The 140,378-nt window shown below is 54.7% G+C and overlaps 3 protein-coding genes and 1 long non-coding RNA gene across 14 annotated transcripts; 2 read left to right on the top strand and 2 right to left on the bottom strand.

The window, feature by feature from the left end:
• Window positions 1-43,360: 43,360 nt before the first annotated feature.
• Window positions 43,361-67,074, top strand: MIER3 (MIER family member 3). 5 transcript variants are annotated; one of them, XM_059695058.1, is made up of 14 exons: window positions 43,361-43,458; window positions 44,265-44,289; window positions 44,733-44,949; window positions 47,463-47,608; window positions 50,498-50,632; window positions 51,082-51,153; window positions 52,067-52,187; window positions 53,286-53,371; window positions 54,001-54,079; window positions 55,843-55,994; window positions 58,174-58,255; window positions 59,578-59,672; window positions 62,930-63,200; window positions 63,294-67,074. In XM_059695058.1, exons 3-14 carry the CDS (start codon window positions 44,940-44,942, stop codon window positions 63,740-63,742), a joined length of 1,698 nt encoding a protein of 565 aa, XP_059551041.1. In that variant the 5' UTR covers window positions 43,361-43,458; window positions 44,265-44,289; window positions 44,733-44,939; the 3' UTR covers window positions 63,743-67,074. The 5 variants fall into 5 exon arrangements, 4 of the variants coding, with proteins under 4 accessions (XP_059551041.1, XP_059551040.1, XP_059551044.1 ...); XR_009452729.1 differs by lacking the exon at window positions 44,733-44,949 and having other exon boundaries at window positions 43,435-43,458; window positions 63,294-64,706; window positions 66,083-67,074; XM_059695057.1 differs by lacking the exon at window positions 44,733-44,949 and having other exon boundaries at window positions 43,368-43,458.
• Window positions 67,075-68,225: 1,151 nt separating this feature from the next.
• On the bottom strand, window positions 68,226-74,983 carry SETD9 (SET domain containing 9). Of its 4 annotated transcripts, none has more exons than XM_059695053.1 (6): window positions 74,567-74,975; window positions 72,936-73,279; window positions 70,924-71,047; window positions 70,605-70,720; window positions 70,160-70,265; window positions 68,226-68,508 (listed from the first exon to the last, which is right to left on the bottom strand). In XM_059695053.1, exons 1-6 carry the CDS (start codon window positions 74,662-74,664, stop codon window positions 68,421-68,423), a joined length of 876 nt encoding a protein of 291 aa, XP_059551036.1. In that variant the 5' UTR covers window positions 74,665-74,975; the 3' UTR covers window positions 68,226-68,420. The 4 variants fall into 4 exon arrangements, with proteins under 4 accessions (XP_059551036.1, XP_059551038.1, XP_059551037.1 ...); XM_059695055.1 differs by lacking the exon at window positions 74,567-74,975 and adding an exon at window positions 73,761-74,102; XM_059695054.1 differs by lacking the exon at window positions 68,226-68,508 and adding an exon at window positions 68,768-69,946 and having other exon boundaries at window positions 74,567-74,983.
• A 123-nt stretch (window positions 74,984-75,106) lies between these two features.
• On the top strand, window positions 75,107-81,989 carry LOC132233811 (uncharacterized). 3 transcript variants are annotated; one of them, XR_009452728.1, is made up of 2 exons: window positions 75,107-76,597; window positions 77,977-81,989. It is a non-coding gene; the product is annotated as an uncharacterized LOC132233811 (long non-coding RNA). The 3 variants fall into 3 exon arrangements; XR_009452727.1 differs by having other exon boundaries at window positions 75,107-76,615; XR_009452726.1 differs by having other exon boundaries at window positions 75,107-76,681.
• Window positions 76,635-121,749, bottom strand: MAP3K1 (mitogen-activated protein kinase kinase kinase 1). 2 transcript variants are annotated; one of them, XM_059695051.1, is made up of 20 exons: window positions 121,369-121,749; window positions 102,650-102,800; window positions 101,268-101,465; window positions 100,854-101,048; window positions 100,014-100,130; window positions 98,982-99,130; window positions 96,912-97,033; window positions 96,367-96,448; window positions 96,102-96,282; window positions 93,866-94,138; window positions 91,208-91,329; window positions 90,086-90,177; window positions 89,646-89,835; window positions 88,110-89,385; window positions 87,653-87,805; window positions 86,889-87,051; window positions 82,529-82,660; window positions 81,312-81,454; window positions 80,497-80,628; window positions 76,635-79,145 (listed from the first exon to the last, which is right to left on the bottom strand). In XM_059695051.1, the coding sequence occupies exons 1-20, from the start codon at window positions 121,710-121,712 to the stop codon at window positions 78,996-78,998; spliced, it is 4,365 nt and encodes a 1,454-aa protein (XP_059551034.1). In that variant the 5' UTR covers window positions 121,713-121,749; the 3' UTR covers window positions 76,635-78,995. The 2 variants fall into 2 exon arrangements, with proteins under 2 accessions (XP_059551034.1, XP_059551035.1); XM_059695052.1 differs by lacking the exons at window positions 76,635-79,145; window positions 80,497-80,628; window positions 81,312-81,454; window positions 82,529-82,660 and having other exon boundaries at window positions 86,999-87,119.
• Between the last annotated feature and the right edge of the window lie 18,629 nt (window positions 121,750-140,378).

Genomic DNA, 140,378 nt, shown 5'->3' with positions numbered 1-140,378 from the left:
ATGCAGCTTTATATCCATTTTTTATTGCACATGTTCTAACATTTCCCATATTTAATTTGTTTTTATTTTGTTTCTGTTCCATTTTAAGGATGAACATAACCTTTGAGTTCTCTCCCATCGTTGATGTTTCTCTCTTTCTCCCTTTCTCTCTGAAATCAGTAAAAACATTTTTTAAGTAATGACTTGATGGTAAGAAGGAAAGAGAAATGGCTGTGAAACATCCACTATTACTGCAGCAATGGGCAGAGGACAAAGTGGACAGATAACCACTACCCTAACTGCCCTTATCACCGTAGAAATGGCGGAGGGTGCGGGCCATCCTGAGACAGTGAAGAGGGAAGTTTACAAAGCACAGGACCCCGGCCTCAGGCCCAGCCTCAGGCTGTGAGGGCCTTTCCCGGCACCACAGGCAGCTACTCGGACTGTGTGGGGAACGGCCCCACCCGGGGTCCGGTCCCCAGTGACCCCTCATGCAGATGTGTCCCCACTGAAGGCAGCTGGACTCGCCCCGGGAGGACACCCGGAGAGGGGCAGCGGGTCCAGCACAGGCGGGTCCGTGGAAACCCTGGACTCTGTCCGAGGCAAACGAGGCCGGACAGACGCGGGAAGGACAGACGACAGGCAGCCATGCTGTTCCCACAGGGGAGAGACCTGTGCGGACCAACCGGACGTCCATTCAGGCCGCGGCGACCCGGCGTTTGAAGGGAGAAGGAGGGCTGGGGAGGGAGAGGAGACTCAGGGAGTCGGGGAAATGAGAGCTCACAGGCACCTGGAGGAGGCGGGTCCATGGGAATGCCATCTGCACTGTAACTGTCCTTATCACCGTGGGGCTCCTGCCTCCCGGGGCGGGGGCGGTGGGGCCGGAACGGCCAGCTCTCCTGGCCGCGCTGAGCTTCCTCAGCAGGCACTGGCCATCCTGGGGAGCGGCCTTGAACGCCCGAACAGCTGTCAGCGTTCCTTCACGTCTTTATGGGCCAAGGCCGAGGCCTGGCCAAGAAAGGGCTCCGAGGCGCCTGGCTAGAGTTTGGTCAAGGAGGGACTCCGTCAAGGCCAGGGGTGGAGGGCGGGTCACACGTGGCCAGGAAGAGCCTGCAAATACGTTCCTACAGTGAGGCCTGTCCAGAGCGGGGCGGGTTATGAGGCATCTAGAAAGGCACTCTGGACAGGACGGGCCTGTGGCCGCTGTCTACCCCAGAGGCCTCCCTAGCAGATCACAACCCCGCAAGTCCCACCGCCTCACAGCCAGGCCCCTCTCCCACCCCCTCCGAATTCAACAGCAGGAGGCCATGCAACCTCACAGCCCCCAGGGAGGAGCAAAATGCAGAAAAAACTGACCTGGCCCCTCCTCCCACCGCAGGCCTAACACCTGAAGGAATGGAACTTGAGGAGGAGGAGGCTTGAGGGGCTGAGCTCGGGGATGTGGGTTATTGCACAGGCTGGCCTTTTCCGTAGCTGAAAGTGACTAGAGAGCGAGGCAGACCAGAGCCGTTCCAGAGAGCGGGGCAGACCAGAGCCGTTCCAGAGAGCGGGGCAGACCAGAGCCGTTCCAGAGAGCGGGTTTCCAGGCTCAGATCTGGGACGGGAGGGGGTTTCTGCTTGCACTCCACCAAGTCCAGCGCGTTTACTAACTGCTCGTGCACCCTCCTCCGCGACCGCCTCTCCCAGACACCCCCTGACAAGGAGCCCATTTGCATATATGAAACACGGGGTACGCTCACGTGTAGCAGGGAGCTGTCCTGGTTTTCATGATGTTCTGAGGGGTTAAGGATCCCAGCGTGAAAAGCTCTGATCCTGCGGCCGGCGGGTCCTCGCTCTCCATACCCACACCCTCCTCCCGTGTTTAACAATAAATAATTTGTGGTGCCCCTTTACTGTAATAACCTGGAAGTGGTCTGTCATAAACACAGTCCAATGTGTACGTGCGTAGCCCCCGGAACGCCCACGGGCACAGTCATATGTCTGTACGGTTGCAAAACAAGACAGTGGGCCCAAGAGGGCTGCACCACTGCTGAGCCTCCAAGTGAAGGCGTAACTCCTGGTAGTTTGGGCTTCTCCGAAACGGATCTGAAACCAGAGGTCAGCAATGCCCTGGTCAGCACCAGGGAGGTCTCTGGGCGGATAGCCCTGCACCTCCCCTGTGCGTGTGACCTTGTAGCAACCAACCCACCGTTTTAATCAGCGTAACTCCCTCGTCCGCTAGCTCTGTCCACAAGGACAGCTCCCCAGGGCTCTTCTCTCCGGCAGAACCGGAGGCTGCGACTCTAATCAAGTTTGCGCTCAATAAACTCTTAACATTTTGAATATGCCTCAGTGTGTCTTTGAAGAGTTCCCCGCTGTGGAGTCATTGTCTGCAAAAGCTACAAAGGCGGACGGTGACGAGCGTGCTGCACTGATGTGAACAGCACTGGCCGAGGTGCCACCGTGTTATTTTCCAAAGTTCTGCATGTTTCACCCGCCTGAGTGGCTCAGTGGTTGAGTGTAGACCTATGAACCAGGAGGTCACGGTCAGGCCCGGGTTGCGGGCTCGAACCCCAGTGTAGGGTGTGCAGGAGGCAGCCCATCAATGATTCTCTCTCATTATGGTTTGTGGACGAAAGGGGCCACGTGCTAACCTGACAAGCTCAGGGGAGGCCTGCATGGAGGTCTCACAAACTCAGAGACCTTAACAAAGGATGGTCTGAAATTAAACTTTAACTAAAGCAGTGATGGTGGGGAGTTACGTCGTAGGCCGGTATCTTCACTGACAAGGTCAACCTTTACCTTCACTGAGCCTATCTGTCTTTTTGCATCTATAACACACCCTTGAAATGTCTGGGTAACGTGTAACCTCCCTTTTTCTGGAGTCCCTGGGGCACAACCACATGTGCTGGGCGCCAGGACAGAGACCACAAATTCCTTCACTATCATGTTAACTGTTCCTGTACCCACCTAAGTATGTGTCCATCATTTTACTTTTTATTTAATCCACCTCTCTAGCGATTTCCTTCGCTTTGCCAGTACTTGCTTTCCTAGCAAATTCAATGTCCGTTACGGCCCAGCAAGGAATACTCAGTGCTTATCTTTTAAAAGAAGGCGGTTGACTGAACGTAAGTTTGCTAAATGCTCTCTTTGTAACAATCAAAACGCCCTCGCAGTTCCCAGCCGGCCCGCAGGGCAAGTCAGTTAGCTGCTGGCCTTGGGAAGGTTGGGAAGGTCACGGTCACCTCCCCCACCTCCGGCCTCTGCCTCGGGCTCTGGTTCCTGCCCACCCGCCCTCCACTCCCTCCTGCTGGGGAATTCCGGGATGGAGAGAAACTCCTTTCCCTTCAGAAATGCTAACAAAAGGAGGAGATGTGATCTGATGATGGAGAAAGCCGAACCCTGGCTGACTCCGGATGCAAAAGACTCCCGTCCATCGCGGCCCTGCGGTCTCAGCCTGCCTTGGCCGTGGCCTCGCTTTCGAGGGAGCATCTCCCTGCGTGCGGGACTGTCCTGTGGAAAGGCCCAGAGCCATGCTGAGGGGCCCGAGGACAGGTCGCAAGTCTCCAAAGTCGCGGATCTCTGGCTTCTGCGCCCGCTCCCCCCTCCCCACCCCCCTCAGCACTGACGCCCAGCCCTCACCCTCTCTTTAGGCCTCTGACCCAGCCCTCACTGTGGCTCCCCAGCCCAGCACCCAGCGCCCAGCTCACTGAGATCCCTGACGCGACACAGTCCTTCCATCTTCTGGCCTTGCTCACTTGCCACAACAGCTTTCCTGAGCGGAGGAAGCCCGCGGAGACCAAGTGGGGAGCCGTCCTGCAGGGTGGGGTCCCCTCTCCGCTGAGCCTGGCTCCGGGGCCTGAGTTTTGGGAAGAGAAAGTGGAGTCGTGTTGTCAAGCCCAAGCCCCACAATTGCACCCCCCGCCCCCATAGTAGGGCCACGCGGCGGCTGTGGGCGAGCGCCGGGCAGGCTGGAGGGGCCTCTGCACCCATGGGGTCCCTGCCTCAGGGCCACCCCTCCAGCCGCCTTTCAAGCCTGTGGAGTGTTTTTATTTGAGCCAAACTGAGGACATGCAGGAAAGCAAGATCGCCAACGCTCCAGACAATGACATCAGAAGGTGACATGAGCCCGGCCAGCTTGGCTCAGCAGCTGAGCATCCATCTATGAACCAGGAGGTCACGGTTCGATTCCCGGTCAGGGCACAGGCCCGGGTTGTGGGCTCGATCCCTGCCGGGAGCCGGTCCATCCTTGCTGTTTCAAGGGACCTGGCATATATGGCATACTGTTCTTAATATGTTTGCTCACCTTCTTGGCACTATGTGTTTTAACCAAGGTCACCTCTCTGAGAAAGGTTGTTTCCCCAGGTAGGGATTTTCCCCTGAAGTTAGGGAGGGAATAAAACCCCTTAACTAAGTGCCAGGCGGGTAATTAATCACTTTAACTACGAACAATCATGCTTATGCTACATAATCTTTACTCCCTGGAATGGAGATAAGAAACGCCCTAACCTTTGGAATAGAGATTGATAGGATTGGAATCAACTGGTATAAATAAAGATGTAACAAGACAGAACTTAGAAGACAGAACCTAGACACAGAACCTAGAGACGGAACATGGCAAAAGATCCTAGACAGGACCTGGCTACAGAACTTGGCTGGAGAACCTAGACAGAACATGGCAGGATAACCTGGATAGAACCTGGCTGGAGAACCTGGCTAGAGAACCTGGCGACAGAACTTGGCTGGAGAACCTAGACACAGAACCTGGCTGGAGATCCTAACCAGAACTTCGCTGGAGATCCTGAACAGAACTTGGCTAGAGATCCTGGCTAGGCTGCTGATCAACTGAACACTGTCTCCGTGTCATTCCTTCTTCACCGACTCCGTCCACACCTTTGGGGACCCCTGGACCTGCTGGGGTTGGACCCCAGCAGATCCCCAGTGTGGGGCGTGCAGGAGGCAGCCGGTCCATGATTCTCCCTCATCATTGATGCTTCTCTCCCTCTCCCTTCCTCTCTGAAATCAATAAAAACATGAAGAAAAAAGAAGATTCCATGAAGGTGGGAGAAGGCAAGGAAGGTGGTGAACAAGAGAATGGCTCTGTGGAGGGTGGCCACGCCCCCTGGGTCTCAGAAACAGGCATCTCGAAGGTGTGTTAACCTCCAGGCACAGGAATAAGGGACACGAGGGATGGGCTCGCTCAGGGCAAAGGTCGCCTTTCACTGCTGCCCGAGGCAGTTTATGGAGCAGACCTCCCAGGGAGGTGACTGCGGCTCCCTTTACTCCTGAGCCCCTTTCCCAGGGGCCTCTGCTGCCTGCCCCGTGGCCAGACCAGAACCTGAAACCTCCCTTCCGTGGACCAGCCACGCCCTCCCTCCATTGCTAAGAACCAGGAGCCAAAGCCAGTCACCAGGAGGTGACCTGGGTCAGAGGAAAACCCGCAAAACTTCCTGTAGAGACTTTATTGCCCATAAATTGGGCGAAGAAATAAGTTTGCCGAAAGCATTCTGCTACCTGCAGACCCAAAGGAAAAGTTAAAATTGCTTTACGGGAGTGAATAGTTTCTGAAGTGGCCGAAACCGGTTTGGCTCAGTGGATAGAGCGTCAGCCTGTGGACTGAAGGGTCCCAGGTTCGATTCCGGTCAAGGGCATGTACCTGGGTTGTGGGCTCAATCCCCCCCCCCATAGGGGGCGTGCAGGAGGCAGCCAATCAGTGATTCTCTCTCATTATTGATGTTTCTATCTCTCCCTCTCCCTTCCTCTCTGAAATCAATAAAAATCTATTTAAAAAATAATGGTTTTTTTTTAAAGTATATTTTGTATTTTATTTCGGAGAGGAAGGCAGAGGGAGAGAGAGATAGAAACATCAGTGATGAGAGAGAATCACAGATCAGCTGCCTCCTGGACACCCCCTACTGGGGATCTAGCCCACAACCCGGGCATGTGCCCTGACCTCGCAGCGAACCCTAACCTCCTGGTTCATAGGTTGATGCTCAACCACTGAGCCACATCAGCCGGGCTGATGGCGCTTGTTTTCAAATGAAATACTTTTCTGAGCTTTCGGATGCGGGCTCCTTAACCTTCATCAACCCTGGAGAAGATCGGCCAGTCCCCATCACTGGGAAATGGTACTGACATCTTCAGGGAATTACCGCTCGGTTGTAAAATTATGGAAGATTACTCTACTCTTTTGTGTATTCCAGATTTGGAACAATAAACATGCACCGCATTTTTTCTCTTTTAACTTGGAGACACGTTAAAAGCACAGAAGCGTGCAGAGGAAGACGTAACTAAGACCTGTGTTCCCACACCCACAGCTCATCTCTGGTCTGTAACTGAACGGTGCCCAGCATGGCCGGGGAGAACCTGAGGGCAGGCGGTGAAGGATTAAGGCAGACAAACAAGAGAAAAGAGTTGGGACCAGGTGGGACACTGTCCTCGGATGGAGAGGCAGCGCCACGGACTGCAAGCTGAGTCTTTTTTTAAAAATATTTTTTATTTTTTTATTGCTTGCAAGCCGAGTCTTTATTTTATAGTCAGATCCAGGAGGCAAAGCAAGGGCAGGCCAAGATGTTTACAACATTCTCGAAGATTTCGAATCCACTCAATCACACGCACCTGAACTCGATCGAGCTTTGTTTGGGCAGCACTTGCGGCACCTCCCGCAGCCCACATCACTCAGCCAGCTGGGGCCACAGGTTCGGACCATGAGGTCAGGCTCACAGCCGCAGCCTTTGGCTGTAATGTGCTGGGAGGGCTGTGCCTGGAGAGGACCGTGCCCTCTCATGAGTCCGAGGCTTGAACCTGCCCCAACGCGGTAGCCGCTCCCCACAGGGACCAGCAAAGCAAAACCGGGTGAGCAGGGGTCACAGGCGGACGCAGCAGATGAGCGCCCACGGACAGCCTCAGAGCCTTGGCGGGGTCATTTTCCGGGGGGGGGGGCGGGGGAGCAGCAGGGTTGCACTCGGAGACTGGTTCTACCTTTCTCAGCAATGCAGGTAGCACAGGTTCGCGGTGGGAATTACAGTCATTTCAAAAGCCAGTAACACACAGGGCGCCATCTCTTAAAAGGTGAAATAACCAACACCCTGCAAGCAAATGACAGGCTGGTCGCGCCGCTGCTCCTGGCCAGGCGGGAAGGGACAAAGTCCAGGCTGTGTAGGAGGTGCCCCTGTTCCTGGGAGGATGCACCTGAGCCGGGGACAAATTCCCGCAAAAATAAAAGTGCTGTTGCCAGAGCACGTTCTTAGGGAAAGAGACGCCAGGGTGGGTGGGGGGACCCCTTTATCACCACCCTCAGGGACCCCAGAGTTTTCAGGTTGGTAAAGAGTCGCCTGGCTCAGATGGAAACTCTCCACAGCCCCACAAACTCACTTAGGCTGCAGGGGCCGTTGCCATAGTTACCCCTCCCGCGTCTTATCCCTGAGCGCTCAGTGGGCCTGACTGCTCTCAAGGACAGCAGATGCAGAGGGACCACGTCCTGACCGCCCCCCCCGCCCCATGCTCCGAGTAAAGCAAGTCTGGTCTTGGTCTTAAGCAAGTGGATTGAAACACCTGGAATCACAAGCAAGCGAGTGCGAATCACGTCCACCAACACAGGTGGGCCTCCAGCGAGATCGCCGTGCCCATGGCCTTCCTGCTGCCAACTTTTCACTCTTCCTCCCACTATACATCCCGCAGAACATGAAGAGGCAGGCCCACAGTGGGAGCTGAAGAGAGAGGGCACCATGCAGTGTGCAAAGAGTAAGGCAGGCCCCATCCCGGGGAGCAGAGTCCCATCCCGGGGAGCAGGGTCCTCCCATCCCGGGAAGCAGAGTCCCATCCCGGGGAGCAGGGCCCCATCCCGGGGAGCAGAGTCCCATCCCGGGAAGCAGGGCCCCATCCCGGGGAGCAGGGCCCCATCCCGGGGAGCAGGGCCCTTCCTGGGGAGCAGAGTCCCATCCCGGGGAGCAGGGCCCCATCCCGGGGAGCAGGGCCCCATCCCGGGGAGCAGAGTCCCATCCCGGGGAGCAGGGCCCCATCCCGGGGAGCAGAGTCCCATCCCGGGGAGCAGGGCCCCATCCCGGGGAGCAGGGCCCCATCCCGGGGAGCAGGGCCCTTCCTGGGGAGCAGAGTCCCATCCCGGGGAGCAGAGTCCCATCCCGGGGAGCAGGGCCCCATCCCGGGGAGCAGGGCCCCATCCCGGGGAGCAGCGCCCCATCCCGGGGAGCAGGGCCCCATCCCGGGGAGCAGGGCCCCATCCCGGGAGCAGAGTCCCATCCCGGGGAGCAGGGCCCCATCCCGGGGAGCAGTGCCCCATCCCGGGGAGCAGCGCCCCATCCCGGGGAGCAGGGCCCTTCCCGGGGAGCAGGGTCCCATCCCGGGGAGCAGGGTCCTCCCATCCCGGGGAGCAGGGCCCTTCCCGGGGAGCAGCGCCCCATCCCGGGGAGCAGGGCCCCATCCCGGGGAGCAGGGTCCTCCCATCCCGGGGAGCAGGGCCCTTCCCGGGGAGCAGGGCCCCATCCCGGGGAGCAGGGCCCCATCCCGGGAGCAGAGTCCCATCCCGGGGAGCAGGGCCCCATCCCGGGGAGCAGGGCCCCATCCCGGGGAGCAGCACCCCATCCCGGGGAGCAGGGCCCCATCCCGGGGAGCAGAGTCCCATCCCGGGGAGCAGGGCCCCATCCCGGGGAGCAGGGCCCCATCCCGGGGAGCAGGGCCCTTCCCGGGGAGCAGAGTCCCATCCCGGGAAGCAGGGCCCTTCCCGGGGAGCAGCGCCCCATCCCGGGGAGCAGGGCCCTTCCCGGGGAGCAGCGCCCCATCCCGGGGAGCAGGGCCCTTCCCGGGGAGCAGCGTCCCATCCCGGGGAGCAGCGTCCCGTCCCGGGGAGCAGGGCCCCATCCCGGGGAGCAGGGTCCTCCCATCCCGGGGAGCAGGGCCCTTCCCGGGGAGCAGGGCCCCATCCCGGGGAGCAGGGCCCTTCCCGGGGAGCAGGGCCCCATCCCGGGGAGCAGGGCCCCATCCCGGGGAGCAGAGCCCCATCCCGGGGAGCAGGGCCCCACCCCGGGGAGCAGGGCCCCATCCCGGGGAGCAGGGCCCCATCCCGGGGAGCAGAGTCCCATCCCAGGGAGCAGGGCCCTTCCCGGGGAGCAGAGTCCCATCCCGGGGAGCAGGGCCCCATCCCGGGGAGCAGCGTCCCGCCCCGGGGAGCAGGGCCCCATCCGGGGGAGCAGGGCCCCATCCTGGGGAGCAGAGCCCTTCCTGGGGAGCAGGGCCCCATCCCGGGGAGCAGGGCTCCATCCCGGGGAGCAGGGCCCCATCCCGGGGAGCAGGGCCCCATCCCGGGGAGCAGAGCCCTTCCCGGGGAGCAGTGCGGTCCATGGGCTCCCTGCTGCCCACCGCCTGGGCCGTCCCTACGGTGACCGCACCTGCTGGACAGGAGGAAGGACGCGCAGTGGCGGGATGATGTCACTGAAACGCCGTTAAAAATGGATCGAGAGCAACAGGAACATAAATCAGCCGCATGATCCAAAGTCATCATAGGGACAGCGGCCTAGACTCCCGGGGAAGACAGACAGACAGACAGACAGACAGACAGACAGACCCCGGGACGGAACAGAGCGCAGAAAGAGGTGGAACCTGGTGGTTGGAAGGAGGAAAGACTTGGTGGCTGAGAAACTGCCCACCTGCCCAGGAGAGGCCGGGCCCTGCGTTTCCGCCCTGGGAGAGGGACTCGGCCTGACAGCGACTCTGGGAACAAGGTGCAGGCTCTCCTATGAACCAGGAAACTGTCCTTTAAAAATGCAAATGTGGGGAAAGAAATAAATAAAGATACAAATATGAGCCCGAGCTGGTGTGGCTCAGTGGATAGAGCGCCGGCCTGCGGGCTGAAGGGTCCTGGGTTCCATTCTGGTCAAGGCACAGGCCTGGGCTGTGGGCTCCATCCCCAGTGTGGGGCGTGCAGGAGGCAACCAATCAATGATCCTCTCTCATCATTGATGTTTCTATATCTCTCTCCTTTCCTCTCTGAAATCAACAAAAAAATATACATATATATAAAATACAACTGAGATGGAAAACGACGATTGTGACTGCATTCAATTTAAAGAATTTTGTCCAATGAAATACAAACTTGGGAAGCAGGTGGCTGCCTAGGAGAAGATATGAGCCATGACTAAAACCCGCAGGGCGTTAAAAGCAGAATACGCCAACGGCTCCCACAGCCAGCAGAGATGAAATTGGAAGCCGTCTGGAAAGATGGATAAAAGATGTGAAGAGGCAGGGGTGGACAAAGGCTGGCAAATACCGAAGAGAAACTTGGCCTCAGTAGGAGGCAGATAAATAAAAATTAAAGCAAAGGTGACACCCACTTCCCACCCATCAGATTGGCAGAGTGGCAGGGACACGGGGAACCAGTGTCCAGGACATTCTAGAAAGCGTCTGGCAGGACTCGGGGATAAGGAGTTGGTGCCCGACTCAGACTCAGTTGTTATCTCAGAAATTCCCGCACGGGCAGCCAGTCAGTAATTCTCTCATCATTGGTGCTTCTCTTTCCCTCGCCCTCTTCCTTCCTCTCTGAAATCAAGAAAAATACTCTAGCCCTGACCAGTTTGGCTCAGTGGATAGAGCGTCGGCCTGCGGACTGAAAGGTCCCAGGTTCGATTCCGGTCAAGGGCATGTACCTGGGTTGCAGGCACATCCCCAGTGGGGGATGTGCAGGAGGCAGCTGATTGATGTTTCTCTCTCATCGATGTTTCTAACTTTCTATCCCTCTCCCTTCCTCTCTGTGAAAAATCAATAAAATATATTTTAAAAAAATACTTTAAAAATAAACATAAAAAAGAAATTCCTGCACAGGTATGAAGGCAGGTTACACAGGATCTTCATCCCAGTGTTGACGGTAGTGTGAGCCTGAGATGTGCGAGGGGTGGGTGTGCAAAATGTGGTGGATGTGCCCTGGCCGGTTTGCTCAGTGGCTAGAGCATCGGCTTGTGGACTGAAGGGTCCTGGGTGTGATTCTGGTCAAGGGCACATACCTCGTTTGCAGGCTCAATCCGTGGCCCCAGTCAGGGCACATGCAAGAGGCAGCCAATCCATGTGTCTCTCACTCATCAATGTTTCACTCTCTCTGTCTCTCCCCCTCCCTTCCTCTCTGAAATCAATAAAAATCTATTTTAAAAAATCAATGGAAAAATATCCTCCAGTGAGGATTAACCAAAAAATAATGTGGTAGCCGTGGTATGCTATGCAGGTAGAAGCAATACATATATTTGACATATATGTACTCAGTGGTATGGGCAGATCAAAAAAATGATATAATGCTGAGGAAGAAAGAAGTAAGAAATAGAATACATGGCATATATCATTAATGTAGATTAAAGCACATAGACATGCAATGCAAAACGATATATTTTACAAGAACATATGCATGTTTTATAACCTGGATCAAACATATTAAAGTGATGGAAGAAAAATAAGATGAGTGAGTAAGGTTAAAAGAAACTAAAATGAACGAACCATTAATAGGCATTACAGAGCTGCTCTTGATAGTAAGCAATGAATTGAGAGGTCTGAGTAATTAATTTTTCTTCAACTGAAGCCTAAGATGAAAAGTTAAAAAAATATAAAATATATGCTTATCTAGCATTAACCACCTTGAAAACATTACAATAAAAGTAACGGATAATTGCAAAAAAAATGGTAAAAATACACATAAGGGACAACTGCCATTCTGGGTATTTAAAGTTGGCATGAACCCTGGCTGGTTTGGCTCAGTAGATAGAGCGTCCGCCTGTGGACTGAAAGGTCCCGGGTTTGATTCCGGTCAAGCCCAGGCTGTGGCCTCAATCCCCAGTGTGGGGCATGCAGGAGGCAGCCAATGGATGATTCTCTTTCATCATTGATGTTTCTCTCTCTTCATCTCCTTCTCCCTCTCCCTCCCCTTCTCTCTCTGAAATCAATTAAAAAATATTAAAAAAAAAAAGATGGATGAGCTGAAGGGTTCTGAAGGGGATAAAGAAAAACAAAGCAAGGACCACAAATATGTTATTCTTTCCAAGCCAAGGTGTAACTTTACATCACCCCAATCAAAACGCCAGTGGGATTTTCCTTAGGAAAAAACTGATAGAAAGTCTGTTACATATAAGGACCGATTCTATCAAAGAATAACTTCAAAAGGAAGAGTGGAGCCCACTGGTGTGGTTCAGTGGTTGAACGTCTACCAGTTGAAATATATTAAAAACAAACAAACAAACAAGACATTTCTGCGGACTCTGTTCTGTGGAAAGCACAGGCAAATCCGTCTCCTGCAGCACCAGCCGGAAAGAGAGACTTAAAGCAACGGGGCCACGAACAATTTAAGAGAACAGACACGCGGAGCATGAGACGGGAGCAGCACTGCTGTGGGTCACGGTGAGCTGACAGGGTTGTTTTTTTCTCTGTTATAACAAAGGTACACAACCTCTCTCTCTCTCTCTCTCTTTCTCTCTCTCTCTCTCTCTCTCTCTCTCTCTCTCTCTCTCTCTCTCTCTCTCAGACCCATCTTGGCCCTGGGGAAGCCCTAAGAACCACGCTGGCACCGTGGCACCGCTCACCTTCGAAGGTGCTGAAATGCAAGTCCCGGAGGCCCCCAAGGGCGGCCTGGGTCTCCAGGAGGCTCTCCCTCCAGGCTGAGCCCGGCCTGTTGGCATGATTAGTGCCCGAAGGAAAGCAGGAACATCCCTTCATCAAGTGGGCACGGAAGGAAGAGAACTTTAGGGAGAGACTGCCTCTAATTTCACCAATGAAGGCGTCAGTGGCACTTTTTTAGAGAGAGTGGGAGGGAGCGGGGGAGACAGAGAGAGTCCCAGGTTCAATTCCGGTCAAGGGCACCTCCCTAAGTTGCAGGCTCAATCCCTGGTTCTAATTTGGGAGGCAACTAAACGATGTGTCTCTCTGTCTCTCCCTCTCCCTTGTACTCTCTCTAAAAATCAATGGAAAAATATCCTCAGGTGAGGATTAACAACAAAAAATAAAATAAAATCAAGGGAAAAGTATCTTCAAGTGAGGATTAACAAACAAACAAACAAAAGAATGAATCTAAAACTGTCGTGTAAGACTCCCTCCAAAACGACAAGTGCTGGAGAGGATGCGGAGAAAAAGGAACACTTGTGCACTGCTGGTGGGAATGCAGACTGGTGCAGCCACTATGGAAGACAGTATGGAGTTTCCTCAAAAAACTGAAAATGGAACTCCCATTTGACCCTGTGATCCCACTTCTAGGAATATATCCCAAGAAACCAGAAACACCAATCAGACAGGATATATGCACCCCTATGTTCATAGCAGCACAATTCACCATAGCTAAGATCTGGAAACAGCCTAAGTGCCCATCAGTAGATGAATGGATTAGAAAACTGTGGTACATCTACACGATGGAATACTATGCTGCTGTAAAAAGGAAGGAACTCTTACCATTTGCAACAGCATGGATGGAACTGGAGAGCATTATGCTAAGTGAAATAAGCCAGTCAATGAAGGAAAAATACCACATGATCTCACTCATTTATGGACAATAGAGACCATTATAAACTTTTGAACAATAATAGATACAGAGGCAGAGCTGCCTCAAACAGATTGTCCAACTGCAGCGGGAAGGCCGGGGAGGGTTGGGGGGCAGGAGGTAGGGGGGTAAGAGATCAACCGAAGGACTTGTATGCATGCATATAAGCATAACCAATGGACATAAGACACTGGGGGATAGGGGAGGCCAGGAGATTGTCAAGGGCGGGGGGAAAAAGGAGACATATGTAATACCCTTTGTAATACTTTAAGCAATTAAAAATAAATAAATAAATAAATAAATAAATAAATAAATAAATAAAAAATAAATAAAAAGACCCTAGTAACAGACTCTGCCTTATAACACACTCAAAAATTAATGTGAGGTTAAATCACAGACCTAGATGTGAAAAGTAAACCTGTAATACTCCTAAAAAAAACACATCAGATAATATCCTCACGGAATTGGGGCAGGTCAAAACATTATCCCTGGGGCACAGATGAATTAACCATAAAAGAAAGAAACGTTGGCAAATCACACTTCGTCAAAATTAGAAACTTCTGCTCATCAAAAGCCCTGTAAACAAAATCATATGTCCACCAAGAGAGCCGTACGGGGTATTCACAGCCGTTTCACTCGTAAGAGTCAACCACGGGAAGTGTCAGCAGAAGGGATAAATAAACCATGTACATACGGGCGATGACCGGGCAGCTTTTCCATGTTTTTGAAATTTTTCGTAATAAGATGTTGGGCAGAGAAGTACAGAAGAGGAACCCACACCGCGGGTGCTAAGAGCTTCCGCGTTGTGCTGGGCATTTCCATCTGGAATGGATTCGTGGGCTGGCAAAGGCCCGCATCACGTTACATAACATCGACTCTGTTTCGTCTTATATAGCATAGCTGCATATTTTCAAATTTAGCATGCATTTTATTGATTCCTTTTTAGAGAGAGGAAGGGAAGGAGAGCAGAGGAGAGAGAGAGGGAGAGAGAGAAGCATTGATGTGAGAGAGACACATGATTGGTTGCCCCCACACATGCCCCAACCAGGGATCAAACCTGAAACCTGGACACGTGTCCTTCCCGTGCTGGGCCGGTGCTCCAACAGGCTGTGTTTTACTAAATCATTAATTTTACTCGATCACATGGCGCCCGTGAGTGGTAGAGCCAAGGTCAGGAGATATTTGCTGAGATTTTCAGGGGGACGTGGGGTTGTCTGACTTTTTCACAGTTGTTCTTTGGGTCCAGGTTACCAAATAGCATAGTTATTTTAAAAACATGGAAAACACAAAAATAACTGTAGTCAGCAGTCATTTGAATGCACTTCTCTGCCCTTTAAGTTGGAAATTTCTTATATTCCTGAAACTATTTCTACAATTTCTTTTCTTTTCTTTTTTTTTTTTTTTTACCCCAAATGCAGGCCGTATTTTTACCGAAGTAGATGTTAAGGGATTTGAAGTACAAAAAATGAAGGTAATGATTTCACTCATATATGCGGGATATAAAAGTGAAAGCAACCAATGAACAAACAAAACACTCCCATAGACACAGACCACAGTGGTGGTGACCAGAGGAAGTGGGTGGGGTAGCAAAGGGCAAAGGTGTGAAACACATGGCGATGGACGGAGATTGGACTGTGGGTGTAGCATAGAAATGTACACTTGAACCCTGTATCATCTCCTTGCAATGTCACCCAAATAAATGTCATTTAGAAAATGAAGGTAATGGGTGGCTTTCCAGTAGGAAGTATGAAGACATTTATTTTTTTACTAGAGGCCTGGTGCACGAAATTTGTTTATGTGGGGGGAGGGAGGGTCCCCTCAGCCCAGCCTGCACACTCTCCAATCCAGGACCCCTCGGGGGATGTCCAACTGCCAGTGTAAGCCCGGGGATCAGACCTAAACCGGCAATCAGACATCCCTTTCACAACCTGGGACCACTGGCTCCTAACTGCTCACCTGCCTGCCTGCCTGCCTGATCATCCCTGACTGCCCCCCCTCTGCTGGCCTGGTTGCTCCCAACTGCCCCTCCTGCCAGCCTGGTTGCCCCTAACTGCCCCCCTCTGCTGGCCTGGTTGCCCCTAACTGCCCCCCCCCCCGCTCTGGCCTGGTTGCCCCCAACTGCCCCTCCTGCCAGCCTGGTTGCCCCTTACTGCCCCCCCCGCTGGCCTGGTCACCCCCAACTGCCCCCCTCTGCTGGCCTGGTCATCCCAACTGCCCCCCTGCCAGCCTGGTCGCTCCACACTGTGTGCTGGTCGTTACTGTTACTGTGATGGTGTCCTGGACAATTTGCATATTCCTCTATTATTGGTATAGATTAATTTAAAATACATTTTTAATGATTTCAGAGAGAAAGGGAGAAGGAGAGAGAGATAGAAACATCAATGATGAGAGCAAATCATGGATCGGCTGCCTCCTGCACGACCCCCACTGGAGATGGAGCCTGCAACCCGGGCATGTGCCCTGACCGGGAATGGAACCGTGACCTCCTGGTTCATAGGTCAATGCTCAACCACTGAGCCACGCTGGCCGGGCTGAAGACATCCTTTTAGAAGAAGATGAGGGTCACACTTGGGCTGTGGGGACCGAGGCACTGGTACTGGCCAGGACAGCACAGATCTTCGGGGCTGAGTGACAGGCAGACGGAACAGCCCTTTGCCGGAACGTTCCCTCTACTCACATTCCCTCCCATGCTCCTCCCTGAGCCCCAGGGAGCAGTCCCACCCGGCTGCTGCCTCCATGACTGCAGGGACCTCCTGGACCATCCGCCCCATCCAATGGACGGATCCTCACTCTTGGGGGTTTGGAAAGCTGCCAGAGAGGGCTGAGTAGTTGTGGTGGGAGCTGGACTCACCAAGGGAAAGCCTCGTGCAGATGCCGTAGGAGTGGGGCAGGAGGCAGCCAACCCAGGCACCCGCAGGAGCCAGGGGCGCGAGGAGGATCGTGGGTAAATGTGACGGGAGGGGAGGAGGCTGTGTGCATGGAGCTCAGAGGGCTGACAGCTGGTGGGGCGTGTCCTGAATGGACATATGAGGAAATCGAGGCAGAAAAGCATGAAGTCTCTAGGGCCCTCCTTTGGCCACTTGACTGGGTCCCTGTTCTCCTTCCTCAGGCCACCTGCGCCCCATTGTGGAGTCTGGCTCTGCCGAGGGTCCCAGTTGACCCCAATGTCCTATAATTACGTACGGCCTCGGCCCGAGTCCCACCTCCTCTCTCGGGGCAGGAGACACCGCGTGCCGAAAGTCCGGGGTTTTTACGTGTCGAGTAAACCCGCTGGTCCCCATCGGTGGCTGCCAGGCTGTGGCCTTCGGGGCTGGTGTGACAAGGTTCTAAGGGTACAGGTTTGGGCGTTCACTCGCTTGGGAAAGTAGAGTTTGTTTATGCCACTTCACACAGTTTGCAATGTTCAAACTTGGGGGGTCTTATGGCTAATACAACTGTAACGAACACCGAGGGTCCTCGCTCACAACCCCACGGACAGAGGAGAAAGAATGTCCCCCAGAGAGAAAGAGCTGCAGGGAGCTGAGGCTGGGAAACCAGCAGGGACCCCACCAGAAAGGGCCTCCCCAGCCACCGGGTGCTTGACCTTTGTCCCCAGAGCAGGGGTGCACTGAGGTGCCGTCCCCAGGCGAGGGGGTGGCCATGGTGAGGTCTGCATTGACAGAGAGTGCCCTGGGTCTCGGGGGGGAGCCATGGGAGGCGGGGCTGGGGGCTCCCGGGTGCAGGGTGATGGCAGCCTGAACGGGCGGCAGCGGGCATCCAGAGGTGTGGACGAGGTGGAGAGGTACTTGGGAGAACTCAGGACTTGGTGATGAATTGGGTGTGAGGGGCGAGGGAGAGGAAAAGACTGGAATGACAGCCTGGGGGGCTGGGTTGAGGCCCCAGTGGACACACCGTGGAGGGAGCCCCTCAGGTGGGCCGGCCTCGGGCGGGCGTGTGGCCTGTGCAGCCTCAGAGGGTCCTGTGCCCAGGGGCCCGCCACTCCTGATAAAGCAGGGTGTGCCCCCCAAAATGTCTACACACCTAACAGCCGATAGCTCAATTGAAGTGTCTTTCTTATCAGATTTAACGCATTGGAATTAATCATTATTTAAAGTGTGTAGGCCCGGCCGGTGTGGCTCAGTGGGTGAGCGTAGACCTATGAACCAGGAGGTCAGGGTCCGAATCCAGCCAAGGGCACAGGCCCGGGTTGTGGGCTCGATCCCCAGTGGGGGGCGTGCAGGAGGCAGACCCACCCATGATTCTCTCATCACTGATGTTTCTATCTCTCTCTCCCTCTCCCTTCCTTTCCTAAATCAATAAAAATATATTTAAAAACAAAGTGTGTCTACATTTTGGGGGGGACGCCCTGTATTTGAACAAGGAGCTCCACACTGGCTCTGCACTAGGCCCCACGAATTATGGAGTTGGTCCCGCTGTTCTAATGTACCCCGCGAATCACACAAGGACGCCTCAAGAAGTCGACTTAAGGAGTCACATTTATTGCAAATCCGGGACTACGAGGGAGCATTTCTCTCTCTCAGATCTCGTAGTGATAAGATGGCCGCAACACCAGATTTATATAGGCAAAAATCACAAAGGTATCGATTACATCTTTTGGTTTGGAATGAGGACCCTGGTTTGCACAAAGCAGTTACAGAAGCAAAATTGAGCCGATTAGTCATCTACAAGGATTAATTATAGTTTTGGGTCTTCGGACCACTGAGTTGACAGAAACACATGATCTGGAGCCATCGAGGCAATTTAGAGTAATTGCGCTGTCCTGGTCTTGGGACCACTGAGTCAACCGGGACGCATTATCTGTGGCCACTGAGGCCATTTAGGATGATTGTGCTGTCCTGGCTCCCAGGTACAGAAGAATGCGCTTCGATAACCAGTAAGATCACACAAGTTCAGAAAATCACAGTAACTTTTCTATTGTTAAACAAAGCAAGTAAGTACAGAAGCCAAACAGCAGGGTTAAAATATTAAACATTTACCCAAACATGGTTGCATTTGCGGGTGCGGCATTGGGTGGAGCTCAGAGAAATAAGGGTTTGGGGAGGGTTCCCGAAAGTGCTTTCTCGGGGTGCTGGCAGGTGTGGTGGGAGGCGGAGCAGAGCCACACAGTGGGGTGTCATGGTCAAGTGCACGGAGGAAATGCCAGGGGACGCAGGTGGTTAACATGATGATGGGCTGCATGGTGAAAGGGAACCTCTGGGCCTTGGTCCCCCTCTGAAATTTTGGGGGTGGAGGGAGCGTCATTGTTATGCTAACGACATCGTATGGGCTGGGGTCGGGGTGGGGTGCCCGATGGCCTCTGGGTCAAGGTTGATCTTCGGAAAGACCAAGCCTGAAATGAGGGGTTGGAAGTTCTGCCCACCCTACCCGCAAGGTGGGGAGGGCTGGAGGGCGAGTTCTCTTAGGTGACCGTTGATTTAATCTTTCATGCTTATATAATGAAGCTCCATTAAAAAAAAAACACAGACCAAAATGTAGGCCTCAGGGCCTCAGGAGAGCTTCTGGCTGATGAGCACACCGTTCAGGGAGAATGACACCTGGATTTTAGGAGGCGAGGGCATGTGTCCTCTCGACTTGCTTATGTCCCTTTCATTTAGTGGTTCCTGCCTTGAGTTATATATATATTATTGCTTTCAGAGAGAAAGGGAGAGATAGAATCATTGCCTGGCTGCTCCCTGCACGCCCCACACTGTGCCCTGACCAGGAATCGAGCCTCGACCTCCGGTCCTAGGTTGACGCTCACCACTGAGCGACACCGGCCGGGCTGCATTGCATTCTTTATAATAAAACTGTGATCACACGTGTAGGGCTGTTGGTGAGTTGTGAGTCACCCTGGTGAAAGGTGGACACCGAGCGGGGAGGGACCCCATTTTACAGCTGGTCAGTGGGAAGAGCAGTGGTCCCCCACGCGTGCGGCAGGTGTCTGAGGGGGCAGCCTGAACAAGGACCTCACCTGGACCTGTGGGGCCTGCACTGCCTCCGGAGCTGGGATCAGCGATGGACTGAACTGTGGGTGGTGCTGAGCACTGTGCTGGGTAGAGGGGTGGCACCCGCCCAGGCCATGCTCCCAGCGGAGGGACTCGGAGCTGCCCCACACTGTCCTTCCCCTCACCCCTGGCACAGCCTGCACCGTGGCCAGAGCAGCGTGCTCCCCGCCCGCCCGCGCAGCTCAGCTCTATGGGTCTGCAAGGCCAGGGCGCCGGTCACTCCCTCACAGGTGGCGCTTCCCTAGCACTCCCCTCCAGCCGCCTGCACACTCCCTCCAGCCGCCTGCACACACCCCTCCAGCCGCCTGCACACTCCCTCCAGCCGCCTGCACACTCCCTCCAGCCGCCTGCACACACCCCTCCAGCCACCTGCACACTCCCCTCCAGCCGCCTGCACACTCCCTCCAGCCGCCTGCACACACCCCTCCAGCCGCCTGCACACTCCCCTCCAGCCGCCTGCACACTCCCCTCCAGCCGCCTGCACACTCCCCTCCAGCCGCCTGCACACTCCCTCCACTTGCGCCTGTTCCCAGGGAACTGGACCTGGACGGCACCAGGACCCTCCACCCAGGGAACAGCGTGCAGCCTTCCCGGCAGCGTGCCCCTGTGCAGGGAGGGTGCGGGCTGGCTCTCAGAACCAGGGCCGGGCTGACGCAGGGGCGGGCGGGGCCTGCTCTCCCGGCTCCTCCTGCACAGGGTGCAGGGGCTGCACTGATCCTGGAGGCTGCTCACGTCTCTGGCTGCAGACTTTGTGGGGGTTCCCCTGGGAGTTTGGCGCTTACCTTTATGCTCTCAAGGAGGCACTCTTTCTCTTTTCCTTTCTTTTTCTTTCCTTTTTTCTTTCTCTTTTTCTTTTTTTGTTAATCCTCACCTGCGGGTTTTCCCATTGGTTTTTAGAGGGAGTGGATGGGAGAGGGAGAGACAGAGAGAAACATCAATGAGAGAGAGACACATGGGCCTGTTGCCTCCTGCACGCACCCCGACTGGAGCTGGGGATCAAGCTTGTAACCCAGGTACGTGCCCTTGACTGGACTCGAACCCGAGACCCTTCAGTCCGAGGGCCAACATTCTCTCGGCTCAGCCAAACTGGGTAGGGCAGGAGGTTCTCTTTTTACCATCATTGGACGGAATCAGAAAGAGAAGTTTAAGGGACTTGCTCGAGATTTAAAGTGGCAGAGAGAGTGGATTCGCATTTCCAGGTTTTAAAAGTTACTCCAAAGCGGCAAGGAAGCAAGACAGCGTGGGACTGGCTGGGGCAGAGCTGAGCCCAGGAAGAGGCTCTTTCCCTTCTGGTCGGCTGACTTCCCGACAGGGCGACCGGACAGTCCACTGGGGAAAGAAGGGAGGAAACCGACGATGAAGCCACGCCATGCCCACGTGCAAAAGAACGAAGTCGCTATCAGACCACACAAGCAATTAATTCACAGTGGATCAGAGGCCCAAGAGCAAGAGCGAAAGCGATAAAACTGCCAGAAGAAAACGTAGCAATAGATCGTCATGAATTTTGATTAGGCAGAGCCTTCTGAGATGTAATAACAAACACATGCAACAAAAGGAAAAGTCTATTTAATTGGATTAAGCTGGATTCCCTCCAGATTTAGAACTTTTGTGCTGCAATGACACCATCAAGACAATGAGAAGAGCCCGGCCGGCGTGGCTGGGTGGCTGAGCGTCGACCTATGAACCAGGAGGTCGCGGTTCGATTCCTGGTCGGGGCACAGGCTCGGGTTGTGGGCTAGTCCCCGGGGTGAGGTGTGCAGGGGGCAGCTGATTAATGATTCTCTCTCATCATTGATGTTCCTATCTCCCTCTCCCTCTCCCTTCCTCTCTGAAATCAATAAAAATATACTTTAAAAGAAGTCAATTAAGGAAGAAAAAAAATGCATGTGATCTTCTGGCCCTGGCATAACACTGCTAGCAATTGGATGAATTTCCTTCTAGTCTGTTCACTGTGTTAAAGACAACATCTCCATGTGCTCAAAGTGTACGAGGGACCAGCATCTCGGAGGGGTTTTGTTGCTGTTTGCTTGTTTTTACTGTGTGTCTCCCCAGCCTTTATCCTAACCTGCTGCCAGGGCTGGCACACGGCCTGCAGGAAACCAACAGCCCGGCCGGGTGTCTGGGCCTGTCTGTCACCGCTCGGCCACGCCTCGGGGAGCAGGTGCTCGCGGTGAGGGAGCTGGAAATACGTGGTAACTGGCACGCCCGCGGCCCATCCCCTCCTCCGCAGAGAATGCTCCTGGCCCAGCCAAGCTCCTCAGGGGTGTCGGGTGCCAGGAACGTGCCTGCCTAGGCCATGGCACCAGCGTCCACGGGTGTGCTCTAGGAATCGGTGGTTCCGCCCCGCTGGCGTGGCTCAGTGCCTGAGCATCGACCTGTGAACCAGGAGGTCGTGGGTTCGATTCCCAGTCAGGGCACATGCCCTGGTTGCGGGCTGGATTCCCTCCAGATTTGGGGCGTGCAGGAGACAGCCAATCCATGCTTCTCTCATCATTGATCTCTCTCTCTCGCTCTCGCTCTCCTCTCTCTCTCTCCCTTCCTCTCTTTTATATATATAAAAGAACCCATGGATCCTGTGGAACATGGCACCACAATGGTCCAGCAGGTGCCCAGGGGAGGAGAAAGGCTGGACCAGGGGTGGGCAAACTTTCTGACTCGAGGGCCACAATGGGTTCTTAAACTGGACCGGAGGCCGGAACAAAAGCATGGATGGAGTGTTTGTGTGCACTAATATAAATTCAAAGTAAACATCATTCCATAAAAGGGTACGGTCTTTTTTTTTTTTAGTTTTATTCATTTCAAACGGGCGGATCCGGCCCGCAGGCCGTAGTTTGCCCACGGCTGGCTGGTGGGTCAGCGCCTGAGGCTGATATTAGCGACTCAGAACGTGCGCGTTTGTTGGACTCAGAAATGGACGCTGAGGGAAAAGGAAGAGCGAGAGTGATGGGGGGGGAGGGGGAGGGGAGGGAGGGGAGGGGAGGGGGAGAGAGGGGAGGGGAGGGGAGGGGGAGGGGAGGGGGGAGAGGGAGAGAATAGCATGCTCCTTCTCGGGGAAGGGCGTTGAGTGACTGGTTGGGGAGATCCCGGGCTGGTGAGCTCCGGGCGGCGAGGAGAGCGAAGGAGACAGTTCCCTGGCAGGTGAACGGGCTGAACTGAGCGCCCCCCCCCCCCCCCCCCGCCTGCAGCGCAGGTGCCTGTGCCCAGAGCCACTGCCCCTGTGAGAGGCTGAGCCAGGGCTGGTGGCAGGGCGAGAGGGAGAGGGAACCGTGATGGGCTGGCCGTGGCCTCCAGTTCCTGCAACGGAAATGCACGGACACACACGCAAACACACGCACACACAAACACACACACGCAAACACACACACACACACGCACATGCAAACACACTTCTGTGCCTCTCCTGGGAGGGCACCCTGACGCCCGGTCACACTCTGGGGTGGGGGGTGCACTCCTCCCCCCCCCCCGACGGCCCAGCCGCCCTGAGCCCCGCAGCCGGACAGGACGCCCCGGCACCCCCACGGGGACAGGCGGGGGAGGCTCCGGGAAAGACTGGTATCCCACCTGTCACCCTGGGTCCCCAAGCCCTCCTCGGCCGACCACCCGCGCGAGGCTGCACCCCAGAGAAGGACCAGCCCCTGTGAACCCGGGAAAGTGCCGCCAGAACCCGCCGGGCTCTTCCGGAGACATCAGGGTCGAGAGCTGGTGGGTGTAAAAAGCCCATTTCCAGGGTCTCCCCGACCGCTGGCTCGGTGGCTGGAGGGCCAGAGTGCCCCTAGCGGCCAGGACTGGGCGTGCCGGCAGCCTGGGCTTAGGGTTGGCATTGCACCTGGGCGGGCGGGCACACCCGGAGGTGAGCTTCCCGGGCAGAGCCGAGGGCGCGGGGAACCAGAACGGCCGCCGGCTAGCCTGGCACCGAGGACAGGGGCGAAGCAGCTCTTCCCACCACAGCTCCCCCGTCAGAACCGGACGCAGGGCTAAGACCGTAAAAGCAAGGCCTGGGGCGCGGGCAGGGCTGGGAGGAGGGGGACGGGGAGAAAATGGCAGCTATCTGTGACACCGCAGGCCCTAAAAGTAACGGGAAAATAAAACGGGCCTGTGGTCGTCTGGTGCAGTGGAGAGCCCCTGGGAGTCCTGCCTCAGGAGGGGCGAGGGGCGCAGTCACTGCCTCACCTGCAGCTGGTGGCGGCGGCAGGTGCTCGGTGATGAGCCGCCCGAGCCAGGCAGGTGCGGCAGGTAAACCGCCAGGAGCACATTGACCGGTGTGTGTGTGTGTCCCCTGGGTCACGTCACCCCCAGAGCCACTCCCCAGGCCCTCGGAGCGCGAGGTGCATGGCACAGCCTGAAGCAGGCACGGTCCCCTCTGGTTAGGCCACCGAGCCACCTGCCCCCACACAAGGAGGACACGACCCAGAGAAAGTGACCGTTGGAGTCCACACCTCTGTCCTTCAAACCGACCAGGTCCCTCACCCCAACGCGCATGTGCGTGTGCACACACACACACACTCACTCACATACACTCCCTCACACATACACACACATACACACACACACATACTCTCACACACACTCACACACACACACACTCACACACACATTCACTCACACACACACACACTCACTCACACATACACACTCACACACACACTCTCTCTCACACACTCACATACACACACACACTCACACACACACACACTCACGCACACACACATTCACACACACACACTCACACACACTCACACACACATTCACTCACACACACACATTCACACACACACACACAAACTCACACACACAGAGACACACACACGCACACACACTCACTCACACACACACTCACACACACACACCTCTTACACACACACACTCACATACACACACACTCACACACACACACTCACATTCACTCACACATATGCACACACACACACTCACACACACACTCTCACACACACACACACACACACGCGGCACCCAGTCAATACTGGACCTCGCTAGTGACTAGTAGCTAATTAGTCTACGGAGGACAGGAGTCCTAGCCAGTTTTCCAGAACATCTGGGTGAGAAGGATTCGTTGTCCAGCCTCTCCTTTGTCCCCGTCAGATGTCTACGCGAGGCTGTGCTCTGGCGCCCACGAGCTGCTGACACACCCAGTTTATGGCCCTGGCAGCTCTGGGAGCAACACGTCCGTAAGATGAAGGACCTGACAGCCCAGTGTCTGCAGGAACCATTAATGGCATCCACTCCGGCAATTACATTTATCATCTCCACCTGGGGACTCGGCCGCGCCTTCGCTCACATGAACGTGAGTAACTTATGGATTTGCCGTGTCTGACGCCACGGTTTCTGCAAAAACCATTAGCGGCGTCTGCCTCAGCAGCGAGGCACAGCCCTCCCTGGGCGTTACGCTGAGCTTTCTGTGAAAGTGAAGGCCTTCTAGGGCGCACCCTCCTTAGGACAGGCACCGTGTCTGAAATAACGGTTCACTCAATCATTGCAGCCATCAGAGAGACCTTCCTGTTCACGGATAAGGAAGCTGTAGGTCAGAGAAGTTACGTACTTGTGCGAGGTGACCCAGAGAGAGGCCAGGCGGGGCCCACGCCTCCTGCTTCCTATGCTCATGGCCCTCACGGTCCGCGGATTGTCCGTGTCTAGTACAGACGCTGAGCGCCACTCACTCGTTCTCTCGCTCGCTTACAGCTGCATACCGAGTGAGTGGGAGACATGCTCACGTGTCCGGATTAAAACAACGGACTCGGAGACAGACATGTGGCGAAACGAGACTCTCCATACGTCCTGCAAGAGCGGGTGTCCGTGTCCCTGCACAGGCACAGGGTGCAGCCATCTCAGGCTCTTTGCCCCCAGGGTGCCAGGGTCCCTCCTCCGGCTCCTCATTGGCCGAGACTATGGGGTTCACAGTTTCCTCACACATCACCTAGGTCTCATGGTCCCCCATTGGGCCGTTTAAAAGGGGGCTGAGGCCTTTTCTGGTTGCCCCCCCGCCCCCTGTCTCGCGGAGGCAGCAGGAGGTGTTTGGTTCTGGGTGCCTAGGGGGCTTTCACGTGATGCCGGCCCACGTCCACAGCTCTTTGTTCTTATATCCTCTCCCCCCTCCCCTGGGGAAATTCAGTCCCGTTTCCATTAAACGTGGACTCTGCTGGCGCTGGATCCCAGAGGCCCGGTTCCTGCCGTCGTGTCTGCCTGGAGCTGAGCACCGTGCTAAGTACTGGGGATGTCACCGCAAAGAAGACACGTCGCACCTCAAGGACCACATCAGTCACCGTCATCCGACCACGTCCAAACCTCCAGGAGGCAGGTTCTAGACACGCGTGTCCCCAGAGCTCCGTGGGACTCGTGTCCCGAGAGCTGGGATTACAGACGTGTCTTAGCCGTGGAAGGAGCATCTGCTGTGAGAAGCGTGGCTGACTGACCCCCTCGGCTCCTCGCTGTGCTCACACCAGGTCACACCTCTCAGCTAGCCACAGAGATACCTCACAGGCCAGACCAGACTTTCCTAGACCTGCCTTGTAACTGACAACCTCGGTCCGGGCTGCCTGTCACTACCTGAGCCAATGAAGCAGAGACGGGGTTGAATCCTGTGTGAGCGTTTATTCCAGGCCTGCCGGCAGCAGGGAGAGCAGCAGGCCACCCACAGAAATCTGCTCTGCCCCCTACCATAGGCCAGCCGCTTCTATTGGGCAGAAGGACAGAGACTCCATGGGAAGTGGGTATCACAGGCATGGGACCAGGCAATGGGGGCTGGAGTGCGGCTCCATTGTTTGGGGAGGAGGTTGATAATCTTTCCATGACAACAGGCCGTTCTTGAATGAGAATGGACCACATTCCAAGGTTGACTCCCAGGTCCTGGGGGCGTACGACTCCCAGGCAGGTTAGAATGTCCGTTCTTTAATCAGACCAAGGCAATCAGGGCTAACAGAGCATGGTTAATATTTTTTGTAAGTATAGCTAGTCCCCAATATTCTATTTTTGCCCCTAACAGTATGGCAGTCTGAGACTCTTCCGATCCATCTCCTCGCCTTCCCCCTCTTCTTCCACGTGGCAGATGACATTGTGATCGGGCTGTGCCCCACACCTACTTCTCCCTCCCCTTTGTCCTTCACTGATGTTCCCCCAAAAAATCCTTGCACATCGGATCGCATCTTGGTGGACCCTGCTTGGAACCCCTGAGCTACCATATATGGTCGCTGAAGGCACAGAAGTGGTGTAGATTGTCCAGTGGAGAAAAGAAGGGGCCCAAACCGAACCCCGATGTTACCAGTGAGACGAGGAGACCCCGTTCTTGTCCTCTTGAAGGAGAGGCTTCAATCAAGAGACAGCGTGTAGAAAAGCAAGCACGAGTTTATTGACTGCAACAAAAACGTACTTAGGACCGTGAAACAAGGACCATGGCTCCCCTGGTTGCAAGTCTCATGGGGCCCCTTAGAGGTTAGGGGGTACATGCAGGGGGGGCGGGGCTGGCTTAGTTTTAGGGATTTCCAAGGCTGGGCCTTTAGGGGAGGTCTTAGGGGCAGATCAATAGACTATTCATCAGCTTTATGCTGATGTACCAAAATGAGATTTATTCTCTTAATTTGTCCGTCCTTGGGTGTGGTTGCCAAATGGCACTTAACTGGGTTTCTGTTATCTGTCTCCCTGAGTAGGACGATTAAGCTATTTGCTCTGTGGTTGGGGAGGAGCAGTGCAAACCGTGGAAGTGTCCTTGGGTTCGGGAAGACGGGACTCACTAGGTGGCTGCAAACTGCTGTTAACCACCCGTCTTCGTTTCCCTGTTCTGCTTGGGCTGGAGTTCTCCAGCTCCTCACCGTTCTACAGCCTGAGAGTCACCCACTCACAGGGTAGGCAGCGCAAAAGGCCGGAAAAAGAGGCTGAGAAGAAGTGGCCACAGGAGCAAGGTGGGAGCCGGGAGAGAGAACGTGGCTTCCCAGAGAGAAGCTTCAGCAAGGACAGGGCTGATGGGGCCGAGGAAGGACTTGAACGTGTCCTCTGGGTGTGGCGAGCGGGTGGAGATCTTAGTGGGGCCACTTCAGTGGACTGAGAAGCCAGCCCAGGGGCAGTGATGGTGAGGAAGAGGAGATGTGGGGTGCAAATGTTGTAATGTACCCCATGAATCACAGAAGGACGCCTCAAGAAGTCGAATTAAAGAGTCACATTTATTGCAATCAGGGACTATGAGGGGCCATTCCCAAATCTCATAGCAATAAGATGGTGGCAAAACCAGACTTATATAGGCAAAAATCACACAGGTATTGATTACATCTCAGAGTTTAGAATGTGGCACCTGGCTCCCAAAAAAGCAGATTACAGAAGCAGAATTAAGCATGTTAATTACAGTTTCGGGTCTCAGGGTCACTGAATTGACAGAAATACCTTATCTAGAGTCCTTGGGTAACCTGGGTTAAACTTAGGCATGTTATCTAAATTACAGTTTTGGGTCTCCGGATCACTGAGTTGATAGAAACACATTATCTAGAGCCCTCGGGTCTCCCGACCACTGAGTTGTCAGGACAATTTAGAGTAATTGTGCTGTCCTGGTCTCGGGACCACTGAGTCAGCTGGAACGCACCACCTGTGGCCACTAAAACAATTGAGGGTAATTGTGCTGTCCTGTTTCCCAGGTACAGAAGAATGTGCTTTGATAACCAGTAAGATCACAATCAATGGGATAGTCATTCAATCAATAAGGCATTCAATCGAATGGGATGATTTATACAATTCAGAAAATCAAAGTAACCTGTCCACTGTTAAACAAAGCAGATAGGTACCATACTTCACAGACACCTCTCCAAGAGCCTGGTCTGTGAATGGGGGCGGGGTGGGGGGGGAATGCCGAGGGGACATGGAGCTGGAGTGGGTTTATTTTTAAGGTGGGGCCACTAGGACTATGTATGACTTCAGGAAGGAGGTACCGTGAGGACAACAGTGAAGATATGATAGTGAGAAGCGGCAGAACCGAGCTCGATTAGATTGCACTGAGGGAATAGACTAGGAGAGAGGCAGGCCTGTTTCCCACTTCGGCAAGGGAGGAGAGAGCGAAGAAGAGGTTCAGAAAGCATTTGTGCATTGGGCAGCAGAGAGGTAAGAGTTCCCAAATGATAGCTTCTGTTTTCCTTGCGGTGAAGTCTCTTATAGAGAGTGAGGGGTGATGGAATATAGGGTAAGGAAATGAGGGGGCCCTGGCTGGTCTGACTCCGTGGATAGAGCGTCGGCCTGCGGACTGAAGGGTCCCAGATTCAATTCCGGGTCAGGGCACATGCCCAGGTTTGGGCTTGATCCCCAGTCAGGGGCGTGCAGGAGGCAGCCCATCAATGATTCTTTCTCATCATTGATGTTTCTCTCTCCCTTCCTCTGAAATCAATAAAAAGATTTAAAAAAAGAAAATGAAAGGGAAGTTTGAAATATTTTCATAGAGCGTGGGAGTAAGACTACCCAGACAACTGAAGGATTTCCCCTGTGGTCCTGGTTGGAGTCCACAAGTTCAGGGTGTGTGTAGAGTTGGGTTTTCTCTCACTGGTGCCCAACAGACTAGCTATAAGGCACAGAAGGCAGGTTCTGCAAGGTTGGCGTCTTGCTGGGCACGTGTGATGAGAGAGCCATAGAGGGCCAGGCCGGCTCGGCTCAGAGATGATGATTCAGCTGGTGGGGTGTCTGAAGGGTGAGAGGAGGAATCATTTTAGGTGGCGTTGAGAAGCCCAAGGTGTATCAGTTGAAGTAGGTGAAGTGATGGTATTTGGGGTTGAAAAGGTAAAGAACAAGACACTGGGGTGTGTGGTGGACAGGGAAGCCACCGTACGTGGTGACAGACGGGGGAAGAGGGAGACGGTAGACAGAAGCTCCGGTTCACCGTGAACGATGGGAAATCTTGAAGAGGCCGACAAGTAACAGGCGGTGAAGGAAAGACAGCGTCGCCGGGGGTGGGCCTGGCAGGAAGGGGGATTCTACTCAAGGACGAGAACAAGGCCCAAGGCATCGCTGCTGGAGGACGATGCTGCCAGCTAACCTCTGATCTCAGGTACATGCCCCGTGGAAGAGCGAGAAGCAGCTTTCCAAAGGGCGCACAGTGTCTGCTGGGAAGGCCGGGTGCAGTTGGGCGAGGAGACCTCAGGGAACACTCTGTGATGTTGAAAATGGGGTCGATTTTGAAAACAGGGGCTCCTGAGAGCACGATGGATGGCTTTGGGAGAGCAAAGAAAAGCAGAGGTGCAGGCAGGACAGAGGAAGAAGGAAGGGAGTGGGCAAGAGTCTGGGAGAGAAGAGAGCACAGAGGTGTCATCTCCACTGGGGGCGACCTTGACATGGAAGTTGATCATGATGCATAGGGTGGGGTGTCTGGAGGACTTGGCCTCATGCAGTGGCCTCAAGAAGGGGAGAGACTCGCCCAACCAGTGTGGCTTGGTGGTTGAGCATTGACCTAGGAACCAGGAAGTCAACAGTTTGATTCCCGGTCAAGGGCACATGCCTGGGTTGTGGGCTCAATCCCCAGTAGGGGGTGTGCAGGAAGCAGCTGATCGATGATTCTCTCTCATCATTGATGTTTCTATCGCTCTCTTCCTTTCCCTTCCTCTCTTAAATCAATAAAAAAAATATCAAAACAATTTTTTAAGGTAATCAAAAAGATCTCTATATAGACCAGTGTTAATGCTCCAGAGAATGGCGGTTTTTCATCTACTTTTATACATTGTAATCAAAGCAGGAGACGTAAGTGGGTCACATGAAATCCATTGGTGATAGATTGGGGAGGCAGGAGAAAGCAAAGGGGGGGTGGCCTCTGGGATTGGGTAAAAAGTAAAATGATAGACACAGGATTCTTTTACCTGGGTGGGTACAGGGTAGTTAACAGTCAACAATTAACATGGTAACAATAACAATGAAGGGATTTGTGTCTCTGTCCTGGCACCCAGGGCATGTGATTGTACCCTGAGGGGTCCAGGAAAAAGGGAAGTTACAAGCTACCCTGACATTTCAAGGATATGCTATCATAGATGCAAAAAGACAATCAGCTCAGTTAAGGTGAAGGTTGACCTTGTCAGGGAAGATACCAGCCTAGGAGGTGAGTCCCGCCATAGCTGCGTTTAGTTAAAGTTTAATTTAGGTCTCTGAGTTTGTGAGGCCGCCATGCAGGCCTCCCCTGAGCGTGTCAGGTCAGCATGTGGCCCCTTTCGTCGACATATTTCTTCCATAATTCTTGTTTGTGTCATAACTCAGCCAGGTTGGGCCCTTGCTTATTATTTCCTGGGAGAGCAGTTTTGTGTACACGAGGCTGCATTGGTCTTTCTCTGACACTTGCTTCTTTAAATCCTAAAATAAGGAGTTAGCCAAAGAAATCCCCTGAGTCTTCCTCTATCCTGGGTACGATTTGCGTGCTCCGGGAGGCAAAACCCAGCCCCTCGTTGGTGTAATTGACTCAAAAGCCTGGAGAAGCGGGCTCTTTATAACTCCATTCAAATAACTGCTCTGACTCCCAAAAGCTTTTTATGAAATCACCATGTACAACTAAACTGGCGCAGCTGAGTCAAATGAATATCGGAGCTTAACATTCTTAATCGCAAACCTTCAATTTAACCAGCCATTTATCATCATCAAAAAGCAATCAATGTGTTGATTGTGGTGACAGGCAAAACGGAGACGGAATTATTAGTAATTACCCTGCATTTGCAGTGCAATGGGATGAAGAAAGAACTAAAAGGAAACTTTAAAGCTCGCCGCAGTGAAGGACTGGCTGCTGTGTTTTCAGCGTCGTGCGCTGGATTGATTGTGGTCTTTAAATAAATTGGATAACACAGGTTACTGTCACACACGTGCATTATGCATGAAGCAGAGGCTGATGAATATGCAGATGTGGGAATGCATAAACGACGGGCCCAGCGCTCACCCACTCTCGCAGGAAGAGAACGGCTCAGGCCCAAAGTGGAAATCAGGGAGGCAAACACACTCACCTGGGCCACTCACGTGAAACATGAAGAGCATGAGAGATGGGGAACCCCAAGGCAGGCAGGCATTCGGACAAGGAGGGGGGCCTGGGGGCCTTTTTAGCCTGGGAGCACTGGTGACCCCAGAGTCTTTCCTGCAGGCTCCAGGGGCCACTGAGTTCCCCTGGCATTTCTGGTGTGGCCCTCGGACCCCCTCCGATCACGGTTTGGAGCTGGATATCGACACCTGTGGTTTGCTTGCTCAGGCCCATGTATGAAAGGATGAGAGAGCATTCCGGAGCACCCCATTTCCGAGAAACCCTAAATGGCGACTTTCTTTTCTCAGCACGTCTCCACAGTGGCTATAAACTGTATTTTTCAATATTTATGAGCCCTCAGTAGAAACTACTTAATCTTTGATATCATTGAGTCTCGGAATGATAGATTTCAGTAAAAATTAAAATAGAGCCCTAACCGGTTTGGCTCAGTGGATAGAGTATCAGCCGGCAGACTGAAGGGTCCCAGGTTCGATTCCGGTCAAGGGCATGTACCTTGGTTGCGGGCACATCCCCAGTAGGGGGTGTGCAGGAGGCAGCTGATTGATGTTTCTAACTCTCTATCCCTCTCCCTTCCTCTCTGTAAAAAATCAATAAAATATATTTAAAAAATAAATAGAATAGAGAATTTGTCTGAGGGCATCACAGAGACAGTGCCATGAGGAGGCAGTGATTGGTGACCAGTGAGGGTGACCAGGCAACGCAGCCTGCCTGGGCCTCAGGGGGCTCCCGGGACAGGGGACCTTGAATTTTAAAACATGGGATGGTCTCAGGCAAACTGATGAGCTGGCCACCCTGCGGCCTGTACTCACTTGAGGGGTGGCAGCTCCCGGGATGTGGGACTTACAGTGTTAAAGGCCAGGAGACCCGTCCGGTTGGCCACTCTGCCCAAACCACAGAGTGAAAAGGTCAGACTCTCAGGGGGTGGGGGACCTTCTCATGTAGATCAACTTCCTAGAAGACTAATCTGCGAGCCTGAAAGCTAACCTATTGATTCACAAATTGTCTGCATTTACCTGTGGGTGGAATCTTATGCATGCCCTAGGGTACCCTGTCCCATTGTCAACATGGCTATTTTTTTTTTTTAAGAATACAGTATATAGCCCTGGCCGGTTTGGCTCAGTGGATAGAGCATCAGCCTGTGGACTGAAGGGTCCTGGGTTCGATTCTGCTCAGGGGCACATGCTGGGTTTGCGGGCTCGGTCCCCAGCGTGGGGCGTGCAGGAGGCAGCCAGTCAATGATTCTCTCTCATCATTGATGTTTCTATCTCTCTCTCCCTCTCCCTCTCTGAAATCAATAAAAATATATTTAATAAGTAAACAAATAAATAAGTCATTTTAAAACAACAGTGACAAGCAGGCTGGGCTGTCCGCTTGTTCGCCAAGGCGCACCCTCCGCTTCGGGGTTCCTTTCCGGCTGCTCAGTCACCAAAGCACATCCCCGGTGTCCGGCGGGCACGGAGAGCGCCACCCTCGCTGTGTTTGTTTACGATGACGGCCTGCTCTCCAGCCGCTCCAGGTGGCTTACAGTAGGTCCTGGGTGTGAAGTGTTGGGAAGAACTTAGCCCCGGAGCAGGCGGCGGCTTTCAGCCGGGCCTTTGCCCAGTGACAAGGCAGTAGCTGTTCTGACGCTGAATGCCTCGGGCTCAGGACAGCAGGAAGGAGACTGCAGGGGGTGGCCGTCCGTGGCCCTGCCGTGGCTTCAGGAGAAGGCGGTTCCATGGTCGGAGGGTTCTCTAATGGAGATCAGATATTTTGAAACGGAGCCTCGCCTGATGGATGTTCCTGAAGATGGGCATCGCCCCCAGACTCCTCTGAAGCCGGAGTTGGCCCCCAGCCCTGGTCCCTCCTCTCCTGCCAGCAGGTCCTTCGCTCGCTGGGGAAGCTCTGTCCTGGCAGGTGAGCGCGAGGATGAGGGTAGTTGGCAGGAGGCCTTCGGAGTGGGGGGCAGACCCATGGGTGTGATCCTCGACCCATCTTCCTCTCAACCAGACCCCCTGCCCGATTCTCTAAGGCAGGGGCTTGGCCCTGGGCAGAAAACCATTGGCGCACTGAATGTCAAGAGAAGAGAGGAGAGATTTCTGAGAAGCAGGAGGCCCAGGCCTGAGCCCAGGTCGGCCGGGGCCAGGCTGCTTCTGTTCCCGCTCTGGCCTCGCTCTAAGCGGCTCCGCCAGCACGTCCTCCCTCGGTCCAGGTCCAGGTCCAGGTGCCTCGGCCGGGAAAGCTGCGCCAGGTGCCCAGTGCCCGTGGGGCCAGATGCTGAACACCAGACGGCGGGGCTTTGGTCTCCAGAGAAGTGGATGCAAGTGGAGGGCGGGGCCGGCGCAGGGGCGGGGCCAACTCAGATGCGCAGTCAGCGCAGGGGAGGGGGCGGGGCCAGCTCGGGGGTGGGGCCAACTCAGGTGCGCAGTCAGCGCGGGGGCGGGGCCATCTAGGGGCGGGGCCTACTTGGGTGCGCAGTCAGCGCGGGGGCGGGGCCAACTCAGATATGCCGTCAGCGCGGGGGCGGGGCCAACTCAGGTGCGCAGTCAGCGCAGAGGAGGGGGCGTGGCCAGCGCGGGGGCGGGGCCAACTCAGATATGAAGTCAGCGCGGGGGCGGGGCCAGCTCGGGGGTGGGGCCAACTCAGGTGTGCAGCCAGCGCAGAGGGGGCGGGGCCAACTCAGGTGCGCAGTCAGCGCGGGGGCGGGGCCATATAGGGGCGGGGCCTACTTAGGTGTGCAGTCAGCGCGGGGGCGGGGCCAGCTCGGGGGTGGTGCCAACTCTGGTGTGCAGCCAGCGCAGAGGAGGGGGCGGGGCCAGCGCGGGGGCGGGGCCAACTCAGATATGAAGTCAGCGCGGGGGCGGGGCCATCTGGGGGCGGGGCCTACTTAGGTGTGCAGTCAGCGCGGGGGCGGGGCCAACTCAGATGTGCAGCCAGCGCAGGGGCGGGGGCGGGGCAGCTCGGGGGCGGGGCCAGCGCAGGTGTGGAGCGGGAGGTCCGCTACGAGGACGACACTCTAAGTAAGTGGGTACCCTGGACTGGCGAGGCTGTGCCCGCAGGTCAGGGCGAAAACGGCCGGCCGCTGTGATGCGCAGAGCGGGAGGTTGCGGGGCAGAGCGGTCGGGACGGACCCCCGGGAAGGGCCTTGCGTGGCGCTCGCGGGCCGAGGAGGTGCTTGCTCACCCCAGGCCTTCCGCTCACCTCGTCCGCGTGCCCGCGGCCGGCACACGTGCAGGGGGCAGCCCGGGCCGGTGAGGAGCTCCGGGCTGGAGACACAGCGGGAAGGGACGCTGTCCGGCGGCCGGCGAGGCGGGGCCTGGGCGGGCTCCCCTCCCGCCCGTGGGCGCCTCGTGGGGGGGCGGCCGGCAGCATCTGTGCCCACCCACTCGGCCTGGGTCCCGTCTCCACGGAGCTGACCAGGGTCTCGGACCCGCAGGGTCTCCGGCGGCCAGCTGCTCCTGTGGGGCGGGGGCGGCGGGGACCGCTGGGCGCTGACAGGTGCCGGCGGGGTCAGCACACCATCCACAGGTAGAAAGAAGCGAGGACACCCCGAGCGGACCCCGGGGCAGCCCCTCAGGTCCTCCGTGACCCGCGGGGACGAACCCAGGGCAGTGAGCGTCCCCAGCGAGCGCTCCGGGACCCGGCACCTCCCGCTCCCCCTGGACGAGCCACCAGCCCACAGAGAACCGCCCTCGCGCCGGTCCGTCTGTGCCGGTGCCCACGTGAGGATCGTGCAGTCGGGTTACACAGCGCAGTGACTGAGAACTTGGGGAGTGGGCACAAGTTCAGGGGGACCCTCTGGAGCAGTCTGATAGAAACACACCCTCTGTCCGTCACATGCGGGCGGGAACGATCGTAACAGGTAGAAAGGCTGCAAACATCTGCAAGATGTGCGTTCTCGCTCTGCCTTAAAGGATCCCCAGCTGGAAATTGTTGGCAATGCATTATGGACCTGGGTTGGATTTTTTTTAAAAAAGTCTGTGAAGGCCCTGACCGGTGTGGCTCAGTGGATAGAGCGTCGGCCTGCGGACTCAAGGGTCCCAGGTTCGATTCCGCTCAAGGGTATGTACCTCGGTTGCGGTTGCAGGGGCACCCCCAGTGGGGAGTGTGCAGGAGGCAGCTGATCGATGTTTCTTTCTCATCCATGTTTCTAGCTCTCTGTCCCTCTTCCTTCCTCTCTGTAAAAAATCAATAAAATATATTTTTTTAAAACGTCTGTGAAGTACAGTCCCCACAGGCCCTACACAGAGATGTAGAATAAATGCATGTGGGTGGGTGTTAAGTTAAAAGAGAGTGTTTGACACACGTATGGCCTTTTAGGATTCTCCATTTCGAGGTGATCAGCTCCATACCCCACTGCTCCGTGTAGGAAATGGGGCATTTGGTTCTCGCTGGAATTTTCCGAGCTCGGAGACAGTGTGCGGCGGGGTAGGCAGTGAAGGGAGAGTAGTGTTTATTTTGTGATTTTCCTTTCCTTCTCTCTCCTGACCGTGTCAAATAATGCTCTCGAAGGAGGGCTCTGTTGAGAGCAGAGTGAATCATTGGCAGGAAATACTCAGCTATTTAAGTTTAAGCCAGTGTTTTCAACCATCTCCACACTCAGCTGTGGAGCGTCTGGGAGAGGAAGCTGACATGTTTTCCGAGACCTCCGCATTTCTGTCGACACTGGGTAAAAGCACCGATTAAAACCCTCGTGTGCACCCCTCTTATGTTTTTCCTCTTCCTATTAAAATAGAATGAAAGGCTAACTCCTGGGCTGAGTGTGTTAACCTTTATCTGTCATCAAATATATATGAGAAAAGTTTCAACACAAATGAAATCAATGGATTATTTCCTATTTTTAACTCATAATTCTTTTTAAAATATTTTTTTATTGATTTTAGAGAGAGAGGAAGGGAGAAACAACAATGAGAGAGAAACATGGATTAATGGCCTCCTGCACGCCCCTACAGGGGATTGAGCCTGCAACCAGGGCATGTTCTCTGACCAGGAATAGAACCGTGACCTCCTGGTTCATAGGTCGACACTCAGCCACTGAGAAACACCGGCCGGGCTGCTCCTAATTCCTATTCCCAAAGCAAATACCAGTGATCAATAGTACATGTGACACGTTTGCCAAAGGAATACTATGCCTTTTATATTCCTTGCAATATAAATAACGTCAATTTTTGCTACATATCACAGCGAATCATAATAAACTAAGTAAGGAGGAGCTAAATATTGATTTCTCTTATTTTATAACTTATTATAAAGTGAATGAATTATCCTAATCTTTAGTTGCCTTCTTTAAAGTACATGGTTTGTAATTTACTTGTCAATGGCTTTTAATATGCTTCAAAATAAGATTCAACATGCTTATTAGAACTGAAAGATGAAGTCAGACTGCCGAAAGGAAGTGAGCCTGCCTTGGTGCTTAGGTTTGACAAAGAAGAGTCTTTGCTCGTTGGGACAAATGTGCAGCTCCAAGATGTTTAAAAAAAAAAAAAAATATATATATATATATATATTTTTTTTTTAAAAAATATATTTTATTGATTTTTTACAGAGAGGAAGGGGGAGGGATAGAGAGCTAGAAACATGGATGAGAGAGAAACATCGATCAGCTGCCTCCTGCACACTCCCCACTGGGGATGTTCCCCCAACCGAGGTACATGCCCTTGACCGGAATCGAACCTGGGACCCTTTGGTCCGCAGGCCGACGCTCTATCCACTGAGCCAAACCGGTCAGGGCCAGCTCCAAGATTTTGACAAAAGTATATTTTATTTTATTTTTAAAAATACACTTCTATTGATTTCAGAGAGGAAGGAAAAGGGAAGGAGAGACAGAAGCATCAACGATGAGAGAGAATCATGGATCGGCTGCCTCCTGCACGCCCCACACTGGGGATCGAACCCGTAACCCGGGCCGGTGCCCCGACCGGGAATCGAACTGTGACCTCCTTGTTCATAGTAGCCACACCGGCCGGGCCAAAAATATATTTTAAATGTGTGACACAACAATTTTACTTAAAAATACAATATTGGCAAGAAAGTATTAAAATTAATAATATTTTCATTTCCCCTCCTTTTTCTGGGTGTGTTGGGGGTAAACAGGTACTTACTTGTAAGAGAAAAAATAACTGGTACAATGAACAGTCGTATAAGTCTTGGCAAAGTCTTTTTTTGGTATTTTTCATAAAATCTTAAGTGGATTGTAATGAAGGACTGTAAGGGCTGGATAATAAATCCTTTTGCCAGTCAGGTAGCTTTTAATTCTTTGCTTTCGGCAAAGTTGAAGGCAATCAAAATATCAGTGTAAGAACATCGAAAATCATGTCTGACGGAAGATCACAGCATGATACATTACTGAGTTCAAAGAGCTGAGTGATGGTTTAGTAATAAAATCCTTCCCTTGCCATGTACTTACTGTCTGAATATGGTTTCTCTGAGCTTACTTCTAAACAAAAGGTTAAGGATATAATTGATGCTAAACTCATGCTCATTCTGGCAGTAAGTAATATTCATCTACAGATACGTAAACTAATTTTTAAGGTCCCATTCATCTTATTAAGAGATTGATTTCCAATGCAATTTTTATTTTTGTTCAATCCTTTTTAATAAAAATTTGTAATGCATACATATTGTTTTAATCAGTTGTGAATTAATAATTATACTGATAATCTAGAGGAAGGCTATTAATTTTGAGTGTCAATTTATAGAGATATTTTTGGTTTACTTATTATTATTTTTTGAATATATTTTATAGATTTTAAAGAGAGGAAGGGAGAGAGATAGAGAGTTAGAAACATCCATGAGAGAGCAACATCTATCAGCTGCCTCCTGCACACCCCCTACTGGGGATCAAGCCACAACCAAGGTACATGCCCTTGACCAGAATCGAATCTCGGACCCTCCCGTCCTCGGGCCTACGCTCTATCCATTGAGCCAAACCGATTATGGTGAGATATTTTTGTTTTAGAGCAAGATAGTAGGGAGTCGACAAAAGACTTCAAGCCATGAAGCATAGTTCATTGGGATGGAATCATTCAGGGGAAAGAAAACGGGGAAGTGAGTTCAAGGAGAAAAGGGAATCATAAAATTTTCTATTGTTAAAGAAGAAATGTTCATTTTTTTTAAAAGAATGATGGGTATATCAGATTGCTATGGTATTTAGATTCCATTGCATCCACTTTAAAGCGTTGTATGAAGACTCTTAAAATGACAAAATGTTAGCAAGTATATCCTTTGCAACTACTTGAATGAAAAAATCAGATGTCAGCTTGGACTTGTGGAAAGGGGTACAGTTCTTCAAAACTCTTTTGAGAATATCCCTGAAATGTAGGGTCGCTGAGTTGTAAGAGGGAACGGGCAATGGCGCGCTGGCCTGAGGCAGCGTCTCATGGGGAAGACGGCCTGGGGGCCAGGGTCCCTTCGGTAATGAGTGGGGTGCACTCTGCCCACCTCTGCGAGGGCTCCTGCCCTTGTTCCAGGTGCCGTGCAGATAATCTCCCTTCTGTGAGCCATTTTGTTTAGGCAGAGTTTACGACAGTGAATTCCCTTTCTCAGAGCAGTCGTTCATTCCTACAAAATATACCTGTTTACACGGAAGTGGGTAGGTTTAGGAAAACACAAAAGGTGTGATGTGATGGAGAGCTGAACTGTGGGCCTGTCGCTCTTATCCCAAGCCACGTGGAAGCTCACGGTGAGCATGAGCTACGTAACGGGACTTATTTGGCCTACGTGGTATTTAAAAAAAAATGTTTAAGTTAGTTGGCAAGTTTTATTATTATTGTTTGTTACAGATTTTTAGAGAGGAGAGGGATAGAGAAAACATCCATGAGAGAGGATCATAGACTGGCTGCCTCCTGCACGCCTCCTACTGGGGATCATGACTGGGAATCGAACCGGTGACCTCCTGGTCCCTGGGCCAACGCTCAACCACTGAGCCACACCGACCAGGCTAGTTGACAAGTTTTAAAAAGCAGGAGAATTCACATAAAAATCCAGCTTTCCAGCTGGTCCTGGACAATGAGAATGTCTGGGGGCGCTGGGCTGGCACAGGCATGAGGGAGTGCCAGTCTGCTGAGATGTGGGTGGCCCCCATTTTGGGGGGGTTACCCTCGCCCTCCTGTTTGCTGCTGCCCCACCTCCCCTCCTTCCTGTGCTGCCCTATGGCCACAGACGGAGCTGACTGTGGTGTCTGCTACTTCCCATTGGCTGTGGACTCTCGGAGACGGCAGATCTGCATTGCATCGCCGCGGTCCGTCCACCTGCATCAGTGGGCCATGGGTTCCGGTGGCCACGGAGGCTCCTGCTGGGACAGGACGTGTCCCTCTAGTCCAGCCATGGGCAAACTATGGCCCGCGGGCAGGATCCCGCCCGTTTGAAATGAATAAAACTAAAAAAAAAAAAAGACCGTACCCTTTTATGTAATGATGTTTACTTTGACTTTATATTCGTTCACACAAACACTCCATCCATGCTTTTGTCCCGGCCTCCGGTCCAGTTTAGGAGCCCATTGTGGCCCTCGAGTCAAAAGGTTTGCCCACCCCTGGTCTAGTCCCTGCTCCTGTGGAGCTCCCGCAACGCGTTCCGGGTAAAGTGCCCGGAAAGCCTGGCTTCGCCCCAAGAAGGTGTGTATTTCCCCCCAAAGACCGTGAGAACCAAGCAACTTATTGCGTTTTTTATTGTTTTGCTTTGGCTCCAGAAAGCTCTCAGCCAAGTTGAGTCTTTGCTCTCGCATTCTGTGTTCCACTTGCTCGAACCCTTCCTCGGGCGTGAGCCTCCCAGCCTAATCCGTTCCCCGGCCCTCATTTGTCCTCTTGGCGTTTTCTTGCTTTAGGGCATGTATTCGTCGTCTGACGCCTCAAATCCCACATCCTTTCCTGGACCTGCCTCTTTCTCAAGGAGGCTGACGGTCTCCTGAGCGAGGCCCCACGGTTCCTCTGTTCCTGGTTCTCTGAGCTGCTGCTCCATCTGCCACACAGAGAAATCACTCGGGTCCATGTGAGCTTCCGGGGACGAGGGCCTGTGCTGTCCCCTTAGTGCCCAGTGTCCGGCACAGGACTTGCTTTCCACAGAATGCCACTGGCCGTGCAGGGACAGCATGATAACACCAACAGTACAAGTAATTTCTTTATTACAACTGCCCGGAATAAGGTGGTTTTGTATCTGTACCAACTCCTAGAACCCTTGTCATGAGGAGGGTGAAAGATGCATGTAGAACAGACTATTTTTTAAAATATATATTTTTATTGATGTCAGAGAGGAAGGGAGAGGGAGAGGGAGACAGAAACATCAATGATGAGAATCATGGATCGGCTGCCTCCTGCACGCCCCCCACTGGGGATTGAGACCACAGCCACGGCATGGGCTCTTGACTGGAATGGAACCCAGGACCCTTCAGTCCGCAGGCCGACGCTCTGTCCACTGGGCCACACCAGCTAGAGCAGAGCAGTAGACTTCACACTCTATCACAAAAGGAATGTGTTGTGTAACATTAGGGTGGAAAAATAGCTCTGTTTCCTCAAACTGGGGATTAATTTGGCTGCACGTATCTTCCTGTGAACCCTCATTTAACACCCTGGACACAGACTCCCTAACTGTGCACTACAGTGGAAAGAATATAATCCGTCAAAACTACGAATGCTTATGCAAAACCTTTGCAGTTTAACAAACGGGGGATCTGCAGACACTCGACCAAGTTCTTGCGAGGGATGAGCCTGTATTCCTCACATGGCCAACTGGAACCTATGGCTACGGCTACAGCAGGGATTAGCCCTGTTTTGGTGTGAAGAAACCTTCTTTCTTAGTATTAAGTCCGAGGCAGGCTGCTGGAGGCGCCTCCAGGACTGGGCCCCGGGCCCTGTGGTCAAGCTCCAGGCCGTGTCCTGGCTCTGTCCGCAGGGCGTGCTCACCGCCACAGTTCTTAGTTTCAAGCCACTTTTAATTCTTTTTATCATTTTTAAAAATATTTTTATTGATTTCAGGGAGGAAGGGGGGAGAGAGAGAGGTAGAAACATCAATGATGAGAGAGAATCATTGACTGGCTGCCTCCTGCACGCCCCACACTAGGGATCTAGTCTGAGACCCCCGGGCATGGGCCCTGGACCGGAATTGAACCCGGGACTCTTTCGTCCGAAGGCCGATGCTCTATCCACCTAGGTAGGCACAGCATCCAAGGCTCAAGCCACGTTTTACTTTGAAAACTCCATGCCTCGCTGAGGACACGGCTACAACGTGTGCCGAGCCTCTGGCGTCACAGTTCAGCTGGCTCTGGGTTATTGGACTGGACGGACTGGACGAAAGGTCGGCGATCTTTCTCCGGCAGGGAAAGTGGACTTTTCCACGTCTTCATGATGCCTGGAAATGGCTGCAGTGATTTCCCCCTAACATTTCCACAGATAAATAGCTTCGGAGCTGCCTTGGCAGGACCTGCAGAGCGACCCTCTCCCCTCCGGTCCGAGGCCCGGTCGCAGGGGAGGCCGCCCCGGGTGAAAACCATGAACGCTGACGCTGGACGAGGAAACATCACAGAACCGGTGAGAGGACAGCGGACCCCCGCCCCTGTCACGGCCCAGCCCGTTTCAGCAGGAGGTGGGGGAGAGTCATGGGGCTGGGAACACGCACGGTCCAGTCTCTGTAGGCGGGCCCGGCCCTGCTCTCCCCGTGGACCGTGGACCTTACAGCCGACTTCCCACAACCTGGGACTTCCTTGTGTGCACAGTCATCTCTGGCCTCAAGAGGATCCTGTATCAAGGCGATTCGGAATGCTGAGTTGAACTTGCGGGATTTACCTCTGTGGGCCAACGGGTTTTTAGTATTTTTAAAAATATAGATTTTTATTGATTTCAGAGAGGAAGGGAGAGGGAGAGATGGAAACATCCGTGCTGAGAGAGAATCACTGATAGGCTGCCCCCTGCACGCCCCCCACTGGGAATCCAGCCCGCAGCCTGGGCAGGTGCCCCTGACCGGATCCGAACCCGGGACCCTTCAGTCCGCAGGCCGATGCTCTACCCACTGAGCCACACCGGCAGGGCGGTGCTTGGTGTTTCTGTGCACTTGGCTCCAAGTTGCTCAGAATGGATGGGACTTGCCAGGCGCCAGGCTTAGGGCTCCCAGGGGAGCCAGGAAGGGCCGTGGCCACAGGCGAGCAGGGGAGCGGGCTCACCGCGCTTATCCCCTCCCTACCCCCCGCGGCAGCTGCCATTTGGCCTAAAGGAAGGTTGGCCCTCGGGGGTTGGGGGGTCCGGGCCTCCCGCAGGGGTGCGGCTGTGTCCCCGAGTCCCCGGCCGTGGTGACCCGACGCCCAGGGCGCCAGCTCCGTCCCGCACGCACTTTACCGAGCGTCGCCTTCGAGGTGCGCGCGTCTGTCCGCGCGTCATCGCCCCGCTGCGCGCGGCTGTCGGTGCCCCCGAGCCGGTCTGCGGGGCCGCCTCCCCGGCCGCCGCGAGGTGAGCCTGGCCGGGCAGGTCCGCCGGGGGACGTCCCGGTGCCGTCCAGGCGCTGTCCTCCGGCCGCCCCGCCCCCGCCTCCGGGCCTATCCGGCGGCGGTGTGAGGAGTTCTGTGCCGGGGTCCCCGCACCATCCCGCCCGCCCCCCCGCGGGGTCCGTGGTCTGTCCGTTGCCCCTGCGTCCGCGCGCCCCGCTCGCCTCCGTAGGGCAGGAACCTCACTGCCGCCGGCGCGGGGCAGCGTCGGACCGTCGGGCCGGGGGCGCGGGCGGGGCGGGCGGGGCTCCGGGGGCGGGACTCAGGGGGCGTGACCGGAGCTGGAGGGGGCGGGGCTTCGGGCCTGGGGCCTGGGGGCGGGGCTTCGGGGCCTGGGGCGTGGAGGGCGGGGCTGGAGGGGGCGGGGCCTCTGGGCGGGGGGCGCGCGGGGCCGCGGGCCAGGGGCGTGGAGGGCGGGGCGCGCGGGCGGGGAGGAGGGGGCGGGGCCTAGGGCGGGGCGCGGGCGCGGCGGGGCGGGGCCTCGGGCGGGGTGCGGGCGGCGATAGGCCGGGGCGCCATCCGGGGCCTGCTCGGCGCCGCTCGTCGCCCTGAAGGCAGCAACATGGCGGAGGTGAGCGGGGCCCGGCGGGAGGCGGCTGCGCGGCCCGGCGTCCCCGCGTCTCCGGCGGCCTGGCGTCCGGGCCTCCCCGCGTCCGCGGGCGGCGGCGGGGCGGGCGGACGCGGGCTCCGGGCGGGACTAGGCCGCGGCGGCGGGCGGAGGCGGCGGGTAGGGGAGCCGGCGGGGACGGCGCCGAGTCGCGGCCGCGGTGGACGCGGAGCCCGGGCGCTGCCTCGGGGCGTCTGCGGGCGGGGCGGGGGCTGCGGCAGTGCGGGGCGGGAGCGGGGGAGGGCCGCGGGGTCCCGGCCGCGGGCGCGGAGGGGAGTGCAGGGCGGGCGCCGGGCGCCGGGTCCGGGGTCCGCGGACACTGCGCTCGCTCCGGCCCTCGGCGGCCTGTCCCCTGCGCGCTGGGGGCGCGTCCCTCGGGACCGGGGATCCGGCGGCGGAGGGGAGGCCCGGGGACCGGACCCCCGGGAGGGACCGGCGTCTCCGCGCTCGGGACCGAGGGTGGGTCCGTTCCTGTTGGCGGAGACGGTCCGGCTGCGCCCCGGCCTCCGCTCGGCCCGGACCGGGGCCCCGGCGCGGGGTGCGCAGGTGCCGGAGGACGCGGCCGGGACCGGAGGGCCGGGGCTCGGGGTCCCCGAGATGGCGGTGGCGTACCCACCGCCGCGGGTCGGGAGTCGCCGGGCGCCCTGAGCTCGCGTCCGCGCCCCGGGCCGGAGGGAGGCCGGGCGGCCGGGAGGGGCCGCGGCGAGCGCCCCGGGCCGGTGTCCCCGCACCTCGGGCGCCCGCTCACCGCTCGTCTCTTCTCCCCGCAGGCTTCCTTCGGGAGTTCCAGCCCAGGTGCGTCCCCGCTCCCTCCCGGGTCCCGGGTGCGGGGGGTCAGCTGGGGTCCCCGCAGTTTGTCCTCGGGGCCTCCTGTCCGTGTGGGGGAGTCCGTGTCCATCTTGGTCGGTGAGCTGCGCTCGGCCCGGAGGAGCGGGACCCGGAGGAGGTCTCCCAGCCGCGGGCCTGCTGCTCCCCTCGCAGGGGGACCGGGCGCGGAGCTGGGAGCAGACCTCACCGGGGTGCCCCCCCTTCCCTCCCTGCTCCCCCTGCTCCCCCAGCTCCCCCAGCTGGAAACGGCTCGTCCCAAGTCGTCCTTCCAGGCTTAGATGCTCAGCGCAGACGTTGGTTTGGCGTCGGGGAGACATTGGTGACTTGTCAGAAGTTACCATTGATTGACCGCGACACCCCTTCCCCTGATTTTGTCTCCTGCGTTTTTCATCATTGGGAAATGTCTGCAGATCGCGTTACAAACGGGTTTTGAGAGTCACATGCAGCCGCCCGAGGCAGAGGGAATGCAGACTTTCCGAGTTTGGCTCAGCAAAGTGGTGACCATTTTTGAGGCGACACCCTGAGACCCTGGAGCGCGGCGTCTCGGCCTCCTGGGGCTCGGGCGCCCCAGACGATGCGACCCCAGCGAGGCCTGGCCCCAGAGTCTGCAGAGCAGCATGGCTACAGGTCGGGTCGGGTGAGGGCCTGGCCTCCTGGGCTGAAATGTGAGGGTGGCTTTGTTTCCCCTCTTGGCTGCCTGCTCCCCTCCGAGCGGAGCTGGTCCAGCCCGGACTTGACACTGGGGACGCTTGGGACAGCCCTGGGCTCACCTCCGGGGAGCCTGGACGAGCTCCCCAACCCCTTCCCCGCGGCCTCTGCACCGGTGGGCTCCTGGCAGGTCGCTTGGTGTCCAGCCCCCTTTGGGGGTCTCAGGGAGTGACCACCGGAGATTGGCAACTAGTCCGCACCAAGGACAGGACATTTTGGGCTCTTTTAAGAACAGCCGTCTCTGTCTTTACATTTAAAAATGGATTTAAAACCTTCCTCTAATTTTGAGACAAACATTTTTTGTTAGAACTGATTTCAGGAAAAGAGTATTTGTGTGCCTGCTGCCAAACATCTGGGTGATAGTGGAATTTTGCCGTTTTGTTCCGCTGTCTGCTGTTCAGACATTGCAATCTAAGTAAAAAGCAAAGAGACTGTGGCTTTGGTGTTTAAACAAATTTATAACCTGTCTTCAATCGATTAGTCAATTTTAAAGGGAATTTTAGAGCTAGAAGAGACTCTTGAGGTCGTTTAAGCGAATCCTGTGTTTTACAAATGAAAACCTGGACGCAGGCCCAGAAGTTTAAATGACGGCCTCAGGCCCCGAGGCCATAGCGGAGCCAAGAGCAGACCCCAGGCCCTCACTGCTGGCTGTTGAATCCCTTCCATGGACCCCCAGCCGCTGCGAACGGTGGTGGGGGACAGAGGGCAGGGCTGCCCTCCGAGTGCTGGAACGGTACCCCCTCTGTCACCCTGACACCGCGCCACAGGGTTCCAGGAATTCCTCAGACAGTGGATGTTTTCTTTTGAGCTATTTAGTATTTTTTTCCTTTAAATTGAGTTAACGCACCTGTATACTTTAACGGGTTTTTAAATGAGCAGATAATATTTTTCAGCATTACAAAGGAAGCATCATAATGTAAACCTCCTAGAGAATTAAGTCCCATAGAAATTATGTGTTTTTTGGAGCAAATGATCAGAGTTCTCCAAACTCAGAATCATAAACATTGACTTAAGTCTGTGATTTTTTCCATAGAGAAAAATCTTAGGTCTAGTTCAGGATTCTATTAATGACCTCATACTGTCCGTAAGTGTTCGAAATTTTAAAATATTGAATAACTTGACTGAAAGGAGATCAAACTTTTTTTTTCTTTTTTTTTATATATATACTTTTATTGATTTTCTACAAAGAGGAAGGGAGAGAGACAGAGAGCTAGAAACATCGATGGGAGAGAAACATCGATCAGCCGCCTCCTGCACACCTCCTACTGGGGATGTGTCCGCAACCCAGGTACATGCCCTTGACCGGAATCGAACCTGGGACCCCTCAGTCCGCAGGCCGACGCTCTATCCACTGAACCAAACCGGTCAGGGCGAGATCAAACTTTTTATGTTGAATGTGTGTCTTTCCACTTCTCCCTCCATTCACCCCAAGATTCTGATACTTCCCTCTCTGCTCTGAAAGTCACTGGTCTAATCAGAGTAGATTCTGGAGTAAAGCGAATGGAGGAAATCCCGTTTTTCACCATTTGGGTTTCATTCTCTTGGGATATGGATCCTATTTTCTTTCCCCTTGGTTTTCAGAGCAATCTGCTAACTTCGTGCTGGCCCTTGAAATGCATGACAGCCATATAAGCAAGTATGACTTGACCGAAACCACTGGCAGGGGCTACACCTCCCAAAGCCTGCAGATGTGGTTTTCTGTGCTCCCCTCAGAGAGCGTAAGAACGTCTTAACGTTCTAGACCCAGAGAAGAGCACCTGTCAGTGTAATGCCTTCCGAGGAATGCCGGGAGCTTCAATGCCGCTGTCGGCATGAAAAGTGACCGATAGGCTCTTGCTGGCGGCATTGTGGACAGCTGCTTGTTGCGTAATAACTCGCATGAGTTCCAAAGCCAGATTTCTGTTGTATTTTGCACCTTTTTTTTGAGGTTTAGAATTTGGGTAACATTTATATTCTCTTTAGTCCGCAGGCTGATGCTCTTATCATCGGCTAGGGCTATGTTCTCTTCTCCCAAAGTGTTTAGCCTTAGTTTATAACAGATTCTTGTGGAATCTTTCCTTCATAACCCTTCTGACATTTTCTATTGCTTTAGACGAGTGTAACAAACTAACCTCAGAGCAGGTTTGACTTTTCCATTAGGACATTTTTCAGGGCCGCTCCGTTTGAAAATCACTTTGCTGCTGTGATAAGTCTTCCTCGCATGGGTGGACCCCTTGTGAAAGTTGTTCAGTTACTCTGCCTGCGTCCTTTGCTGGTTTAGATACCTTTTCAGAGCTGTATGGTCTTGCTTTATAAGCTGTAAGGTATATAGTAAATGCGCTCAATAAAGCCCACATGTAAACAGTAAAAGGAACTGGCAGAAGAACACACATTATTTTCTTTTGTAAATACCCTTGTGAACTTGTAAAGTGATTGTGTTTGTTTTATTCCAGTTGGGTCTTTGTCTTCTGAGGATCATGATTTTGACCCCACGGCTGAGATGTTGGTCCATGACTATGATGACGAAAGAACTCTTGAAGAAGAGGAGATGATGGACGAGGGTAAAAACTTCAGCTCTGAAATTGAAGACTTAGAAAAGGTAAAGGATGGTACTTAATATTTTAATACAAACTTTCAGCAAAGACTTTGAAGTTCTGTTGTAAATTATTTTACAATCTGTTTGATCTAACTTTTATAGAATGTCACTGATTTTCTCATTATTTTGGAGGATAGCCTAGTAAGTACATTCTTATTTAATTTTTCCAAATTATTTTCCATCTGCTAAGCTAATTTCCAAGTGTACACCAGCCCAGTGAAGGAGGAACCTGGAGATGGCCCAGGTGGGCTCCTGGTGGTCAGGGGTAGGCCCTGGGCTTAGCTTCGACTCTTAGCCCAGCCTCCATGGGTTAGACCGCCCTGTCCTGAGGGTCCAGCTTGCGTTTACCTGCAGGAGGTACAGGGAGAAGTCTTCTCCTTCAGGTTACTGACAGTCTGTGGAATACTCTCAAGAAAATTAAAAGAGAAAAAGTTCTGCTCTGTTTTAAAATGTAAGTTAGTAATATCTCATTTTCTTTTTTTTTTTTAATATATTTTATTGATTTTTTACAGAGAAGAAAGGAGAGGGATAGAGAGTTAGAAACATCAATGAGAGAGAAATATCGATATGCTGCCTCCTGCACACCCCCTACCGGGGATGTGACTGCAACCAAGGTACATGCCCTTGACCGGAATCGAACCTGGGACCCTTCAGTCCATAGGCCAACGCTCTATCCACTGAGCCAAACCGGTTTCGGCAATATCTCATTTTCTACCCCCCAGTTGTCTTTTAAAAAATTGGCAGGAGTAAATGTAGTTTGTAACTTTTTAGATCCAAAATCAATATAAATTCAAAGGAACTGGATTTTAAGTCACATATTTATAGCAGGACTACAGAGAGGCCAATCCTAGGAGTCACCTTGAAAAAATGTAGGATTATACTTATCTGTACATTAACCCAATTTGCAAGTTTCCAGTCAGCCCAGAGTAACAAAACCTTTCAGAAATGCTATTCAGTACAGTAATGATCTTTGGAGGGTTTTTACATTTATTTTTATTTTTTGTAATCCTCACCCGAGGATATTTTTCCATGGATTTGTTTTGTTTTGTTTTGTTTTGTTTTAGGGAGAGTGGAAGAGAGAGGGAAAGACAGAGAAAAATATCAGTGTGAGGGAAACACATCAGTTGGTTGCCTCCGACCAGGGCTGGGGCCCAAGGAGCCTGCAACCGAGGTCCATGCCCCTGATGAGGATCGAACCTGGGACCCTGTGGTCCACAAGCCGACGCTCTGTCCACTGAGCCAACCCGGCCAGGGATAATCTTTTGAGTTTCCATACCCTTTTTTCTTGTTTGGCATCTTCGGCGTGCCCCTGAGGCTGTAAGCGGCAGAAGGGCAGGACCTTGCTGTGCCCCACGCCGGGCGCAGCGCCTCTTGGTGCAGGCCCTGCTCGGGCAGTGTCTGGTGACACCAGAGTCCCTGGGACACAGCCTGCCTGTCAGTACTCCCGTCCCAAGGCGGAGCTCAGCCTTTCCCTTACCCTGTGCGGGGCCTCCCTCCCCGTACCATCCTTCCTGGGTGTCGGTCTTCCATCCCCTGTACCCACAGTTTATTTGACAGATTAGTGCATGAATAGATTGTTTTAAAGTTATTTATTTGAATAATTATAAGTAGTCCTATACACTTTAGTAGTTAAATTACCCTTGAACAATGTGGAGTTAGCAGCGCCGATCCCCACACAGTAGAAAATCCAATGTAACTTTTGATTCCCCAAAAACTTAACTAATAACCTACTCTTTTTTTTAAAGATATATTTTTACTGATTTCAGAGAGGAAGGGAGAGAGGGATAGAAACATCAATGATGAGAGTCATTGATTGGCTGCCTCCAGGATTGAGCCCTCAAAGGGCATGTGCCCTTGACTGGAATCAAACCTGGGACCCTTCAGTCCACAGGCTCTGTCCACTGAACAACACCAGCTCGGGCACTAATAACCTACTCTTGACCAGAAGCCGTAATGATAATACAAATAGCCAGTTAGCCCATATTATGTATGTGTCATACACTGTATTCTTGTAACAAAGTATGTTAGAGAAAAGAAAATTATAAGGTATGTCTGCAAGTTTCTAAAAAAGTGTCACAGATCTCCAAAAAGTTTTTCCAGTATATATATTGGAAAAAACCCACTTCTGGGCAGACCCATACCATTCAAGTTGTGCTTTAGACTCACATGGACACTACTTTCAGATGGGTCAGTGGGGGGATCAGGACTGGGGGCCACTGTGAGGCATGGCCAGGAAGAGAACTGGGGTCCTGGGATTCGAACCAAGAGCAAAGCCTCAGTTTTCTCATCTGTCAGATGGTGGTAATCATACAAATTTCACTGGATGGTTCAGGAAAATGAAACCAAAACAGTTGGTATAGAAGATAGACAAGTAAATAGTAGGAATACGAAAGGGTCATTGTGTTTTGAACATTAATAATAAATATTGTTGGTGTTAGTAAATGTTCAGCAAAAATTTCCCATCAGGGGTCTTGTAATTAACATGCAGAGTAAACCGTCAGTTGCAAGGAAACAAGCAGAAAGTTACGTGAAGTGATTGATTGATTGATTGATTGATTGGAAATGTTTTGAAGGCAAATCTTCACACAGGTATGAAAGCTAGAGAAAAAAGTCTACATTAAAGCAGATACTTGAGGAATTCCTTAAAAAGTGAAGTGGAACTGGAAAATGGGAAGGAGACGCTAAGTGTTAGGTGTTTGTTAGCACGTTGACAATAGCGCTGGTGCCTGAGGCTGCTTTCTGGCAGCGGAACAGAAAGGAAAACTCCTCTGGGCTGTGCCTCGGTGCCCCCCCCACCCCCCCCCCCCACCCCCCGTGGTGGGCTTTCTGGACCTGTGGGGGCCGGTGGCCAGGGCGTGCCCTGAGTTCCCTTTGCCCCGCCCGCCCGCCCAGGAAGGAAGCATGCCCCTGGAAGACCTGCTGGCCTTCTACGGCTACGAGCCCGTGCTGCCCGCCCCCGCGGAGCCCAGTGCCCACAGCTCCCCAAGCGAACTTGCCGACGAGCTGCCAGACATGACACTGGACAAGGTAAGTGCATCCCAGGAGGCATTCCAGGCCCATTGCCACCGACTCATGCCTTAACGCAGCCGAGTCCCTCATTCTGAAGGGGGAACTTCTCGCCCACTGCTCTCTTCCCTCTGGTGACGGGTGTAAGTAGTTTGGCCGTGACCGCACTACTTTGAAAGTAGTGGCTTCACAAGACTGCATGTTTCAGTGTTCGTCCATGTTTCCCATCTTTCCTGTCGACATATTGTGCCTGAACTTAGATTCTGTCCTAACCCCTGTGGACCCTCCGAACACTTGAATGCCTTGATCAGGAAAGCCCCAGAAGCCTTCAGACCAAGCGGCGCAGGCGGGAGGGTGGGCGCGAAGTTCTGCGTGCTGGGCCGAGCGGCCGAGGCTCGGGGACGCTCTGCAGGCTGGGCGGGAGGCCTGTCCGCTGAGGAGGATTCACACAGCCCTGTCTCTGCTAACAGATCCCTGGGAAGCGTCCCTCGCCTTTCCGAGCTCAGGCAGGGAGAGGAATCCACATCTTGGAACCTCTTCCTGTGAGTTACGTTCCCCCTTTCCAGTCACATGTGATATTCATGCACCACAGACCTTACTGACCGGCGTCCCTCAGCCCCCCGGAGTGTCTGCTGTCACAGCACAAGTGACCACACTGCCCGCTGCTCTCCACCTCGTGTCACTCGTCAGAGCGGACGTTGGCTGCTCCAGGCTGCTGGGAGGGGGCTGAGGGGGCTTTCGGCTTTGTTTTGAAGTCACCCCTCAGTATCTGTTGGGGCGGGTGGCGGGGTTGGAGCTCGCCCCCACGAAGAGAAATACCCAGGGAGCTCACATCCCTTGTGTGGAATGCATCTCCATCACCCCAGGCTCTGCAGCCGTCTCCAGAGCACTTGTCAGACCCCACACTGTGGAAACTGCACAGAGTTGTGCTGGCTCGTTTGGGGGAAAATGACGCGAAAAAAGTCTGTGCGTGTTCAATACTGACAGCCTTGCAGGCAGTGCGCGTGCGCAACCCGGGACATTTTTTCCCAGTTTTATTTTTATTTTTTATTCCCAAATGTTTTTGATCTGCAGTGGGTTGACTTATGGATGCGAAACCCTCAGATACTGAGGGCAGACTGCTATTTATTTTCGCAGAAAGTGATTTTAATTGTTAACCACTTAGAAGTGAGATTATTTTTGTTTTAAAGTGACTAAAAACTAGTCTGCAGCTTCAGGTAAGGCAAATTGTTGTACATGTATAGTTATTAATTAGGCCTACGTCTTAAATGTTATTAAATATTTACATGACATAAATTACAGAATTTCAAATTCTCAAAACTAAGGGAGCTTCAACTCGTTCTTAATTGTATCATAACCACAATAATGTTCATGAATAACGTTATAAAAAGACATTTTTAAAAATTGGGAGATGGGATTAGCGCTAACTCCAGCACTGCATTCCTGTTCTTACAGGAGGAAATAGCAAAAGACCTGTTGTCAGGTGACGACGAGGAGACGCAGTCTTCCGCAGACGACCTGACGCCGTCTGTGACGCCCCACGAGGCTTCGGACTTCTTCCCGCGGCCTTTACGCTGTAAGAGACCCAGTCCCCGCTGCCGGAGCCGGCTCTGCTCTAGCTGGAGTGCACTTTACTGCCTTCAGTAGTTTGTCAAAACATTCCAAGATTTTTACTTAATTGACATAAAATGCTATTATAATCTGAATAAGAATATAACCTTTTTTTATTGGGATAGAGGTCAACTAATACTTTATTTAAAAAATCAAAACATTTGCCTAGTTTTGCAAGGCTGCTTTCTTTCCCAAGATTCATCTATTGCTATGATAATCCTAGTTCAACCATGAACTTTTATAGGCATTTTTTTGGACTTCAGTTAGGAACCCCTTACTCTCTGTCAACAATAAAAAATTTAAATAAAAAATAAAATAGCCCTTACTCCCCTGGTTTTGAAAACTGTCAGTTGCTCAAAAAGCAATTAAAAACATATATTTTTATTGATTTCAGAGAGGAAGGGAGGGGGGAGAGAGAGAGAGAAACATCAATGATGAGAGAGAATCATTCGTCAGCCACCTCCCGCACATCCCCCAGTTGTGCCCTGACTGGGAATCAACCGTGACCCCCTGGTTCATTGGTCGATGCTCAGCCACTGAGCTACACTGGCCGGGCTAGCGTTTTTTATTTTTAGTGATTTATTTGCTCCTTTTCTTTCCTTTCATTTCTTGTGTTATCCCTTAATATTTATCAGTAATATTTAGACGGTCTTTGAACAAGAGTAATTTCTTACGGGCAGCTCGCTTATTTCCCAAGTGCTCTGTGGGTGAGCCGTTCAGTTGACAAGCTGGGATACAGGAGCGCACTGTGCACAGACCTCCCTGACGGCCGAGGGTGCAGCTCCCGTGGGCTCCGGCTATTCTGGTGGCCGCATGGCCGGCCTTGCGCCTCCCCAGGCGAGTGACTGGACACATGACGCATGAGGGCACTGTCCCTGCGGCAGCCACTGCAGGGCTCGCTCTGATGTGTCAGAAATGGGAGGAGCTCAAAGGGTTAGGATAGTCTTGCTGATCTCAGTTATTCAGCAAATTTCAGTAAATTCCATGTGCCAGGCCCTCTTCCAAATGCTACAGAAATAGCCAATAAAAACCTTTTTTGAAAATTTAATTTTCTTCTTCTCAGCAAATACTACTTGTGACGGAGATAAAGAATCAGAGATTGAAGATGTTGAAACAGACAGTGGTAACTCACCTGAAGATTTGAGGAAGGTAAATTGAGTTACCATAACTTAGTGGGCTATTTGGACCAAAGTATTAAAGTAGCACTTTAAAACATTTTTAAAAATATATATTTTTATTGATTTCAAAGAGGAAGGGAGAGATAGAGATAGAAACATCAGTGATGAGAGAGAATCATTGATTGGCTGCCTCCTGCATGCCCCCTACTGGGGATCGAGCCCACAACCCAGGCCTGTGCCCTTGACCAGAATGAAAACCAGGACCCTTCAGTCTGCAGGCCAATGCTCTATCCACTGAGCAAAACCGGCCAGGGCTTAAAACGTTTTAAAAATAATGTAAGAAATGTTGGCCCTGGCCAGTGTGATTCAGTTGGTTGAGCGTCGTCCTAGACACCAAAAGGTTGAGGGTTCGGTTCCTGGTCAGGGCACATCCCAGGTTGCTGGTTCAGTTCTCAGTGTGGGTGTGTGCAGTCGGCAACCAATCGATGTTGCCCTCTCATACCCGTGTTTCTCTCTTCCTCTCCCTCTCAAAAAAATTTTTTTAGTTTTGTTATTACATGATGAAGATTTTTGACCTGCAGTAACCAAGTAATGAGTTGGAAATTTTTTCTAATACTTATTTTTATAATACGTTGTTTTTACTTGTGAATTTCCCTGTAGGAAATAATGATCGGTTTACAATATCAGGCTGAGATCCCCCCTTATCTTGGAGAGTATGATGATGATGATGATGAGCAAGGTAAGGAGGCTTTGATTTTTATAGTGTTTGGTAGGCCAAGTTACCCCTGCATGTGCTTATTTTAGTGTCTGATTATAAACCAGTGTTGGTCATACACAGATGGACTTGAACCGGGGACACTGGGCTGGCAGAGGAATACTGCATCAGAATTAGCGAGGGCCTGGGCGGGGGCAGCTGCTGGCAAATACTGCTTGTGACTTGGAGACCAGGCAGGTTTGGCCATGTGACTGACCTTTCTCCCGGCGAGTTGCTTCGTCGTGTGGAGCTGTTACAGCAGAACCACACAGCACACGCTTCCTGAGCTCTTCCTCCTCCGGGTCAGGTTGCCCCCAAGGAGAGGGAGGCAGTTCTGGCCACCCTCCCCTAACCTGCCTGCGGGGTGCTGGGCAGATGTCCTGGGAGGCAGGCATGCAGGTCGACTTCAGTGCCCCAGCCTCCCCCACCGCCACATGCCACACTCCTTGGCGCCGTGCTGTGCGCGCACTGTCGCCGTAGATGCACACATGGAGGTGGCCTCGGCCGGCACGCAGGGGAGGGCATGAACCCAACGGCCTCCTTTAGCCGCTGGAGCGCTGGGCCTCAGCGACGTGAACACGGCTCAGCCCTGTGATGGGGCTCAGCATGGCAGCGAGTCGGCTGCTGGTGGGCCTGTTGTGGTCCTGTCCCGGAGCAGGCACGGAGGGAGGAAGCCGTGTCCCCCGGGCTCGTGTGTGCCCTGTTCCTGGGCTAATTGCCGGGGTCCAACCCCAGCAGGTCCAGGCGTCCCCAAAGGCGTGGACGGAGTCGGCGAAGACTATCCACCCTCTTCCTATGGTGGAGTCCGATCCGTCCCGAGTGTGGGGCGCTTACCTAGGGGTCCCTGTTCGGGCGCCAGATGCCGGGGTCCAACCCCAGCAGGTCCAGGGGTTCCCAAAGGCGTAGACGGAGTCGGCGAAGAAGGAATGACACAGAGACAGCGTTCAGTTGATCAGCAGCCTAGCCAGGATCTCCAGCCAAGTTCTGGTCTCGATCTCCAGAGAGGTTCTGCTCAGGTTCTCCAGTCAGGTTCAGTCACCAGATTCTAGTCAGGCTCTCCTGCCAATCTCCGCAGTCAGGTTCAGTCCAGGATCCCCTGCCATGCTCTCTCGCCAGGCTCTGCCTCCAGGCTCCGAGGCCAGTCCCGGTCCAGGATCCTCCGGCATGCTCTCGCCAGCGAAGTTCTTCTGTCTCTAGAGAACGTTCTGTGTAGGTTCTGTGCCTAGGCTCTGTCTCTCTTGGTCCTGTCTTCCAAGCCCTGTGTCTTGCTGTCTTGTTACACCTGTATTTATACCAGTTCATTTTAATCCTGTCAATCTCTATTACAAAGGTTAGGGCGTTTCTTATCTCCATTCCAGGGAGTAAAGATTATGTAGCTTCAGCATGCTTGTTCATAGTTAAAGTGATTAATTACCCGCCTGGCACTTAGTTAAGGGGTTTTATTCCCTCCCTAACTTCAGGGGAAAATCCCTACTTGGGGATTCAACCTTTCTCGGAGAGGTGACCTTGGTTAAAACACAGCGCCAAGAAGGTGAGCAAACATATTAAGAACCGTATGCCATATATGCCAGGTCCCTTGAAACAGCAAGGATGGATCTGCTCCCGGCAGAGGGCGGGCTCAGCATGGCAGCGAGTCGGCTGCTGGTGGGCCTGTTGTGGTCCTGTCCCGGAGCAGGCACGGAGGGAGGAAGCCGTGTCCCCCGGGCTCGTGTGCGCCCTGTTCCTGGGCTAATGAGTTCCTTTCTCAGCGTCTGAAGATGGAGACCAGCTCCTTTGGCGTCCCGGGGTGGTTGCGGAGAGCAAAGTGAAGGAGTACCTGGTCGAGGCCGCATTCAGAACTGGAAACGAGAAAATGGTGGACAGGGTTTCGGCTGGAGCACTCACCAGGGACAATGAACAGGTGGGCACCTCAGCTTCTGTGGAAGCAGCAGCCAGCATCTTCTCGGTTGGCCTCATCTAAGCAAGTATTTCTCACACGTCACCTGGACATCCCTCTATTTTATTTTTATTTATTTATTTTGGGTAGCTCTCTTTCTGATAGGTTTTTTAAAAAACTGGGAATATACTGGTTAAAAAAGAAAATCTCAGACCTAGTGATGCTCACTCTGTATTCATTTCTTTTTGGTCTTTTTTCTATACATGACATACATATCTTACTTTAGGTGCTATTTTATATTCTTTAATCACTGAATCTTAGTTTTGCTTGCCATTGAGAGTTCTTTAATACCTCATTCCTGATGACTGTTCCACCTGTAGCTGTAACATCACTTAGACATTATGGGGCTTTTAGTTTATTCTGGAACTTCACTCTCCTGGTTGTGTGGGGTGGGTGGGAGTATTGCCCATTAAGGACCCTTTGAAAACTCTTGTTTTGCCCCTGATATCATTTTGCCCTCATGCACCTTTACCCACCGGCCCACGGGATCCTCATTAATGGGCACCCAGGGGTGGGGGGACTTAGGCTTGTTCTCAAGTAACAGAGAAGTCACAGTGACTGAACTTCAGAGTAGTTTTATCAGCTGTCAAAGGAACTCCCATTGGGTTTTTGTGCTAATATTCCATTAAAACTACAAATTAATTTTGGAAGAATTAGTGCCTTTAACACATTAGCTCTTACACTTCAAGAATATGATCTGTGATTCTCCATTTACTTGGACTTTTTTTATCACTCAGGTGTTTTTGTTTATTTGAATATGACGTGCATCTGATTAACTTAATTCAATGTTTTTTAAAGTATGTATGTACTCAATGCTATTACAAATGGGATCTCTGTTATATTTATAATTATACGTTGTCTATATAGAGGAATGTCAATTATTTTTAAATTTTTTCTTAAGCTATTGAAACTAACGGGATGATTTCCAGTTGTTTCTCTTAGGTTTTCTGATCTCAGAGCTATTACTGCATTACACGTGTGCTCCTTTCTCACCATTATGCCTCTGGCTCCTGTTCTTTCTTAACTGCGTTGCCGTAGCTCTCGGGCCTTAGTGATAGTGACGTGAGCCCTGCTTTTCTGGGAGGCCATGCACCTGAGGCAGGCGTGGGGAACCTGCTTTCGGCCAAGGGCCTTTGGAGATTTATGACGTCATTCTGGGCCACACAGAATTATTAACGATCAGACGTTGCATTAACTCGCCCTCATGCCTTGGCAGGGCCCGACCCAGTGGGTTCTCGGGCCTCCCAAGGGCCCGGCCGGAGGCTCCCAGCCCGCCCTCAGACTTCACCCTCGGAGCGCGACCAGCCTGGCCCGACACGGCTGTCTTCCTGACAGTGAGGTGGTGGCCTCCTGATAGCTGGTGTAGTTTTGTTCTTCTTTAAAATTAGAAATGGGTACTAATTTATCATACGCTTTTTTAGCAGCTATTGAGAGTGATAATTACTGCATTGATTATTAACCTATTGATATATTAATAGGCTTGCCAATATTGAGCTATCCTTGCCTTTCTTGAAACTTACTTGGGAGGGTGGAGTATTATTTAACTTGTAATTGATTCCTGTCTGCTTCTATTTAATGTATTCATAATTTCCAACAGATTTAATAGGAAGAAATTCTAATTTTAGCACGTTAAGCACCCGGCCTGTTTTGAAAGTGACTGACAGGGCACTTAACGTGTTAAAAAGTGACACTTCATGGTGGATGGAAATGACTGAGACCATTGTAAACCCATTTGTTGAAATGCCCACACTTCTAGTCTCAGCCTGCTGCTGCTCTCTCTTACTAAACACTCAAAGGCAGGGAGTAGGGGTGACGAGAGGACTAGAGTTCTCATTTCCCAACTAGAAACAGTAACATAGGAGAGGGGATTCCCAGTTCAGAAGGCCAGGCAGCGAAGAAAAGGTCAGGAACGATCCTGGTAGGTGCTTCTGTGCTGTGGTGCGAGAGTGGGCAAGGGCCTCCCGGGGCACGGCGGTCAGGCTGCAGGCTGAGCAAACCCGCCCGCGTCCTGAAGTGAGAGCGCCTCAGCCCGTGTTGGCCAGGACTTGGAAATACACCGGGGTTTTGGGTGCTTGTTGCTTGTTCTTGGTGCTGCTAAGTATGAGTTTTCTGTTGTTCTGTTGACTTGTTTCCCTTTTTCCAGGCGTTATATGAGCTGCTCAAGTGTGACCATAACATCCAGGAGGCGGTCGAGAGGTATTGCCGCAGCGGAAAGGCATCTCAGGGTGAGAGCACTGCGGCCAGGGGGCAGGACGGCCTCTGGGTCGGAGCATGCACAGCTCCTCACGGTCTCCGCTGGCCTTCGTAGCAGATAATGTTTCCTTTCTCTGGCCTCTGTTCTTAGACTTAACAGAGATTACAGATTAGTCCCCGTCATGACATTTCACAATGCTTAGGTTTTGTTTTGCTTAATCAAAATGCATAATTTTGCCCTGACCGGTTTGGCTCAGTGGATAGAGCGTCGGCCTGCGGACTGAAAGGTCCCAGGTTCGATTCCGGTCAAGGGCATGTACCTTGGTTGCGGGCACATCCCCAGTGGGGGCGTGCAGGAGGCAGCTGATCGATGTTTCTCTCTCATCGATGTTTCTAACTCTCTATCCCTCTCCCTTCCTCTCTGTAAAAAAAATCAATAAAATATATTAAACAAAATTTTTTTAAAAAAATGCATAATTTTGATTTCAGTGTTTTTGTCATGACGTGGATAGGTTGCAGGCCCCATAGCTTTCACTAAGTAGGTGAGTTAGTACTTACTGATATTACAGAAATGGCTGGAGCAGTACCACAGCTGGAAACAGTGCATTGAAACTTGTAGGTCAGACAGTATTGAGATGTTTCCTTGTAGAAGCTGCTGCTTTGAAAAACATTATTTTAAGTTTCCTCCTTCGTTCCAAGTATTTCTCCCCGGCCCTGTGGACTGCGCATGGCGTTGGGGCCTGGTCCCTGGGTCACGGTGACATGGAGTGTCCTGCCGTGAGTGTCCAGTAGACGGAGCTCGCAGTGTTGCTGTCCGCCAGGGAGCTGCCGGGTTCAGCCTTTTGATTGAGAGCATGGACTTCTCCTCATGTCCAGAGGATAGCTCTGGACACGGACTTTAAAGAAATATGTCCTGATTTTATGGTCTAATTAAAGAACTTAGGGTTTTGATGTAAGACCAAAATAAGGCCCCCCCCCCCAAATAAAACATTTTTTCTAATTAAAGAAAGTATATGTTCATTGTTTTAAAAAATCAGACCATTAGCATAAATTATAGAAAAACATTCAATTCTTATCCCACCATGCAGAAAAAATAGTCAGTGTTTATATTTTGGTATTCTAGACTTCTGATAAGATCTGTGGTATGCATACTTATTGTAATCCTAACTGAAATCTCAGACATATAGAACCTGTGTGTGTGTGTGTGTGTGTGAGTGTGTGTGTGTGTGTGTGTGTGAGAGAGAGAGAGAGAGAGTGTGTGTTTATGGCCTTTTATATGGAAAACATGCTGAAAGTCAGTGATTCATATGGAAGTGTTTTGAGTCTAATGAATTTTATTTTAAAATTTCCTTAGAGGGAATGACTGCGTGGACAGAAGAAGAATGCCGGAGCTTTGAGCACGCGCTCATGCTCTTTGGAAAAGACTTCTATCTTGTACAGAAGAACAAGGTGAGTGGGCACACGACTGCAGAGTGGTTGCTGGCCACTGTGATGATTGTGAGCAGTGACTGTCACCTGGGTGGAAACCGGCGTGGCCTGCTCACGCGTCCCTGCTCACGTTTCCAGTCCTGCTCTCGGCGTGGGCTTTGCTCCCGGGGTGGCTGACTGGCGGCCACCTGCGTCCTCTTGGCGCGCGTCGGCGTCCTCCACTCAAGTGGGTTTACTGAAGTTTCAGGAAGTCTTACTCGTCCACCATTTTCTGGACTTTCATTTATTTCTAAACTGTTTAGAGGTTCGTGGCCTCCGAAACGTTTCTCTTTAGCTAGAAGTGCAGGTGCTGAAGAAACTGGTTCTAAAAGCAACTAAAAACCCTGACGACACCCCGTGCCAGCAGCTGTACTCACTGGTATTTACCTAGAGCAGCTGAAAACTTACGTCCACACAAAAGCTTTTACACGACTGCTTATAGCGGCTTTATTCATAATTGCCAAAACGAGGAGGCCATTCAGATGTCCTTGGAGGTGAATGGGTCACCTGTGGTACGTTCATAGGAGGAATATTACTCAGTTCCAAAGAGAGATCAGCTCTCTAGCTACAAAAACTCACCGAGGCTCCTTAAATTATATTCCTAAGTCCAAGGATTCAGTCTGGAAAGGCTGCCGACGGCGATTTCAACGACTGTCTGATTTCTGGGAAGGGCGGCTCTGTGGACAGAGGCAGATTGTTGGTGGTTCCGGGGTTAGCGAGGAGGGGGGATGACGTCGAGCACAGAGGATGCTGGGGCAGGAAACTCTGCGTGACTGCGATGGTGGACCGTGTCGTCATGCCTTTGTCCGGCACCAGGAGTGAACCCAGTGTAACGATGGGCTTTGGGTGATGAACCAAGTGTTTTCTTCCAAAGTGCGTGTGTGTGAGAGCGTGAGTGTCTTCTAGTGGTGTGGGGTAGTTTAGTCTCACTAGGGTTTGCTTTGTTTATCATCCTCACCCTAAAGGGACATAGGGTTCTGAAGCATTTAGATAGGTAGGTCCAGATTATTTTTAAAGTTTTTTTTGTCTGAGGATGTTTTTCCATTGATTTTAGGGAGAGAGGGAAAGACGGAGAGGAACATGGATGTGAGAGAAACACATCGACTGGTTGCCTCCTGCAAGGGCCCTGGTCAGAGCCTGGGCCAGGGACCCCGGTCCGTGCCCTTGACCAGGATCAAACCCGGGACTCTCTGGTCCGCAGGCCGACGCTCTATCCACTGAGCCAGACTGGCCAGTGGATTAATTGTAGCGGCTTTATTCATAATTGCCAAAACGAGGAAGCCATTCAGATGTCCTTGGAGGGGCTCACTCTCTGTGAGTTTGGACAGATATGTCATGGTGTGTATCCAGCACTGTAGTGTCACACAGAGCAGGTCCGCTGCCCTAACACCCTCCGTGCTCTGCCTGCCGTCCCTCCCCACTAACCCTGAAACCACTCACCTCTGCTCTTCGACTGTTTTCCTTTTCCAGAAGGTCGTGGAGCTGGAATCGGATGCCATGCAATGCAGTCTTTTCAGACTGACGTGTTTGACTTAGCACGAGTGTTCAAGGTTCCTCCATGTCTGTTCATGACGTGAGAGATCATTTCTTTTTTTAAAAATATATTTGTATTGATTTCAGAGAGGAAGGGTGAGGGAGAGATAGAAACATCAGTGATGAGAGAGAATCATTGATTGGCTGCCTCCTGCACGCCCCACACTAGGGATCCAGCCCACAACCCAGGCATGTGCCCCGACTGGGAATCAAACCTCTTGATTCATAGGCCAGTGCTCAACCACTGAGCCACACCGGCCGAGCAGTACATTTCTCTTGTCATATTTCTTTTTACTCCATCTGTGGATGAGCCAGCTTGTTGACCCTGTCACTGGTTAGAGCCATCGTGGTCACTTCTGGGCTTTGCCGATGATGACAGCTGTGTGGAGGCTCTCCTGTGGACAGGAGCGCTCATCTCCTTTGCTGGTTTGGGTTCACCAGTGGGTGTGATGACTGATCATATGGCCAAAAGGATGTTTGGTTTTGCAAGAAACTGTCTTCCCAGTGGCTGCAGCGTTGTGCATGCCCACCAGCAAGGGATGCGTGTTGCCCTGGCCACATCCTGGCTGGCATGTGGTGTGTGTGAGTTATGGCCATGCTGATGGCGGGCAGCGGGCCTTGTGTTCACTCCCTCTCCCTGAGGACCTGTCGCGTACTGCTGTTCACCTGCACATCTGTGGGGGCTGATCTGGTCTCTAGCCCATTCTTTTTTTTAAATATATTTTTATTGATATCAGAGGAAGGGAGGAGAGAGAGAGAGAAACATCAATAATGAGAGAGAATCATTGATCGGCCGCCCTCTGCACGCCCCCTGCTGGGGATCGAGCCTGCAACCTGGGCATGTGCCCTTGACCGGAATCGAACCTGGGACCCTTCAGTCCTCAGGCCGACGCTCTATCCACTGAGCCAAAACAACTAGGGCGAGGAGTCTGTATTTTCTACAAAGACTTTAGTGATTTTTATTGAAAGGTATACTTTATCTTTGGTTTAAAAAGCTTGCCCCTATATTATCATCTTAAACCATATGCTCACTAATCAGGGTCAAGTTCCTGACACTTGGTTCTTGGGCACCAGGTCAGCAGTGGAGTTGTGTCTGCGTGTCTGAGCTCCTCCCCGCACTGAACATAGGCGCCTGTTCTGATGGGGAGCCAAGAGCCAGACGCGTGCGGAGGGAGCCCCACTTTTAGACAGGAAATCCCCTAAATTCCAGATGCAGGAGGTGCTGGTCCCATCTCCAAGGGGATCCCAGATCTCCTGAGGATCATGGAGCCTTTGACGGTATGAGGAGGCTCCAGTCCTTTCCCGAAAAGGGGGCCTGCGTGCGACGTCAGGAATTCATGGTTCCCCCAACGCCCATTCATGGCCGGCCCTGGGGTCAGGGACCTGCTGCAGCCAGCGTCAGCGAGGGCAGCGCGGAGAAGTCACGGGCCGGTGTGTGAGGGCTCCATTGAGGGCAGGTGGCTGGTGGATGCACATGTATTATAAACTAGTACAGTTTGGTTTAAATAAAAAACAAACCTTGGGCTTTTGAAGGTGGCCTCATTACTAAGTAGTGTAAATGTAAAGGCATTTCACTAATCACGTTTTCAGGATTTCATCATTGGGAGGATGGAACGTGTCCCGTGGATGAAGCTACTGGTGGTGTAGAAAAAGAGGTAATAAAGAAAAGAGTATTGGGTCTGTTTCTAAAAATCCAACTCCGGCAGGTGAAGACCAGAACGGTGGCGGAGTGCGTGGCGTTCTACTACATGTGGAAGAAGTCTGAGCGCTACGACTACTTCGCGCAGCAGACGCGGTTCGGGAAGAAGCGCTACAACCACCACCCCGGCGTGACCGACTACATGGACCGCCTGGTGGATGAGACAGAGGCCCTGGGGGGGACGGTCAGTTCTCCCGGCTCCACCGCCGCCCGCCCCGACCCCGTCCCTGACCCGCAGCTGAGCATCCTCAACTCCTTCACCGCAGGGGACCTGACAGGTAAAGCGGCCCTGCTGCTGAGCTCTGGGCTGGAGTCCTCGCCTCCACGTCATCGGACCACGCACTTAACCCTTTCCTTTCCTTCCTTTCCAGCCTTGACCGGCAGTGCAGCGACCCCCGGGGCTGTGAGCTGCGTGGAGGAGGGCTTTCCTCCCCTGGGCAGCATGCCCCGCGGCCCAGTGACTCCCGTGCCTGTGGTGACGGAGGAGCTGCTCGCCCTGCCCAGCAACGGGGAGAGCGACGGCTTTAACCTGTTTGAGACCGGGTTCTACCCCTCGGAGCTGAACCCCATGGCCCTGTGCAGCGAGGAGTCCGAAAGGCCAGCAAAGAGATTGAAAATGGGCCTTGCTGTCCCTGAACCCTTCATGAGTGAGGTTTCTGTGAATAACCTGGGTGTGGACTTTGAAAGCCACACACATCACATCGCCAGTGCCAAAATGGCCGTGTCCGTGGCTGACTTTGGCAGCCTGTCTACCAGCGAGGCCAGTGGCTTCATCAGTGCCCACGCCCTGCACCAGCAGGCCGCCCTCCACTCCGAGTGACCGGCGCGGCCTGCAGCCCAGTGAGCGCGAGGACACGTTGGGCTGGCTTAGTCTTTCACTGGAAGCTTGAACGTTTTCACTATGACATCAGTGATGTCAGGATGTATAGAACTCTATCTTGATTTATCAAGAGTATTTTCATTTCTCAATCCATAAATGTGGAAAACCAGGAGCAGCAGAGCTGGGAAGGAAGATTGGACTCCAGTGCAGCTTTAAGCTCTACTCTCTCCCTCACCTCCCGACCTCTCCACTCCCCTCCTTTCCAGTCTCTTACGCTCCCACGTTTAAAACCTGTAGACAGGCCACCAGCTCAAAACCAGCACATGTTCAGGACCGAATGGAGTGGCTTCTCGTTTAAGTTCCTTTTGCCGTCACGGATGCAGTGGAATAAGTGTTTACAGGTGCCGACCCTGATCCCTGCTAAATGTAGCATTTTTTGGTTTTCTTAATTAAGCAAAAGCAGGGGTAGGTTTCTTAAAACTGCACAGACATGCAAGGGTTTTTTTAAAATGGAAACTTCTCAGTTATTCAGCCAGAGCACTTCCGTTTACAAACAGCACGGCCACCTCTGGGAGCTGGCGAGGGGCTGTGCGCAGGGCGCAGACGCTCGGATGTTTCTGGATTCTCGGCCAGGGCACCTTCCGCAGAATGGCTTGTTTTACTGTCGGGAGATTTATGAACTTCATTGATTGCTACAGATCGGGCGTGTGAAGATGTGTATCCGGATGGGCTTTGTCCACCCTGGTCAAGGTTGTGATTGGAAAAGCCACACAGGCCACCGACGGCGGCGTCTGTCCCGGGCAGTGGCCTGGCGGGCAGGCTCCTGTTTACATTGTGGGACGCGCTGGCAGCACTGCAGTTCAGCGTGAATGCCGAGGAGGGGCGTCGGGGTTCCACACGCGGCGGGAGAACCTTCAAGTAGACTTACGTGTTTTGTTTAATTTGAACAGGTGACAAGAAAAATGTGAGTTACGACCTGAACTAGACGGTACTTGACCACTTTCAGTTATAAACAGGTTTCGGCACTCAGACGCGCTCGGCTCAGTTTTACTTCCATCGCAGACATCATGTGAGCGAGAAGCTGTTGTCATAAACCTTGGCCATTGTGCTCCATTGACCTGCATCAAAGTGATAAGGGGAACTCACAACATGCAATACAGTGTTAGGATGGACTGAGCTTTGCTTTTATATTTCAGTTAAGACACAGACTTACTTTTCTATTTGCACCGCTTTTAGAATCTTCTGTTTCTGCGAGTGTCTTGCTTTGCAGACGGCTGAAACGTGTGTGTGGCCGCATTGCCGACCGTGGGAGTCTACGTCACCTGGAGGTGGTGCTGGCGTGTAGGTAGATGGTAGCGACCTTAGCCGTGTGGGCAGGGAGGGTATTTATTACACAGACTGTGAACTGCAATGACATCCTGGGTTTGGATGAAGCGTAGTCTTGTTTTCTTTGCAGCATTTTAATGAAGATTGCTTTGAAGTGTTTACACAGTATAGCACATTGACCATAAACTTTAGTTTAGCACAGTGGACAAAAGTAGGTAAGTTAATAACTTAAAATCAGTCTCTAATTTATAGATCTGAAGCTTAGCATTCCTGTGTGCCCACAGCAGCTAGGGGCAGCCTGGGCTGCGTGCTGCCCGTAGCTACTGTCTGCGTTATCTGCGCTGTCAGTGTTGACTGCTGTGGTGGTGTGCTAAGCTTTGGACCTTAATTCTTTTGTTAAGAATCAGTACAACTTCTATGATTTAGTAAGATACTGGCCATAATCTTCTATTGTTACGACTTTGATTTTCCCTAGGTTTACAGTGGCTGGTCGGTGTGACGTAATTTACACAGCGAAGGTCCAGCGCTAACACCAGCCACACTGAGAGCACGGCCATGGCCGGCGCCACCGTCTAGTCAGCGTAGCTAAGCGTTGCTGGGGCTCGATCAAGATGGAAACGGTGTTTCTTATCACAGGTTTTGATGATCAGCAAGTGGAATGGACACGTTAGTTATCTGAATAAAGATTTTTGACCAAAATTCAGAAAATGATATGAGAGAAACATAAACTCCAGCTAGTTTCATAGATGTTCAAATGCCAAGCTGGCTCAGCCTCTTAGAGAGTGCTGGCTGGCTGGCCATGTTTACTTTTAATTCCTTATTAAAATGAGGCAATAATCTGCAAGATTTTTGTATATATGTGTAAATTCTTCCTATCTTTTTAGATCCGATTCCGTATTTTTTGACTGCGTCTGCCATGTATAATACCATTTTTGTGCATGCTTGATGTGACATACATAAACTATACCACTTTGTCCATGTAAAATAGCTATTTATTGAATTTTCTTTTAAAAGCTGGATTGACTGTTTCCCCCTCTCCATTGAGGCATCTTAACACAGAATTTGTTACTGTTTATCAGAAGAATTGCGTTTGAGAGCATGACGATAACGGATTTGCAGTCAGACGAAGAGACAGCGATGCCTTTATTATCAAGTGCTAAGCACAATTCTGTGACAAACGGTGATAAGTTCTTTTTGTTTTTTTCCTTCGCTGTGTTATTTTCATATGAACAAACCAAAAACCCATGGTGAGCGGTTGCAGTGTGGCCGATGCGTCTTTTCTGCGGAGACTTGGGGACAGTGGTGGGTGCGATGGTGCTGCGACTCGAGCAATACTTCCTGGCAGCTGAGCTTGCGCTGCTCAGCGCCTGCTCCTCGGTCAGCTGCTGAATTTACTTGAAGGATGTAGAGTAATTTTACACGATACTAAAGTGTGTACAATTAGGTCAAAGCATTGTGCAATGGTTTCCTAGTAATTTGTACGATTGAAGGTCCTGAGTGTTGGGACGTCCGCTCTCCCAGAGCAGAGTGATTTTAACTATTGAATTTAACCAAAGTCTCCAGTGACTCTTGCAACTCTGAATGTAAACTAATGGAGGAACCTGACCACCAAGGAGATTGTTTGCCCAGTTTCAAAGCACATTGTCTACAAATGGAGATTGAAATAATTTATAAGAATATTGACATTACTATGTTTTTTAAAAAGTTCTTAATTTTTCACTAAAAGGAGGAAGCTATTAGTTTTATTAAATATGGTAGATATTAAAATTCCTCTTAGAAAACCAGTGATCCAATGGTTCCAGTTTGAGCTAAGTACCCTGTGAGTGAAATGAATTAGTGACAATCAGAACAAGTCTTAGTAACAGATATTCAAGAGGAAGTTGCTATTGTTGCATTGATTTTAATATTTGTACATAAACACTGATTTTTTTGAGCATTATTTTGTATTTGTTGTACTTTAATACCTGTACAGGTCCAGAAATAAACATCTGGAAATCTTTTTTTTCTTTCTTGGCTTGTGTGAATATTTGCCACAATTTAATGAGTCTTAAGCTATGACACACAGGTAGATATTTAACCACTATTAAATTGGTTTTAGACAGAGTAAATAAGGTATTTGGTAGATGAGGTAAGTTTTCTGTAAATTCTCTATAATAATTTTCATTTATAATAAAATTAGCCAGCCCAAAGTGAGGATTATGCTTTAAATTTAATTCAGGAAATATTTAATGAACATCTTAATGTTTCAAACACTGTTCTAAGTGGCTTCTAAGAAGACGTGAGACCTGAAATTTGGTCACATTATTTGACATATTTATGGTAGTTTTCTTCATAATAGTCACATTCCGTCGACTCTAGAACTACTTCCCTAAGCCTTTATCTTTCCCAGGCGTCCCCCATGTCCCTTGCTCTGACCAGAGCTTTCTCCGTGGCTCCCTTAGTCTCTCTGATCTGATGGTACACGATGTCCGGATTCTGTGTAAGGACAGGAGAGGGAAAATGGAAACGAAACCCTGACTCCCCAGCTCTGGTTACTTGTCTAAAACCACATTCCTTCACCCGCAGACACCAGCGTCGCTGTGCAGGGCTCGGGACACTGCCCTCTGGGCGGCAGCTGAAGGCAGCCAAGTGCCCGTGAAGTGAGAGCTACCTAGTGTTTCAGGCCTCAGGGGCAGGAGCAGAATCATCTGGTGACTTGCAGGCCTCGTCTCTTTGGGCCACGATCGATCGATCGCCATCAGTGGCGGGCCTGAGCCTGGGGCTGCTCTGACCTCTCCCAGGCCTCTGGCCCCGATGCACGGGCTCTTCGTTAGGCGCACTCGGCATTCACACGCGTGGAGGACGCCACGTGGAGACAGGAGAGTTCCTGCCGGTGTCGCCCACATGCCAAACAGTCTCATGCTGTTTTAATCTCTGTGTAAACGTGCAAACAGAGACAATGGTATGATCCCCGCCCTTTCTCCCTTAGCTAAAACGATCTTTGCACACACACCAGTTAACTCATGGCAACAAAAAATGTTCGGCTTTAGTTTATTCTGTAAAAACATTTTTCAGACGTTCATATACATCAACAGTAAAATAATTGCTGATAACGTGGCTAAAATTTTATAACCACACGTATATGGACACGATATATTAAAAGAAAAATTGAAATTCTAATTCAGGCAGTAGGTTTTAATTTACTGAATTTAGGTGAAAATGAAAATTGGAATAGCGCTGCAAATTTGAAATTGAGCAAATAATTTTTATCATGGAATTGAAACAAAATAGAAATAAATTCCCACTCTGGAATTCAGAAGTGATTAACCAAAATATTAACATTAATTGAATAGAAAATCCGATCCTTATTCAGTCAGCTGACAATCGTGTAGTAGTTTGAGAAAAGCTCTTCTCCTTGTCTGATGTCCCTGAGAGCGACGAGAACGACACAGCGCAGCGGCCTGAAAGCGAGAAGCGCCCGTCAGTGCTGACAGCGCGGGCCATTTAACCAGCACGGGTTCACATCCCTTCCTACCTTCTTAGTTGATGCACTTGATCTCCATGAGGCAATAGCTGTCCCTGACGGAGGTGTTTAAAAGTAGACTATATGTCATTTAAAAAGGCCACAGGCCAATGAGTTTATTTTTAAATTTTCTTTTTTAAAATACATTTTTATTGATTTTAGAGAAGAAGGGAGAGAGAGAGAGAAACATCAATGATGAGAGAGAATCATTGATTGGCTGCCTCCTGCCTACTGGGGATCGAGCCCCAACTCGGGCATGTGCCCGTGACTGGAATCGAACCCGGAACCCTTCAGACCGCAGGCTGATGTTCTATTCACTGAGCCACACCAGCTAGGACAGATCAATAAGTTTATACAACTGACTACTTCTGAACACTGACGCTCAGGTCCTCAAAACTGGTATCACAAAAAAAGCATTTAAAAGTGATAATTCATTATAAGTTTAGCATTTTAAAATTTGTATGTTTATATTCTGCAAAGCTAGAAACATTAATTGAAATTAATTGGATTAACAAATACTTCTTATGGACACAACGAGACATGTCATCTTTTTTTGTTTTGTTAATCCTCACCTGAGGATACCTTTTCCATTGATTTTTTTTTTTTTTTTTTAGAGAGTGGGAAGGAGGGAGAGAAACATTGATGTGAGAGAGACATATCGACTAGTTGCTTCCTGCACATACCCTATTGGTCTGGGGATCGAACCTGCAACCCAGTATGTGCCCTTCATGGGGATTCGAACCAGAGACCGACTGTCCCATGTGTGGCCGACTCTCTAACCACTGAGCACACCGGCCAGGGCAAGAGGTGAAATCTTCAATGTTCCTGCTCACGCAGCGTTTCCTGTACCGGTTGGGTAGTAACGCGTTATGCCCCCGAGGATGTTAAAGAAACGTAAATGCCCAGCACACACGGAGAAAAGTTACCCAGTTTTAAGTCCAGGGAACAGTCTTCAGTTTTTAAATACATTCATTTCAAAAGGACACTGGGACCCACACAAAAGTAAGTTTGCTAACAAATGGCAACTCAGTGGAATGATACAAAGATTACATTTCCTACAGCATTGTTGATAACTCCACAGAATCACTTATTAAAAACTGTTACTTGAGTATTCTAGTAGACTTACTGGGCAGAAAATTGCTATACTGTAATACAAATGTTATCTTCTGAGTATTTCCCTTTTTTCACTATTTTTAAAATTTTATTTTTTAATTTAAATATAGTTGGCCTACTCTTTTTTTCACGATCAGGTTTCCAAATCTAATAGTGGAAAGAGCAAAAGAAATCAGGTGTAATTTGGCCCCTTCAGCTAGGTCCTCTCATGTCAGGTGGAGACGCAACCCTTAAAATGACTAGAGTAAAAACGTTCTTTGTAGCTGGAAAAAACAACAGAATCACTTGAAAAAAACTTTAAGGTTGATACTTGTAAAGTACTACCTAGAATAAAAATGGGCAATAAGAAGAAGGATGAGCAAATAAGCTCATGGAGAATTTTTATTTTCAAGTAAGTTTACATGAACACATCAAGGTGTGAAGAATGTAAAAACCTAAGTTATTTTTCACAGCTCGGGACACGCGGGGAGGCTCACCTTTGCGGGGCACAGCTGTAGGTGGTGTTGGGAAGGTACTGCTTCAGTTCCACAGGGAACCCCGCGGGCACGTCGAACTCCTGATAGCAGACGTTCGCTGGTCTGTCTGGGAGCAGGTATGTAATTTTTAGACACAGCCGTTTCACTAGCCATGGAAAGCAGTACTGAATTATGACACTTGTATGAGTTTCTAAATCATGAGAACATGCTCAAATTAATAATCCCTATTATGTTCTAGGCACTGCTAGGCTTTCTATGTAAAAAACATATATATAAAGTGTCCCCCCAAAATGCATATGCACTTTGAATAATTATAAGGGCAGAGTTTATTAAAATGCATTTCATTTTCAAAATGTCATAGAAATCAGCTGTCAGTGTATCTACATTTTTGGGATGCCTGTGTGTGTGTTTACTCGGTCTCTCTCACCCCGGGGTGCCCACTTACCACTGGAGCAGTTGTTGACATACTGGCCTACCGCCAGAGGGTTCTGAATTTCTGATGTTAGCCAAGTGCTATCACTCATTCTTAAAGGGCCAAGTCGGTCCCTTCCACTGCAAGATCTGAAACAGGCGAGAGCATTAGCCAAGAGGTCGTTCTTCTGAATCTTAAAATTCAAAAATACAAAATTAACCCTACAACTGAGAAAGTGCAATTTCTCTTACAAAACCACTTTAGTCAATAGGGCAACCAAGGCTACTGGTCACAGTCATTGCTGTGTGGTTTCGTCTCCTCTAATGAAGTTTACACATAGGCACCAACTTACCTGTACACGACTTTCGATAGTCCCTTGTCATTTCCATCAATGAGCATGCCATCCAAGCATCTAAAAATAAATGGATTCCCAATAGACTGGAAAAAGATTGGCTCATATTTCTGATATACTGTACCTGTCAGGCAACGAGACAAAGGCATATTGCAGCAACATGTAAAACCCACTAACACCATGGTAAGCACCTGTCTCTGGAACATATACATAACATGTAAGAACTTGTTTTAATTTCTCACACTTTTCTCCAATATTTTACCTCCAAGTTAGACCATCACATTCGCTGGCAATCTCACCGTTTGAATGGGGCCCAATAGCAGACAGAGCACAGAACCAACATGTCCGCGCAGCTGGAAATGTGCCTCGGCTAACAAAAATGTGAACACATTTCAGACTCCGTTGTATAATCACGGGGTTTTTGTTTTAATTCATTTGAGAGACCTCGATATGCTGGTCCACTCATTTATGCATTCGTTGGCTGATTCTTGTATGTGCCCTGATAGGGAATCACACCTGCAACCCTAACCCTAACCCTAACCCTAACCCTAACCCTAACCCTAACCCTAACCCTAACCAACCCTAACCCTAACCCTAACCCTAACCCTAACCCTAACCCTAACCAACCCTAACCCTAACCCTAACCAACCCTAACCCTAACCCTATGAGCTACCCAGCCAGGGCTGCTTTCTGTGTGTGTGTATTTTCAATATGTGTATATTATTGATGTCAGAGAGGAAGGGAGAAGGAGAGATAGAAACATCAATGATGAGAATCATTGATTGGCGGCCTCCTGCACGCCCCCTTCTGGGGATGGAGCCCGCAACCTGGGCCTGTGCCCTGACCGGAAATTGAACCGAGACCTCCTGGTTCATAGGTCGAGGCTCAACCCCTGGCCGTGCTGCTTTGTGGTTTTTGTTCGTTTGTTTTAGTGAAGTGTGATTAGACATGTATCAAAGCCTCTTCTAAGAAATGTGTTTTGTCAATGACAATAATGTAGCCGTGCACGGGAACAGATGAGCCTGGCCTTCTGGTTGTCCCTCCTTTCACTGGCAAAGGAGAAAGGGTACACGCTGGCGCTGCTTGGTTCCAGGCATGTAGATCTACTGCACTCGTTTCAGTGTTAATTTGTTGCTGGCTTGTGCCGTTCAGTCTTTACAGTTAATTATGTGAAAGAAGGTGAGCCTCCCTTGCTTAGGGATGGCAATTAGAAAATGGTCAAAGGACTTTTTGGAAACGTAGGTCTGACTTATGCATCCACATGTATTTTCCATTTTGCCAAACCCTACACCAGCTTAACACACGACACATCTTCGCATCCTAGTTCAGCGGCCGCCAACCTGCCAGACCTCACGGACCACCACCAGTCGGCGTCCGCTGAACTCGTTCACCATCTCCTGCAACGAAGCTGCTTACTTTCCAATGCAGAAATGGCAGGAAGGCCTTTATTCAGTGATATATTTATTTATTTTTAACATATTTTTATTGATTTCAGAGAGGGAGAGAAACATCAGTGATGAGAGAGAATCACTGATCAGCTGCCTCCTGCACGCCCCCTAGGGGGGATGGAGCCCACAACCCGGGCCTGTGCCCTGACAGAATGGAACCTGGGACCCCTCAGTCCGCAGACGGACGCTCTATCCACTGGGCCACACCAGGCGGGGCTATTCAGTGATCGATGAGTTTAAGTTCTACCTTTTATGTTTCAACCCCCGTTTTACATTTATCTGAACCAAACTGACTTATTCTCCAGTGCTTGTCTGACCAAAGCGGGCCGTACCACCTTCTCCTAAACTTAAACATTGAGTGGAAACATGTCCTTAAAAGAAGAGCGAGTGCGCGTATCCCGACCAGCGCGCACGGGCACTTTCCAGCCTAAGGTCATGAACGAGGAGCTCATTTCCGAACTCGGCCTTAAAAATCGGAGGAAATCCGAGTCTCCGATGCTCATGCCCAGGGTCAGGGCGACGGGCTGGCGCTGGTTCTGAGCGGGTTCGCCCGCGGTGCGTTACCCGGGTACATGCCGACCACGGCGCCCCGCGGGGCCCGTCCCGCCGCCACGAAGACGCCCCTCCCGGCGGCCGCCAGCGAGCTGGGCGCGCGGGCCACGCTGAAGCCCAGGGTCCGGTACAGAACGCCTTGGGGTGTGAGGCCGAGCACGGGCGCCCCCGGAGGCTGAGCCGACAGCGGGTCTTGGTACTTGGACCGAACGGGTTCCGGGAGCGCCGCCAGGACGTCCCGCTGCCGGGGGAGGGCGGTGGCGAACAGCGCCCGGAAGACGGCGAGCAGCGTCCCCAGGACCTCGGCGTCCGGGACCACTTTGTCCTCAGGCTCCGCGGGGACGTAGCGCAGGGTCCTGCAACGGGAGGGGCCGTTGGCCGCGGGACCCTTTCCCAGGGGTCGCCTAAGACCATCGGAAACACATCTATCATTGCATATTGTTGTTGTGATTCATCACGATGCTTCAATTATGTTTGTAACCATGAAAAGACATCCTGCGTATCAGATATTTACATTATGATTCACAACAGTAGTAACATGACAGTTATGAAGGAGCAACGAAAATAAAATTTATGGTTGGGGGCCACCACAACACGAGCAACTGTATTAAAGGGTCGCGGCGTTGGGAAGGTTGAGAACCGCTGCCCTGCAGGGACGGGGTGGCGCCGCCCAGCTCCCAGCGGCCCGACCCCGTGCGGACGGCCGGCCGCCCAAGGCCCGTCCGCGCCAGCGCCGCTGGGTCCCACACTCGTCCGGCCAGGGAACCGGCGGGGCGGCCTTAGGGACGGCCGGCCGGAGGCGCCCGGAGGAGGGGGGGCAGCACGCACAGCCGTCACGTGAGGCCACGGGGCATCCTCACGTGACGGCTCCCCGGGGCGTGGCTTCCGGCACCACGTTCAGTGGCGCCCTACGCGCTGTCGCTCCCCCGGGAGGGCGCCCCCTGAGGACGCGGCGCTTTCCTGTCCGCGAAGGGAGGTGACGCTCAGCCGGGAAGGGTCACTCATCGCTGCCGTGGGCGCCCCGAGGGCTCGTCCCCGCGCGCTCGCTGCTCCGTGAGGCGTCGCCCCGCTGACCCGTGTTGGCACCCACACTCCGCGTTTTAGGGTTTTCCGGCTCCTTTCTAGGCACCCGCCACTCCGGGCCGTTCCCCGCACCGCGGGCGGAGGTGCTTTCACCGCAACACCTGGGTTTGCCTTTCCGAGGGGCTCCAGCTCCTCGCGCTGCAGGCGCCTCCCTCCTTCTCAAAAGTTCAATATTTTCCCAGGAGCCGGCAACCCAGTCCGCGCCGCCCGCGGGCGACCCCTACCGGCCGACCTGGCAGCGCGGGGCACGACGGGAAATAGGCCCCAGGCCACGCCCACCCAAAGCCGCACGCCCCCGAGCAGCCCCCAGCCCACCGACTCCGGCGTTCTCAGCCGTAGCCCCGCCCACCTCGGGCCCCGCCCACACGAGCCTGCGGCCTCAGACCCACCGGCAGCCGGAAGCGCCTCCTCCCAGAGGCTCCGCCCACCTCAGGCTCCACCCACCAAGGCCTGCGGCCACCGGAAGCTCTGCTGCTTTAGGCTCCGCCCACCGCGAGCCCGCGGGCCTCAGGGCGCCTCCCGGCTGAAGGGGTCCCCGCCCCGCGAGCCCCCGTCCTCACCTGGGGTTGTGACTGATGTTCAGCGCGACCCAGGGGACGAAGCGGTACCTGTAGCGGCGCCACCAGCCCCGCAGGTCCCGCAGCAGGCGGCCAGGCATGGCGGCCCCGCGGCACCCGGACCCCGGCGCGCCCGGCGGGGGCGGAGCGGCGGCGCGAGTCCCGCCCTCGGCTCGGCGCTGGGCCAGGCCGGCGCGCCCCGGGCTCCGGGCCTCGGTCCGGGCGGCTCTGGAGGGTCGGGCTCCGGCTGGTGGTCACGTTGACGCGGGGGTGGGAGGGGCCGTCCCCGCCGCCGCCATCCCGACCGGAAGCGGCTGGTCTCATTCTGAGCTGGAAGCGCGGGTGTCGGCCGGTCGGCCTTCGGTCCGCGCGGGGAGGAGGCTCTTCAGGGAGCGTTTCCGCGCCGCCTCCGCCTCCGCCCCACCCGCCCCGGGTGCAGAGGCGCGTCGAGCCGCGGCCCGAAGGGAAAACGCCGCCTCGGAAACACGCCGAACGGGGCCTCGGCGCGGGAGGAAGGCCTCGGCCCCGGGCTCGGCCGCACTCACCGCCCTCCCGGCGCACCCACCCCCGCAGGCCTGGGCCCTGGCGCGGCAGCCCGGCCTCCGCGGTGAGCCCGTCGCGGCGGCGCGTGGACAGGCAGCCCGCAGAGGCCGCTCTCCGGTGCCGCCATCAGCGTCTCCGTCCCCGCCGCCGCCTCTCGTTGCTCTCGGAGAAGCAGGTTCCGGCGCCCGGCCCCTCCAGGTCTCTCCTTTTTGTCGCCGGAGCCTGTTCCCCGGTCAGAGGCCGCATCCCGGGCACGAGGTGATGTAGCGCTGCAGGTCGTCAGCCCCTTTCCGACGCTTAGACGGCGGGAAACGGCACAGAACTCCTGGATTTCCAGCTGCTTTTGGAAATTCGGAGGCTGTGGGACACGGCTTCCCCGCTTCGTTCCATGGCCACCGCGGCCCCTTAGACACCAATTGGCACGAACACCTGCTGAGGACCCTGGCCCCACGGGCGGGAGCCTGCACCGGCCGGGCGCCCGTTCATCGTACACGCAGGTTCTGCGCACCAGGGTGCCTGGCACCGGCCTCGGCGTCAGTTCTGCCTCCCAGCACCGTCCCTTTCCTCGTCCAGGAGCAGAAAGGAGGCTCCCGAAGTCACGGGTGGGTTACCGGCTGGCAAGCGGCAGAGCCAGATCCAACCCAGGTTCTGCCTGAGCTCTGGCCACCAGGCCCCTCGGCACCTCCCCGACGTGCAGGCCTGAAGTGAGACAACCTGCAAAACGGCCCTGACGTGGGAAGGCGGCAGCTCTCCTGTTTGCTGGTCACTGTTCGCTCTGCAACAGGCTTGCCGCACTCACCGGCCTTTCCGTGCAGGCCTGAGACCCAGCATTGTGCGATTCTGTGTAGCCTGCAGTTAGTATTTTCCTAAAATGACGAACACGTGCCCTTTATACAGAAACCTAACCTAGAAACGCGGAGGGCTGGTGAGCTCAGCTCCTCAGTGATGCCTCTTTCCGCGCGTTTCTGATTCTGATTCGTGGGAGAGACCACTGCTGAGCAGAACTATGAAGGACAAAGTAGAAACTGCAACCACCACAAGATGTGACCTGAGACTGGACCTGCAGCAGGAATGACATCTCGTCTCTGCTTCGGTCAGATGGAGTCGTCGCTGTGCCTGACAGCGGCCAGGGAACCTTCGTTCTCCCAACAAGCGGAACAAGGAGGGCGGATGTCATGCTTTTAAAAAATGCCATATTAAAAAATTAAAAAAAGAATACCATAGTGTATCAAAAGAGAGATGTTAATAGAACTGATTGAATTTGACCTATGGTGTCTGGAGCTGGGATATTTATGTGGACGTGTATAACGTAATGGTCAGGGAGAACTCGGGAATAGCTCTGGGCGGAATGAGACCAAAGGAACAGGACACCTGAGAGCAGCACGTGACTGGTTTGGCTCTCGCTCAAGGACATAACTGGGCAGCCGGCAAAACCCAAGCAGGGCCTCTGGGAGATGAGTTCTTTGTGGTGCTCTCACAACCTCCTTATAAGTATGAAATTATTTCAAAGTCAGTAAAAGTAACCACCTTTGTCCAAAAACTTTTATTTACTATAAAGACAAAACACCAAAATAGGTACAAATACTATAAAATTGGTTCAATGGGGTAAAAATTTTAATTAAAATATCTGGATATATTTAAAATAACAAAGGATACATTTTAAGCCAAATTTTCTTAACCCAGAGATTTCTTTTGTAACATTTGCTTTACACAGTAAGGTGCTAATAGAAGTTAGCCCTTAAGCCCTGGAAGTCTTAGGAATCATAGTCACACAGCAAATATAATTTCATGTGAAAGTGAACTTTGGTAGAAGAAAAATCTATAGGACACCTGAGGTAGTAGAAACTGGAATAAACAGCAGTAGACGTTATTTACAACTTGAGTACCAAATAACATTAAGAACAAAAATAATTACACAATACAATTTTCAGTCCAGCTTTGATCCAAAGAAAATAAGAATATTACATCACATTTGCATTGAAAACAAAAACGAAACAAAACACCACAATTACCAGCAAGCTGAGGGACCTGCACACACACTCAAACAATGGGCTTGGACATGCTGCGCTGTCTGAGCTGGCGCTCCGGCGGGCATGGTGATCTGCAGAGTAATACTGATGCGCTGCGGTTCCTCATGTACACAGTTCACGCTGCTGTCAGACCGCGTCTGTCTGACCAGTGATCTTCCAGTAATAAAATGGCAAGAGTGCATCCTTTAAAGCCTGCACGTGGGACTCGAGACAATCTCATTAGACTGCGAAAATGCCAAGTAGTCAACACAGAGGAAATAAAAAAGAAGGTCAAGTACAACACATGTAGAGCTACCAAACTTCACATTTCGGTACTATTTTTAACTCTTCAAATATTGCCAATCTTCCAAAACAAAGGAATGTAAAATTTCACTAAGAAACACATTCACATTTTTAAAAACTGCCTTTTAAAAATTATATGCAATATATCCCTGTAAACTTAACCTGGTAAGTTATTTGTGACTTCCAATTTGTGATGTACATTTAAAATGTAATCTGTGTAGCTTATTTAGTTTATCCTGAGTCTTTGAGAATAACCAATTCTAGTTCGCCCTGCCATGATTCAACTGGCTTCTGAAGAGTTAAAACTTAATCAGTACTTGATTTAGAGACTCACAAAAAAAAGGATAAAGAGCTGCCATTTTCCTTCAGGATCCGAATTCAACTGAGACGAAAACCATTAGATAATTGTGCAGGATCCAGTGAATTAGTTTGTAATTGAAATTCAATTCACTTTTCTATGAGGACATTTTCCAAGTTCAAAGCAAACGTCTAGTTTAAAAACACTATTACTCATTGGTGGTTGAGGAATGAAGTTAATTTCCTTTCATTCTCCACCAGGGCCGCCTGTGAAGAGAAGGAAAACAGCAGCTCCCTGCTCACCAGCAGTGGCGATTTCCACACGAGTGAGACTTAGTTGGTGAAGCTTCCTACAAATGAAACCCATTACAGAAACTCAGATCCCAAGGTAATCTTGATCTTGGCTGTGCTGCCTCACAGAGAACAGTTGCTTTTCTCTGAATTCACGTTTAACCTGCACCAGAAGAGCAGTGATGGACTTGATGAAGGTAGTAGTAAAACCCAATTTTAAAAAAACAAACAAAATTCTGTATTAAAAAACTCTTGCCACAGCAAGATATTCAACAAACTAGTTCACGCTTAGTTCTATTTTTTTTTTTTTTCTGGATTGAAAAGATCACCTTTCCCTGAATATTAAACAAAAAATGAAGGTGAAATGAAAACATAGAACCATAATTTCCAAAAACGAAATGAACGGGCCAACAGTAAAATGCACAATGAGCCACAATTGCCCAGGCTTTTAAAAAATAAAGGTCAACTGTGGGTCATAAAGAAGTTATCAACTTTAAAAAATATATTTCTTTACCGCTACTTATAGCATAGTCTGACCTAAAAAGAGGCAGATACTGATTTATATTGCCAGTGACAAAAAACTGCATGAAAGCAGACCCCTGCTTGTGATTGCGATACGAAATGGAAGAGTAGTTGAGACAGTAAAACAGATCCTGAGCCCCTCAGCTGCTAATATTGCTGAAAAAGTGCTCCGAGAGAAATAATCATAAAACTATGCTTCTGTTACTTAGTCATGCAAACTCCTTGCTGTCTTGTTGCCGAGGGCCAGTCCCTGAAAGGCACCATTTGCAGTTCGGCACAGGTGTGGGCTCTGCAGACTCAGCTTAGGTACAGACATGATTTGTCAATCACATACTTAGGTAAGGGCTCCCCATGGGCTTGTTCATAGCTGTTCAGTGGCAGGAAGGCCAGCGGATTATCACCGTGGTTCCCACTGACGTGTTCCTCTGACTGAGCATCCGTCCATGTGCATCTGTCTGCACAGCAGGCTACCACGTGGTGCGGAAGACCGGGTGCTTCAGCAGCTCCCTTGATGGAGGTCTGTCCTGAGGTTGAAGTTCTAAGCAGCGAAGAGCCACGTCGCGTAACCCGGGAGACAAGTGTGACGGGATCGATGGGGCGGTCGTCGCACTCGCGATCTGTGGGAGAAACAACAGGCTGAAGCGTCCCATGCGGGACTCCTGACCCGGATGTGCCGGCCGTGGAGCTCGTGGCCTCTGCACAGGTGCCCTCCACACGGAGGGGCAAACCGGGGGACACTCTGCTAACGGTGTGAGGCAGAAACTCGCCATTGGACGGAAGGATCTTTCTAAGAATCCTTCAAACTTTAGGGCATTAGCACTTGATCAACTGCATCCTGTCAGGTGGATCTGCTCCGTCCCTGACCGTCTCAAATGCAGGCCAAGTGCATCCAAATGATCAGAGGAGAAGTGCTCACTCGATGAACTTGCTCTCCTAGACACTGTCTCCGCGGCTCCCTGCACACTGTCTACTGTTTCAGCACAGAGAGCAAGAAAGACTCAGCCCTGCCAGTCAGGCGGCCGAGGAAGACAGGAGGCACAGGATGACAGGCAGAGGCCACGCACAGGAGTGGAGTGTGTGTGAGTGTCAGTGTGTGTGCTGGGCGCTTTACTCAGGCCTAGGGCTCATTCTACGTGTCCTCATCACAGTCCTGTGAAGTAGGTGCTGTATCACACCCACCTTATAAACAACCAACCACAACAAAACGGGAGACAGAACAAGGAATTTCCTGGTCAGTGGCTACCACAGGATGGAGCAGGGCTGGAATAGGCCTGCGCGACTCCCGAGCCCAATCTTTTACCAGCATGTGGCTGACTCAAAGCTAACAATCTGAACCACTGCACTGATCTCCGGTGGAAAAGTACAGAATGGACTTGAGTTGTCAGAAAGGTAGAACAGAAAGGATTTGGAAACGGACTTTTTAATTTTTTAAAATTGATTTTGGAGAGAGAGGAATGGGGAGGAGGGGAACAGAGAAAGGAACATCAATTTGTTGTTCCACTTATTGACGCATTCATTGGTTGCTTTTTCTGCCGATTAGGGATTGAACCTTGGAGGATTGGGACAACTGAGCTACCCGGCCAGGGCAAAGGTGTGTTTTTAAAATGTAGAAAATAGTAAACTGGAATCTAGAAAACGTGTGGGTTGTATACAATACGTGAAGAGCTTCAAGTTTTTAAATTTGAAAGTCTGACAGGGATATCTATGTGCTTATTCCAGTCGGGAGCAATGGTTCAGTGTTTGCTAATTCACTGTCTGCAACAACGTCACAGAACGTCACTGCCTGGAGGAGTGAGGCCCGGCTGTCCATGCGCCAGCCCTGACCTGCCACGGGCGGTTCTGCAGGTGTGCACACAGTTATTTCAGGAAAGGTGTGCCTTCATGTCAGACTGACAGTTCAGGAGAACCCATGAATATCTGCTGGCTGCCAATTTTAGCAGAAGGAAATCGTTTTTATCTTGTAATCACCTTAAATATCAAAGCGAGGTGATTGGAGTGTTTCTCTGCATTCCAGGGCGGCTTGGCACAGGCCATCTCTATGATGGCACAGCCGACACTCCACACGTCACAGCTCCTCCCGTACTGCTGCCCTCGGAGGACCTAAAAGAAAGCGGAGTTTCACTTAAAACACAGAAAGCCACCCTGTAGTTACGGAATCTAGTTTTTACTTAAGAGCAAAACAAGGTACAAACAGCAACTCTGCGACGAGCTGATGTCTCATTTATTTCATTAAAGAGCTTATTAATCTATGGGACACAACAATATTTTGGAGAATTGTGAGATTCAGAGGAGTCACAAGAAATCACAGAATTTCAGCACTGCCCAGTGCACTTAGTAAGCTATGGGGCAAGAGGGCAGCGAGAATCACTGTGGAGCGCCAGGAGGCTGACCACGAAGTAGTCCAAGTTCAGAACAGCAACAGCAGCTCCTGCTCACACTCCCTCCTCTGCGGGAGGACATGCCTCTGTGCTCACCTCCCTCTGGAGCAGAGCGAACAATGTAAAAAGTCTCTAACAGGTATACTTTGTTTACTACAAAACAACTGCTATGAATTACCCAACAAGACTTCATTAGAAATAGCCTTTAAGCAACTCTATTAAAACCTATCTTTTAAAATTTTGTTAAGACAAGAATGGAAAGGCAGGGATTAAGGGTGTGAAATTAAGGATATCATTAAACCTCATGCTTAGGGTCATGGGCTTCTAACTGGTAAGCACAGATTGGATAACACTGCAAACTAATTTGGTATATTTTCTCCTGCCACACACGAAGCTGCTTCTCACCTCAGGCGCCATAAATGCGATTGTCCCCAGCAACTGTCCCTGAAACTCTCCTGCGCCAGTTCCCTTTGAAGCCAGCCTGGCTGCCGCTCCGAAGTCTGCGATTCGCAGTCTCTGACCTGTGCTGTCGATGAGGAGGTTAGCACCTGTCGAGGAAACGGCAAGTGAGCGTGTGTGTTAAACACAAAGGGCAGACGACACACTGAAATACCAGTGACCCAGGACACAGACGAGGGAGACCACGTGGCAGAGGCTCGGTCGCGCCCCCTCTCGGCTCACTCGTTCCTGCCCAAGACACACAGGTCTCCGCAGGGTGAAACAAGCACCACCTCAGCCTCAGCAAGACGGCTGACGAGGCATCAGGCACAAGGGGACAGGCGAGTGCTGAACCTTCAATAGAATGGTTCCCGGCCCTGGCTGGTGTTGCTGAGTGGATAGAGTGTCGGCCTGCGGACCAAAGGGTCCTGGGTTTGATTCCGGTCAAGGGCATGGACCTCGGTTGCAGGTTCCTCCCCAGCCCAGGCCCTGGTCGGGGCACGTGCAGGAGGCAACCAATCGATGTGTCTCTCTCACATTGACATTTCTCTGTCTTTCCCTTTCCCTTCCATTCTCTCTAAAATCAATGGAAAAATATCCTCTGGTGAGGATTTAAAAAAAAAAAAAAGGAAGAAAAAAAAAGAATGACTCTCAACAAAAATCTTTCCTCAAAGTTCAAATTTTAGCATCACTTACATTTTCAAACAACATTTTGTTGAAACATACTGACCTGGACCAATTTAAACTACTGCAGTTTCATAATTACAGCTTTAATAAAAATTAATATTATTAAACTACTTAAATACATTATGTCAAAATCAAAGCTGCCGTTAAACTGCAAAAGATTGGAAAGGATTTTTCTTGAAAGTTTATAATATTGCCATTATTCTAAGTAAAACTGGGGACAGGAACTTTTGGGGAGGCGGTACATTCTGAGATCAAGAGGGACTGGAGAGCTGACTCTGTCCGTGGTTTTCCATCAGTGGCTCCAGAAAAGTCACAGCCTCTCTGAGGAAGTCAGGTCACGTGACCCTGAAGATTCCTTCAGGTCTGGTGATTTGAGTGACTCAGGAGAAACAATCCTCTAGTTGATTTCACGTTAGAAACTATCAACAAAGGCCCAAGTTTTAAAATTACAGTGTTTTCTACTTATTGCTAGTGAATAACAATGAAAGAATCCCTACCTTTGACATCTCTGTGGATGATCTGGTTTTCATGGAGATAGGAGAGGCCACGGAGTAACTGCTCAGTGTAGTTAATGACCACGGATTCCTTGAAGGCTCCGTATTTACTGAGCAAATGAGCCACAGATCCCCCTACAAGACAAACATAAACCGGTAATAATTATTGTAAACTTAAGGCAGAATTAAAATTTGTTACCTTTTGGTTACATAAGGTTGCACTTTATGACCTCATGTTCACTTTTGAAATGTTCATTTATATTCTGCATCAGGAAGTACAACTGATTTAAATACATTTAACTAATCTCAGAACCTATTAGGTATTTTCATGGAACCCTCATGAACTGTTTTCTGAAAGGTCAAGATTTCAGAAAGCTTTCTTTTTTTCCCCCTGTCTTATTATTATTTAGAAAAAACACGCCATTGAATGTAGATAATACGCAGGAATAAAAGTGGTTTCACTCTGCCTCAGAAAGCTTTCAAAGTTAACACTTTTGGGTGAAACTATTTCTGAAATGTACAATTCACTTCTGTCTTTTTGACTAAGATATACAAAATGTCTATTTTAAAAAAATATGTTTTTATTGATTTCAGAGAGGAAGGGAGAGGGAGAGAGAGATAGAAACATCAATGATGAGAGAATCATTGACTGGCTGCCTCCTACACGCCTCCTACTGGGGATTGAGCCCGCAACCTGGGCATGTGCCCTTGACCGGACTCAAACCCAGGACCCTTCAGTCCACAGGCCAACGCTCTATCCACTGAGCCAAACCAGCTAGGGCCAAAATGTCTTTCTTAATGACCTGAGTAAACAGTGCTAACATCTTATTTAGCAGAAGGGAAAGAGAACAGTACGAAGCAGAAGACCCAGAGTTGGGCTTGATATCCTATTATTTATTAGCTCTGATCTGGGGCAAGTCACAAACTCAGGGAGCCTCATTTAAAAGTATTTATAATCATCAACCTAAATATAAGAATCAACCCAACTACAACCAGTATCAGAGACTATACTGAAGAACTGATGTGCAGAGGCGGAGATCAAGGCGCAGATCCTGGCCTCCCCTACTCCCCTGAGCACCCTGGAACTACACCGATCTACAGAGCAACCACGGCCGAGAATGACCTGAGGACTCGCTGAGTAGAATTCCTACACCCCAGGATATAAAGAAGACACAGTGAAACAGGCAGTAGGGGCAGAGCTGTGGTCTGATCAGGACCCACACCCAGATTTATGCCACGAGGGAACTGCACCAGGAGGATGGGTTCTCCCTCACATTATGGGGAACAGAACCAGTCAGCCTGAGGGTAGACCTCACCCACTGGCCTGCCCACAGCACTCACGGCCCAACTACACAGGAGGGTGCACTCAACCCACACAGGGAACAGCCTGAAGCACCTGACTCGTGACCAAGGAAGATGATGACACTGGGCCCCACAAAACATCTTCTACATAAGACCACTCTTATAAGACTGGGAAGTGCAGCTAGTCTACCTAACACTCATCAATGGACAGATCATCCTGATAGAAAATCAACAGGAAACGGTGGCCTTACATGATACATTAGACTTCATGGACTTAATTGATATTTTAAAAGCATTTCACCCAAAAGCAGCAGAATATGCCTTCTTTTCAAGTGCACAGGACAGACCAGATATTAGGCCACAAAAGAAGTCTGAATACATTGAGAAGATTGGAATCATATCAAGCATCCTCTCCAGCCACAGCAGTATGAAACTAGAAATCAACTACAGGAAGAAAACTGGGAAAAACACATACATGCGGAGACTAAACAACATGCTACTAAACAATCAAAGAGGAAATAAAAACAGTATCATGAGACAAAATAATCAGAATAGTATGTTATTGGCATAAAAACAGATATATATATCCAAGGAACAAACTAGGAAGATCAGAAATTAACCCACACTTATATGGTCAATTATGACAAAGGAGGCAAGAATATACAATAGGGAAAAAAGCAGTCCCTTCAATGAATGGTGTTAGGGAAACTGGACCACTCTCTTCGGCCATATACAAACAAATACATAAACTCAAAACGGCTTAAAGATCGAAAGGTAAGACCTGAAACCATAAAACTTCTGGAAGAAAACATAGGCATAAACTCTTCGACATCAGTCTTAGCAATATTTTTTTGGATGTTTCCCTCAGGAAAGGGCAACAAAAGAAAAAAAATAAAAGCAAAATGGACTACATCAAAAAGTTTTTCCACAGTAAAGGAAACCAACAAAATGAAAAGGCGACCCACTGAATGGGAGAAGATATTCACAAATGATACTTTTTATAAAGGGTTAAGATCCAAAATACATAAAGAACTTATATAACTCAACACCAAAAACTAAACAACAAATAAAAAGAAAACCAAACAACCCTGTTAAAACATGGGCTGAGGACTTGAATAGGCATTTCTTCAAAGAGGACATACAGATGGTGAGCAGACACAAGACAAGATGCCCAACAATCACTAATCATCAGGGAAATGAAAATCAAAACCCCCGTGAGATACACCTGTCAGAATGGTTACCAAGAAAACAACAAACAGTAAGTGCTGGTGAGGATGTGAGAAAAGGCAGCCCTGTGCACTGCTGGTGGGAATGCAGACTGCTGCAGCCACTGTGGAAAAGTGTAGTTTCCTCAAAAATAAATAAATGAATAAATAAAATTACATATGGTCCAGCAATTCTCCTTTTATCTGAAGAAGAAAGTACTAATTTGAAAAGACATATGTACCCCTATGTTCACTGTAGCACTATTAACAATACCTAAGATATGGAAGCAACCTAGGTGTCCAACGATAGACGAATGGCTAAAGATAATGTATAGACCGATAATGAAATACTAGTCATAAAAAATGAAATTTTGCCATTTGTGACGACATGGCTGCACCTAGAGTATTATGCTAAGTGAAATGCGTCGGAGAAAGACAAACACCATCTGATTCCACTTACGTGTGGAATCTAAAGAACAAGGTAAATGAGCCAACAAAACAGAAATAGACTCACAGACCGAATAAGCTGATGGTTGCAGAGAAGAGGGCGGTGGGAGGATGTTTAGAAGAGGTGAAGGGAAATAAGAGGTATAAACTTAGTTATAAAATTTATAAGTCACAGGGATGTAGTGTATAGGAGAGGAACAATCGTCAATATCTTAATTTTGTATGGTGACAGATGGTTACTAAACTTAGTGTGGTGATCACACTGAAACGTATATAAATGCTGAATTACTATGCTGTACACCTGTATATATACTGTATGTCAAGTGTACTTCAGTTAAAAAGAAGAGCTGATTTGTAAATAGATATATACTCTCCAAACACAAAAGGTCTAAGAAGTTAAACCAAGCACTTATCTAGTTATTCCATCCTACGTCTGTTTTACTGTGTATACTGCATAATACAAGAAAAACAGTCTTCATCCCTAGCTGGTTTGGCTCAGTGGACAGAGCATCGGCCTGTGGACTGAAGGGTCCTGGGTTTGATTCCAGTCAAGGGCACATGCCCGGGTTGCAGTAAGGGGCGTGCAGGAAGCAGCTGATCAATGGTTCGCTCTCATCATTGATGTTTCTATCTCTCTCTCCCTCTCTCAAATCAATAAAAATATATTTTAAAAAACCAAAAAAAACATAGTCTTCACTTGCTGAAGTAGATGACAAGGTTCACCTTTGTGCTTCAGTTCTAGTTTACCTATAATAAAATTTTCAAGTTACACGTTAATCAATTTTAGTTTGATACTGTCATGTTAAATCATCTCTTAAACCTGTCCAATTAATGAAGGCTACCTGGGAAAATATGGATCCTGTATCTACCAGGTTTCAAAAATTATTCCTATAAAACAGTGTACACAATCATTTTAAAAGAAACACTAGCCGAAACCGGTTCGGCTCAGTGGATAGAGCGTCGGCCTGCGGACTGAAAGGTCCCGGGTTCGATTCCAGGTCAAGGGCATGTACCTGGGTTGGGGGCACATCCCCAGTGGGAGGTGTGCGGGAGGCAGCTGGTCGATGTTTCTCTCTCATCGATGTTTCTAACTCTCTGTCTCTCTCCCTTCCTCTCTGTAAAAAATCAATGAAATATATATATATAAATAAACAAACAAACAAACAAACAAACAAACAAATAAATAAATAAATAAATAAAAGAAACACTGAAAAATTTAAAAGGTAGGGGTAATGAATGTTTTATTTAAGTGAAAGACAACACAAGTATTTACAGCCTGTCATACTACATTAGAGGTGATTTGTGCAAACTATTTAATAAAAATAAGTGTTCGTTAAAATGTTTTTCCTAAGTATCAAGCAGAAAGTTACATCCGTGTACGATGTTCGTGACTTAGACCATGAACACACCTGCCATCCACTCGATGAAGAGGTTGTAATTGCTCTTCTCGCAGGTGGCTCCCAGCATCCTGATGATGTTCGGGTGGTTCAGGTGGCTCATCATCCTGATCTCCTCCCTCAGCGCCTCCACGACTTCCTCCTGCTCCGACGATGTGTTTCTGACGTACGTCACCTGTGGCAGGAACACGTTCACAGTTCTCTCTAACCATCTGATCTCAGCGGACAGGTGCACATTAGCTTCTACATTAATAGCAAATGCATTTATGCTCCTGGGTGCAGTGCAGACACTTTACAAAAAACTCTTTAAAGTAAGAACCTAACTTTCGAAGCAATGAAATATAAGGAAAGTGACCCCAAAAAAGGAATATAGCCATCTTCTCAAACTGTCTAAAGACAGAGTGAAAGTGAGAAAAGCCCAATGATTTTAAGGTGGAAGCTTTAGGATTTTCTCATCTCGATCAGCATGCTCACTCCAGAAAGTCAACCCCGGAAGCCAGGACGGCCTGCACCCTGGCCTCGCGGGGGAGGAGGAAGCTGCTCTGGGTACCCGTGACAAGCACAGCAGCAGCCCGGCCGGCAGAGGCCCTGGACTGCGTCCCCCACAGTCCTGCTCCGGCAGTCACAGAGCTCACGGGGCTGTGCCAATGTCTGCTCTGACCTTCAGGTCTCTGGAAACTTACAGAGAGCTAAGCACATGCACGCAGGACACACGATTCTTCTTCGCTCATGCCCCGTCGTGACAGCCCTCATGCCCACCCTCACTAGCCGCTCACCTGCTTCACAGCCATTAGGGTCCCGGTCCCCACGTCCTGAGCCTGGTAGCAGGAGGAGAAGGCCCCGAGGCCGATCTGCTGGCCCTTCAGCCAGTCGGCGTCCTCCCGGTACGGCAGCTTCGCTTTGGTGTGTCCTGGGAGGGTCTCGGGCGTCTGTGCAGCAAAGGAAGCAGCTCTTTACTGTTAGGAGGAAGCTGTGCCGTGAGCCTGGCAAACACCACTCCTGTTCGGTCTGGCTTCCCGAGCTCCCCTGAACTGCTCCTGAATGGACAGTGCTGGGCGCCATGGTCAGTATCCACCAGAAACGCCTCCGAAACAGGCAGGACTTACCTGTTCCAACAGCGACACAAACACTAATTCTACAGGAGAGACCCGCTTCTAGCGATGAACTCGCGCCTGAACCGGGTTAACCTCACATGGTCGGGGGACGCGCCCGGCCCCCCAGGAGCGCACTTACGTCCTGCTGGATGATGATGACGTCCTCTCCGTTCTCCACCTGCAGCTGAGGCACCACGGGGAGGGCGTCCTGAGAGGCGGACATCGCCATGGCGATCGCCAGAGCCTCCTCCTCCTCGGCCTCCATCTTCTCTTTGCACTTCTGATTGTGACTCACGTCGTCTTGGTAGGTGTCGTCGTGCTCGTCCTTCTCAGGAGAGAGGACGGCCACCTCTGACTTGAACGTCACCGTGGTGTCAGCGGAGGGCAGGGACGCCTCGAGCAGGTCCTCGATGCTGGAGCTGAGCTCGGTGCTGGCGTCCAGCCGGCTCTTGTCCTCCACGGGGGTGAACACCGTCTCCTCGCTGGGGATCACGGCGCTGCTGCCGCTGCCGCTGCTGAAGCTGTCGCCGCCCTCGGAGGCCCCGCGCAGGTCCAGGGTCATGCTGCCTGTCGCGGCGTCGGCCTGTCTCCCGGGGCTGCCGGGGGAGGGCCGAGAAGGCTTGGGCCTGTGTATACTACTGCAGGGCAGGGGCCGGGACTGCGTGAAGATGGGGGAGAGCTTGTCCGAGTCCCTGTTTTCGGAACAGTTTCTCTGGAACTGCAGGGAAAACTTGCGCTGCGGCGGAGGCGACGCCGAGGGTATGTTGTAGGGAACGAATCCCTGAGGTCTGTGCTTGGAGGCGTCCCCGGGGCCCGCTGGTGCGGTCTGGGCCGACGAAGCCGGGGTGGACGAGAGCGGGAGCACTGGTTGGGAGTGAGGGGTCAGGGGAGAGGAGCTCAGACACTGGCTGAGGGGCCTGCCCTTGGCTTGCACCGCTGGCCTTGGCTGCTCCGTCATTGCTGAAGGAGGAGGCCCCAGGGCAGTGCTGGCCGGCCGACCAGAGACGTCCTCCGAGCTGGCGCTCAGCCTCGCGGGGCGCAGTCCTCTTCCAGTTTTCTCCGCACGGTCTGGGCCCTGCAGGGGGCTGTTCCCTGGGGCCTCTGGGTGGCTCTCAGGGGCCGGCGCCTGCAGGAGGCTATCACACCGGCCGTCCCAGGCATCCTCGAGGCCCAGCTGGACGGCCTCGGCGATGTCCACCTCCTCCGCGATCGCCATCAGGCGGCGGCGCATCCGGGCGAAGTGGGTGGAGCTGGAGGCACTCAGCATCTCTAACAGCTTCACGAACACGGGGGGCACGGCGGTGACCATCCTCGCGGAACTCAGGTAGACCCTGCGCGCGAGCTTCCCGACCACCGCGTGGGCGTGGTCGATGGACTGCAGGGCGAAGGCGAGCAGGGACAGCAGCTTCTTATACCTGCAGAAGACACGTCTCAGCCACAGTCAATCACTGCAGAGCACACGCACACGAAGAGATGGGAGTAACTGTGCGTGTGCGTTCCGAAAAGATCATCCAGGTCTAGACGTTTTTAAGTCACTAGCCTAGACGTTGGTCGTTAGTCAAACATTAGTAACCTACACGTTCCTCTGATTTCTGGGTCCCGTGAATCTAGACCGTGTCCTGGGGCGGGTGTGGGCGGTGGGGAGGCGCAGGACAGCACCCCCGGGAGAGACTACCTGACGTCCACGGGCTCGGCAGGGGCCGCCTCGGCGCCGACGGTGTGCGGGTAGAACTCGGCGGGGAACTCCAGCAGCAGCCGGTCCACCAGGCAGAGGCGGCCCAGCAGCTCCTGCCAGTTGTTCGGCTCCATCTGGTTCCCAAGAATACAACTGAGGACGTAATCCACACCACCAACACCAATGGATCCTGCAAAGGGAAGGGCAGAGTAAGTGACTGGAACAGGGACGTTAAAACAGAAAACAAACGCGACGGAACGGCACAAGTGCCCTGGGCTGTGTTCGTTTAAGAATCCTCTCTTGGATTCGGGTCCTGTTTCTAACGGGAGCTGATGGGGTCAAGCTCCACCACCACTTGGAGATCCCGTGACTGCCCACAGGGGAGGTGAGCGCGCTAAGGACCACGCCGGCCGCGCGGAGCTGAAGTGAAGAGTCATTACCGGCTGTCAGTATTTCTCTGCCGACCGCCAGCTCCCCGGCCTGGCCTCTGCACAGCTCCAGCAGCGTGGACACGGACAGCTGGCTGGTGCGGCTGCAACGACAGGCGGCAGACGGGCTTGGGTGAGACCCGCGGAGGGAGCAGGAGGGCCAGGCCTCGGGAGAAGGGAGGCTCCCAGGACCGTGCCCTCCCCCTCAGAGCCTGCGTTCCCGTCGCCATACGTCACACGCGCACGCCGTTCACCCCACTCCGTGTCACGCCCAGGACCTGCCGGGCTGACCGCGGAGCCGCCGGAGCAGCCAGCAGATGCGGTGAAGGGCGTGTTCTCACGCTCACGTCTTGTTAAAACAAAACTAAAGCTCCTCCCAGTGTTTCTTATGAGGTTCATTCAAGCGGCCAGGCAGGCACCGGACTGTGAGAAGGCAGAGAGCGGGCAGCAGCACACACGCCACAGAAGCCACGCGTCTCAGAAAAACGCCTGTCCCGCTGCCGACGACGACATGGTCTCCTATGTGCTCGACAAGCTGCCGCTCGCCGCCGCCGGCTCTGACGTGTGTTCTCGCTGAGCGACGAGAACACCTTGCACACGTGCCGTCTGGCCGTGAGCAGCAGCTGTGAGCAGGGCGGCGGGCGGAAGGGCGGAGCCAGCACCTGGTTCGAGACCTCTGAGGATGGGGGACACGGAGACGGGCCGCTCAACACCTGCTCCCTGGCCGTGCTGCTCAGCGCGGTCTCCCCAGCACCGCCGCGCTCACCTGGGCTGTCCCCACCTCCCTCCTCGTGGGTCTCTGCCCCATTAGGGCTGTTTTCGTCCCTTGTCGATGTTCCAGGATAATGCAGGGATAGACGGGACTGGGGGTGGGGGCGCTGACACAGAGTGAAAGTTCATGACACAGAAGGGGCTCTGTGGGGTCCGGAAAACGAGCGAAGCAGGTGCAGTGATTTCACTGGCCCCTGTGCTGTGGATCCGCCCTCAATGTGGTCACACCTGTGCTATGTACACAGCTGGCGCCCTTATCAGCGGGACTTCAGACGGGGATCTCTCTACAGGGGACCCCACAGCCTCACCGAGTCCCATGCACCCGACCCTCCCGGGCGAGCCTGGCCCATCTGGCGGCCTCACCTGTTGGCGTCTGCGCACTTGACCAGGATGGTGTCTACGACCGGCCGCAGGAGCCTCTGCAGCTTGATCCGCTCGGCCAGGCTGTGGCAGGGTGTGTACACGAGCATGGCCCGCAGGGTTTTCTGAGGACGGAACGGAGGGTCAGTGCAACTACGTTTAAGAGACATCAGCGACACCGGCTCCTCTGAGGCCATGTGAGCAGCACAACCAGCGGTGAAGGAACAGACGACAACCACACAAAATAATGACTGGAAGGTCAACGGATGGCTCGGAAGGAACTCTGAGCTATTTCTGCATCTTTTAAAAGTCTGATTTGTTTCAAAGTGAAGTCAAAAAAAGATTAAAAAAAAAAAAGGATAGGCGCTGCCCTGATGGAGCTCCCGCAGCCAAAGCGGGAGGAACCGACCACAGCTGCCAGCGGCTCAGGACGCTGGGGCACGGCACAGGCGTGCGCTATGACGCTGTCGGCCACGTGGCTTGCTCAGGTTTGCTCACGCCTGTGGTTTCGTGGGGGGAGTGTCACATTGGAGGAGACAGTCCCAGCACAGAGGGAAGTGGCACGATGTTACCTGTGCGAGGGGGGAGGCGGAAGGTTCCCGGCCAGGAGTCCCCTTGCTCACTGAGCGGACACATGACCCCCTAGAGCAGTGGTTCTCCACCTTGGCTGCACATGAGAATCGCCTGGGAATCTTTTTTAAATCCTGATTTCTGGGCCGCATCCTCCGGAAATTCTGTTTCTTTGTGATGGGGTGGGGCCACAACATTAGTAACAAAGAAACAGAATTTCCGGAGGATGAGGCCCAGAAATCAGGATTTAAAAAAGATTCCCAGGCGATTCTCATGAGCAGCCAAGGTGCTCTACAGGAGCAGCACAGGGCACAGTCCACGGCCCTGCATGCCCACAGCGCACAGCCACTCGGGACACACCTGCCCGAGAAGAGCCAGCCAGCAGGTGTGGACTAAGTGGTCAGGTGTGCCTGCGGGTTCGTGCTGGAAACAGTGGGAAGAGGTCAGAAGTTGGGTCTGTACTCTACGCGTCCAGAGGCCATGAGAAACGCCTGGGAGATCCACTGGGAAGTGATGTTCCTCCCGTGATCGCACAGACTCCCGATGGCTACAGCACCGGAGCTCCCGGCCTGTCCCTGCAGACCCAGCCAGCCTCATGTGACTGTGTCCCTCGGTTTCAAGGGAACTTTTCACAGCCCCGTCCACCTGCCACGGACACACGTCAGGACATGCTGCCAAGGCAACAGATCCCTGATCCTCTCGGAGCCGGGACAGCCAAGTGATGCTTCCAGGCCCAGCAGGGGCTCGTCTGCGCTCGGCGCTCCCATGCTGTGCTCCGCACTACGGTGAGGGGCTTCTACTCCCAACCCGAGCGGTGACATCACTCACAGCCCGGAGAGCTGGTCTGGGAGCCCTGCAGTCACACCAGCAGGTGGCAGCCCCAGGACCGGAGCTGCCGTCTCTACCACCTGGACCACCGTCCAGACTGCCCAGGCCAGCCCAGTAACGAGCTGCTCATTCAAGTGTCCTACGTGGACACTAACGCATGAGGTCACTCAATTCTGGCCCCAAATGCAGGTTCAGAACCTGCGGGCACCACTCAACCGAAAGATGCCTGAGGCCAGTGGTTCTCAGCCTTCCTAACGCCGCGACCCTTTCATACAGCTCCTCATGTTGTGGTGGCCCCCAATGTCATTGTTACAAATTGAACATCATGAAAGCACAGTGATTAACCACAAAAACAATATGTCATTATAGATGTGTTTTCCGATGGTCTTAAGCGACCCCCGTGAAAGCGTCAGTCGACCCCCAAAGGGGTCGTGACCCACAGGTTGAGAACCGCTGCCTTAGGCACAGCGGTTTAGGAGGGTCAGGAAGAGACTGCAAGTGGGAGCAGGAAAAATAATGAGTTTTCAAACCAAACCGGGTAGGACTTATTCTACCGCAAGTTCTGCACTGGAGGCATCGTGACCTTGGGACTTCAGCAGACCCCAATGGGAGAGGGTGCTCCCAGGACCATGGGTGGAGGCCAGGGGTGCGGCTGAGCATCCTACCGCCCAGGACAGCCCTGCCTCCCACGAAGAGCTGCGTGGCTCCATAGTGCAGAGGCCGAGAACCTGCGCCCAACCTGCTCTCCACTCCACTCAGAAGGGGAAGGTCAGACCAGCCTCCGCAGATCCACACAGCCTCTCACGGAGACAACTCCCCACGGCGTGAGCCGGGAAAACAACGCGGCTGTGGTTAGGCCACGGGACCTCGTCTGTGAGAACACTCCTGAGTCCACAGTGCTCACTAGGTCCGTCCCCCAGTGGCTACTCAGACGCATTCACCGTCACCGGCCACTCTGCTAGCACCCCACAAGTCCTGTGAGCTGGGTCGTGGGAAGTAAGGAAAATGTAGAGACGTGGGCAGCGAGACAGGCTGCTCTGGAGGGGAGTGAGCAGTCTTCGGAAGCCCCACCCGGTTAAACAGTGGAACCCAATGGAGGGTGAAACGGAAAATGGCAACTTCCCGGGATTACGGAATGAAAACAAAATGTGGATTTTCCCGAGTTAAATGAGGTGATGTGTTACTGGGTCTTAAAAACGCTACTAGAAACCATCGAACACTAGCCACCCGCCCACGACATGGTGAGGGAGGGAAGCTACTTACTAAAGCGGCAACGTACACTTTGTAGACAGGGTCAGCGCAGACCATGGAGAGCACGCTGCAGCAGGCCCCCACCACGTCGCCCGCGGGCGGGGAGGGCGCGCTGCTGGCCCCGGCGCCAGGGCTGCTCCGGCCCCCGCCCCCCGAGTGCCCGGTGCTCTCCCCGTGGGCCAGCAGCAGCGCCCCGCTGACGTCGTGGGAGAGTCGCCGCAGAGCCATCTCGCGGACGTTCCAGTTTCTAGAAAACAAGCAGCCAACGAGCTCCGTCCCAAACACCTGCAACCAAACACAGCCCCTCAGTGGGAGAAGGCGCGGCCGGCCTCCTCTCATCCCCAAGGGAAACTGGCCTTGCTTCCAGGCATGTGTGTCTGCGTACGTGTGTTTTAAACTTCAGAGAGAGGAAGGGAGAGGGATAGAAACATCACTGACAAGAGAGAATCATGGACCAGCTGCCTCCTGCACATCCCTTTTGGGGATCAAGCCCACAACCCAGGCTTGTGCCTGACCGGAAATCGAACCCTGACCTCCTGGTTCATAGTTCCATACTCAACCACTGAGCCACACCACTGTAATTTTTTAGATGTTATTTTTAATTGATAAATTGGGCATTTCTTTTCTTTAAAAAATCTCTTTATTGATTTCATAGAAGGGAGAGGGAGAGATAGAAACATCAATGATGACAGAGAATCATGGATTGGCTGCCTCCTGCATGTCCCACACTGGGGATCGAGCCTGCAACCTGGGCACGTGCCCTGACCGGGAATCGAACCCTGGCCTCCCGGTTCACAGGCTGACATTCAACGACTGAGCCACACCCGCGGGAGACTGGGTATTTCTTAAACCTTCACCGCACCACACAATTTCGAGTACGTCCAGCCACTTAAAAACCGTAAGGAGGACCCTGCCAGGCAGCTCAGCTAATCAGAGCATCGCCCTGTGCTCCAAAAGGCTCAAGCAGGAGACAATCGATGGATGTCTCTCTCTCTCTCTTCCTCTCTCTGAAATCAATTAAAAAGTCATAAGAAGGAGTTTTAGCCTCAGGTTGAACTGTAATTCTTAGCTGAGGTGAACTCAGGCGTGACTCCAGTGAGTGGGTGGGCACACGCGTGTCACTTATTTCTGTGTTCCTCTGCTTAACAGCAACACGGCAGGGAAGACCCAGCTCCGTGTTTGCGTCATGGGAGTTTATGGAGAAAAACAAGCAAGATCAAGAAAAGCCACCTCAAGAAAGGCCCCAGGGTGGGTGGGAGGGGCCTGGTCCCACGGGTGACTGTGGTGAGTCCAAGCTTTTACTTGAATTCATCTTGTACAAGAGTTAGATAAACTAGACAGAACAGGTGGGACTGTAACTAAGGAGTGGCAATCCAAGACGAAAGGAAAATTCGTGTTCAAACCAGCGAGGGTGATGCGGCGTCTGCGTGAAGGTGCGTGTTGTCACCTGTGAAGCCACCGAGAACCCGGCAGGAAGGGGACTGGGTCTCGAGATGACGGGCCAATCAGCTACAAGTAAACTTAACACCTACGATAACTTACATGGAAGATTTCTAAATATCAGAGATGAAGAGACAGTTCTGGGGAAAACAAATGGTGTATTTACCTGTGTGTTTAACAAAGTGACATAAAAGCACACGAATCAACAAGAACTAGGGACCGTATGTTAGCGTGTGGCTAAGCCCTAGTTCTGTCTCCCGGGATCTTCCTCCTCAGAAACTGGGAACATGCGGCCTCGTCCAACCTAGAGCTTCTGCAAAACCAACCGACCACGGCCTGGAATCGCCACTATCTCCGTGTCGATGCCAGAGCTCTCCTGGGGACTCGGAAAGGGGCAGGCGAGGGCCTATGCAAACGCCATGCGTGAACCAGGCAAAGAAATAAGATACACTCGCTACGTTTGCAGATGTTACTAGATTCCTAACAGGTTGCTGAGAACAGAGAATTCAAAAGCTGCAGGATATGCAGTGAAAAAGGGAAGAAGTCCTAATGGTGGACAAGCTTGATGAGTTACTGTGCCTGTTTACAAATGTGAGAGCAGGAAACAGAACTTAACAGGTTATCAAAAATATTCCACTCCTCTGTCTCCTGGAGACACTGTCTGCTTTGAATTCTATTTAAAACTAACGGACTAAACAAGCAACTGAAATTCCAACTGACCGAGGACAAAAAGCATCAGTCAGCAGAGAAGGTGGAGGAAGGAAACCCTTCCTATAAAAATGGCCAAGAGGAGACACGCCGGGCTCACCTGGATCCAGGGCTCGGCCAGGTCTCTGTAGGCAGCAGGGATGTGCTGGGCCCCGTAGTGCGTGAGGCCGGAGCTGCTTTCCTGGTCCCTGTGCTGCGGTCCCGCCAGCGGAGGCTGTGCCGGGGGCTGCGGGGCCGCCCGCAGGGAGGACGGGGAATCCGCGGGGCTCGACAGCTCGTGACTAAGGGGAAAAGCAACAACTTGCTGACGATAACCGACAGACGCACTAACACGCGGGGACCCCGCAGCCGTTCCCCGGACTCACCTGTAGAAATCGTGGGACCGCCACTTGGACCTGCAGAGGGGACAGATCAGAGGCTCCCTGTTCCTTCGACATTCCTCTGCCCCTGGGAAGAGGATAAACCGCATTATTCGTCATTATGCGTCGTGGCTGTGCACAGTGGCCGGTACCGGGTCAGACAGAGGGAACCTCGGACGCAGCACCGACCCGAAAGCAACAAAGCAGAGGAAGTGCCACGTCATCAGCGATCGCACGGCTCTGCTACTGTGTTTCAAACCGCCTGCCACTCAGGGCCCTGGCCCATGCTCCCCCCCTCGCTCTGAGGCTGGTCTGTGATCTGTCCGCCCCCCCCCCCCCCCGCCACCCCCCGCCCGCCCCTGCGTGTGCGCCTTCCAGATCCTAGTTGCGCTTCCTCTCCGCACTCAGGCCGTCCGTCCGGCCCTCCCGCGGGACTCCATCTCTTCACTACCACAGCTCAGCTCATGACGGACCGGAACTCCAAGCCGTGCACACTTGTCAGGGGCCCTAACAAGTCAGCGGAGGGGAGGGCGGGCGGTGGCGCCACCTACAGATGGACATGCAGTGGTGGTGCAGCTTGTTGCGGCAGCCGTCCTCGCACACGGTCAGGCTCTCCTCGTCCAGCATGCCCAGCAGGCAGATGGGGCACAGCTGCTCCTCCTCGTCCTTGAGGCTGCAGGGGCGAGAGGGCAGGGGCGAGAGGCAGCGTCAGCCGGGCGAGGGGCTGAGCCAGCGCCAGGGGCACGTGGCCTCAGAGTGCGACCGGGGAATCCCGCTTGGCCGCACCCGTGTGCGAGCCCCTGGCTACGGTTTTCTCCCGTCACTCCATCTTCCTTCAGACTCACACCGTGCGCCTCTGCAGGCCTTTCCTGGCTATGGATACGACATAGGAACCACACCTTCAGAGGTTAAGTAACCCGACATTCTGCCCAGCATCTTCCGAATAAACAAACTGCTGTGACTGCGCGCACACGCGCACGCCCCACCTCGAGGCTGCGAGGGCTCAGCAGTCCGCACCCCAGAGTGAAGGCACTTCGCACCTCCGCTGGGTGTGTGAACGGCCCACCGCTGCTAGAACACATCTCTAACGCACACACCTTCACCTGGGCTTCCAGGAACATGGTGTGAAGGAACAGAGACAACACGCGCCTGGGCATGTCCACAGCAGCGCTGTTCAGCACGACGGGAAAAGCCAACCACATGAACGTCAGGAGGTTAAGAAAGGCAGGTCCCCAGACACGCTGACGGGAGGAGAGCGGCACAGCCACCACCAGGCACCACGACGCCTTTACAAAGGACCAGGGCCCACAAACAGTAACCAGGAAGATACCCGCGTAGACCATATGGGGATGAAAGCAGATCTCTCAGTGAAATAGTCAGAGGAAGACAAGTATCACAGGATCTCACTCATGTAGAATCGAATGGGCAAAATAACTGATGAACAAAATAGATCGAGACATGGAAGCATGAAAGACTGCAGAATCTCAGAGGGAAGGGGTCGGGGAGAGAGAGATCGACCAAAGGACTAGATGCACAGATGCCCAGCCGTGGACCGACAGCAGAGCAGTGAGGGCCTGGGGAGGGGTCAATGGGGGAAGCGAAGGGGGAACATCTGTGATACTTTCAACAGTAAAGATAAAAGAAAAGAAAGCAGCATGATAAAACTCAAACTCCTACAGGATGGTACCATTTGTGGCAAAATTGCCACTTTATTGTGTATACTTGAATTACATTGTATACACATATGGATATTCCTAATAAACAAAGTGCTTTAAAAATCAGTAAGAAAAATACTAGTAACTCACTAGTAAAATGGGCAAAGAAGATAAAAAGGCAATAAAACCAATAACCATGAGAGAAGTACCAAGTGCATATTGAGTTCATGGTGCCATTTGTCCCTTGGGGCGATAGTCTGACAGATACGGTGGATTAGGCTATGACATGCCCTGGTCCCAACAGACGCGGCTGGGAGAGGGTGGCCCCCATGACCCGCGGGCGGTGCAGCCTGCAAGAGGGCTCTCAGGACCTTCATGATGTGCTGAGTGGCTTCTGAATCATCTGAGCAGAGGGCAGGGACTAGTATTAGCCTGTGGCCAGGTTGTCAATTAAGTTTTATTGGAACAGAGTCACCTCTGTCCACTCACAGATCATCTGTGGCTCCTTCAGCTACAAGGGCAGAGCTGAGCAGCATGGGCGAGGCTCACCGCCCTCCAAGCCCAAAGTATTTAACATGTAAAGTCCCTGCAATAACACCACCTATTAGTACCTGGTACAGCTTTTACTCATTCCAACAGTTATGCACCTTCAATGCCTTTTACGTATAAAAATGGGGTTCGTGCCTATAGTATTAGGACCTGGACTCTGTTTCATGCTGATCAATATTCTTCAAAAGTATAACTTCAATGGCTGCACAAACAATTCGGAACACGAGTGTGCTTTAATCTTTCTCGCTGGGTGTTTAAGCTGTTCCCAATTTTAATATCATGAGACACAGCCGTCTCTGCCGGTCTGTGCATTTCTCAGATTAAAACTTTCCTCTTAAAGAAGAGAAGCATGGGCCTCGCTGGTGTAAATGTCCTTGCCCAGTGGACGGAGCGTTTCAGTGCCTGACCAGTACCCACCTGCTCTCTGCACTGGCCGTAGCCGCGCTCGGCGAGGACAGCGTGTGGGAGCTGGACATGCGGGACACGAACTTCTGGATGGTGCTACGAGAGGGAGCTTTGATCCTCGAGCTACGCCTGCTGTGATATTTCTGGAACAAACTCTCAACCTACCATTGAAGAGAGAGTAACAATGATATTTGTGCCATAACATACACAGGAACAGTCCTAGAGGTTGAATTATTTGTGTTTTGTTTCAAAGTTTTTCATGAAGACACCGAAGAGCTTCAGAATGAAGAGCACACACACCTTCCCACAGACAGTGTAACTACAGCCGCAGCGCTTACTGGTCTTAATACACACCTTCCCACGGACAGTGTAACTACAGCCGCAGCGCTTACTGGTCTTAATACACACCTTCCCACGGACAGTGTAACTACAGCCGCAGCGCTTACTGGTCTTAATACACACCTTCCCACGGACAGTGTAACTACAGCCGCAGCGCTTACTGGTCTTAATACACACCTTCCCACGGACAGTGTAACTACAGCCGCAGTGCTTACTGGTCTTAATACACACCTTCCCACGGACAGTGTAACTACAGCCGCAGCGCTTACTGGTCTTAATACACACCTTCCCACGGACAGTGTAACTACAGCCGCAGCGTTTACTGGTCTTAATACACACCTTCCCACGGACAGTGTAACTACAGCCGCAGCGCTTACTGGTCTTAATACACACCTTCCCACGGACAGTGTAACTACAGCCGCAGCGTTTACTGGTCTTAATACACACCTTCCCACGGACAGTGTAACTACAGCCGCAGCGCTTACTGGTCTTAATACACACCTTCCCACGGACAGTGTAACTACAGCCGCAGCGCTTACTGGTTTTAGGACTAGAAGACTAATTCATCAATGGATTATAAGAGAACTACTTATCGCCTGGAACCTACTAAATGACAGCTTAAATTGAGAGCTCATAGAAAATTTTTAGAAATGTATCATAAAAATTTGTTGACAGGTTGACTCTAAAGCATTTACTTAAAATTACCTCAAAATTCTTTAAAGTTTTCCTCCACAACATCGGGTCGGAAGGTTCCAGCTGAAACACGCGGAGCATGACGAACAGCAGGTGGATGCAGAACGCGCCACGCCCACAGCTGCAGTTCTGCGGGGACACGGGGATGTGCTCTAGAAGGCTCAGCGAGCACTTCTTAAAAAGTATCTCCAAGTCTATTGTACTCAAGTTTCTATTAATTGACAGGCAAGAAAGTCTACAGCTATCTCCACAAATTAATCTCTGGTTTTTGGTAAATTTATTAAATAGAACAAATTTGTAGTCTAAAGTATACTAAGTCAAGAGTAAAATCTTCATAAATACATTAAAAATAGGTATTAGCCTGCCTTAGCTGGTGTGCTCAGTGGTTAGCGCATTGGCCCGCCACCAGAGTCTTGGGTTTGATTCCCAGTCAAGGGCACGTACTTGGGTTGCAGTTTTTTTAAAAAATAATTCTTTATTGTTGAAAGTATTACATATGTCCTTTTTTTTTTTTTTTTATCCCTTTGACCCCTTTCAGCCTGCCTCCCTCCCCCCGCCATTGTCTGTGTCCATGGTTATGCATATGAATTGCAGGTTTGATCCTCAGCCTGGGCCAGGGCATGTGCAGGAGGCAACCAATGATGTCTCTCTCTCATCAATGTTTCTCTCCCCGACTTTCCACTCTCTCTAAAATCGATGGGAAAAATATCCCCGGGTAAGGATAAAAAAACAACAAAAATTGTTTATTAGCCCAAGATATATTTTAAACTCACGCGTTAGTTTACTGAATTTCAGAAAGCTGTAGTGCATAACCTGAGCGGTGGCGGTGGGAACAGAGACACGCGGACCAACCTGCGGCCCGATGAACACGCGGTACTTGTTGTCTGGGCTGTCGCCTCCGATCAGGAAGGAGTTGGGGCCGATCTGCTGCAGCAGGTAGAGCCGGGCCCGCATCACCTTGTTCACCCGGCGGCTGGTCTCCTCGGGGCTGTACGGCGAGAAGCCGTCGGGGGACGGGGCTCTGCGCGGAGGCGTGGTTCTCCCGCTCTGAGACGCACAGCGTCGCGTGTGTTAGGACAATGGCTCCCTTCTCCAGAGAAACAACACCCCCATGTCCCGCCGGCCGCCACAGGGCACTGCATGTCTGACATCACGGGACAGAACGCGTGTCCGACGCGCCTGAGCCCACCCTCTCCCGGGCGGGCGGTCGGTTACACACGCGCCTGAGGGTCCCAGAAACAACATGTTTGCTAAACATGAACTTACCGGCACCGGGGACGCGCGCTTCCTCCTCACTCCGGGAGACTCGGCCTTCACCGGGCGTCCGGCCGGAGAGCCGCCGGGGGACGGGCTGCGGCGGCCTTTGGGGGCCGGGCACACGCTCGCCTGGGCCTCTCCTTGCGACTCAGCTGCCACGTTGTTCATTTCAGACCCGTCTCCTTTAACAGGGATTGGCTTTACCACCTGAAGGAAATGCCAGTGTTCCGATGACTTAGAAACACAGGCAGCAAACCTGAAGGTCACAGACCATGAGCCCATGAGGCTCACGGCACACAGGAACGGCAGCTCATCCGCTGTCACTCAGCAGGACTTCAACCACGAAGGCAAGCTGTCTCCCCCACAGGCGCTGGGGAAATGCTTATCGTTTCCGAAGGGGATGCAGTTTACCAGGCCTGGCGTTCCTAAACCTGGGCTTTCAGACCCAGCCCTGCGGCCTCAGCCAGTCCCAGCTCAGACGGCCAGCCCAGCTCCTCTCCGCCGACCACTGGCCATCGAGCATCTGCAACGCGGCCAGTGTGACCGAGGAATGAAATTCTTACTTTTATTCATGTTTAAGTTAAACAGGCACATGGGGTGAATCCAGGGCTAATCACTGGGCAGGGCTGTGGCTGAGGGGTTGCCCTGCCCAAGACACACACGCACACACACGCACACGTGTGCACACATGCATCTCCAATGGCATCTGTTTGTAAAGAAGGAGCGAACACTGTGGTGAGCACGGGGCCTGGGGCCCTGGACACTGGGCCCTGGCCCTCGGTGAGGCGGGGGCAGCCCGTCCCGGGTCTGAGGCAGGCCTGCCCCTCCTGCTGCGCGGCTTTCCTGCGCCTCACAGATGTGCTTTCTACAAACGAAGGCGCCCCCTCCACCTGCAGAAAGACCACGGCTGCTCCGCTGGGTGGCTGGCGCCGACCCGCCACGCCTCTGAGGCCGCCCGGACTTTACAGGGAAAATCACGGCCCCTCCTAACCTGGGCTCTGGCTGCTGCCCCCACCTGGGCATCCTTTGAATTGATCTCAAACCCGAGTCTACTTCATGTTTTCTGATTTCCTGAAAGATTCCTGGAATTAAGATCCTTGGATCCTACCTTAGAGAGAAAGCATCAGAAGAAAACTGGAAAGACTGCTTTTCCTTTCGAAGTTCTAAGACCAGGGGGATGCTAAGGCTTTCGGGTGCTGGCAGTAGGGGGCAGTGCTGCCCAAGCATTCCGGCCCGCAGGCTCCCATCCTGGCTCCCACCCCCCAGCCCGTGCCCGGGGCTCAGTGGGCAGGGTCAGCAGCTACAGAGCAAGCAAACCGCCTGCGCCCCTGGACTGGAGTCCCACCAGCTCCCAGCCAACGCCCCTCCTTCCGCCCTGCAGCCCCACTCACCACCGGGCCCCGGCGGCTCCGGCGCTCCAGCCACTCGTGCCGCCAGGCGGGCATGCAGGTGGCCTTCAGCCTCTCGCGGATCACGCGCTCCTCCGGCCGGTCCTCCATCCTGTGCAGCCCCCGCAGCGTGTCCTTGCTCTCCATCTCCGGCCTGCAGGGGGCGGGCAGGTCACAGGTGAGAAATCATTTGTGAGAACAAGTAACACCAGAGTTTATACTTTCCGTGGACACGTAACTAAAAAGGTCACGGCTACACCGGGCACTTCAGAGGGCGTGTGAGCATCACTGTGGCCCGCGTCCTGCTCGCTGCACAGTTTACAGGCACCGGCGCTAGGGCCGCCGGGGAGCACGGCTTCACGCCTCTAAAGTGGAAGGCCCCCACCGGCCGTCGGCAAACTCATTCGTCCACTGGGACAGTGGTCGGCAAACTCATTATTCGACAGAGCCAAATACCAACAGGACAACGATTGAAATTTCTTTTGAGAGCCAAGTTTTTTAACTTAAACTATATAGTAGGTACATTGTTATTAACTTAATCAGGGTGCTCCTAAGGCTTAGGAAGAGCCACACTCAAGGGGCCAAAGAGCCGCATGTGGCTCGCGAGCCGCAGTTTGCCGACCACGGCCCCAGCCCGTCCTGCTCGCCAGCACTCACCCAGGGAAACTCGGAAATGATCAAGCAGAACCCTACGGTCCCCTCTAACTTTGATGTATTTCTTAGATGGTTCGTCCTGAGCTTGGGAACGCTGTTAGTCCACAGCCAGTGGCGGGAGAGACACGGACGTGTCCTAAGGGATAGGGTGATGGCATGGGGGGCACACACTTCTCCCTCCCAGCAGCCCCAGGCGGCACTGCCGGGGCCTGGGGCCCGGGAGCCCTGGCAGGGACACAGCGGGGGGTGGCGGGACCTGGACCGAAGCTGGTGGGCTTGAGTCAGAGTGGCGGCTGTCACTTCTAATCACGAGTCCCGGGAATAAGGCCGGGCCCAGGTGTACGCAGCACACGTGACAACACGCAGCCGTTTAGCCCGTTTCCCTGTCCCTCTGGGACGTATAAAGAATTCCAAAGAAAACAGGAAGAACGTTCGAAAGACTTTCCTATTTCTAAATCAGCGCACAGTGAGGCGCTCAGCAGTCCCTGCAGACACAACAACAGGAAGTTCACAGAAGGCGGAGTCTCTGGGCCGGGCCAGACCACGGGGCAGCGGCTTCCGATCACCCTTCAGCAGAGCGCGCCGGCCCCACCGTGCTCACGGCACACGCCCCGCGGGCAGGGATGTGCGGGCGTCCCGTGCGGCGAGAACGCAGTGTGTGCGCTACAGACCCTCCGCCGCTGGCAGAGGTCAGAGACGGACATACACTCCGGAGCCGCCGCGAGGAAGGGACGGTGCAGCAGACAGGAGCGAAGGAAGAAGAGTCTGGGCTGCTTTCTCTCGTGAATCGCATTTCTGTTTAATTCTCCTCAAGACTCTGATGATGAAAAGGCACAACATCCAGGAGTCGTGCGCGTGGGGCGGCTGCCTTGCGGGAAAGTCCCCTTGGCAACTCCGCGGGCTCCGGGGTCTCCGGTCACCGAGGGAGGCAAAGGGCGCGCGGACCGCCCGACGGACAAGCCGAGACGGAACGAGCGCCACGCCCGGCTGTGCTCCCGCCCGAGACCCGACACGGCAGCCCTCTGCCCTCCTCACCCCTCGGCCCCGAGGAGCCCAGCACCCGCAGCGGGTCCGTCCCAGCCTCCCTCCCGCCGTGCCTGTGCCCAGGCGGGTCCCGGATGCACCCCGGGACGGCCGTCCGCAGTGGCGCTGAGACGTCCCATACGCCCCCGTGCGCTCACAGGGGAACGTAGGACAACCCTCCAAGGAGTGCAACTGTCCCCGGGCACCACGAGCCGGGGACAGGAAGGGACAGCCCCCGTGTGGGCGCCGGTCAGGGCGACGCGAAGACCTGCGGGGGAGGGGGGCTCGAGGCCACAGACACACCAGCTGGCGGGGAGCAGCCAGGCACGGCCGAGACGCGCAGGGCCAGCCAAGCCCACAGGGACCTGGGAAAATCGGGCAGATCAAGGTTGGGGCCGAGGAAACGAAGGTCCTCGGAGAGTAGCACCTGCAGGGAGAACACACCGGTTTTGCACAGCAGCCAAGGAGACAACCTCGCCGTCAGCACAAACACAAATCAGAGGAGGCGAGCCAGCGTGTGGTCAGGTCTGAGGGCCGAAGCCCCATGAGCTCACCGACGGGCCACAAGTTAGGAACCGAAATCGATGGGAATGTTCACGCGACAAGGCACAGCAGCCAGGCCTGGACAGACATTGGTTTTGTGCGTTTGTAAGAGGCACCTCGTCACAGATCAGATGACACCTCAGCGACGGAAAGAGAAGGCCCCGCAGGCCCAATGGGCCGAGGCCGCCAGGCGCCGCCAGCTGCCCCGGACGCTGCTCCTCGAACTCAGCCCTTTTCAGAAACGCTGCTACCCAAGCCCCAGTCACCTCGGCCCGGCCCAGGGCAGACCCGGCTCTCACCTCGCCAGCACCTGGGACCCCACGGGCCAGTGACCTGCCTGGGCTGGCCCGCAGCCTCCAGGCGCTCTGTGCCCTTTGATATTCGAGCTGAACATCCCACTGCTGACGCCACCTTTGCTGTGTCTTTGATGCTCGACAAGAACCTTCAGAAACCTTCGGAGAAACGGGCCTGTGAGCAGCCTCTTCCTTAACCTCCGAACACGGACCGGACGTGAGCGAGGAAGAGGATGCAACCTGCCACAGTGTTTGTCTAAACGCGTGTTTCCTTTCAAGAATCCCCCTCGGTGCTAGGTGTGCGAGAGACGAGTGAGACATACACATGGGAGGGAGGGTCGGACGCGTCCACCCACGCGGGCAAGGCAGCGTGTCCGCCTCCAGCCCCGGGCGCGGGTGCAGGCGGCAGCCACCTCCCGGGACCCTCCCTGTCGCCCTCTGGCTCAGCTGGTCAACAGGCGTAGCAGGAAAACCCAGAGCAGAAACCTAAGCCGGCTGCTGTCCCCTCAACACAGACCCCTCAGCTTCCCCAGACGCAGCACCTCCTCAGCGCCCGGCGGCACCGCAAACAACCGCGGGAGAGACCGACAGCCGCCCGGCCCATCCTGGAGAAGGGCGTCCGCCGAGGCCCTGACTGTCCCCGGCCCAGCCGCTCCCTCTGCCGAGGACTCAGGTCTGCGGTGAAGATGGTGACATCGGCCAAAACACCCCGACGAGCCGTTTTCTCTTAAGTCTGGACGCCGAGGAGAGCCCCAGCGCGCGGGACTGACCGAGGCCCCTGTGCACGTGGAGACCCATCGACCGCACAACCGGGGTGCTTCTGCCAGCAGAGCCTGAGGGACGAGGGGGCGGGAACAATGGTGCCCGGCGCCCAACGGGGCCAAACACGGCCCAGGGGCCAACAGCAGCCAGGCCTCGCGAAGTTCCCGTAGAACCGAGTGCACTCGCCGGCTCCGCGCTCACCTCTCCCGGAGACACCACCTTCTTCTCGTCAGGAACCACCAGGGCAGGCGTGTGGGTCTGCCACCCAGGAACCTCCCGGACGACCGGCGGCCCAGCCGTGTGGACAGCGCCCGCACGGTCCCCTCGGGGACAGGGTCCCAGGAGATCCTGGCCGTGTCCTGTGCTCCCACCCCTCCAGGTCCTGGGCTCCCCGTGAGCACCTGGAGCGGGAGGGCGGCTTTCGGCTGGCGAGGTGCCGGCTCACGCTGCTCCGATGCTGTCGGCACAGCGGGTTTGGAGACACAAACTCCTCCTGAGATACCCGCCGCCGGGCTGACCCCTGGGAGGGCCCGGGGAGGAGTGGACTGCCCTGGCACGTGTGGCATCCACTGCAGCCACGCCCAGAAGCAAGACCTCAAGGTGAACTGCGTCCAGCAACCTTCCCTCGCTAGGTGGCGCCCTTCCCCCGAGGATGGAGGGGAAAGCAGCGCAAGCGGGCGCCCATCTGAGACTGCACCGCCTCCTGCCGCCCCCGACGGCCCAGGTGCTCACAGCTGTGCCCATTCCTTCCCGAGCCGAGAGCCACGCCCGCGGACCAGCACTGACCGATGCATTTTAAACCGGACGGTTCTGCCTTACGACTCAGCCTGGCATGTGCCCATCACCCCCAGGTCCTGCTTTAACGAGTTCAGTTATAAAAGCACAAGACGGGGGAAGTGGGCAAGTGACTGCTTCACACACGACGCCGCTCACTGCTGCGCGGGGAACCTCCTGACCTGGAGTAACCTTGACTCAAGCCCTGGTCCTTCGGCCGCTGGGTTGGAAATGGAAACAAAGCTGACCATGAACGAGTGTGGCCGGTGCTCAGTGAGCGGGACACCACCCGGGCACCAACAGGTTGTGGGTTCGAGTCCCGATCAGGGCACACAGCCAGGCTGCGGGTCCCCGGTCAGGGCGTGTGCGAGAGGCAACCAATCGCTGCTTCTCTCTGTTTCTCTCCAAAACCAACACAAACGTACCCTCGCGTGAGGCTCTAACAGGATAAGACGTGAGGAAGGAAACCCGCCTGCCCCCCGAGACCCTGGTCCCACGTGCCCTCAGGCTCAGGGTCACCCCCCCTCGGAGCAGCTGTCGCAGACGCCACCTCTAGCCCCCTTGGGTGCCGCCCCTCTCACGCAGTCTGGGTGTCGTCCCCACCCCACGGGCAGGCGCACCCGTTAGAAAGGCATCCAGTGCCCACACCTGGCTGGGCGGTCCCTGAGGGCAGCCATGGGCCCTGACTCCTGTCCCTGCCCTCACAGAGCAGAGCCGGGAGAGGGAGGCTCAGTGAGGGGACGCCCCCCTCCCCCCCGCCCCGATCTCCCATTTCCTGTCCTCACTCTGACAGCCCTGGCCTGTCTGCACTCACACACGGGCTGGGAGGAGGCTCCAAGACAGAAAGATCTGGAAGATGTTAACCCACCATAACTCTCAGCAAACTGCAGAGAGAAGCTGCGACTGTCCTGTGGCCCATGGGAAAGGGGCCCAGAAGCTCTCAGGGAGTCTGTGCCCGCGAGGGGCCCGCAGAACCAGACTACACCGGCTGGGAGCAAGGTGACGGGGAGAATGGGAGGGGCTGGGACCCACGTCCAGGGGGTGGGGGTGTCTGGGCAGGAGGGGCTGGCACCCACGTCCAGGCTCCTTGGACCGGCCTCGCCCGTCGGGGGTGCAGCTGGCAGGTGCACGCAAACCACAGCAGAAGCATGAAGAGCAGGCACCTGCCCGAACGCCGGCTCCGCCCGGCTGGGGGAGCAGAGCAGCAGCTGGTGCCAAGGGCACAGGGCAGCTCAGGGTCAAGTCTGCGGGAGCCGGGAACACGAGGCCGGCGGCCGGGACCGGCGCTGCCCGTCCCGGGTCCTGCTCGTCACACACTTTGCTGAGGGGCCACGCTCACCAGCGGCAGAGCCGCCGTTGGCAGCAGCTTTCCCGCCATGCGCTGCTCAGACCCGAGATGGCGACCATCCCACAGGCGAGGCCGTCACCGCTCCCGAGGCGACGAGACCAACGCCCACTGCCCGTCAGCGTCCCCTCCGCTGCCGGCCACGGACGCACCGCGGCTGCGCGACGCCAGGCACCCACAGGACACGAGGGAGCAGGGCCGACACCGCTGTCCTCACACAGGCCCTCTCACCACGAAGGGCCCAGGGGCCGCCACCCGTGCCTCCAGCACAAGTCCGACCGGAGCAGGCGGCCCACGCTGGCCGGTTAGAACGGATCAGGACAGCGTTTCTGCAGGACGATGGGGAGAGGGGAGAAGGCAGGGGCTGGACAGAGAGCCACCCCTGAGCGCGTGGGCCGCAGGCAGGGCCCCGAGCACGGCAGTGCACGCTTCGGTCACAACGGGGTCCCCACGCGAGCGGGAGTCCCTCTGTCATCCCTGAACCGGGGCCTGGCACGCTGCCAACGCTTCCTCAATTTGTTGAATGAATGAATGTTTTGTTACCGCATCAGCTGCAATGATGAACTCAGAGAAGACTGCTATGGAGCATTTAGTAACCATGGAGACGCCATCACAGGCTGCTCCCGGGCACCCCGGCCAGCCCCTCGAGTCAGGGTTTCAGGAGCCGCTGCTACTTCACAGGAACCCTCCCTCCCCACCTTCCAGCCTCGGGCTTCTGCCATCTTCCTGCCTCAAAACAAACCCAACCCGACCAGCCCGAGGCTTCTTGCTGCACCAAGCCTTGGCTCCCTGTGCCCCCGCCCCCCCCTGCTCTGGCCTCTCAAGGGGCACCTGTCACCCCTGAAGGGAGCCCCGGGCTCCAACACCGGCACCCACACGCCCGCCGCGTGGAGGCCGCCTGCCGCCTGCCGTTCCCGCCCGGGACCCGGTGCTGAGCATCTTCTCCGGGACAAGGTCCCCCCCCCCCCCCCGCCCTCCAGGGCCACCTGTCCTGGCATCTCGGGCTCCCCAGTGCTTCCTTGCTCTCTCCCGGGAAACCCCGCACCCTCAGAGGGAGGAGTCAGGGTTGACGAGAGGAACCTGGGCCTACGGAGCAAGGAACTCAAGTGCCCACAGGACCTGCATCTGCTCATTCCTCCTCAGCCCCAGCACCAGGGGCCTTCAGCCGGAGCTGGCGTCACAGGCGTAAACACGGAGCTGAGGCACGTCCTCCCCCCAGGACCGTCTCACACACTGCCCGCCGGTAAGATTCAATCAATCAGTTCCAGGGCCTGAGCGGTCTGACCTCTCGCAGGAGAACTGCCTAAAGCACTCACTCTCCTTCCTGCCTCCTGTCCTTGCTGCTCCATCCCCCGGGCGCAGGGACCGCCCACATGCTCTGGGCACAGCCCAGCACTCACCCTTGGTGTCCTGCAAGTTTCCCTGAAACCAGGGGCCGGCCTCTGGGCCCGGCTGCCAGCACAGGCACCACAGCCTGTCAGCGGCCACGCCAACCCACAGGCACGCGTCCACGGGCAGCACACGCTGCGTGCGGCCAACAGGACAGCAGACACAGCACTAATGTAAGTGCAGACCACACAGGGGAACGTCAGGGACCGTGGAGGGAAGGATGCTTCCTGGCCCGGAGTGGGTGTCGTTTTACCCGAGTGACCTCTCTCGAGGTCAACACAAAGGTCATCTCCTTTGTCTGCCAGAGGCCCGGGTGGGGGCCTGCGGGTTTGGGGGGACGCAGGTCGGGAGGACCGTGGGTGGGTGGGGGGCCTGCGGGTGGGAGTGAATGTGGGGGAGGCCCGTGGGTGGGGGGCCCGTGGGTTTGGGGGGGACGCAGGTCAGGAGGACCGTGGGTGGGTGGGGGGCCTGTGTGTTCTCTCAGAGCTACCAGGCTCCTCTAGTCCCCAGGGAAGATGCCTGAGAACACACTGGTGGGTGGGCATGTGCTGCTTGTGTTATGGGGAAGAGCAAACAACAGATGAGTGACAGGCACAAGGCATATCTCTGTACTGAATGTCAGCCTGAGACTAATATCTCCGTAACGCGTGCACGGGCAGCGGGCTTGGGGAGCCGTGGAATGCGTGCACGGGCAGCGGGCTCGGGGAGCCGTGGAATGCGTGCACGGGCAGCGGGCTCGGGGAGCCGTGGAACGCGTGCCCCGGCTTGGTCACTGCTGTCACTGCTGCTCCTGGCACGAGGCTGCTGGTGGAGGGGGCTCGGCACAGGCCTGGCCGCCGGCACAGTTAGAAACGCTCTGGCTTCGCTAACAGAAAGCGCGGCTCACGGGTCCACATCCACAGGAAACGACACCCTGTGGGCCAAGGTAACAACATGAGCCTGGAGATCAAAGTGAGGGGGTAGGAACCCAACGAGAAAAGCGGATGTGATCACGTATGCAAGCCCTGTCGATGCCCAGGACGTGATCTGCCGTGAGGTTTGTCTCTAAGAAAGGCCTGAGCAGCACTGGGGGGTGGGGGGGGGCGGCAGCATGACAGGAACCTCGCCCTCCAGAGTCCTGTGTACCCAGCTCACTGCACGCCCGTGCCAGCGAGACCCTAACACGTGCCGCTGGGAGGGAGAAGGCAGCACCGGAGCAAGGTGCGTGTGCAAGCGTGTGCACATGCGCTGGGTAAGAAACAAACAGAAAAGCAAGGCCACTTCCTCAGTGTACGGACAGCCACATGCTCTCCTCAGACATTAGTAATTAATCGAATGTGCTTTTAGTAATTAAAACCTGTGACACGGGCGTCGGGAGGAGCCCTCAGCAAGAAGCAAGCACATTACACATGGATCCCGAGCATGTTACACGGATCCCGAGCATGTTACACGGATCCCGAGCACGTTACACGGATCCCGAGCACGTTACACGGATCCCGAGCACGTCTCTGTAGCAAGCTGCTCACTAGAGAGAAGCTGACTTCCGACACTGGTGGCTGCATCCTCCCGCCAGAGCTCGGCCGGAAGTGGGAGGGAGGAGAGAAGGCAGGAAGTTGCTGAGCACAAGCCTTTCTCTTTGCCGTGAGCTGCCACCTGGACCGGCCCCCACCAGCCGGCCCTGCTCTCCCGTCTCCCCTGCTCTCCCGTCTCCGCTCCATTTAACTCGCCCAGCAGGCCTCCGGCAGCGGAGGGAACGCCCCCTGTCCGCTCGGGAAACCGCCGATCACTGTACGTGTGCAGAGGACCGGCTCGCTGCCTCGTTTACGGTGACGCAATTGGCAGCCAGCTGTCCGGTCACCGCGGGCTGGCCACACAGGCCCGCCACCAAGGCTCAGAGGACTTTGCTCTGTTCCTTATCAGCCGTGTCTGGCTCATGAGCAGTGTCTGCTCCCAGGTCTGCGTGACCCATCCCGCAATCAGGGCGAGGAAGGACGTGGGTGGGGGCAGTGGGAGGGGCAGGTCTCCGTCACCACCAGGAACCGGGACCCCAGTGGTGCCCGCTGGGCGCCGCGTGCTCAGCGAGAAAGCCGGCAGCGTCCGTCCGGAGGGCGCAGAACCGCGAGGGCTCAGTTCTGTGCGAATGTGCTTCCGGCTGGTGCAACCCCGTGACTGAAACGGTTCACGGTCCTGCTCCAGGTCTGTTTGAAAGTCACAAGTTTCTAGAACTTGAGCCCCAAGTTCTTAGAGTAAAAAGAAAAAGACTGATTGTGCAATTCACACTTCCCAGAACTTGCCTCTGTCCAGACGATGTGACAAGAACCCCAAACACAATGAAATCTGAAGCGTCACGACTCGGAAACTATGTAACCCGGTGTCACTGAAACTGTATCTCATGTGCACATGCACACAGATGCTGTAACAATGAACAGCAAAGTACACACGTGTACACACGTCTACACACTGCACATGTGAAAGGGCTCTGTACACAACAGGAAAAGCCAGGGCACTGCTCTGCCCACAGAGGTGATGCCCGGAAAGGCCCCTTCCTCACACTGAAGTCGAGGGGAAAAGAGAGTTTTTAGTTGTAAAGTTACCAAAATTAGATTTAAACTGTTTTCAGAAGTGCCTCCACGTCTGCTACTGAACACACACACGCTGACTGCTCTGCCCTGATCCATCTCCACTTCGCAAAGTGCTGCTCCCCCCGCAGAGTGTTTTAAGAACTATTTCCTCATCACTTGCTGTCAGTTAACAAATACGACTTCTCTCTTTCCTGAGCCTTCACTGCTTTCCATTGTGTTTTCTTTACCGTTGGTACCCAGGTTTAAAATTCCATGAGTTTGTAAGTTCAAAAAATGAATTGTTTCAATAATTCAAATAAATTTAGCCGTAAGAAATGTTTCAAATTAAATTGGGAAGTTGCTAGAGCGTGAAGGGAGCCCAGACGTCAGGAGAGCCGACCTGCGGCTCTCAGGGCGGCACAGCTGGTACCACTGCGTCCGCGGGCCTCGCTCCCCCCTCACCTGTGAGGTCACCAGCGTTTGTTTACTGAGCGCCTCCTCCCTCACCTACTCACCCCACTCTCCCATTCCCAGAGGGGAAAGTGGAGGCGCAGGGGCGGGGCCGCCCTGGGCCGAGGGGGAAGGGCTGGCGGGCTGATGCCGGGGCCGCTCCGAACCACGCCCGTGCCGGTGCCGCTCGAAGGCGACCAGCCCAGTGGCCGAGCCAGCGCGGGGCCAGGCTGGGCCGAGGGGCTGCCCTGCGGTTCCCAGGCTGCTGGGGCGACAGGCCTGGCCCAGCCCCGCGCCCTGGCCGCCCACACCAGCCGAGGCAGCCCTTCTCCGGGCCTCCTGACCCACTTCCGAGTGCCCTGTGGTTACCTGACAGGCGACAAAGGCTTCTTCTGTCCTCAGGGGACACCTGGGGGCTGGCCAGGGAGCTCCGAGCTCCGAGGCGGCAGGAAGCGCTGTGTTCGCTGACCTGAGCCAGGAGCCAACCCAGGAGGGTCCGGCCGCCTGCCCCCTGCGCTCCACCGAGGGGACGACCCCACGGGCCTCCTCCAGGTCCCCTCCTCCAGGCGGCCCTCGCCACGCCCCCACCCCGAGGCCACGAAACCGCGGCGCCTTCCACCTGCTGACCTCTCCGCATTCCTCAGGGCCTGGCAGGCCCAGCTTCCCTCCCAGGAAACGCTGCCTCCACCCGTCCTGTCCCAGCGGGCCGGCCTGTGCCCGGCATCACGGACCCCTGCCTGCGACCTTCACAGGCCCCCTGGGGGATCCAGCCCCCCTCGGAGTGCTCTGGGGCCCGGGGTGCAAGGCCGAGGGGGCCAGGCCAGCAGGGCAGCCACACTCTGCTTGGCACCAAGCACTGCCCTGAGGCCGCAGCTCTGAAATGTCAGCACCAAGAGCAGGAGACCCACCCGCTCAGGCGCCTGCGTCAGACTCACCGCAGCAGCACAGGGGGGCCCACGCGTGTTCCAGAGAGAAGAACCCACCGAAGCTCTCGGAGGAAAAGGTGAGTTGGGGAGTGATGGGGCGAGGGGGACCGAGGGCGGCCGGCAGGTCTCTGCCCCTCACTCTCTAAGAGGCGGGTCCCTGAGACCGAACACAGAAGAAACGACAGACGACCACCGTCCCTGAAACCCCGCCCACAACACCACATGGAGAGAAGCAGCCGCAGGAAGGCAGGGCGAAGCTTCTCGCACAGACGCCCACAGACCAGCACGGGAAGCGAACACCACTCTCTGCCGGAGAGAGGCAGCGCTGAGCAGTGGTGCCCGAACGTGGGAAACACCAGGACGAAGCCCGCCCTCGCCGCCAGGGGCTGGGCCGCCCGCCCTCGCCGGCTCTCACGCCAGAGCAAACGGGACCCGGCCGGCGCTGCTCAGGGCCACGGCCATGTGACCGTGTCTCGGACACATGTCCTTTGACTCGGCAATTCCACTTCTGAACATTTTACAGAGTTAAAGGGACAAATCCACACGCAATGGTGGTCCCTGAAGCCAAGCGTAACCACCGAGAACACACGACATAAATGTCTAAAACCAGGAAACCGGTTCACGAACTGTCCACATGGTGGAATACTACGCAGCCATGAAAAAGACAGCCCCACGCCCGTCATCCAAACCACCACCAAGACTGCTGAGAAGCAAGCAGCTCCAGCAGGCTGCACAGTGCAATCCTTCCTGGTGGGTGATGAAGACACACATTTAAAAATAACTTCTGTTGCTTTCAGGATTGAGCGATCATTTTATGAAGAATGTTTTATCCTATGAATTCTGAATCCCACACATAAGGACTGTGTAACGGCACGGAGGTGCGCTGACCCAGAGTAACTGAAACACATTCTCAAAATTCAAAGTAAACTGAGATGAGAACGCTCACGCTTTCCCAGGTACATTAACGTCTACAGTAATCTAGCATGTCTTCAAAAACCCAAGGTTCAATGAGTCATCTGACTTACTGCCCGGGGAGAATTCAGGAGAGTTTAGGAATATGACAGAGATCCAGGCAGTAAGTAACAGACGCACCAATCATTCTGAAGGAGAGGAGAGTGAAACGTGTGTCTGAAAACATGTCTTTAGAGCGTGAAGACACTCCTGGCGCCGCCCAGTCTCACCAGGAGATGTCAGTATATTCCCGGTGACCAATGACTAAGTTTCTAAAGAAACTGCAGAGCACAACACAGCCAACACAGCCACAGCCACACACGGTCCACGTACACAGCCACAGGCGTCCTCTCGAGCAGCGCCCCACGGTGGGGATCCTGAGGGAACGCGCCCCTCGTGTCCCCGAGGCCGCAGGAGCCGCTCCCCCAGGTCAGCCAGGCGTTGGCTCCTCAAGGAGTAAAACGCTCTCTCAGCACCAGGTGCTGCCGGCCTCCCCGCTCAGCTCCCAGCTCAGCTCCCCGACGGGAGAAACGGGACAAGCCTGGAACGGGCCTGGCTCGCCATGCACACGGGACCTCACTCATTTTACCAACAAGGACCGGCTGCCCAAGAGGCAGGGCCGGCAGTGCTGCGCTGTGTCCACGCACAGCCCTGAGGCTGGCAGGTGCGTGGACTCCGGGCCGACGCCAGGCGGCCCCCGCCTGCAGGGAGCACGTCCTCTCCTGGCTCTCAGGGCCTCGCCCACGGCCAGCCCTTCTCACGGCTGCTGCCTCTCAGGACACTGCACGCAAGGCTGCAAGAACACTCCCCGCAGGAGGTGTCCGCGAGGCTGAGCCGCGCCGGGAGCCCAGGTCCAAGTGTAAATCAGAGAACTTCAAAGCCGGGTCTGGTTACAGCCTCTGGCGGCCAGGGCTCTCCCCCCGGCGCTGAGCTTGGTAAGGGCTGCGGGCTCAGTTACCAGCACCTGGGCTCTCGGCTCCTCTAGGCTCCTGGAACCTCATGCAGCGCTTGCCCAGCAAATCCTTGCTTTAAAAAAAAATACATTTTTACTGATTTCAGAGAGGAAGGGAGAGAGAGAAGCATCAATGATGAGAGAGAATCATGGATCAGCTGCCTCCTGCACGCCCCCCACTGGGGATCCAGCCCACAGTCTGGGCAGGTGCCCTAATCAGGAACTGAACCCTGACCTCCTGGTTCATAGGTCGACACTCAACCCGAGCCACACCAGCCAAGCGAAAATCCTTGCGTTAATGCCAATGCGAACTTTTACTTGTCCCAAGTGGAATGACTGTCAGTAACAAATTAACACATTTGGGGTGAAGTACAGCGATTAGGACAAGATCCAAAATGTGGTCTGAAGTTTACACGACGTTCTGAGGACTTGACGGAAGGAATCATCACACTAACGCTAACACCTGGTGCCTATACGTGTGTATGGACACACGGACACACACACACGCACATGCACACACATGCACACGCACGCACACACGCTCAGCTCCTGTGGGAGTGCAGAATTACACGCAGAGCAGTCCTCTCCGCCCTGCAGGTGACCCTGCAGCGCACTGTTCCCTCCACGCCCGGCCCGGCCGCCCTCGTGGGAGGCACCGAGGGCAGGAGGCACCGAGGGCGGGAGGCACTGGCGTGTCTAAAAGCCAGGCCCTCCTGGGCGTCCACCCGCAGGAACCTGGGAGCGCCGACTGCTAGGCTTTACCGGGACCTCAGCTGGGCCCCGCTGTGCGGACGGAAGGGGAAGGACAGATGGCCCACCATGTGCACGTGCCAGGCTGCCAGCACCTCGTCCACTGAGCCAACAGGTATCTGCTGAGTGCTGCTCGGTGCCAGGGCTCCTGCCAGACGCTGGGTCCCACCCACCATGGGCGCTGCCCCTCGGGTCTGTGTCTGGGAAGGGCGAGAGACAGCCTGTAGAGTCACACCAGTGAGCCAAGATGGAGCGATGAGAGCGGACCGGGGAGTGTTCCCGGCAGCGGGCGTGGGCGTGCAAAGGCCCAGGGGCAGGCGGAGCTGCTGTCCGAGGCCCTGAAAGAGACCCATCCTGCGGGAGCCGGGGCGCGTGGTCGGAGCAGGGGCCAGGCCACGGGGACTCCCCAGGCTCATCAGGTTCTCTGGGCTTTTCCAAATGGAAACACTGGGAGGTTTTTAAGTTAAATTATTCCATTTACTAATTTTTTAAAATGAGCTTCTTTTCCCAGAGGAAAATTACGATAACCAGGTTTATTGTAAATGATCACTTTGGCTACAAACATGGAGAGCAGACTGGAAGGGCAGCGAGCAGGTCGCAGACCACACGCCCGCGAGGCCCGAAGCCTCCACGAGGGCCGTGCCAATCACGGGCCAAAGGCATCGCCGAGACTGGCGGGGGCAGAGGAGCCGACGAGCCTGGGACCCCATCTGCTCACGTGTCGTCCAAGGGGACAACGGGCACGAGGCAGGACGGTCAGGTTCACACCCGGGAGGGCCCACCTTCAGCCCAAACACCAGGCACTTTCCAACGGCAGAGCCTCCGTTCCCAGCACCTGACCCTCTAGCACGGCTCCAGCTGCACTCAGGTGCTGAGCTGGCGACTTTCCCTTCATAAAACCAGTCGCTGTCACTGCCTCCTACTCGTCAGACGGCAGGTGCTCACGCCCAGCCTCCTGGGAAACAGGCCTGCCCGGTGCCGGAGCAGACACGGACCCACCGGTTCTAACACGGCACCTGGAGAAAACAAGTCCATCCTAACCCACGGCACCTGGCACCGTTCCCGGGGCCGGACTCCAGCCGGGGGTCAGTGAGGACAGCGAGGACGCCAGAGCCGACGGACCCGCCGGCAGGGGGCTCAGTGGTGCAGCAGTTAGAGGACCACATCTGTGGTCGGGAGTGAAGCCTCCGCCACCTCCAGCACCTCCCCCTCGCGTATCCCCCCCACACTGGGCGCCGTGCCAGGGCGGGGCCTCCTCCAGCCTCCGGAGGCCTGGGGTCCAGGAGGAATTCCCAGGTGGCAGTCCTTTCAGGAAAAGGCGCTCGCTGGGCCTCGAGCCCCCACAGCCCCTGACCCCACATCTCAACCTACGAAACCACCAGCGCGGCTGGTGCTCAGGGTCCTCCCCTCCCAGCAGCCGGAGCCCCGACAGCCGGCCAGCCGGCCAGGAGCAGCGAGCCGGGCCCCCCGCTGTCTCACCCTGGAGCGGAGCTGGTTTCTCCTAAGAAAGACAGATTCAGAACTGGCGACGGCAGGCGCTGAGCTTCTCGCCCCCACCCCCACTGGACTCTCTCCCGTGAGCTTCCTGTGGGGTTAAGAGCAGAGGCAGAAGGGGTGGGAAATAACCTGGTACCGAGACTGTGTCTTCCATCCAGTGGAAACGCAGCCCTGACCCGCATCCGTCCCAGGAACAAGGAGGCCAGAGGCAGAGAGAAACGCTGCCCCTCCACCACTAACCTGGGGGACCCCGATTCCCCAGAAGTCAGAGGGGCACAGTGTGGGCCGAGCGCTGAGTCCGAGCACACGTGTCTGATCTGGGGGTCCCCCGTGTCACCGCACTGGACGTGGGGTTGTATGCAACACGTGTTCGTCCAGTGATCTATCTACCAACCGGACGGGTCCATGGGGGTGCCTTTTCTCCTCACGCAGACCGAGGCTCCACGCTTGGCGAACGGTCTGAAGCCGACCCGGGGGCAGGCAGCCCAGGGAGCGTTCTCTCCATGAGGGACGCCAACGTCTCCCGTAACATGAGTCAGCAGGAGCGAGACGCCTACCAGGCGCTCCACCCACTCCGCTCTCCCGGCCGCCAGGAGGCAGCGAGGCTGGCCGCACTGCGGCGTGGCCGGGCCACGGGCGGGAACGGGGCTGGCGTTGGTCCCGCAGAGAAACCTGCCAGCTGTGACCGGACAACGTCCGCCTGAGGCCTGTGAGTCTGGTTGTTAGTTTGCAAGAGAAACGGAGGCAGCACAGAGCGGGGAGAGGGGCCGCGCCGTCAGGACTGAGCCCCGCTCGTGGGCTGTGTGATGGCTTCAGCTTCGCGTGCGAGTTCCCGCCTCACACACGGAACCAGGATGCAGCGGTGATGACCCACAGGGAAGGTGACCCCGGAAAAGGCACTGCACACCCCACTGATCCCTCAGCGCGCTCCGGCCACGGCGGCGCCCTCTTCTCGCCCCTGGAAGGGGCCGCTGGCTCTCAGCCGGGCCCTGACCATCTCTCTCCCGTTGAAAACGTCCGTCCTTCAAGGCTTTCTGAGAGACAACGTGGGCTCATCCCTGGCCCAGTCCCTCCCATCAACCTTCCCCCGCCCCCTGCTCAGCGCTGTCTAACTTCGGCATCGGTGTGAGGCAGCCAGGACTGAGGACAACGCCGAGCCCAGGGCAGACCTGTCAGGCTGACACCAGCGAAGCGTCGCAGGTGAGAGGCGGCCGCGGCTCCAGGACCGACGGTCACTTTCCCACGCCACCGCGGCCAAACGCCTCTCGCCCCGCCCGGGGGCGGCCAAACGCATCGGCTGCCCTGTCCTTTCTCACTCGGAGCACTGAGTGCCGTTTTCCCCTCGGGGACCCGTCCCGGGAACTGCCTGGCTACCCCGTCATTTCTCCTGGCAGCTGGGCCAGCAGGCCGCTCAGACGCCAGGCAAGCTGCAGCTGGCCCAGCCCGGCTGGAGGCGACGGCCACGCCTCCTTCCCTATGTGGCAACCTTCCTGCCACAGGTCACAGGTCGGACGGTGTCTGGGACGTGCACCCTCTGCTCGAGGAGCCGGGAGCCGGAGGACTGCTTCCTGCCTGGGCCTGGGGAGTGGAGCTGCTGCGCACGGAGATCGCGCAGGGAGGAATGCCGGCGGACCAGTCCCCTCGCCAGCATCAGATAGGAAAGGAAAACAAGAGCTGGCACCAGCGCCGGCTCTCACATTTCTCTTTCAGAGTCATAGTTAATAAGGTTAATCTCTGAAGAATGCACTAATTCCCTACCTGGTTCAAAACAGAGCCCACTCGGAGACCACGCAGAGCTACGAAACACACACATGTGTGGCAGGCTCCCTTATGTAACTACTCCTATGACCTTATAAGATCACCAACTTAATTTAAAACTTTTTTATTCTAGGTAATAATGTTTCTATACCTCCTTTAGTAAAAAGGAAAGTTTTTCTTTTTTAAATCACTACATTGTATTTTTAGCCTCCCAGCGTCTAACAGGAAGTGAAAGCTGAGTGCCATGAGGTATAAAGCAGCCTACGAAACAGCTTCAGTTTTAAACAAAAACCAACATTTACAAGCGCAGACACCTCCTCCGTTCCTGGGGCCAGCAAACTGATAGCCAGGCTTTTTTGTTACAAAAATAGGATGGAGTAATTATATCCACCAAACTCACAATGGCCTGCTCACTGGAGAGTAACACTGTAATTTTTCTTCAAAGACAGTACATTGGAAGAAAAAAGCCCCTAATTCTGTAAAATAAGGAAAAATTCCAAACCCTTGGGCGCCACTTACAGGCACAAAGCCTCCACTGACTCCAGCTGCGACCCCAGGACCAGGGGCAGACCGGAACCTTCTATTTTTAATACGAGTATCATTTATGCAATTCACATTTCACAAACGCATTTTCTACACGTTCAATGTCTACATCCAAAGGCTAAACACGGAGGGAAATTCTGGAATAGAATGTCCTGGAACGCTCTGCAGACAGACGGTCCGGACCCGAACCACCACGGCAACATGAAAACGGCCGATGGAGTTCCCTCCTGGGTATGAATGTAACTATTGTCGAGAAAATTAAAATGCAGGGTTCAAATGAGACTCTACCGAGCAGCTCACAATGACAGTGTTTATACCAACAGATTCAAATGAATTTTAACCCTCTTGACAAGGAAGTGGGGTGTGGGGGGGAAGCCGCTGTATTCCAAAGGCTGGAGAATACACCTTTTACCACAAATAAAATCTTCAGGGATGACATTCGGGGCGAGCAAGCGAGCATTCCGGTGAGTGAGGCCCATTCTTAAGAGATGACTTGCTGATAAGCCATCATCTCAGGACTTTGCGGCGACAAGGCGCCGTCCACACCGAGGGAAGCGCCGGTTATCAATGCAAACTTCACAGCGGCGGCGGCTCGGCTCCCGCAGCTCCTTCCACCGATGCCCGCACGGGCGGGTGCCGGCTGCACCCACAAACAGCGGCCCCCCCAGAGCCGGTACAAGGACCAGGTTCGGGGTTCGCGTTTTCTTCCGGAGCTTGTCGGTAGCTGGTTGCTTTCAAAGAATCACTCCCGCCACGTCCGCCCCATCCGCACGGACCGGGAGCGCGGGGGCACGGCCCGAAGGGGCCGGTCCGGCGCGGACAGGAAGCTCGGCCGGTGCCGGCCTCGGTGCGCGGTCCGGTGACCATGTGTTGGGGTTGGGGTGCGCGCGCGCGCGGACAGCCTCCAAGTAAAACACGGAGGTTTCCAATAATCAGGTTTAAAAAAAGAGCCAAATCACTTGGCAGATGAACCGAAGCCCAGCTGGCCCCGGGCAGCCTCGGACTCCGGTAAAGGTCAGCGCGGCTCGGGCGGGGCGGCCGCCACGGAGGCGCTCCCAGCGGCTCCAAACGCCCGGACCCCGGGGCACGCGCCGCTCGGACCCGGGGCACGACGACCCTGCCCCCGGGAAGGAACGTCCTGGCACAGGAAGGTGTGCAGGTGCCGGAACGCGCCCGGCCAGACGCGGGTGCGAGCTCCCCGCCCGGCGGACCGGCCGTCCCCGCAGCCGCCCCGTGAGGCCGGGACCCGGAAAAGCGGACACACGCGCCCCCGCGCCAACGGCCGACCAAGTCGCCGCGGTCCTCGTGGTGCAGCCGCGTCCGGAACCAGGGCCGGTCCCGCGGCCGTGACAGGCGCCTCCGAGGCCGGGCCCGTGTCCGCCTCGGGCGGGCCGGTCCCGGTCGCGGGCCTCCCGCTGCCCCTGCGCCCCGGGACACCGCCGGGGGGAGGGGGTCCCCGGGGCCCCCGCGCACGCCTGTCACTCGGCCGCGAACAATCACGGATCCGGACCCGGAGGGCGCGCAGCCCCGCGCCCCGTCCCCGCCCCGCGCCCCGTCCCGCCCGCGGCTCACCCGGCGGCTGCAGGCGGCGGCTCCGCGGGCTCGGTCTCTGCGGCGCTCGCGTCTCCGCGGTCCCCCGGCTCCGAGGCGTGGGCGCCGGCGCGGCTGGCGGCTCCGGGGGACGGCGGCTCGGGCACGGGCTGCGCAGCGCTGCCGCCCGCGGGCTCGGGCGCCGGGGACGGGGACCGGGGCGGGGCCGGGGCCGGCGGCGGGTCCAGCTCCACGCTCCGCACCTTGCGCAGCTGCCGCCGCCGCCAGTCCGCGCCCCGCGCCCCGCCCGCCTGCAGGGACCCCCCGCCCGCCTCCGCGCCCGCCAGTCCCGACGACGACGCGCGAGTCCCCGCCGCCGCCGCCATTTTCTGTCGCGGCCGCGTCCGCCAGGCGGAGGGCGGGGCGGGGGCGGGGCCGGGGCGGCGGGGCCGGGCCTTCTGCGCAGCCGCGGGGGGAGCGCGGCCGGGCCGGACGCAGGCGCGCGGGGCGGGGCTCCGGGGGGCGGGGCTCCGGGGCCGGAACAGGTCGCAGGTGGGCGGACGCCGCGCGCGGGGGCGGGACAGGGCCGGGGGGTCGGGGACAGCGGGGTTCGGGGACCGGCCGGAGGTAGAGGAGACGCACGTGCGCGTGGCGCGGGGGACAAGGACCCGGGACCGGGGACCCCGAGAGCGGGGGGCGGGGGGAGCGCGCAGGTGGAGGGGAGGCCCCGCGACGGGACTGCGCTCGGACCCGGTGTGCGGTGCGCGCGGGGGCCGCCGGCGACGTGTTCACCTCGGCCGCCCGACTGGGCGTCGGGGACCCGCGCGGACCAACCCCCTCCCCGCCCCCCGGACCGGCCCCCCGACGTCCCGCCGACCTCGGACCTGCGCGCTGGTGTTTGGAGCCCGAGTCCGCCCGCCCGAAGAAGCGGCAGATACACTTCCCGGTCCGGGACCTGCGTGCCCAGCCGCAGCCCCGAGTCCGGGACCCGACCCGCGCCCGCGGGAGACACCTGCCCGGTGCGCCGCGGCGTCGGGGGAGGGTCGAGGCGGGAGGGGCGCCCTCGGCCAGGTCTCCCCCCGTCCCCCCACCCCCCGCCCCGTCCCTGCGCCCCGCCAGCCCCGGGGGAGGGACCGGGCGGGAGGGCGCAGGGCGGAGGGAGCGCACCTTTACGGGTTCACGGCTTTCCACTTTCTCGGGGCGCGGGGAGCCGCTGCGCCGAGTTCCTGTTTCCAGTCCCCCCAGCGCCGCGTCGGCGACGGGAAACCTCCCGCCACCCCACCCACCGGGGCCCGCGCCCGGATCCCGCGAAGCCCCGAGGCGGCGGGGGCGGGTCCCCTGAGCCGGAGGCCGAACCGCCCGCAGCGCCGCCCGGACTTGTCGGCGGGGGATGGGCCACGGGTCCTCCTCGGGCGTGAATGTCTCCGAGGGGGCGGGCCCCCGGGTTCTCACCGCCCCGCGGTCATCGCGGCCTCGTGTCTGAGTCTCCCCCACATCTGCCTGCGGGCACGGGAGGCAGTCACACCCCGCGGGGCACGTCCCGAAAGTCTAGGGGCGCCCGTTACGGCCTCGGGCCCTCGTGCGGCTGCAGTGACGCGCTGTCCACCGTGGCACGTGTGTCCCCCCCAAACAAAGGGCAGTCCTGCCCGCCGAGGCCCGACGGGGAGACCGTCCTCCCCTTCAGTTTAAACCCCAGAACCTCCCGGCGCGCAGGCACCTGCGACCCAGAGGACTGGGCGCCCCACCTTTCCGGGGCCCGATCGATCGATCGATCGATCGATTGGGGAGCAGCCGCGGAAGGGGTTCCCGCAAAACCACGTGCCCTTCCTCCTCCCGTGTCCGTCGCGATGAAAACTGGCCCCAGGGACGGGGTTCCGCTGCCACAGCGCCCGCTGGCCGGGTGCCCTGACCTCGGGCCGCAGCTCCGCCTGGACCTGGCTGGTCTTCTGCCCGGTTTCTGGGGCTTTGAGTCATTTTCTCCGTAATCTTTTATGCAAATATTTGGGTTGTCCTTATGCATCTAGAGAGACACTGGGAAAAAATGTAAGAGAGAAAAATAAAGGACACGCTCGATGGACGGTGTTCTTCCTCTGCAGTGGGGTCCGCCTGGGGGGATTCAGCTCCGGCTGCTCCCACACTCCCCTCAGCGCGGGGAGCTGTGGCTCCTGCTCGGTGTCCCTTCCCAACGGCATGTGTCCAGCCGCCTGCACCCATTTCTTCTTTTAAAATAGATTTTTATTGATTTCAGGGAGGAAGGGAGAGAAAGAGAGAGAGAAACATCAGTGATAGCAGAGAACCATGGATTGGCTGCCTCCTGCACACCCCAGACGGGATCCAGCCCGCAACCCTGGCCTGTGCCCTTGACCAGAATCGAACCCGGGACCTTCAGTCTGCAGGCTGACGCTCTACCCACTGAGCCCCACCAGCTGGGGCCATTGGTTTCTTTGAGGACATCAAGGAGACGTGTCTCTCCAGGCTGCTTGTGCGCAGAGGGCTCCCTGAGCTCCGCACCCCCATCCTCTCTGACAGCCGCTGCTATGGTGTCAGGTGCTGTGACCTCAGTGGCCTTGGCCCCACCGTGTCCCAGGTCACTCCCCCCCAGAGCTTCTGGGAACCCAGGTCGCCCAGGTGCCCACGGGCTCACGCGGAGGGCCCGTGTCCTGTTGCTGCCTCTCCTCCTGTGCACAGATGTCCCCGGCGTGGCCGTGGGCAGATCTCACCGGCACTGGCAGAAAGCACCCACTAAGCGCACGCAAGGCGTTTGCTTCTCTGAGGATGTTGTTTGTTGTTTTCCATCCTTTCGGAATTAAGTAGATAAAACATTCCCTTCTAGAAATAGTCGTGTTAGTGATCGAGCGAAATGCCATTTCAGATCCCTCGGGGTGTGTGTGTGTGTGTGTGTGTGTGTGTGTGTGTGTGTGTGCACGCCTCTGTGAGATTGAGGTGGTGGGTAAGCAAAGGGTAAGGCTGTCATCTCACTCTCTCAGGCTGGAGAGGGTATCCTGGGACACGCCAGGGAAGTTGGGGCTGGACCTTGGCTCCTCCATGTTCTTTTCACCGAATTTCCCAGGTGTTTCCAGATGTTCAAAGTCAGAAAAATCTCATCACCTGTGGGATAATGGGTCCCCGACAAGGACACTATAGGTGGCATGATAGTAGAAAGTTCCTCAACCCGTTTCTGCTGAGCTGCTCATCAGTGACACCCGCCATTCCCGGGACAGGGTGCCCGTGCAGAGGGCCCACGCCCACGGCACCTGCTCACCTGTTCCCCCCCCCCCCCCAGGTGAGCTACCGGCCCCAGGAGAATCCGCCGTAGTCATCCCCAAGCCTGATTACACCTATGATACTGTCCTAAGGGAATTTAATTAAATTCTATTACATTATTAAAAGATCAGTGTGTGAGTGCAAAAAGAAAGGTGCTCCAATGAAAACTAAGCTACGTGTTTTCAAAGATGAATGGTCAGGAGACTCAGAGAAAGTCTGTCGAATTAGTTGTGGGAATGATGACTCTAAAAGACTGAGAAAAATGCATTTAAGTCTGCAAGGACTGCCTTTGCAAGAACCTTTTCACTTTGCTTTAAAGAAACTAGATGTGGCCTAGCCAGAGTGGCTCAGTGATTGAACCAAGAGGTCACAGTTCGATTCCTGGTCAGGGCACAGGCCGGGGTTGTGGGCTTGATCCCCAGCGTGGGGCGTGCAGGAGGCAGCCGATCCATGATTCTCTCTCATGATTGATGCTTCCATCTCTCCCTCTCCCTTCCTCTCTGAAATCAATAAAAATATATTTAAAAAAAATAGCCATAGCCGGTTTGGCTCAGTGGATAGAGCATCGGCCTGCGGACTGAAAGGTCCCAGGTTCGATTCCGGTCAAGGACATGTACCTGGGTTGCGGGCACATCCCCCGTGGGGAGTGTGCAGGAGGCAGCTGATCGATGTTTCTCTCTCATCGATGTTTCTAACTCTCTATCCCTCTCCCTTCCTCTCTGTAAAAAATCAATAAAATATATTTTTTAAAAAATTAAAAAAAATAAAAGAAAGAAACGAGATGTGGAAATGATAGACAATGATATTTGTAAGAAAGAGATATGGGACTCTACCTAGTGAACCCACATGAAATAGACTGAGGCGCTCCAGCCCTACACAGGGTGAAAATCCCCAAACCACAAAACAAAACCTTGTTATTTATATTTTAAATTAAAACATTTAAGATATACAGGGTGGGGCAAAAGTCGGTTTACAGTGGTGAGTACACAAAACAGGGTTTATTTTGTGTTATTAATTCTTCTAGATCAGGGGTCCTCAAACTTTTTAAACAGGGGGCCAGTTCACAGTATCTTATTTTGAAGTAAAAAAACAAAACGGGAACAAATACAATATTTGTATTTGCGTGTGGCCCGCGGGCCGTAGTTTGAGGACCCCTGTTCTAGATTGTCCATACGAACAAGTATAAACCTGTGGAGAGCGGCTACAGCATTCGGACAGGATACAAGTCCCAGCTCAGAGGGCAAAGGCTGTCGTTGTGAGCGTGACCTTACGGTCGGACCCTGCAGTCCTCGGTGGCTGAGGGATGTGGGCTGCGGCGGGTGCAGCAGGTGCTGCCTGGAGTCCAGAGAATGGCAACAACAGGAAAAGAAGCAGATTTGAAGCTCACAAGAACATTGTAAACATCTTGCCCTTGTTTTGCTTCGTGTGGTCTGACTATAAAATAAAGCTCAGGCTTACAGGCGAGGTCACTGTTCCCCCATCCAGGCACAGGGGTCCACCTGGCCCCAACCGTATTCTCTCGTCCGTCTTCTGTAATCCTTCACTGCCCTCCTCAGGTTCCCCCCCCCCCCCCCCGGCCGTGCTGGACCTACCTTCGCCCTGCCCTGTACGTGTAAATATACGCGCTTCCCTTTCGTTAACCAGCCACCTGGACATTCTGCATGCATTTGCAGGGACTTAAAACCAGAAACTAAATTTCACAGTAAATAATGAAAAACAGCTGACCTGGGTGGGATTTTATATTTTAAAGTAGAACTGCGACTCGTGACCATCTGATGTGTCCAGCAGGAAGCTCCCGCTCGCCTTCCTGCGCGCGCTGAGTCTTCCAGTTCTGTGAATGAGCGTGTTGGGTGCTGGTTTTTGATGTCGGACGAGATATTCGTTTTCTGTTTGACTTCTGTAGCTTAGTCATGACTATCATTTTTGGCAAAAAAAAAAAAATAAAAAAAATTAGAAACTGCATACATTTTCCCCAGGTTCTCTGCCACGGCCAGTGACTGTCTGTGAATTGCGACCTTGCTGGGTTCTCTCCTTCAGGACCCGCTGCAGTGGCAGTGTTTACACCCCTGGCATTGGCAGCTCGCTGAGCAGTTTGTTACACACTGACCTACGTACCAGCTCCTCACCGTGGGGTGGATGACTCAGGAGTGTGTTCTACGGTGGTTTCTAGATTTCCCCGCGGGATTAACCCCAGGTCCCCACATTGGTGGCCAGCTCAGAAATGCGCCCCTGTCAGCTATCCTCCCTGCCTCCCTCCTTCCTTCTCTGCCGGCATCTCCTTCACCCCCCACGTCCACTCCACGCGGGAATCCTCCACAAGGCCTGCTTCTAGGGCAGTGGTTCTCAACCTTCTGGCCCTTTAAATGCAGCTCCTCATGTTGTGACCCAACCATAAAATTACTTTCATGGCTACTTCACAACTGTCATGTTGCTACTGTTATGAATCGTAATGTAAACATGTGATCTGCAGGATGGTCTTAGGCGACCCCTGTGAAAGGGTCGTTCGACCGCCAAAGGGGTCGCGACCCACAGGTTGAGAACCCCTGTTCTAGGGGCACTCAGCTAGGGCAGAGACTGGCAGCAAAATAAAGCTGAAATTACATTAAGCGCATAGCACTTAGGACGTGCCCTGCAAACATCAGCTCATCTCCACATTGAAAATAAGTTATCGCAGGTCAGTTAACCACACGCGGAGTTGAAATTATGCATTTAAGACTCAGTCCTCCTAAATATGCAAATCACTCCCAGTGATAGCTTTACAAAACTGGCATTATTTTGAAGAGTTTCACTGTAATAAAGGCTTTACATCTGAAGACTTGAGGTGAGTCTCTAACATCCCCAAGGACACGCTCTGCGGGCTCCCTGTCTGCCGGCAGCTGAGCCGCTGACACACTAAGGCCTCGACCCCTGACTGATTTTGGGCTGTGAATCCCCACTGGTTTTTAGAGAGTGGAAGGGAGTGGGGACAGAGAGAAACTTCGATGTGAGAGAGACACACCCCAACCTGGGGCTGGAGATGGAGCCTGTGACCCAGGTACGTGCCCTTGACCGAACCCAAGCCGCGCCCTTTGGTCCGAGCACCGACGCCCTATCCCCCGAGCCGAATCGGCGAGGGCCCTTCTTGGTTTTGATTTTATGTGAGGAACTGTCAGTTTTATTTCGACTTCTGCTTTGGATGCTGGTGTTGGCGCCACACTTCCGTCCGCCTCGGAGGGGCTGCGCCAGGACCCCAGGCTGAGGGGTGACGGTGAGGCATGGCGCCCGCCCGGCAGCCTCGGCCTCGCAGCTCTGTGCTCCCAGGGCACCCGCTCCGACATCTGGACAAACAGCCTTTGCGGCGTCTTTTCTTCCCGGGAGACGACGACACCCGCCCCTTGTGTTCCGCAGCCAGCGGGCCTCCTCGTGCCGCCCAGGGCGGGACGTTTGGAAAAGCCCGCGGTCATTTTCCCAGGACACGGCAGTCGCTTCCCCTCCCGGCCTCCCTGCCGCCCTCTTCCCGGGAAGGAGCCTGGACGGAGGGCATTTAGCACCTATTTCAGGGCCAGAGTTTTGTGAAAGTCTGACCGGCAGAGGCCCCGGGCCGGTTGCTGGCCTGCGGGCATCTCAGGGCTGCACGCCCGGCTTCCTGCCCCGCCGCGGCAACTTTCGCTTTCACTTCCATAGTGTTTCCTAGATGTTAAAACAGGCGTGTTTCCCTTTTAAAACAACACAGTGCGTGACAGATCACCAACCTGTAACTGTAAATAAAGCGTCACGCAGCCTTCGCACTTCAGGCTGCAACCACACGTTCCTGCCGCGCTCCCGCCCGCCGGGAGCCGCGTTAAAAAGCCAAGGACACCTCCTGGCATGGGCCGGTCCACGCCCCCGAGCCCACCGGCCGCCTTCCCGCTCTGACCGCAGACAACTTCAGAGAAACACAGTTTCCCAGGCCCCGCTTCTCGGAGCCCTTCCCTCGGGGTCTGACTGTGGCGAGTTCCTCCGTGAGGGGTGCTCATCCCGGGGTTTGCTTCCCAGACAAAGAGTCGCAGACGCGAGGAACCCGCCGCGATGGAGTGACAGGCGGACAGCTCAGGCGCTGCGCCTGCTCCCGCGGCCGGGCCTGGGGGGACGCCGGCTGGACCGAGGGCGCGAGACCAGGGAGGCAGGCGGGCAGGAGGGACCCTCAGGCGCCCACTTGGGGGAAGGGCTCCTGCGGGGGGCACGGGGGGGGGGGCATGGCCCAGGCCCAACAGGGGGGGATTGCAGCTGCCAGCGCCTCTCCTGCTGCTGCCTCTTAGCCACCCGCCTCGTGTCCCCAGAAAGCCAGTCAGAAATGAACACGGCCGTGCCCTGTCCCAGAGACATAAAAATAACGTTACTGTGCACGACCCGCAGCGAGCCAGATTCTCTGCATTTTTTTCCAACTTCCAAAAATAGTTGGGACTTTCTGCCAGCGAGCGGGGCTCGGATTCCCAGGAAGAGCACTCGGCGCGGACACAAGGAGCTGCTGCAGAGCGGCTCTCGGGCCTCTGCCCTCCGCCCGCCCGCTGACAGCCGAGCAGAGCGTCCTGCAGGGGAGACGGCGGCCGTGGCGTCAGGGAGACGGGCTCGTCCGTCCGTGGAAACATCGGCCGCCTTTCCATCCCGGGATCCGGCCCTTTCCTTACCGGTTTGAGGACTCGCTCATCCGAAGGCGCAGGACCCTCTGCCACCGTCTAAGCCACAAGGACCAGGTACCGATCGCCCAGCCTCCCTTGCAGCTAGAATCTGGGTCCGTGGCGTTGGCGCCCCGTTGAGGCCACAGGGTGCTGAGACGTTTGGCTCAACAACACTCAGGAAGACGGTTCCGGAAACTCTTCTTTGGACTCTCTCCCCACCTCAGTTGTCCGTCCCCACCAGCTGCTCACGGGGCGCCGGCCACGGGAACGTCCGTGCTTCTCCCTGATGAACCGGAGCTTCCACCGGGCACGAAGGCGCTGTTCCCTCGCCACCTCGGCAGCTCACACCTGAGCGCCCACAGGAAGCGTCGGCCGGTCAGCCCTCAGCTCTGCCCGGGGGGACGGGGCGGGAGCGAGGGTCGCGATGGTCTCAGCTGGACCGGCGCCGCGGCGGGTCTCACTCCAGAATCGAGACGTGACGGGGATGGAGGCACCGCGGCTGCGCTGTGGCCGGGCCGGTTCCTCTCGAAGGGCTTGGGTTTAATTTTCCTGCCGCTCGTTACTGATTTACCTTCTGCTGTGACGGAGGCCGAAGGCGACAAGCCCAGGGCCCAGCCTCAGAGGCGTCCGGACACAAATGGACGGTGACCCGTCTCTGGCAATCGGTCCCAGGCGAGCGCAGGCCAGCTGGCCGGCCCCTCGCCGCTCTCTGCAGACTGCGAGTCTGTGGGAACGCGGGCCGAGCCGCGAGGCTGAGCTTATCTGGTCTCATGCTTATTAGCTGCTGTATCGCTTTCCACACGGACAACCGTAACCCACTGTCGCCCCGTCCTGCGCACAGAAGAATAAGGGTTAGGCAAAGCTTCCGAAGTTACCGAACTGGTTGGAAAAACAAAGTGAGGATTTTGAAATCCTAATTTACAGATGACTTATCTACTTATTAACCATTAGAAGTCACTCATAAAAGTCGTATGTGTGTTGTAATCATTAGCATCTCCTGGAGGAGACACGATACAACAGAAGAGATGTGGTCAGTGTCACAGATGACGGAGCAAAGGGGACCCGGAATCGGGGAACCAGGAGGTGCCCGTGTCATGTGTAAGTGGGACGTGTAACCCCTATGGATACGATGTATCTATTTGTATATAAGTGGGATGTGTAACCCCTATGGATACGATGTATCTATTTGTATATAAGTGGGACGTGTAACCCCTATGGATACGATGTATCTATTTGTATATAAGTGGGACGTGTAACCCCATGGATACGATGTATCTATTTGTATATAAGTGGGACGTGTAACCCCTATGGATACGATGTATCTATTTGTATATAAGTGGGATGTGTAACCCCTATGGATACGATGTATCTATTTGTATATAAGTGGGACGTGTAACCCCTATGGATACGATGTATCTATTTGTATATAAGTGGGATGTGTAACCCCTATGGATACGATGTATCTATTTGTATATAAGTGGGACGTGTAACCCCTATGGATACGATGTATCTATTTGTATATAAGTGGGATGTGTAACCCCTATGGATACGATGTATCTATTTGTATATAAGTGGGATGTGTAACCCCTATGGATACGATGTATCTATTTGTATATAAGTGGGATGTGTAACCCCTATGGATACGATGTATCTATTTGTATATAAGTGGGACGTGTAACCCCTATGGATACGATGTATCTATTTGTATATAAGTGGGATGTGTAACCCCTATGGATACGATGTATCTATTTGTATATAAGTGGGACGTGTAACCCCATGGATACTATGTATCTATTTGTATATAAGTGGGATGTGTAACCCCTATGGATACGATGTATCTATTTGTATATAAGTGGGACGTGTAACCCCTATGGATACGATGTATCTATTTGTATATAAGTGGGACGTGTAACCCCTATGGATACGATGTATCTATTTGTATATAAGTGGGATGTGTAACCCCCATGGATATGATGTATCTATAGGTGTGGAAACATGTAAGCAGCTTTTTTTCTGGCCTGACAATCATGAACAGTGGGTTAGATTTTATTTAATGTTCAGTTGAAAGCTGTTCAGTGGAGCCTTCTAACCATTGACTACGGACTGTTTCTTTTTAACATAAATAGCGCTCTCTGGGCAGTGAGGAGAGAGCCCATTTAGATTTCCCTATGTTCTTTCCATAGTAAAGGACTGGATCATGCTACTTTAAAATTCAAGATCACTGCCCATTCAGCCAGTCACAGCTTTGGGAAGGCGGGGAGCGACCACAGTTAGAGCTGGAGGAGAGCATTATGGGGGATCTCAGGAATCCAGGTAGACTCCCCATTAGCGTATGTATCCACTGCAGTCATGGCAGCAGTTTAGTCTGGGCAGCAATGGTTCTAGTTTAAAAAATTCTAAAACGTAAAAAAGCACTTAAAGGTCCACCAGAACAAGGAGATGTTGAACACTAACAAGTTACCTGCGGCCACATCCCCTGGGGAGCCATGGGGGACCCACCCCGAGAGCTCCACGGCTGCCGCAGATTCGGGGTGTGGGACCCCCAGAGCTCCACGGCTGCCGCAGATTCGGGGTGTGGGACCCCCAGAGCTCCACGGCTGCCACAGATTTGGGGTGTGGGACCCCCACAGCTTCATGGCTGCTGCAGATTCGGGGTGCGGGACGCCCTTCCTCAGAGCCACGGCTACTCCTGTGGTTTGCTGCTTCCTGTTGCCCTGACCGGCCCCACGGACCTGACGACAGCCTGGCCCTCGGTGCTTTGGTTCGGCAGCAGCACCAGGGCCGCCTCAGCCCCGACTGGACGGCGAGGAGACGGAGGGCGATGTGCGGAGCCCAGAGGCCGCCCGCTCCCCCAGAAGAAACGCCCCCATTGTCTCCCGCACAGAATTCCCATAACCAGGCGCTGTCCGTAACTGTTATAAACAGACTTGAATGCACAGTCACGGTCTGAGGGCTTATAACCGCTGCCCAGAGGCCTGGGGAAGGGACAGGCACGGCCACAGCAGGAGCGAGGTTGTCTGCAGTGAGCGAGGGCGCACCCCCTGGAAAACACAGTGAGCCGGGTGCCCGTGAGCCAGGTGCCCGTGAGCCGGTGCCCGTGAGCCGGGTGCCCGTGAGCCGGGTGCCCGTGAGCCGGGTGTCAGTGAGCCGGGTGCCCGTGAGCCGGGTGCCCGTGAGCCGGGTGTCAGTGAGCCGGGTGTCAGTGAGCCGGGTGCCCGTGAGCCGGGTGTCAGTGAGCCAGGTGCCAGTGAGCCGGGTGCCCGTGAGCCGGGTGCCCGTGAGCCGGGTGCCAGTGAGCCGGGTGTCCACGAGCCGGGTGCCCGTGAGCCGGGTGCCAGTGAGCCGGGTGTCAGTGAGCCAGGTGTCCACGAGCCAGGTGCCCGTGAGCCGGGTGCCCGTGAGTCAGGCAGCCGTGGGAGCCTTTCCACAGAGGGTGCTTCTCTCCACGGGCCTGGGGTTCAGGATGTGGAGTCTGGGACATTGACGGCCCGAGGATTCACGGCGGCGGGCAGAGGAGCCAGGGCGGGGGCGTGGGGACCACTGGCTCTCCGTTCCTGCTGCCCGAGAACCATGCTCTATGTCTGTGTTCTGAGGGTTTATTTTATTCTTTTATCCTCACCAAGGATATTTTTCCATTGATTTTTAGGGAGTAGGAGAGGGAGAGACAGAGACACATCGATGGGTTGCCTCCCACATGCCCCTGATGAGGGTCGGGAGCCCGCAACCGAGGGACGTGCCCTTGACCGGAATCGAACCTGGGACCCTTCAGTCTGCAGGCCGACGCTCTGTCCACTGAGCCAAACCGGCCAGAGCCTGAACGGTTTATTTAGCCAGACCCGCACCCTGGGGCAACATGGGGTCCCAGAGACGACTGGGGTGTCACGGAGGCCGGCCCGGAGCCTCTGCCCGGGGCTCCATCTCTCACCACCCTGATCCCACCAGGACCAGCCCGCCCGGGTCAGTGTCCCCGGGTGCAGGGCTGAGTCCCGCCTCCCGGAGGCTGAACCTCGGGCGCTCACGCTCTGGGCCTGTGTTCACAGCGTCGGTCGCCCACGTGGACGGGCGAGAATCAGACCCCAGTGGAAAGCGGGTGGTTACTGACACGCTCGGCGTCCGCCTGGCAGCTGAGGTCACACGCTCGCTTCCCCCTGGAGCTGGGCGCTGCGCCCTCAGGATCCGCCCGCGCTGAGCTTCGGTGCCGGTGAGGAGAGTGAACGCCCCCCACGTCCACACTCTGTCCGTTCGGCCATTACACACGGGCGTGCTCTCCCCTACCGGCCCGAGTGAGACACAGACAGGAAGTGCAAAGGGCGGGAAGGGGCTGGAATGCTCGCATCTCCTTTCTGCTCCGGCCGCGTAACTCCCAGATGGCTGCTCGTGGGACAAGCCCGTCCTGAGCAGGAGGCGGGGGTTCCAACTGGCATGCACACGGCTGTTCGACACGCATCGCCTGTTTTGTCTCGGCATCGGCCTATGCAGGAGGCATGATTATTACCTGGAATCACAGACGGTGGCACTGAGGCACCGATGGTCACCCAACCCGTCCGGGGCCTCAACACGACGCAGGAGGGACTCACATGCGGCCGACGCCAGCTGAGCTGGATTGCAGGTCCTGGCGAGTTGTCATCACACGGAACAGTGAGTACCAGGGGCCCACCCACCTGCCCGGTGGCCTGTCTCACCCGCCTGGGTGGTGCCCAGCGCAGCTGCAGGATCCAGAGCAGGATGGCCTGGGAGCCAGGACTCTGATTTTATTTTGTTGTTTTGTGTGTTGCCTGTTCTACCGCTCCCCACCTGGCCTCTCAGCCTCTCGCCCTGTTTCCGAGCCCCATTGGGGTGTGGGCTGGTCTGGCACAGGGGCACCCAGCGCAGGTCCGAGAGCAGGCGGGGTGCTCCCAAGAGGCTGGTGCCTGGCAGGGCTCCCTGTCCCCCTCAAGTCCACACCCCTCCCTTCCCTGTTTTCCATCCCTGCCCACCAGCCCGCTCTCCCACAGGCACCTGGGGGCTCCTCCCGCTGTCCCGGGGTCCCCAGGCTCCCCCCTGCTCTGTGCCAGAGGCCCCTGTGCCCCGGGGCAGCTCTGGTGGGACAGACTCTGCACCTGTTAGGCGCCCTGTCCAGGCCCCAGGCCCCAGACAGGGTGCGGGGACCCAGGCTGCGGCCCGTCCTTCCAGGCCCAGTGGCTGCGGGCGGAGCAGGAATGGCCTGGAGAACCGGGAGGAAGGAGAGCCGGGGAGGGCAGGTCAGACCGGCCCAGACAGGGCCCTGTGCTGCGGGAGTCTCCTTCCTCCAGGGAACGTGGAGGCCGCGGGAGAGGAAGGCACAGGCCACGTGCCCAGCGTCGCGCCCGCCCCCGGGGCTCAGCCCCCACGACGGGCCTGCCCCGCGCGAAGATGCCCGCTCTGTGCAGCAGCAGAACTGGATTCGGGTCAGCACCCCCTTTGCCCTCCTTGCCCCCCCCTCCCCCCCCGTGGGTCCGCCTGCCGCGCTGGCCCTGTGTCCGTGGCCTCCTGCCTCCTCGGCCCCCAGGGACGGTTCGTGCGAAGGACCAGGACTTACGGGCGGAGCCGCTGGGCGTGCCGGGGGTTAGTCTCCGAACCGGCACGGTCCTTTCCCCGCAGGCCCTGCCGGGCGTCACGGCCCCGCCTGACCCTGTGGCCAGTGAATCCCGGTTGGCGACGGCATGGCCGCAGGCCAGGAGGGCTTGCCCGGAGCAGCAGTCACGGGTCACACAGTCCATCTGGGAGGGAAGAACGGACGCCTGTGGGTCTCAGATCAGCGTGATCTCTGCTCCTCCCCGGGGCCCCGGTCCGAGTGCTGGGACCCGGCGCGGACGGGACCCTGGCGCGGGCGGCACACGCCGGGAGCGGCCTTGGTGCTGCGTGCCACAGCCTCCCCGTCCACTTCCTCAGCCGCCCGGTCCGTCCTGCCCCCCCTCCCCGCCCCCCAGCCGCCCACCTGTGCCGGCCTCCATGAACAGCAGCACCTGGCAGGGGTGTCTGTGTGCCCAGACAGCTCAGCATTTTTATTTTATTTATTTTAAAACATATTTTTATTGATTTCAGAGAGGAAGGGAGAGGGAGAGGGAAACATCCATGATGAGAGAGAATAATTGATCAGCTGCCTCCTGCACGCCCCACACTGGGGATCAAGCCCACAACCCGGCCTGTGCCCTGACTGGGAATCGAACCGTGACCTCCTGGTTCATAGGTTGATGCTCAACCACTGACCCACCCAGCCCAGTCAGCTTAACATTAAAAAAAAAGGAATCTTAAGCACTCAGTCCCATCAGGATATGGGGGTGCCTTTGGGGAGCGGCTACCGCGTTTGGGCAGGTTCAAGCCTGGGGCTGATGAGAGGGCACGATCCTCTCGTGGCAAAGCCACGTGCAGGTCCCAGCACCGTTACAGCCAACGGCTCTGGCTGTGAGCTTGACCTGATGGTCCGCACCTGTGGGCCCACGTGGCTGAGTGATGTGGGCTGCGGAGGGGCAGCAAGGAAACAAAGCTCGATCAGGTGCATGTGATTGAGTGGATTCGAAACCCGAGGGAACGTTGTAACCATCTTGACCTGCCCTCGCTTTGCCGCGTGGGATCGGCTATGAAATAAAGACGCGGCTTGCAGGCCGTGGCGCTGTGGCTAGCTCTCCATCAGCGAGGACAGCGTCCCACCCAGCCCCAGCTTCCTTCTCTTGTCTGTCTTTTCTCATCCTTCGCCCCCTCTCAGGCTCACCCATGGCCGTGCGGGCGCGACGCAGGTGCCCGTGGGGCTGAGTGCGGAGCCCCCCCCACGTCCCCGCCCCCCCCATCAGCCCAGCCCCCCTCCACGTGGCCTCAAGCCGGGTCCCTCCTGTGGCTGTAAAAGGGCGAAGGCTTAGGCTTGGGAGGGGACGGTGGGGACTGGCAAAGCCTCCAGGGGCTGCCCCACCCCGGGGTTACCGTCCACGCGTCCCCACAGCCTCCGCTCGGACACCGTGAGCCACGCCCCACCCCGGGGTTACCGTCCACGCGTCCCCACAGCCTCCGCTCGGACACCGTGAGCCACGCCCCACCCCGGGGTTACCGTCCACGCGTCCCCACAGCCTCCGCTCGGACACCGTGAGCCACGCCCCACCCCGGGGTTACCGTCCACGCGTCCCCACAGCCTCCGCTCGGACACCGTGAGCCACGCCGCGTGGCTGCCCCTCGTGTTCTGCGTGTGCCGTGGACTTTATCTTGTTTTGCGAAGAAGCCAACGGACAGAAGTATGTGGGGTGGGGAGGGTAGGGGTGTGGGGAGGGTGGGACGTTAATTCCAGGTGCTTTGCAAACAGGACTCGGCCGGAAGGACCCGCCAGCGCGGTTCCTGCCGGGACGGCCTTGCCATACGTTCCCCGCGTCGCAGGCAGTGGTTTGGGGCAGCGTCACCTGCTGAGGGGCGGTGTGGACTGAGCTGCAGCCATGCAGCGGCTGAGAACAGGGAGTTCACAGGCCTGCCTCCACCTCCCTCTGGGGCATTCCGCCGGCTGACGCTCAGGGGTCGTGGGAAACGTGTCCGGGTCAGGCTTGCTCACCGGAGCCAAGTGCCACCTTCTCACGGTGGACCAGCTGCTCCCGCGGCCCTGCCCCCTGGGATCCCGTGCCCACGCCTGGCCGAGGGCTGCGGAGGGTGAGGAGCGGAGGTGCCTGTGGCCTCTCTCAGCCGCTGGACACGCGGGGGAGGCGCCGGCAGGTGCTGCCTTTCTATAAACGGACGATTTATAAACGGAGCCGACAACTGGGCAAACAGAGCCGGGGGAGGGGGGCTGGCATTCCTGCGGCCGGGCCTGTGGCCTCGCTGACGGCTCTGCGCTGGGGAAGGGCCGGGGCTGGAGGAGCAGGGCTGGGCCTCAGCTGCCCGATGGGCCAGGAGACGAACCAGGTCAGCGGGCTCAGCCCCTGGGCCTGCGGCCTCCTCCCTCCCGCACTGGACGGAGCTGCCCCTCCCTCCGCGGGGCGGGAGCAGGAGCGGGAATGGCCTGGAGAAGTCGGGGCGAAGGAGAGGCGCCGGGAGAGGGGGTTCAGACTCGGTTAGGCAGGTCCCTGTGAGGCCAAGGGTGGTGTTTCCACCAGTGACCCAGGAAGGTGGGGGGGGTCAGTGCCCGGAGGGCTGGGGAGCGTCCGACACACGCAGCACACAGCCCGCAGCACACGCATCTCAGTCCCCCTCGGCTGTGTGTCCGTGGCTGTGCGTGTCTGCGGTCTGCGGTCGGGCTGCCTGCACGGGGACAGGCCTCCGCCCCCAGGAGGTCCTGTTACAAAGCGTCCCCCGTGCCTCCTGACCTCACACCGCAGTGCCCACGGCTTCTGGTCATTCCTGGGACGAGGGCGCCCACGGCTCCTGTGGCCACACCTGCTTGTCGGGCCGCAGGCCTGGCTCCTGGGGAGGTGGAGGGGGCTGGTCCTGGTGTCTCCCCGACCACACCCTGCGCTTCTCTCGGGGAGCGGACTGCAGACCTGGGCCTTGCTGACGGGCGTGGACGTCACAGGCCCGGGGAGGGGCGGTTATGAGCCGGTGCACGGGCCGCACAGGCCGCGTGGGGCTGGAGGCGGCGGCCGCTCTGAGGGTCCAGACGGGACTGCTGGTGCCAGGAATGGGCCCCCCCACATCCGAGTGGGACCGAGGCACCGAGGTGGACTCTCGGTGGTGGTGGGCAGCTTGTGTGCGTGGACACCCCCAGAATCCCGCCTCCGGGCGTCTCAGCTCCGCTGTGGCGAGTCCAGGCACCCGCCGGAGACCGCATGTGGTCAGACACCAGGCCGGTGACAAGGTGACAGGTCGGAACGAGGGGCGTGGAAATCCCCCGGCGGCAGGGGAGGCCCGGGAAGCAGGGTGTGTGTGTGTGTGTGTGCGCGTGTGTGTGCGCGCGTGCGCCGGGAGGAGCTGCTGTCTTATAGAAGCGACTCCTCACGGGGACCGGCCGTGTGAATGGGGACCTGACCTTCCTCCTTCCCAGCCTCCACCTCCTCCTCTGCACAGGCCTGGCCACAGCGTCTGGTGTCAGAGCGGCATTCTCGGGCACTGAGGACCCGCCGGGGGGGGGGGGGGAACCACATGGGTGGTGGCCTCGTCCCTGTAACCGTTCCCTGTCACATGGAAACATTAGGCGGACCCGGAAGGGCCTTCGCCACAGCAGCACGGGGAGCCCCGGGCTCAGGCCCACCCCTGTGCTCAGCCGCGCTCTGGGGGCGCCCCCTCCACGTGGGGAGGCTGCATGTGGGGCCGGGATGTGGACCAGGCACCGCCTTGCACAGCAGCTCCCGCCGTGGCCGTCAACACCAGGCTGTGCCCGGGACAGCGAGCGGGCGAGACACGCCGCCCAGGCCAGGAGGGTGGCTCTGGCGACAGACACTCCTGGATCAGAGGGATTGTCAGGCTCAGTAAACGCCGAGTGGGCAGCGTGCACAGGGCGCCTATTGGGACGAAATGGGGGAAAGGGGAAACGTTGCGCTCCGCCCGCGGCCTCGCTCGAGTCGACGCCGCTCACGGGGGAAAGAGCCCCATCCACGCTCTGCATGTGACACGAATCAGGAGCTTAAATCTGTGTGAGGACGTTCCTGTCCCTGGAAATGGTGTGTGCACGTGTGCGCATGCATGTGCGCGTGCATGTGCGCGTGCATGTGTGTGCGTGCGTATGCATGGGCATGTGCGCGCATATGCATGTGTGTATGTGTGTGCGTGTGTGCGTGTGTGTTTGCGGGTGAATGGCCAGTCGCCGAGGGCGTGGCGCCGTCACAGGTCCGCGCAGCGAGGCCAGCCTGCGGGACGGGCCCCTCTTCCCGGAGGGGAAGGCTCTCTGGCTGAGGATCGAACGGCCGTGGTGAGAAACGCAGCCGCTGCGGCTTCGTGCGTGGTTTGCCCCCTCGGCACGTATTCCCGACCTCTCCGGCCCGTGTTCTCACGGTAACGGGCCGCGCTGAGCGTCTGGCCTGGAAACGCCAGGAAGCGCCGCGAAGCGAGTGCAGATACAGACGGAGCCGCGTCCACCAAGAGGGAGACCGCCACGTGCTGACCTGGGAGCCCACAAAGGACTGCGATGACGGAGGCTTTAAAAATGCGGCTTCAAAGGGCGTTTTAACGGCCCCCGGAGGTGAGGCCGTCACAGCGAGTGAGGACAAGCAGAGCACAGAGCTATTTGGGCACAAATCCAGAGAAAAAGGAAAACACTTGAAATGAATAAAAAGAAAGATGAACCGTGATCATGCAGCTGGCAGGGTTAGGTTTGCTTTAAATTCTCTTCGAGTTTTCTGTATATTCTACAATGGGCAGTTTTAAATTTATTTTCATAGATTTGCTTTAGAGGAGAAAAGAAAAAGTGAACTCACTTTAACCCTAGCACGTCAAACTCGCGGCCACAACGGATATTTCTGTGGCCCAGCCAACATGACGGGACGTAAGAAATGTTTTAACAAAAATTTCGTAACTTCTTACAATATCCTGTTGTACATAATTATTAATAACGAACTACAATGTTAGCTAGTGACTGATGACTGTCATCGTGTTGCATTCGTTTCCCTACGCGCCTTATGCGCAGGCGCACCATTTCCCTCCACTAATACCAGCAGCGAATGTTCTAGCAGCCGGTGGCCACGTCATTAGTCCTGGACTGACTTGTTTGGTGTGCGCAACAGGAAATATCTCGCTTTCGGAGAATGAGAAAAATAGGTTTACTTGCATTACGCTTATTAATTTGTGCAGTTATGCAGTGTCTGGTAAGTTAATGTTCCAGAAAAATATTAATTTTTATTAAAATGTCCCATTATTGTATGTTAACGATGACTTGTTTATTTCAGCCCTTTGTAATCAGCATGTCTCTATCGCAATAAACCTATGTTTCTAGGAAAACGGAAGCTTTTGTGTTTTTGCGGCCACATGAACTTACACCTTGTCTATCCGCCCGTCGTAGCCTTTGATTGACAGGCTCTAACCCTGCCATGGACACCCACCGCCGAGGAGGGACTGCTGCTCAGAGGCCCCGGACCCTCCAAGCGCAGGGGTGGGAACTGGGTCCGGTGCAGGCAGCCCGGCCCCCAAGCCTGGCGGCTCCTGCCATCGGCCTCCGCCCCCCCCATTCCCCCCCATCCCCCCCAGGGTCCCTTTCCTCCCGGAGGCGGGTCCTGAGGTCCAGGAGCCAGC

Source organism: Myotis daubentonii, chromosome 4, assembly GCF_963259705.1.
Source record: "Myotis daubentonii chromosome 4, mMyoDau2.1, whole genome shotgun sequence".
NCBI lineage: Eukaryota > Metazoa > Chordata > Mammalia > Chiroptera > Vespertilionidae > Myotis > Myotis daubentonii.
The sequence above is the reverse complement of the archived record's forward strand: the minus strand, read 5'-3'. Positions and strand labels throughout refer to the sequence as shown.

Bases quoted from the DNA above. Each gene is read 5' to 3' on its own strand.
- MIER3 (XM_059695057.1), top strand. The intron at 44,290-47,462 runs GTGCGTCCCCGC...GTTTTATTCCAG, and splicing joins CTTCGGGAGTTCCAGCCCAG to TTGGGTCTTTGTCTTCTGAG. The intron at 63,201-63,293 runs GTAAAGCGGCCC...CTTCCTTTCCAG, and splicing joins CACCGCAGGGGACCTGACAG to CCTTGACCGGCAGTGCAGCG.
- SETD9 (XM_059695053.1), bottom strand. From the start codon at position 74,664: ATGCCTGGCCGCCTGCTGCGGGACCTGCGGGGCTGGTGGCGCCGCTAC. The intron at 70,721-70,923 runs GTAAGTTGGTGC...CGCCTGTTTCAG, and splicing joins CTATCGAAAGTCGTGTACAG to ATCTTGCAGTGGAAGGGACC. The intron at 68,509-70,159 runs GTGAGCCTCCCC...TCTCGCTTTCAG, and splicing joins TACAGCTGTGCCCCGCAAAG to GCCGCTGCGCTGTGTCGTTC.
- MAP3K1 (XM_059695051.1), bottom strand. From the start codon at position 121,712: ATGGCGGCGGCGGCGGGGACTCGCGCGTCGTCGTCGGGACTGGCGGGC. The intron at 100,131-100,853 runs GTTGGTCCGCGT...GTGTCCCCGCAG, and splicing joins GCGTGTTCATCGGGCCGCAG to AACTGCAGCTGTGGGCGTGG. The intron at 90,178-91,207 runs GTGAGGCCGCCA...CTGTCGTTGCAG, and splicing joins AAGTGCGCAGACGCCAACAG to CCGCACCAGCCAGCTGTCCG.